Source organism: Chamaea fasciata, unplaced genomic scaffold (assembly GCF_029207755.1).
Source record: "Chamaea fasciata isolate MVZ Bird 193981 ecotype frontalis unplaced genomic scaffold, bChaFas1.0.hap1 SCAF_25, whole genome shotgun sequence".
In the NCBI taxonomy this organism is placed as follows: domain Eukaryota; kingdom Metazoa; phylum Chordata; class Aves; order Passeriformes; family Sylviidae; genus Chamaea; species Chamaea fasciata.
In genome coordinates, this window is record NW_027094110.1 from 5021791 (window position 1) to 5155479 (window position 133689).

Below are 133689 nucleotides of genomic sequence, written 5' to 3' on the forward strand. Positions count from 1 at the left end.
TATTTGTCAATGGAATTATGTTTTCTGGCAGGAAACAGTTGATTTTTTAGGGGCAGGGAAACCAGCTGTTTGTGTCCCAGTCAGCCTGGACCATGATGGAAGCAATTCTGGGGAGCCTGGGACACCTGGACTCCCGTCCTGTGATTTCCGTGGGGTGTCCATGGGCAGGTGTGAGAGATGCCACCTGATGGCAGGAGCAGCAGTTGGAGTTTTGCTCAAACACGTCACAGTGCCCCTCACTCACCCTGCTCCAAACACCCTCCTGGGAGCTCCGGGCCTTTCTTCCACCCCGAGGGAGGAAGGACCCACGCAGGATTCCGACGTGGGAGGAGGATCCTCCCACCCGGTTCCCTGGGAAGCTCCTGCCGTGGGCTCTCCCTGCCCCGCACCCCACTGAGGGCAGCTGCTCCCCCTTTCACAACTTCCTCCAGAGCTTCTCCCTCGAGTGCAACACCCCTGGCCCGTGCTGGGCGTCACATTCCGCACCCATCCCCCTCCCCAGGGGTTTCCCAACCCAATCCCATCTCCCACGGGGTCTGCAGGAGTGCCGACTCCGCAGCACATTCCCACGGGAAGGGAACCCCCTGATCCCGCCCCGCCCTCCTGCTGCAGCCTCCACTGCCCGACCAGCTCGGTGCCGTGTGGCTCAGCCACCACCTTCATCCTCCTCCCTGGAAAGATGCTGTGGAAATGGCACCTCGTCCCCTGGAAAAGCTGTCACTTGCACCCCTGATCCCATTCTGCTCCCCATCAAAGCCACAAGCTCTGCGTCCCTGGGTTTGTCCATGGGGATGATGGGTTTGGGTTTTTGACCAGCTCCAGGTGCTCCGTCCACCCAGGAAACTCACCTCATTTTCTTCCAGGGAAGGGTTGGGATTCCTGAGCTTTGCTCAGCACCTTTTGCTGCCATTCCAAGACCCCACTGGGTCACTCAGATCCCAGGATGAGGGATTTGGGGCTCATCCCTAAATTTTTGGGGATTTAGGGGTGGAGCATGTCAGGAATCTTTTGGATTAGGTTTGTCCCTGCATGCGGAAGCGATGAGGAGGAGGGAAGGGCTGGGAAGCAGGATGGAGAGGTGAAGAAGACACCAGCTCTTCCATGAGAGAATTCATCCCAAATGGCAGAATTGGAGGAGAAAAAGCCAATTTCCAGCTTTCCTTTCTTCCCTCACTTGGATCCCAGGGCATCAGGGACCCATTCCCCATGCTGGAGAGGAACTTGGAATAACTGTGGAGGTGTGACCTCCCTGACCTCCCTCCTTGCCCTCGCCCACCCAGCCATGACTCCCAGACCATGCTGACGCCAAATCCAGCCCTCCCCTGGCACCTGGAGTGTGGGAAATGTGAAACACCTCCAAATCCTCTGCGGATTCTCAGTGGCTTGACCACCCCCAAGCAGGATTTAACCTGCTCATTTGCATGCCCTCATCACCTCTAATTAAATCTGTGTGGTGCCACTGTCCTTTCAGCCCCACTATCCCTGGAAATCCCCGGGCTGTGCTGCCAGATGACGGATGGTGGGAAGAAAACAGGATGGGTCCCACACACAGGAGTGGCCACGGGCACGTTGGTTTTTCCCTCTTCACACTAAAATTAAGAAGGTTGTTGCAGGTTTGTGGCCAAAGCCACGGGGCTGTGAAGGAAAACCAGCTCTTTTTGTGGCCTTAGGGCTCCTGGCCTGTCCCTGACCTGGGATCAAAGCTCAAGATCACCCAAGTGACAGGTCCCCAGTGCTCTGCAGCACGTGCAGCTCCCTCACTGAAATCCAAAATTTTTTTTCTTTCAACCTCCTCAAAGCAAAAAACTGGTGGTGTGAAGGTCACAGGGCTCCAGCCAGCACCCACCAGCTGCAGACACCCCTGGCTGAGCCAGACACGGGCACACCCCTCCCAGAGTCCCCAGATGTCACCCGCTCACCACCTCCATCGCCCCTTGGAAATGGGAGAGGGAAAACAACCCCAGGGTGTCACCAGGGGGGTGGGGAAGCCAACGGGTTAAAAAAGCCCCACAGATTTTGTCTTGTTCCTCTGAAGAGGTGGGATCAGCAGCACGCTGGGAAAACAGGATGAACCAGAGCAGCGTGGGCCAGGATGGCACAAGGCTGCAGAGCCAACAGCACCAGGCTCAGCGCTGGCACTTCAGGGATTCTCCTGGGGTGACTCCAGGGATATTCCCAGGGAAGTGAGGGGTTTGGTGGCAGCACCGAAACGGGATCTTCAGGAATGGAAGGGGAGGTGCAACACTCAGCGACACCCAGCACAAAGGGACCAGCAGGTTGACAGGAGTTGGGAAAGATGAGACAAGAAAAGCTCACAGATATGATTGCTTGGCAAGAGATTCTAAAAATATAAAACCTGTAAGTGAGATAGAAATGAAAGCCAGCTTTGCGATGTGAGCATGGCAGGCAGGAAGACGGTGATTCACTGGTGATGGGCCGAGTGATTGCAAACAAAAGGACCCAAGGGAGCAGCCCTGCCAAGGTATCAGGGAAAGGTAGATAGGAGAGTAGTCTCTAGAGTTTAGAATACAGAATGATGTGGTAACACAGCACTTCTCACAGGCTGAATGCAAAGCCTGTAGGGTTTGTATCTCGCGCCGGTTGGTCACTGTAAGCTAGAATATTCAACACAAAAGGAGATAGAATGTGTTGTAACAAGGACGTAGCTCTCTTATCTCTGACCTCTTATCCCTTGCTCTCTTACCCTCTTACCCTCTCTCACGTCTTACCCTTGCCTCTTACCTCTTACCTCTTACCCTCTTGCCCCCTGCCCTCTCTCTCGCATCACGTGCTCTAAGAGTGTCTCAGGTCTCCAGAGAACCCTCTCCCTGCCCTCAACAGAAGCTCCAACAGACAGGGACCACCAGCAGGAGATCGTGCCAGGGTGACCATGGACCAAGCAAGATGTGGAGGCAGGATGACAGCAAAGTGTCACCAAGCATCCCTCTGACTTTTCCTGTGTCACCCCAAAACAGCGTGTGAGCCCAGCAGCCGGGACAGCTGGGACATCAGCTGGTCACTGCCCGCACCGAGGAGACCCCCTGGAGGACAGGACTTGTGGATTCGTGCATCTCTGGGAGGCACAGCCCTGGGGCTGTGCTTTGTGTCGTGACACCCGTGTCACGCCCTGACCCAGGGACGCTGATCCAACAGAGCTCCCCAGCCCCCGAGGGGTTAAACGTCCCCAGCCGTCCCCAAAATGACGAAGGGACGCTGGTCCCCAGCAATTAGGTGACAGGCCCGGGTACACCGCAGCCCGGGCTGGTGACGTGAGGACGGATCCAGGCTGGCCGGTGGTTTGTCCCTGGCTGGCACCCAGCCCGCGGAGCCGCAGCTGCTTCCCGGCCCCGCGGCCTCATGGCACCTGGCCGGGAGCGATGTGTCACCGGGAATTCCAGCACTGCCGGCCCTGCGGTCCCCCTCTGCCTGCTGGCCCCACAAAATGCCCCAACCCCGTGTTGTCCCTGGGGTAGGGCCTGATCGGGTGTCCCCAGCGGGGACAGGATGGTGTCCCCACAACTGTCCCGGTGCTGGGTGTGGAGTGCCCTCCCCAGGAGCAGAACACGGGGTGCAGATTGAGGCCATTCCCCTCCCCAAAGCAGCTTCGTTTTGGGGTCACTGCACAGATTTTGCGCGTTTTGATGCTGGGGGGGTTTCAAAACCTGAAATAGGAAAAGATTTCTGTGTCTCCAGAAGCCTCGGAGCCCCTTCCTTGTCTCTTCCCAAGGGGTTGGTGTCTCCCGGGGATTTCCCGAGCCTGGGGAAGGGCGAAGGGGACACAGCCGGGTTGGGGATGTGCAGGGAATTGTTGCCTCTGGCTAGGAATTGAGGAGAAAAACAATAAAAAGGGGGTTTGTAGCGTATCCGCAGCCGGTGCCGTTCCCAGCTTACCCAGTGGGGTGACGGGGAGGAGCTGACACGGGGCGGGGCGAGCGCTCGGTCCCTGCCGGGGTGGGAGTGAAGGGGACACGGTCCTGCCGTGCCCCGGGCGCTGCCGGGGGGGTCGCAGCAGAAAATCGGGATGGGGGGAGCCGGGATTTTGAGGCGATGTAACCCGAAATCTCCCACGGGGACCGCAGGCGGCCCCTTGTGTCACCCTGCCCCGAGAAGTGTCACCCAAATGTCTCCAGCGCCAGGGACTCCGGGGGTGTCAGAGCCGCGAGCAGGACCGAGGACCCTGCACATCTGGGGCTCCACATCAGGAGGCGTGACACATCTGGGGGGGTTACATACCTCGGGGGGTCGCACATCTGGGCGAGCTGCACACGAGTGCCGCACACCTGAGGCTCCCATCTGGGGATGGTGGCGGCACCTCTGAGGGGGCTGCACATCTGGGGCGCTCACACACCTGGCGCTCCCCACGCGCGGCGTGACACATCTGGCGGGGCACATCTGGGAGGGTGACACACGGGCACGTGCTACCCCCTGGTGGCCGCAGGTGGGGACTGCACCCCGCCCCTCCCCGAACGGGGAAACTGAGGCACGGCCCCAACTGCGGCACCCCTTCCTTGCCCTCTCCGGGGGGAATTCACGGCTCCCCAAAGCCTGCTCCCCCAGGTCCGGCCCGTGCGTGTCTGCCGGCGGTCCCCGAGCACTCCCAAAGGCGGGCCCCGCTCCGTGTAACCCCCGGGGGGTGCAGGACGCCAGGGTCCCTCCGCGGTGGGGTTTGGTCCACAAACCTGGGGAAAAAGGAGAGAGAAGGTCAGCCTGGATGTGACGGCCTGGGGGACTGGGGAGCGCAGATGGGACCCTGGGGGACACAGGGGACACGGCCCAGCTGATCCATCAGCACTCAAGTTGCACCGGAGAAGCCAAAAGGTTTAAAATGTACCCAAACCCCACAAATCGGTGCCGGCGGAGAGGGTTCAGCGGGTCACTCCAATCCCACAGACACGACCCCGGCCACCCAGTGTCCTCCCAGCCAAGCTGAGCCCACAGCTCTGGGGGTGATGACTCCCTGCATCCACCCTTCACCCAAATCCTGGACCCCCACCCCGGATCCGGCCCCTTCCTCAGCACAAACCACCCCGGGAGGATTTTCCTGGCAGTGACAGCTTTGGGGTGTGCCCGGGATTATCCTGCGGGCAAGGGCACAGAGTCCTGCGGGTGACAGGGCTGGGTCCTGCCAGGCGGGAGGTCACCGACACCCAGCCCCGGGGTGGGGGACCTTGGGGTGGGGGCACCCGGGGCTGCGTTCCCCGCTGGATGCCCCGGGGCCAGCACGACCCGCCGCGGGCTGGGGGGCCCAAGGTGATTGCAGAGGTGGTGGCGGCGCCAGGTGTTTTTGTCCCCCCCCGTCCCTCCCCCGCATTAACGAGAGGGCAAAGAGCAGGTGGGTGCGGTGCCGATGACAAGTCCTGTCCCCTGCCCCTGTCACCCGCCGCAGCCACAGCCCGAGCGGCGGAGCCAGCGATCGAGGTGAGCGGGGACTCCCCGGGGGCAGCGACCCCACCTTGGGATGGGGGGGGGGTTGGCTTCGGCCGCGGGGTGACCCCCTCGGGGCTGGGATGGAGCCGGGGGACGGGGGATGGAGGGTCAGGGGGGTCCTGGCGGCCGCCAGGGCCACACGGCACCGTCCGGGGTGGGGGTAGGGGTGGCATGTCCCTCAGGGGGTTGGGGACACATTGGGGGTGACACAGGGACCGTGCCCAGGAGCCCACAGCAGGATCGAGACACTCTCGCTGCTCCCCGGCAAGATGGGAGACCCCTTCGGCCGCTGGAGCAGCAGCAGCCCCTCACGGTGAGCGGGGCGGGCGGGTCCCCCCGGACCCCCGGAGGTGGGGCGGGAGGGGGGCGCAGGGGGTGTAAAGGTCCCTCTGTCCGTCCAGGGGTGAATATGACGACAGGACCCCGTTCCAGCATTCCAACAGCTTCGCCCGCCTCACCGGGAAAAGCATCTACAGTGAGTGAGGGCTGCACCCCAAAAACCCCTCTGGTCCCCCCCCCGCCACCGTGCCCAGCTTGTCCCTGTCACCTCACCCCGCCTGTGCCCTCAGACCAGCGCAAGGACTACGGGCAGACCCTGCTCAAGCCCCAGAACGATTTCCAGCACCACGTTGAGGTAGAAGCCCCCCCCCCCAACTGCCCCGCGCCCCCCAGCCTGCCCAGAGCCCCCCGTGACACCGGGCACCGCGTCCCGCCAGCACCTGCTCACGATGCAGCTGGAGCGGGAGCTCCGCAGCGCCGAGGACTGTCTGTGGCGCCTGAGGGAGCTGGAGGAGCAGGGACGGATCTGGGGGCAGGATGTCATCCTGGCGGTCCAGGAGCAGGAGCTGGTGCTGAGCGATGTGGAGAGCAAGGTAACCCCCAGGCAGGGCACCTCCAAAGCCTGGTACCCCCTGAACCCTGGGATCCCCCGGGCAAGGCACCCCCAGAGCCCAGCGCTCCTCAACCAGGGCACCCCCTGAATCTCGGTCCCCGCCGGCCAGGGCATCCCCACACTCCGAAACCCCCAGGCCAGGGTATCCCCTGAATCCTGGGACCCCTGGCTATGGGAACCCCCCACATCCCGGTCCCCCTGGTCCAGGTATCCCCAAACCCCAGTATACTCCACTGCCCCCCGACCCTGGCAACGCCTATAGCCCTGGCAGCCCCAAATCTGGGCAACCCTCCAGCCTGGCACCCACAACCCTGCCCCAGACTCAGCCCCCCAAACTCTGCTATCCCCCTCCTATGCCACCCCACCACCCCATCAAACCTCACACCCCAAAACCCGATCCCCACAATCCCATTGCACCCCTTTAACCCTTTCCTGGCCATTCGGGTGAGGGCACCGAGCACGCCGTTTTCCCCCTTCCAGGAGGAGCTGGAGGCTTTCCCGCTGGGAAGCGTGCAGGGATGCTCCACCGGGCTGGACAACACGGTGCTGGCCATCAGCGTCCAGGAGAGGAGCCCGCCGAGGACCAGCGTGCTGCTCTTCCAGTGCGAGCGGCTGGGGGTGAGCCCGGAGGGGGCAGGAATGGGTGGCAGCTCCCCGGAATGGAGGGCTGATGGCAGCGGGTCCATGCCAGGCAGAGACGCTGAGGAACAGCCTGGAGAAGGTGTTGAGGCAGAGGAAGGAGGAGCAGAGCAATCACTACGGGCACAGGTACGGGGGGTAAGTGGCTCTGCGACCCCTCCCTGGAGACGGCTCGACTGGGCCCCCAAGTCTCGCTCCCCAAGGTTGTGGTGAGTCTGGCTGTGGGGTCTCCCTGCGGCCCCACAGGTCCCCAAAGAGCCCCTGCACTTACCCCCTCCTCAGGGGTCGGGGGGGGGGGCCTTTTTCCCCTCCTGGCTCAGCTCCCCCGTCCTACCCCACTCCACGAACACAACCCTCTCACCCCATCCACGGGCTCAGCCTCCTCCCTACCCCTCCTACTCCATCCCCATGGGGCCGACCCCCCCGCCCCATCCACAGGTTCAGTTCACCCCCCCCACTCCCTCTTCCTCATCCCCGTGGGCACAGACCCCCCCCACCCCACCCATGAGCTCGGTCTCCCCTCATCCCCATGGGTGTTCCCCACCCCATTTCCCATCACTGGGCTTCGACCCCCCTCTCACCCCACACTGGCGGACCCCCCCAGCCCATCCTCACACAAACCCGTGTGCCCACCCCGCCCCGCCTCCCCGGGCTCAGCTCACCCTCACCTTGTCCCTCCCCGTCCCTCCTGCCCCGGAGCAGCGCGGACATGCCCCCGGTCCCGGCCCCGCCGTACCCGGCCCCGGAGCGCCGGGCAGAGCCCCTCGAGCCCCCCCGGCGTGGGCCGCGCCCCTCGGACCACGGTGACTCCCGGGCGGGACTGCGCCGTGCCTCAGTTTACCCGGGAGCGGGGGGTGGTGCTGGGGAGCCTGCGGTGTCGCCAGACGAGCCGGACTCCCCGCAGATGCCGCGGGCCCAGCTCCCCGCCCAGCCCGTGTCCGAGGCGGACCGAGATGTTGTAAGTCCCGAGGCACCCGACCCCCCGGTGATGGGGACACGGCAGCTCCCACCCCGCACACACCGACCCCCTGCACCCACAGGAGGTTCTCAACCACGTCCTGGGGGACCTGGAGCTCTTCATGGACCGCCTGAAGAAGGCCCTGAGCTCGGCCAGCACGAAGAAGAAGAAGAAGAAGCCGGGTAGGAAGGGAGGGGAATGTTCTTGGGGGGCTGCTTGGGGTGCTGGTGTGGCCAGCCCGGTGCCAGCCCCAGCTCTGCCCCCCAGCACTGCCCCCAAAGGAGGAGTACACGGATTTCTTCCAGAAGGTGAAATACGCCCTCAACCTCATGGTAGGTCCCGTGGGGCTGGATGGGGGGCCTGGGGGAGAGGGGGGGATATGGGGAAGGGGAATAAATGGGAATGTGGGGCTGTGTGGGGATGGGGCTGTGGACAACAGGGGAACTGCGTGGGGAAAGGGCGTCTGTGAGGCTGGGGGGCCGTGGGGAAGGCATGCGGGAATGGGGGGGCCATGGGGATGGGGGAAGCTGTGTGGGGTGCAGGGGCTGTGTGGGGTGCAGGGGCGGTGTGGGGTGCAGGGGCGTTATGGGGTGCAGGGGCGGTGTGGGGTGCAGGGGCGGTGTGGGGTGCAGGGGCTGTGTGGGGTGCAGGGGCGGTGTGGGGTGCAGGGGCTGTGTGGGGTGCAGGGGCGGTGTGGGGTGCAGGGGCTGTGTGGGGTGCAGGGAATGTGTGGGGTGCAGGGGCTGTGTGGGGTGCAGGGGCGGTGTGGGGTGCAGGGGCGGTGTGGGGTGCAGGGAATGTGTGGGGTGCAGGGGCTGTGTGGGGTGCAGGGGCGGTGTGGGGTGCAGGGGCTGTGTGGGGTACAGGGGCGTTATGGGATGCAGGGGCGTTATGGGGCGCAGGGGCTGTGTGGGGTGCAGGGGCGGTGTGGGGTGCAGGGGCCGTGTGGGGTACAGGGGCGTTATGGGATGCAGGGGCGTTATGGGGCGCAGGGGCAGTGTGGGGTGCAGGGGCTGTGTGGGGTGCAGGGGCTGTGTGGGGTGCAGGGGCGTTATGGGATGCAGGGGCATTATGGGGTGCAGGGGCTGTGTGGGGTGGAGGGGCTGTGTGGGGTGCAGGGGCGGTGTGGGGTGCAGGGGCTGTGTGGGGTGCAGGGGCGGTGTGGGGTGCAGGGGCGGTGTGGGGTGCAGGGGCTGGAGGGGTGCAGGGGCTGGAGGGGTGCAGGGGCGTTATGGGATGCAGGGGCTGTGTGGGGTGCAGGGGCGGTGTGGGGTGCAGGGAATGTGTGGGGTGCAGGGAATGTGTGGGGTGCAGGGGTGTTATGGGGCGCAGGGGCGGTGTGGGGTGCAGGGGCGGTGTGGGGTGCAGGGAATGTGTGGGGTGCAGGGGCGTTATGGGTTGCAGGGGCGTTATGGGGCGCAGGGGCGGTGTGGGGTGCAGGGGCGGTGTGGGGTGCAGGGAATGTGTGGGGTGCAGGGGCGGTGTGGGGTGCAGGGGCGGTGTGGGGTGCAGGTGTGCTGTGGGGTGCAGGGGCGGTGTGGGATGAGGGAACCGAGGGTGAGCTGAGGGGCTCTGTGGGGCTGGAGGGGCCATACGGGCACAAGGGTCTGTGTAGGGATGAGGTGTGGGTGGACTGGGGGGCTCTGTGGGGCTGGGGGGCTGTGTGTGGACAGGGGTCTCTGAAGGGACACCCTTTCCCCCCGCACAGGGCCGGACCCGCCGGGACGTGGTGAACCCCGATCCCACCGAGCTCCTGCGCCTCGTCTTCTCTGCTCTGTCCTTTGTGAGTGTCCCCACAACGCGTCGCAGCCCGGCCATGTGTGACACAGGCGGGGATCACCCTGGCTCCCCCCATCCTGGGGCTGCTGCTCCATCCCGGTCCCCTCCAGGTGCTGGCGCACTGCCCCAGTCCCGGGCTGGCCGCGGCGGTGGAGAGCCCGCTGCTGGTGCCGGAGGCGCTGGAATTCCTTGAGGAGAACCTGAGCGACGACGACTACGGCGTCTGGAAGAGCCTCGGCACTGCCTGGAACAAGTCCAGGTGGGCTCCAGCCCGCGACACCGAGAAAGGGGGGGCTGGCCTTGAGGGGGGGGGGGTCGCAACATCCACCCCGGTGTCCTCCCCGATGGTTGTAGGGCCGAGTACCCCAACAGCGCCCAGGTGCCCGCGTACATCCCGGTGTTTTCGGACGGGTGGCTGCCCCCCGTGATGGAGCAGGAAGGCCACGGCGGCCTCCAGGACGCCCCACCGCCTGCCTCAGTTTCCCCAACTCACTTGCGACACCCTTCCCTGTCCCTGCCCCCTGCACAGTCACCGGCCACCGGCTGGAGGGACAACCCCAGGCAAGTGTAAGTGTCCCCTTTCCCTGTGGATGCGGAGGGTCGGGGCAAGATTTGAGCCCCGACTGATGCACCCCCTGACCAGTTCCAGATCCGCCGTCCCTGCCCCCTCGCAGGGGCTGGTCCGAGCCCTGTACGACTTCCAGGCCAGGAATTCGCAGGAGCTGAGCGTCAGGAAGGGGGACACGCTGCAGGTAGGAAGGGGAGGGGTCCCCTCCATGGGTGCTCGTAGGGGAGGACGAAGTCGGGACCCCGGGGCCCTCCACCCTTCCCCCCTTGTCACCTCCCCCAGGTCTTGGACCAGCAGAGAAAGTGGTGGCTGGTGCAGGACGAGCGGGGGGACAGAGGGCACGTCCCTGGCAACATCCTGGAGCCCCTCCCGGAGCCGGGGTACAGCGGCAGACAGGTGGGTGTCCCCTCTCCCCTCCCTTCCCCGCGCACCCCCACCAGGAGGAGGTGGCCGGCGGCTACCCCGATGTCCCCTCGCTTTGTCCCCCGCTCCAGGACAGTCCCCCCACCCTGCAACCCAACTCCTCGCCGGCAGAGGTGACAGCCTGGCTGATGGACAAGGGCTTCTCGCGGATGTAGGTGGTCCCTTTGCCCCCCTTCCCCCCAAAACCCGCCTGGCTCCATCTGCGGGTGCAGGCAAGCCCGGCTTACCCCCGCCCGCCCGCCCGCAGCACGGTGCGGACCTTGGGGGTGCTGCCGGGCCACGAGCTGCTGCAGATGAGCCCGGCCGAGCTGCGAGGTGTCTGTCCCGAGGAGTGGCGGAGGGTCCTCTTCAAGCTGTCCCCCATCAGGACATCCCTGGGGGTGAGGGACTCCCACCCCCGAACCCCCACCCCAACCAGGGATTTTCGGACCCTCGGCCCCACGCCCCCTCCCCGGCCCAGCGGGTCCCTGGGGGTGTGGGACCCCCGGCCCAGCGCCCCCTCCTCGCTCCCGGACTGATCCCCCCGCCCGGGCTGGCCTTGGCGGTGGGGCCCCTCATGCTCACGCCCCCTCCCCATCCCGGAGCTCCCCCCACACACAGACACCTCTCCCATCCCTTTCTCTGCAGATCGGTCCCGGGGACTGAGCCACCGAGGCCACGCTGATGTCCCCAACACGTCCCCGCCCCGGGTGGAGCACCCCGGGAACGGCTGGGCCTGGGGGCGAACCCACCCCCCACATCCTGCCTGGCCCCCCACGACAGAGAACCACCCCCTGAAAGGAGAGAGCGTCCCCGCAAAGCCACCAGGGACACAGGGCTTGTCCCCCCGCACTGGAGGGCTCTTGGGGACCCCCACCCAAGCAGGGGGGCAGGCACCCCCCTCGGCCGGGTCAGGCGCTGGGAAATGACTCTGCGCCCCCGAAATGTAAAGCGATTGATGCAGAAAATAAAAGTGACAGCAGCGGGGTGTGCAGAGTCTGGGGGGGACACCCCAGGGGCAGGGAGAGGGACGGGGGAGGGGGAATACGGGAATAGAGGCAGGGCAGGGAGGGGGCACGGCACTTCGCCCCCCCGCAGCACCCAGGGCACACTGCTGGCCCCCATCGCGGCGAGTTGATGGCAGCGAGGGGCCCCTGGGGACAGGGCTGTCCCCAGCACACCCCACTCAGCACCCTGCGTGGGTGGCAGGGCACCAACGCTCCCTCCCCCCAGGCTCTGTCAGGGCTGCCTCATTAGAGCTCATTAGGAATGTGCTAATGAGGAGCGGGGGCGGGAGGAAAGGAGGCACGGGGTTCCTTTCCCAGGGCAACGAGGGAGGGCTGAGCTGGTGCCCCCAAACCAAACCAGCGGGACCGGGACCCCTGGAGCAGGGACCCCCCTCACCCCACACCCACCAACCCCCAGCCATGGGTGGACCCACCTCAGTGCCCCCACAACACCACGAGGCCTGTGGGGGGCTCAGGGTGCAACATCTACAAAGTACTTTATTGTCCTGGGGGGCATGTGGGGATAGGTGCCATGCCAGTGGTGCCATCCCCCCCCCAAGGATGGAGGACGCTGGGGGGGCTGGGTTAGGACTCCCCCCCACCCTCCGAGCCCCATGCCGAGCTCCTACAACTTCTTGTTGCCCCACTTGGCCATCTTGTTGTTGATGGGCATCTTCTGGAAACGGCTGGACTTCATGTAGGCAGCCACCTTCTCCAGAGCCTGGGGACACACACACAGTGTCAGGGACGCCCCCACCCAGGGGTGCCCTCGGGGTGCCCCTGCTCACCCCAAAGCGCTCCATGAAGTCCTTGAGGTTCTTGAAGGGCTCCAGGCACTTGGGCTCAAAGATGCGGTTCTGATCCAGCACGTCGAACATGAGGAAGTCTACGAAGGTCAGCTGGGGACATCGGGGGACACGGTGAGGACAAACCCACTCCCCTGCCCCCTCGGCCCCCTCGGCAGGCCTGGCAGTACCTTCTCCCCCGCAAACCACTTTCTGTCCCCCAGGAAGTTGGAGAAGAGCTTCAGCTTCCCCGGGAGCTGCTCCAGGTAGCCCGGCTTGAGCTTCTCCTGAGGGAGGAAGGAAGGGGTGAGGATGGGCAGCCAGCCTGGGGAGCACCCTCCCAATAGGGGGTCCCCAAAGCTGCCATGGGGTCCCACAGCCTGCAGGACACTCACAAAGTCAGGGTTGTAGCAGACCATGACAAGGCTCATGCGGAAATCCATGATCTGGTTCTCCAACATGTCCACACGCAGGGTCTCCTCCTCAGTCTCACCGCCTGCACAGGCTGATGTCAGTGCTGGGGGCCCAAACCCTTCCTGCTGCCCCAAACCCCCCCGGACCCCAGCCCTCTGCCCCAAACCGCCCCGGACCCCAGCCCCCTGCCCCAAACCCTCCCCGACCCCAGCCCCCTGCCCCAAACCCCCCCCGACCCCAGCCCCCTGCCCCAAACCCCCCCCGACCCCAGCCCCCTGCCCCAAACCCCCACCGACCCCAGCCCCCTGCCCCAAACCCCCCCCGACCCCAGCCCCCTGCCCCAAACCCCCCGACCCCAGCCCCCTGCCCCAAACCCCCCGACCCCAGCCCCCTGCCCCAAACCCCCCCTGACCCCAGCCCCCTGCCCCAAACCCCCCGACCCCAGCCCTCTGCCACAAACCCCCCGACCCCAGCCCCCTGCCCCAAACCCCCCCCTGACCCCAGCCCCCTGCCCCAAACCCCCCCCGACCCCAGCCCTCTGCCCCAAACCGCCCCGGACCCCAGCCCTCTGCCCCAAACCCCCCCTGACTCCAGCCCCCTGCCCCAACCCCCCCCCTGACCCCAGCCCTCTGCCCCAAACCCCCCCCGACCCCAGCCCCCTGCCCCAAACCCTCCCGGACCCCAGCCCCCTGCCCCAAACCCCCCCCTGACCCCAGCCCCCTGCCCCAAACCCTCCCGGACCCCAGCCCCCTGCCCCAAACCCCCCCCTGACCCCAGCCCTCTGCCCCAAACCCCCCCTGACCCCAGCCCCCTGCCCCAAACCCCCCCCTGACCCCAGCCCTCTGCCCCAAACCCCCCCTGACCCCAGCCCTCTGCCCCAAACCCCCCGACCCCAGCCCCCTGCCCCAAACCCTCCCCGACCCCAGCCCTCTGCCCCAAACCCCCCCTGACCCCAGCCCCCTGCCCCAAACCCCCCGACCCCAGCCCTCTGCTGGCTGTGGGTCCATCTAGCTCCAGCCCCATGCTCACCCCCACTCCACCCTGCACCCCAATCCAACTCCAACCCCAAACCAAGCCCAACCGAACCCCAATTCAATTCCAATCCCAACTCCAACCCTGCTCCAATTCCAAGCCTCAGCCCAAGCCTAAGACTAACCCTACTCCAAGCCCAACTTGGATTCAAGTCCAACCCCAACCCAACCGAAGTCAAACCTAATCCCAATCCTGCTCCAAGCCCAATCCCACTCCAGCCCCACTCACACATGTTGTGCTTGCGGGCGATGTAGCGCAGGATGGCGTTGCTCTGCGTCAGCTTGGTGGGGCCGTCGATGAAATACGGCAGCTGAGGGGACAGAGGGACATGGGGACACAGGGACACCCCCAGCCATGCCCCCCCCAGCTCCAGAGCACCTACGTTGGGGAAGTCAAGCCCCAGCTTCTCCTTCTCGTTGATCCATTGGCTCTTATCGTAGTCAGGGGCTGGAAGGGAAGGAAGGGGGAGCCGGGTGATGTCGTGTCCTCCCCAAAAGCCAGAGAGGCTGAGGGTGGTGTGGGGCCCCCCTGAGCCCCCCTCACCCTCCCCACAGCTGTAGAGCTTGTCCTCATAGGGCGTCTCCGTGTACTCCAGCAGCAGGCGGATGGCGTGGGCCAGCTGGGGAGTGGGATTAGTGAGACACCCCCAAAAACATCCCCCACACGTGAGCCCGGAACTGGCTCACACGTGGGGAAACTGAGGCACGGGGGAGGGCACACTGCACGCCCTTCCCAGTACCCCAGTCAGCACCCCCCTGCACAGGGCCCCCCCCCAAAAACAACATCCTTCCACCCCCAAGTGCTGCAGGACCCCCAGAGCCCCCCCACAAGACACCCCAAAAGATCATGGAGACCTCCAACAGTTTCCCCAAAAGACCTGAGGGACTCCCGCAGCTCCTTCCAAGGTTAGAAGAGAGCCCAAGACCTCCCGAAAGACCGGAGGGACCCCCACAGACCCACCACAGCCCCCCCAAGGACGACCCACTGCAATCCCCGCAAGACTAACGGTCCACCACAGCCACCTCCCCCAAAAAACCGGAGGGATTCCCAAAGCATGTCCAAAAGACACAGGAGACCCCCCACAAACTCCCTGAAGACAGGGGGGACCCCCGAACATGCCCCACGGCCATCCCACACGCCCAAAGGGACCACCCGCAGCCAGGGATGAGATCTCCCAAAATCAGTGGGACCCCCGAGGACCCCTCACTGCCCCCTAAAAGCTCAGAGAGATCCCCGCGGCCCCCCCAAGACAAAAGGAAACCCCACAGTCCCCACCCCCAAAACCAGAACCGCCCCCACGTCACGCAAAAAGCGCAGAAGGGACCCCACACCCCCCCGAACATCCCCTGCAGCCCCCGAACGACCAAAGGGACCCCCGGAGACCCTCCGCAGCCCCCCGAAACACCGGCGGGAGCCCCGAAGAGCCCCGAAAAAGAGCAAGAGGATCCCCCCGATCCCCGTCAGGAGAGCCCGGGGTCCCCGCAGCCCCCCCCCGGCGGGGTGGCGGTGTCCCCAAGGAGGCAGCGGGTCCCCAGAGCGGTGGCGGGTCCCCCACTCACGCCGCGGATGTCCCAGTACCCCCAACACCGCCATGGCGCGCGCGGATCTCCGCCCCGCCCCCCGCGCGTGACACCGGCCACGCCCCTGGGTCCGGGGGGCGGGGCTTAAGGGGCCGCGGCTCCTCGGGGGTGCCCCCCCTTATCCCGGGGGTCCCCCTTAACAAAAGGGTTCCGTGATTCTTGCCGTTAAGAATGTGTGTTCTGTGACCCCCCGCCCGCATGGAACCCCCCGATCCCGAGGGCTCCTCCAGCCCCCCGCACGCCATGGGGTTCCCCGTAGCCCGGGAGCTCTGCGACCCTCCCATGCCCGCAGGAACCCCCTTGTCCTCAGGGTTCTGTGACCACCCCTGACCCCACGGGGCCCCCTTTACCCTGGGGTGTCTGCGACCACCCCAAGGTCCATGGGGGTCCCCCTCAACAGGGGGCTCTGTGACCCTCCCCATCCCCGTGGCTTTGCGACCCCCCGAATTCCGTGGGCTTCTCCTTATCCCAGGGGTTCTGAGACACACCCCATCCATCCCCACGGGACCGCTTTATTCTGCGGACGCTCCAACCCCACAAACTCCGTGGGATCCCCCTTATTCTGGGGCTCTGCAGCCCCTTAAATTCCATGGGGTCTCCCTTTTCCTGGGAGCCCCGTGACCCCCCAAACTCCACGGGAACCCCCTTATCCTGGGGCCATGGGTTCCTCTGTAACACCCCCTCAAGCTTCATCGGGGTCCCCCCTTTCAATCCCCTAAGCTGCGGGGGGGGTCTCACTATCCTGGGGGGGACAGAGACCCCACCACGGTCCCCACAGTCTCCATGGGGGTTCCCCTTATCCCGGGGACGCAGGGGGGAATGGCTTCCCCCATCCCAGGATCCAGGAGGGCCCAACATCCCCCCCAGGGGTTACCCCACACATGAGGGGTTCCCACACCTCCCACCACAGCCCCCCAGCAGCTCAGAGCACCCCACACAGCGGCTGGACAAGGGGGAGCCCCCCACGATTTATTGGGGAGTTCTGGGGGCGACCTGGGGGGGGTCAGCCCCTCAGTCCTTGGTGCTGCTCCACTTGGCCGTGCGCCAGAAAACCGGGGCTCTCATGAAGCGCCCCGAGCGCATGTAGGCAGAGATCTTGTCCAGGGCCTGGGGAAAAGGGACACGTGGGAACATGCAGGGACACACCACAGGGTCAGGAGTGGGGACTCTGGGGTGCCTGGGACGGGCACAGGGACACCGGGGTGTTGGGGACAGGGACGGGAACACCAGGGGGTCAGGGACTGGGACAGAGATGAACCCCGGCGTGTCAGGAACTGGGACATTGGAGTGTCAGGATTGGGATGGGGTCATTGGGATGTCAGTGATGGGGACACCAGGGCATCAGGGATGGGGTTATAGGGGTGACAGGAATGGGGATGGAGACAGAAACACTGGGGATTTAAGGATGAGACTTGGGATGGGACAAGGACACAGCCACCGAGGTGTCAGGGATGGAGATGGTGCTGGGGACACCGGAGTGGCCCCGGGCTGTCCCCTGCCCCTGCTCACCTCGAAGCGCTGCAGGAACTGGGCCAGGTTCCCCTTCAGCTCCGGGCACTCAGGCACGAACATGCACAGCCGGTCCACCACGTCGTACGCCAGGAAGTCCACGAAGGTGAGCTGGGGGAGGGGCAGGGGGGGGTCAGCCCCCACAGGGCCTCCCCAAAGCCACCCCGCATCCCCCACCTACCTTCTGCCCTGCAAACCAGGGCCGGGAGCCCAGGAACCGCGACAGCTCCTGCAGCTTCTTGGGCAGCTGCTCCAGGTACGCCGGCTTCAGCTTCTCCTACACGGCAGCGGGGGGCACAGTTCGGGGGGGCTGCTCCCCCCTGCCGGCACAGAACCCAGGGGGCATCACCCCCTGACTGCAGCCAGGCAAGGGACGTGCCCGTGCTGGTGGTGGCTCGGCCCCTTGTCCCTTGTGGGGGGACAACCCCGGGGTCTGGGGGGGATCCGTCCTCCCCAAAACCCCCGCGGGGGCACTCACGAAGTCGGGGCTGTAGCAGAGCCGGGCGAAGTCCATCCTCAAATCCATGAGCTCGTTTTCCAGCACGTCCACACGCTGCTTCTCCTCCTCCGTCTCACCACCTGCGGCGTGGGGAGGTGTCAACCCACCCCCCACAAAACCCCGGGGACCCCCCCCGGGCGCTGGGACCCCCCCTCCCCACTCACACATGTTGTGCTTGCGGGCGATGTAGCGCAGGATGGCGTTGCTCTGCGACAGCTTGGTGGGGCCGTCGATGAGGTACGGCAGCTGGGGGGGACCGGGGGGTGGGAGTCAGCCCCGGTGACCCCCACACCGCCCTCCCCACACCGCCCTCCCCATCACCTACGTTGGGGAAGTCGAGCCCCAGTTTCTCCTTCTCGTTGGTCCAGTCGCTCGGGTCATAGTCAGGGGGCTGGGGGGGCAGAGAGATTGGGGGGGGGGTGGCTTCCCCAGACCCTCTGCCCCACTCGTGGCACCCCCAGCAGTGGGGGGATGCGGACATTGGGGGGTGTCGCCCCTCTGCCCCGGGACGGCGGGTGACCCCTCCCGGGACAGATAAGGGAGAGCGTTGCCCCAGAGAGGGGCCAAGGTCTTTTTACTGGGGGGTGTGGAGGGGACAAAGGTGACGGCCCCGAGCTGGCAGGAGGGCCTGGGGGCGGCGGCAGCGGGACACGCCGCGAACTGGGGGCGTTCCCCCCGCTGCTGACACAGCAGGGACGAGGGTGCCGGGGTGGAGGGATTTGGGGGAGTCACAGCCCGCTTGCCCCCCGCTCACCTGGGCCCGGGCGGTACTGGCGCTCCTGGTAGGGGGTCTCCGTGTACTCCAGCAGCAGGCGGATGGCGTGGGCCAGCTGGGGGGCACAGCACCCGCTTTTGGCATCCCAAAGCCCCCCCGGACCTCTCGCCCACACCCTGGGGCCTCCAGTACTCCCACATCGCTCTGGCACCTCCAGCACCCCCAGACCCGCGCCCACCCCCGTCCCCAGCACGCCACCGTCACCCCTCGATCCCACTCACCCCACGGATGTCCCAGTACCCCAGCGTGACCACCATGGCGACACCCGGCCGAGGCTCTGCGAGAACACGGACTGGGACGGACTACGGACCGGGACAGGAGCCTCCCCTGTCCCCTCCCCTTGGCACCCGCGGGTGCAGGCAGGGTGCCAGGGCGTCCAGCCAGCACCGCTCGGGATCCGTCCCCTGACCCTCCCACATCACCCTGGGGACCCCCAAACCCAGGCCATGAGGGGACACACAACCCCCTTCTGTGCCTCAGTTTCCCTCTGGGGCTGCGCTCCCCCCTCACCCCATTGCAATTTCAGTGTTTTACTTAAATACTTTTATTTTTCATGCTTGGTTAGGGTTTGTTTTTTGTTTTTTTTTTTTCAAAACTTTGTTGTTTTCATAGTCGCCATTAGGTTTTCCTGGGAATGCCGGCTCCAGATGCAGATGAGCAGGACTGGGATGGGGCACTGCAGGAATAGAGGGGGAAATGCCCCACTGGGATGGGAGAAGCCTGGTCCAGCCCGATCTGGGCCAGAAATAAACATCTCCTGGGAGTGTTGGGGCCAGGGACACATGTCACCCGGTCCCCTTTCCCTTCATCCCTGAGCTGGTGAGGATGAAACATTCCCCATCCCACCCTTTGCCTTCCTCCCTGTGGTGAAGAGGATGGAACATCCCCCACCAGGCACCATCCCCCTGTCCTCTGGGCCACTGTGTCCCCACTGACACCAGAGACCTCAGGTCTGGGTTCCTTTGGTTGTCCCCACAGGGCAGAAGAGCGGGCTGAGAAGGCGCTGAGGGGTTAAAGAGTGTCAGGATGCAGGTGGGGCTGGGCTGGGACTCCCACACTGTCACCACACCAGCACCCGGGACCCTCGCCCTGTCACTGCATCCTCAACGTGGGAGGTAAATCCAGGACACCCCTGGCCCCCCTCCCCTGTGTCACCTCCTCGTCCCATCAGGCCCAGCAGGGCCCAAGCCAGCAAGGAGACACCAGTTAAAAACAACAGAAAAAGACAAAAAAAACCACCCATAAAATGACCAAACCAAGATGAAACGGAGAGGACTCAACAAACTCCATCCCCTGCAGTGGCACTGGTGGCACCAGGACAGCAGCAGGAGTGGCCCCTTCCCAGGGCAGGAGGTAGCAGGTGGGGGGACGGCGGCGGGGCCCTGGGGGCCTCAGGGGGGATCTGGGTGGTCAGTGGGTGCCGAGGGAGATGGTGAGAACATCCTCCTCCTGGATGGGCTCCAGCTCAGCGCTCTGCACCGCCTGCGTGATGAGCGTCAGCTCCTGGCACAGCGTCTCGAAGCGATAGCTCACACGGATGTCGGGAACGTTGGTGCGGCGGATGTCGTTCCCCTCCGGACCCTCCTTCAGGTAGTTGGGACCCAGCCAGTAGCTCTTCACCTGGGGGACACGGGAGAGGGTCCCGTGGCTGCCCGGCATTCCCGAGTGCTGCCAGTGCTCATGGAGGGGGAATGGGAATGACAGAACTGGGAGTGGGAATGGGAATTGCGGATGGGAGTGGGCAGAGCCGGCTTTCCCTCCTCCCTACCCCACCCCAGCCAGCAGTGGGGTGGCCTGGGTCTCCCCAGCCCAGTGAGGGTTCCTGTCCCCCCTTTACTCACAGGAGCCGGGGCATTTGTACGAGCCAGCGGACGTTGCTGGAGTGGATGCGGTGGCTGACGGGCCAGCATTGGGCATGGGGCAATGGGGGCGAATGGGAATTGGGCAGGAGGGTGGGCAAACGGGGGAATGGGGAAATTGGGAATAGGAATTGGGAAATGGCGGCAAATGGGGATTAGGAATAGGCAAACTGCAGAATTGGCAATGAGGGAACGGGCCTCACCTTGTGGGAGAAGCCGCTCATGAGGACGCTGTTCCGGGCCAGCTCACACATGTCGCAGGAGCTGAGCTTCCACACCTGGGTGGCGATGCTGTATTCCTCCATCAGCGGCTCCTGGGGACAGACACCCCTCAGCTCCTGCCACACACACCCCTCAGGCAGGACGGGGTCCCCACCTCCTCCCATCCTCTCCACACCATCAGCACCCTCCAGAGTCCACCAGTGCTGGCAGTGGCCCCAGCTCACCACCAGACACACTGCACCACCAATCCCACCCCACCACCAATCCCACCCCACCACCAATCCCATCCCACCAGCAATCCCACCCCACCAGCAATCCCACCCCACCAGCAATCCCACCCCACCACCAAACCCACCCCACCAGCAATCCCACCCCACCACCAATCCCACCCCACCACCAACCCCACCCCACCACCAAACCCACCCCACCACCAATCCCATCCCACCACCAATCCCATCCCACCACCAAACCCATCCCACCACCAATCCCACCCCACCACCAATCCCACCCCACCATCAATCCCATCCCACCACCAATCCCACCCCACCACCAATCCCACCCCACCATCAATCCCACCCCACCACCAATCCCACCCCACCATCAATCCCACCCCACCATCAATCCCACCCCACCACCAATTCCACCCCACCACCCAGCCCGTGCTCACCCTACAGCTGCTCTTGGGGGTCACTGGCTGGTGTCCCCCCAAATGCTCACCTTGGTGAAGTGGAACTGGAGAGGATCATCGGTGGAGAGGGAGACCATGAGCCCCCGCGAGAGGTACTCAGGCAGGGGGTTGCGGTGGTAGCTCAGGAAGAGGCTGTTGTTGCTCAGCGGGGACATGGCAATGCCAATCTGCGCCAGGTAGTACAGGTACTGCAGCACAGGGGCCTGTGGGGCACAGCAGGGTAAGGGAGGGTCCCACCACACCCCCAGCCCCCCCAGGCACCCCCTCCCCACTCACCTTGCGCAGCAACAACCCGTGGGAGATGTTCTCTGAGACCATGAACCCTGACACGAGGTGGTGGATGGGACCGGCCTCGCCACAGTGCGGGCGCAGGACAAAGGTGTGGAAGCCCCTCTTCCTGCAATGGGTGTTTGACTGTCACCATCCCCCTGTGACCTCCCCAGAACCTCCTGAGGGCACAGGCTCGGGCCCAGGGCTGTCCTTACCGCCGGAGGTGGTTGAGCACCGTCATGTTGGCATACATGTAGTACAGGTAGTAGGAGTAGGGTGGGTTGTCCTCCTCCACCCAGTTGCCCGGCAAAGGGCTATCCAGGTTGAAGATGTGATGCTCTGGTTTGGATTCATCATCCACGCTGTCGAAGCCGTCCACCTGCACAAGAGACAGCCCCAGGATGGGATGTCACCCCTTGCTGCAGCTGGGTTTGGGTGTCCCCAGGAGCAGGACGCAGCACCCACATGCTCCAGGAAGAGGTGCAGCTCTGGGTGCTGGGCAGGGTGAATCGTGGCCTCATAGAGTGGCAGGAAGATATTCTCCAGCATCTCCTGGAAGTTGGCCAACTGCTTCTTCGTCCGGTAGATGTCACTGCAGGGAACAGACCCCACTCAGAGCCGGCCATCCCTCCTCCCCACCCCACCCCAGCCAGCAGTGGGGTGGCCTGGGTCTCCCCAGCCCAGCTGAGGGCTCCTGTCCCCCCTTTACTCACAAGAGCCGGGGCACTTGCACGAGCCAGCGGACGTTGTTGGAGTGGACGCGGTGGCTGACGGCCCAGCGGGCCAGCTTGTCCCACTCATCCCGGGAGCGGCCGTAGATCGAGAGACGCAGCTCCGCGTTCTGGTACTTGCTCTCCTCCAGGTCTGCCATCACCTCCTGATGGGAAGGGACAAGTGACAACCGTCACTGCTTGGCCACTGGGAAGGGGCCATGGGCTGAACCGCCACCACGAGGAGGGGAGGTGGCCCACCTTGATGATGTGGGCAAAGTACTTCCCCGAGACGCGGTTGTCCGTCTTGATGAAGATCTCCCGCAGGATGGACTCCCCGATGGGGTTGTACTTGGCATTGAACTTGTCAAAACGGTGGAAGGTGTTGCGGTCCTGAATGTGGGACAGGTGTGACATGAGACTCCTCACCGCCCATCCCACCCCCATCCACAGCCCCCAGCAACCCCCCACGCCCTTGGAAAACCCCCTGGAGAAGATCCCACACCCCAATCAAGGATGGGCTGGGGGCTCCGCTCATCCCCAGGGTTTGGGAGCCTCCCGTACCGCATGGACATCCAGTGTGTCCACGCTCAGGTCGTAGGCTGTGAGGTTCATCGTCTCAAACACCTCCTTGAGTGTCTGCTCCTTCCCCTTCTCCACGTGGACAATTTCATCCAGGTGCTTCTTCATTGCCCGCTTGATGAAGCGCAAGAGATGCTTCTGGTTCATGCAGGACGAGGCATGGATGTGGGTGTCCACCTGCAGCAGTGAGGTGATGCTCAGCCCTGAGACCCTCCAAGAACTCCCCAGGAACCTCCCGGGACCCGGGACTAGCTCAGGATCCACAGGTACCTTGCGGATATTGTAGAAGTCACGGTGAGGCACCTTCTTCTGGGCTGCCAGCTCCTTCATCTCGTTGAGCAGCACATGCATCTGGAACTTGTTGCTCAAGTACTGCAGTCGGCGGTAGCAGAAGGATTTGCTGCCCAAAACGGGGAAGAGGGGCTCAGTTTGGGGGTGAGGAAGCAGAACATCCAGCCCCAAAAGGCTGGTGCCCCCACAGATACGGGGACACAGACTCTTGGACACTGGTGAGGGTGGATGTGGGAGCTGCACCAGCATCGTGTGCCAGAGTCACTGCCATGTCCTTGGGGCTGTCCCCAGGGCTCTGTCACACCCCCACCACAGAACCCCTCCCAGGGCAGGACCCTCCCGTGGGACCCTTCCCCTTACATGGGCCCATTGATGATCAAAGCCATGAGGAAATTCATGTCGGCGATAAACTCCTGCAGGTCGGGGTACGGCAGGTCCAGCTCCGTGCTCCTGGGGGGGACACATGTGGAGGTCACACAGCCTCCCCCAAAAACTCATCACCCCAGTGAGTAGGACCCTCCCCCTCACAAAACTCACTTGTCAGTGATGTCCTGCTTGGTGTAGACATGCACAACACCATCCACCATCTTCAGCCCAAAGCCCAGGTCTGCTGGCATCTTCTGGGGATCCCACATCTCGTAGGGGTGCTGCTCGGCAAACGGGGGGTGCACAGGGGCATCTGCAGCCAGGAGACACCCAACATCACCCCAGAAGCTCCTCCAGCACCCAGCCCAGAACTGAGAGCCCCCCACACCGGGCTCACCAGCAGCCACAGGGGTCTCGGGCACCTCCTCGTAGCGGTGGGTCTCCAGGGGCTTCTCGGAGAGCTCCTGCAGGTACCGGGCCGTAGTCTTGCAGAAGCTCTGGAGCGACAGCCCCATGTACTTCTCCCGCACGAACAGCGCCTTCACCACGCTCTTGGCCGCATCCAGCAGGTCGGTGAAGGGCACCTGAAGAGAGTGCGTTCCCAGAGCACGCCCTGCTCCTCTCAGCACTGGGGCCATCGGGCGGGGAGACGCCCAGTGCCACCCCCCAATGCCAACACCCTCCTCTGCAACCCCAGGCCCACCACAGGCCTGCCCTGGGGGGCACTGGAAATCAGGTCCTACTGGGTAAACTGGGCCCACCAGTAAAGCCCCTCCACCCAGCACAGCCTGGGGGGAAGACCCAGGTCTCCCGACCCCCGAACAGGAGCCTCCACCCCATTTGCTCCCTGCATCACCCCAACGGGAATGGGGTGACGGGCCGGTGTCACCCAGGGCAGGGATGGCACCGGTGTCATCGGGATGTGTGGTGCCTCGCCTGGGGCACGGCAACACCCAGGGTGCCCTGTGCCCCCGGGACACATCCTGTGCCATCCACATGTGTGACAGGTGGCAGCCCTGGTGGCACTCCGAGACCCCCCCCCCAACACGGGTGCCAGACAGATGGCAACCACAAAGTGCCACCTCGCCCACCCCGTGCCACCATCCAGGACACCCTGTGCCACCCACCCAGCACCCGTGCGGGTCACCAGAGTCGGGAGCAGCCCCGGTGACGCCCCTAGACGCCCTCCCCCCCAAGAAGTACCAGCCAGGAGACAACCCCGAAGCGCCACCATCACCCTGTGTCACCACCACCATTTGCCATCCACCCAGAACACACGTGTGCCACCCACGTGTGGGAACAGCCCCAGTGACACCCCGAGTCCCTCTCTCAACAGCGCCAGCCACAAAGTGCCACCTTGCCCACCCCGTGCCACCACCACCCCGTGCCAGCAGCCCCCCTCGTGCCACCCACCCGAGATGGCCCCCGAGGAGCTCCCCCGCCCCCTCCAAACCGGCCCCGCTCCCCGCGTGGGGTCCGGCCCCCCCGCATCCCCCAGCGCTCCCCCTCCTTCCTCCTCCTCCTCCTCCTCCTCCTCCTCCTCCTCCTCCTCCTCCTCCTCCTCCGTTCTCACTGCGCCACCGAGGCGCTGGCGGGAGGGGACACACAGGACCCCCCAAGGCCGCTGCCACCCCTCCCGCTGCCGGGACGTGGCGGTGGGCTTCCCCCCGGCCAAAAATCCTCTAAGCACCAACGCGGCATTCCTCCCCACCCCCCAAACTGATCCCCCCACTCCCAGCACCGCGTCCCCCCCGCACTGGGCGTGACCTGGGTGTCCCCGTGGGCTGTCGGAGGGTGCGGGGGATTTGTGGGGGGGAGGTCTCACCTGCGGGGCTGGGGGTCTGCAGGCCTGTGGGGGGCTCAGGGTGCCACATCTACAAAGTACTTTATTGTCCTGGGGGGCATGTGGGGATAGGTGCCATGCCAGTGGTGCCATCCCCCCCCCCAAGGATGGAGGACGCTGGGGGGGCTGGGTTAGGACTCCCCCCCACCCTCCGAGCCCCATGCCGAGCTCCTACAACTTCTTGTTGCCCCACTTGGCCATCTTGCTGTTGATGGGCATCTTCTGGAAACGGCTGGACTTCATGTAGGCAGCCACCTTCTCCAGAGCCTGGGGACACACACACAGTGTCAGGGACGCCCCCACCCAGGGGTGCCCTCGGGGTGCCCCTGCTCACCCCAAAGCGCTCCATGAAGTCCTTGAGGTTCTTGAAGGGCTCCAGGCACTTGGGCTCAAAGATGCGGTTCTGATCCAGCACGTCGAACATGAGGAAGTCTACGAAGGTCAGCTGGGGACATCGGGGGACACGGTGAGGACAAACCCACTCCCCTGCCCCCTCGGCCCCCTCGGCAGGCCTGGCAGTACCTTCTCCCCCGCAAACCACTTTCTGTCCCCCAGGAAGTTGGAGAAGAGCTTCAGCTTCCCCGGGAGCTGCTCCAGGTAGCCCGGCTTGAGCTTCTCCTGAGGGAGGAAGAAAGGGGTGAGGATGGGCAGCCAGCCTGGGGAGCACCCTCCCAACAGGGGGTCCCCAAAGCTGCCATGGGGTCCCACAGCCTGCAGGACACTCACAAAGTCAGGGTTGTAGCAGATCATGGCAAGGCTCATGCGGAAATCCATGATCTGGTTCTCCAACATGTCCACACGCAGGGTCTCCTCCTCAGTCTCACCGCCTACACAGGCTGAGGTCAGTGCTGGGGGCCCAAACCCTTCCTGCTGCCCCAAACCCCCCCGGACCCCAGCCCTGTGCCCCAAATCCTCCCTGACCCCAGCCCCCTGCCCCAAACCCCCCCCTGACCCCAGCCCCCTGCCCCAAACCCCCCCCGACCCCAGCCCCCTGCCCCAAACCCCCCCCGACCCCAGCCCCCTGCCCCAAACCCCCCCCTGACCCCAGCCCCCTGCCCCAAACCCCCCCTGACCCCTGCCCCCTGCCCTCTGCCCCAAACCGCCCCGGACCCCAGCCCCCTGCCCCAAACCCCCCGACCCCAGCCCCCTGCCCCAAACCCCCCCTGACCCCAGCCCCCTGCCCCAAACCCCCCCCTGACCCCAGCCCTCTGCCCCAAACCCCCCGACCCCAGCCCCCTGCCCCAAACCCCCCCTGACCCCAGCCCCCTGCCCCAAACCCTCCCGGACCCCAGCCCTCTGCCCCAAACCCCCCGACCCCAGCCCTCTGCTGGCTGTGGGTCCATCTAACTTCAGCTCCAGCCCCATGCTCACCCCCACTCCACCCTGCACCCCAATCCAACTCCAACCCCAAACCAAGCCCAACCGAACCCCAATTCAATTCCAATCCCAACTCCAACCCTGCTCCAATTCCAAGCCTCAGCCCAAGCCTAAGACTAACCCTACTCCAAGCCCAACTTGGATTCAAGTCCAACCCCAACCCAACCGAAGTCAAACCTAATCCCAATCCTGCTCCAAGCCCAATCCCACTCCAGCCCCACTCACACATGTTGTGCTTGCGGGCGATGTAGCGCAGGATGGCGTTGCTCTGCGTCAGCTTGGTGGGGCCGTCGATGAAATACGGCAGCTGAGGGGACAGAGGGACATGGGGACACAGGGACACCCCCAGCCATGCCCCCCCCAGCTCCAGAGCACCTACGTTGGGGAAGTCAAGCCCCAGCTTCTCCTTCTCGTTGATCCATTGGCTCTTATCGTAGTCAGGGGCTGGAAGGGAAGGAAGGGGGAGCCGGGTGATGTCGTGTCCTCCCCAAAAGCCAGAGAGGCTGAGGGTGGTGTGGGGCCCCCCTGAGCCCCCCTCACCCTCCCCACAGCTGTAGAGCTTGTCCTCATAGGGCGTCTCCGTGTACTCCAGCAGCAGGCGGATGGCGTGGGCCAGCTGGGGAGTGGGATTAGTGAGACACCCCCAAAAACATCCCCCACACGTGAGCCCGGAACTGGCTCACACGTGGGGAAACTGAGGCACGGGGGAGGGCACACTGCACGCCCTTCCCAGTACCACAGTCAGCACCCCCTGCACAGGGTCCCCCCCAAAAACAACATCCTTCCACCCCCAAGTGCTGCAGGACCCCCAGAGCCCCCCACAAGACACCCCAAAAGATCATGGAGACCTCCAACAGTTTCCCCAAAAGACCTGAGGGACTCCCGCAGCTCCTTCCAAGGTTAGAAGAGAGCCCAAGACCTCCCGAAAGACCGGAGGGACCCCCACAGACCCACCACAGCCCCCCCAAGGACGACCCACTGCAATCCCCGCAAGACTAACGGTCCACCGCAGCCACCTCCCCCAAAACACCGGAGAGATTCCCAAAGCATGTCCAAAAGACACAGGAGACCCCCCACAAACTCCCTGAAGACAGGGGGGACCCCCGAAGATGCCCCACGGCCATCCCACACGCCCAAAGGGACCACCCGCAGCCAGGGATGAGATCTCCCAAAATCAGTGGGACCCCCGAGGACCCCTCACTGCCCCCTAAAAGCTCAGAGAGATCCCCGCGGCCCCCCCAAGACAAAAGGAAACCCCACAGTCCCCACCCCCAAAACCAGAACCGCCCCCACGTCACGCAAAAAGCGCAGAAGGGACCCCACACCCCCCCGAACATCCCCTGCAGCCCCCGAACGACCAAAGGGACCCCCGGAGACCCTCCGCAGCCCCCCGAAACACCGGCGGGAGCCCCGAAGAGCCCCGAAAAAGAGCAAGAGGATCCCCCCGATCGCCGTCAGGAGAGCCCGGGGTCCCCGCAGCCCCCCCCCGGCGGGGTGGCGGTGTCCCCAAGGAGGCAGCGGGTCCCCAGAGCGGTGGCGGGTCCCCCACTCACGCCGCGGATGTCCCAGTACCCCAACACCGCCATGGCGCGCGCGGATCTCCGCCCCGCCCCCCGCGCGTGACACCGGCCACGCCCCTGGGTCCGGGGGGCGGGGCTTAAGGGGCCGCGGCTCCTCGGGGGTGCCCCCCCTTATCCCGGGGGTCCCCCTTAACAAAAGGGTTCCGTGATTCTTGCCGTTAAGAATGTGTGTTCTGTGACCCCCCGCCCGCATGGAACCCCCCGATCCCGAGGGCTCCTCCAGCCCCCCGCACGCCATGGGGTTCCCCGTAGCCCGGGAGCTCTGCGACCCTCCCATGCCCGCAGGAACCCCCTTGTCCTCAGGGTTCTGTGACCACCCCTGACCCCACGGGGCCCCCTTTACCCTGGGGTGTCTGCGACCACCCCAAGGTCCATGGGGGTCCCCCTCAACAGGGGGCTCTGTGACCCTCCCCATCCCCGTGGCTTTGCGACCCCCCGAATTCCGTGGGCTTCTCCTTATCCCAGGGGTTCTGAGACACACCCCATCCATCCCCACGGGACCGCTTTATTCTGGGGACGCTCCAGCCCCACAAACTCCGTGGGACCCCCCTTATTCTGGGGCTCTGCAGCCCCTTAAATTCCATGGGGTCCCCCTCTTCCTGGGAGCCCCGTGACCCCCCAAACTCCACGGGAACCCCCTTATCCTGGGGCCATGGGTTCCTCTGTAACACCCCCTCAAGCTTCATCGGGGTCCCCCCTTTCAATCCCCTAAGCTGCGGGGGGGGTCTCACTATCCTGGGGGGGACAGGGACCCCACCACGGTCCCCACAGTCTCCATGGGGGTTCCCCTTATCCCGGGGACGCAGGGGGAAATGGCTTCCCCCATCCCAGGATCCAGGAGGGCCCAACATCCCCCCCAGGGGTTACCCCACACATGAGGGGTTCCCACACCTCCCACCACAGCCCCCCAGCAGCTCAGAGCACCCCACACAGCGGCTGGACAAGGGGGAGCCCCCCACGATTTATTGGGGAGTTCTGGGGGCGACCTGGGGGGGGTCAGCCCCTCAGTCCTTGGTGCTGCTCCACTTGGCCGTGCGCCAGAAAACCGGGGCTCTCATGAAGCGCCCCGAGCGCATGTAGGCAGAGATCTTGTCCAGGGCCTGGGGAAAAGGGACACGTGGGAACATGCAGGGACACACCACAGGGTCAGGGGTGGGGACTCTGGGGTGCCTGGGACGGGCACAGGGACACCGGGGTGTTGGGGACAGGGACGGGAACACCAGGGGGGTCAGGGACTGGGACAGAGATGAACCCCGGCGTGTCAGGAATTGGGACATTGGAGTGTCAGGATTGGGATGGGGTCATTGGGATGTCAGTGATGGGGACACCAGGGCATCAGGGATGGGGTTATAGGGGTGACAGGAATGGGGATGGAGACAGAAACACTGGGGATTTAAGGATGAGACTTGGGATGGGACAAGGACACAGCCACCGAGGTGTCAGGGATGGAGATGGTGCTGGGGACACCGGAGTGGCCCCGGGCTGTCCCCTGCCCCTGCTCACCTCGAAGCGCTGCAGGAACTGGGCCAGGTTCCCCTTCAGCTCCGGGCACTCAGGCACGAACATGCGCTGCTGGTCCAGCACGTCGTACGCCAGGAAGTCCACGAAGGTGAGCTGGGGGAGGGGCAGGGGGGGTCAGCCCCCACAGGGCCTCCCCAAAGCCCCCCCGCATCCCCCACCTACCTTCTGCCCTGCAAACCAGGGCCGGGAGCCCAGGAACCGCGACAGCTCCTGCAGCTTCTTGGGCAGCTGCTCCAGGTACGCCGGCTTCAGCTTCTCCTACACGGCAGCGGGGGGCACAGTTCGGGGGGGCTGCTCCCCCCTGCCGGCACAGAACCCAGGGGCATCACCCCCTGACTGCAGCCAGGCAAGGGACGTGCCCGTGCTGGTGGTGGCTCGGCCCCTTGTCCCTTGTGGGGGGACAACCCCGGGGTCTGGGGGGGATCCGTCCTCCCCAAAACCCCCGCGGGGGCACTCACGAAGTCGGGGCTGTAGCAGAGCCGGGCGAAGTCCATCCTCAAATCCATGAGCTCGTTTTCCAGCACGTCCACACGCTGCTTCTCCTCCTCCGTCTCACCACCTGCGGCGTGGGGAGGTGTCAACCCACCCCCCACAAAACCCCGGGGACCCCCCCCGGGCGCTGGGACCCCCCCTCCCCACTCACACATGTTGTGCTTGCGGGCGATGTAGCGCAGGATGGCGTTGCTCTGCGACAGCTTGGTGGGGCCGTCGATGAGGTACGGCAGCTGGGGGGGACCGGGGGGTGGGAGTCAGCCCCGGTGACCCCCACACCGCCCTCCCCACACCGCCCTCCCCATCACCTACGTTGGGGAAGTCGAGCCCCAGTTTCTCCTTCTCGTTGGTCCAGTCGCTCGGGTCATAGTCAGGGGCTGGGGGGGCAGAGAGATTGGGGGGGGGTGGCTTCCCCAGACCCTCTGCCCCACTCGTGGCACCCCCAGCAGTGGGGGGATGCGGACATTGGGGGGTGTCGCCCCTCTGCCCCGGGACGGCGGGTGACCCCTCCCGGGACAGATAAGGGAGAGCGTTGCCCCAGAGAGGGGCCAAGGTCTTTTTACTGGGGGGTGTGGAGGGGACAAAGGTGACGGCCCCGAGCTGGCAGGAGGGCCTGGGGGCGGCGGCAGCGGGACACGCCGCGAACTGGGGGCGTTCCCCCCGCTGCTGACACAGCAGGGACGAGGGTGCCGGGGTGGAGGGATTTGGGGGAGTCACAGCCCGCTTGCCCCCCGCTCACCTGGGCCCGGGCGGTACTGGCGCTCCTGGTAGGGGGTCTCCGTGTACTCCAGCAGCAGGCGGATGGCGTGGGCCAGCTGGGGGGCACAGCACCCGCTTTTGGCATCCCAAAGCCCCCCCGGACCTCTCGCCCACACCCTGGGGCCTCCAGTACTCCCACATCGCTCTGGCACCTCCAGCACCCCCAGACCCGCGCCCACCCCCGTCCCCAGCGCGCCACCGTCACCCCTCGATCCCACTCACCCCACGGATGTCCCAGTACCCCAGCGTGACCACCATGGCGACACCCGGCCGAGGCTCTGCGAGAACACGGACTGGGACGGACTACGGACCGGGACAGGAGCCTCCCCTGTCCCCTCCCCTTGGCACCCGCGGGTGCAGGCAGGGTGCCAGGGCGTCCAGCCAGCACCGCTCGGGATCCGTCCCCTGACCCTCCCACATCACCCTGGGGACCCCCAAACCCAGGCCATGAGGGGACACACAACCCCCTTCTGTGCCTCAGTTTCCCTCTGGGGCTGCGCTCCCCCCTCACCCCATTGCAATTTCAGTGTTTTACTTAAATACTTTTATTTTTCATGCTTGGTTAGGGTTTGTTTTTTGTTTTTTTTTTTTCAAAACTTTGTTGTTTTCATAGTCGCCATTAGGTTTTCCTGGGAATGCCGGCTCCAGATGCAGATGAGCAGGACTGGGATGGGGCACTGCAGGAATAGAGGGGGAAATGCCCCACTGGGATGGGAGAAGCCTGGTCCAGCCCGATCTGGGCCAGAAATAAACATCTCCTGGGAGCGTTGGGGACAGGGACACATGTCACCCGGTCCCCTTTCCCTTCATCCCTGAGCTGGTGAGGATGAAACATTCCCCATCCCACCCTTTGCCTTCCTCCCTGTGGTGAAGAGGATGGAACATCCCCCACCAGGCACCATCCCCCTGTCCTCTGGGCCACTGTGTCCCCACTGACACCAGAGACCTCAGGTCTGGGTTCCTTTGGTTGTCCCCACAGGGCAGAAGAGCGGGCTGAGAAGGCGCTGAGGGGTTAAAGAGTGTCAGGACGCAGGTGGGGCTGGGCTGGGACTCCCACACTGTCACCACACCAGCACCCGGGACCCTCGCCCTGTCACTGCATCCTCAACGTGGGAGGTAAATCCAGGACACCCCTGGCCCCCCTCCCCTGTGTCACCTCCTCGTCCCATCAGGCCCAGCAGGGCCCAAGCCAGCAAGGAGACACCAGTTAAAAACAACAGAAAAAGACAAAAAAAACCACCCATAAAATGACCAAACCAAGATGAAACGGAGAGGACTCAACAAACTCCATCCCCTGCAGTGGCACTGGTGGCACCAGGACAGCAGCAGGAGTGGCCCCTTCCCAGGGCAGGAGGTAGCAGGTGGGGGGACGGCGGCGGGGCCCTGGGGGCCTCAGGGGGAATCTGGGTGGTCAGTGGGTGCCGAGGGAGATGGTGAGAACATCCTCCTCCTGGATGGGCTCCAGCTCAGCGCTCTGCACCGCCTGCGTGATGAGCGTCAGCTCCTGGCACAGCGTCTCGAAGCGATAGCTCACACGGATGTCGGGAACGTTGGTGCGGCGGATGTCGTTCCCCTCCGGACCCTCCTTCAGGTAGTTGGGACCCAGCCAGTAGCTCTTCACCTGGGGGACACGGGAGAGGGTCCCGTGGCTGCCCGGCATTCCCGAGTGCTGCCAGTGCTCATGGAGGGGGAATGGGAATGACAGAACTGGGAGTGGGAATGGGAATTGCGGATGGGAGTGGGCAGAGCCGGCTTTCCCTCCTCCCTACCCCACCCCAGCCAGCAGTGGGGTGGCCTGGGTCTCCCCAGCCCAGTGAGGGTTCCTGTCCCCCCTTTACTCACAGGAGCCGGGGCATTTGTACGAGCCAGCGGACGTTGCTGGAGTGGATGCGGTGGCTGACGGGCCAGCATTGGGCATGGGGCAATGGGGGCGAATGGGAATTGGGCAGGAGGGTGGGCAAACGGGGGAATGGGGAAATTGGGAATAGGAATTGGGAAATGGCGGCAAATGGGGATTAGGAATAGGCAAACTGCAGAATTGGCAATGAGGGAACGGGCCTCACCTTGTGGGAGAAGCCGCTCATGAGGACGCTGTTCCGGGCCAGCTCACACATGTCGCAGGAGCTGAGCTTCCACACCTGGGTGGCGATGCTGTATTCCTCCATCAGCGGCTCCTGGGGACAGACACCCCTCAGCTCCTGCCACACACACCCCTCAGGCAGGACGGGGTCCCCACCTCCTCCCATCCTCTCCACACCATCAGCACCCTCCAGAGTCCACCAGTGCTGGCAGTGGCCCCAGCTCACCACCAGACACACTGCACCACCAATCCCACCCCACCACCAATCCCACCCCACCACCAATCCCACCCCACCATCAATCCCACCCCACCACCAATCCCACCCCACCACCAACCCCACCCCACCACCAATCCCACCCCACCACCAATCCCACCCCACCACCAACCCCACCCCACCACCAACCCCACCCCACCAGCAACCCCACCCCACCATCAATCCCACCCCACCACCAACGCCACCCCACCACCAACCCCACCCCACCACCAACCCCACCCCACCACCAACCCCACCCCACCACCAAACCCACCCCACCACCAATCCCACCCCACCACCAAACCCACCCCACCACCAATCCCACCCCACCACCAATCCCACCCCACCACCAAACCCATCCCACCACCAAACCCACCCCACCACCAATCCCATCCTACCACCAATCCCATCCCACCACCAACCCCACCCCACCACCAATCCCATCCCACTACCAATCCCACCCCACCACCAACCCCACCCCACCACCAACCCCACCCCACCATCAATCCCACCCCACCACCAATCCCATCCCACCACCAATCCCACCCCACCACCCAGCCCGTGCACGCCCTACAGCTGCTCTTGGGGGTCACTGGCTGGTGTCCCCCCAAATGCTCACCTTGGTGAAGTGGAACTGGAGAGGATCATCGGTGGAGAGGGAGACCATGAGCCCCCGCGAGAGGTACTCAGGCAGGGGGTTGCGGTGGTAGCTCAGGAAGAGGCTGTTGTTGCTCAGCGGGGACATGGCAATGCCAATCTGCGCCAGGTAGTACAGGTACTGCAGCACAGGGGCCTGTGGGGCACAGCAGGGTAAGGGAGGGTCCCACCACACCCCCAGCCCCCCCAGGCACCCCCTCCCCACTCACCTTGCGCAGCAACAACCCGTGGGAGATGTTCTCTGAGACCATGAACCCTGACACGAGGTGGTGGATGGGACCGGCCTCGCCACAGTGCGGGCGCAGGACAAAGGTGTGGAAGCCCCTCTTCCTGCAATGGGTGTTTGACTGTCACCATCCCCCTGTGACCTCCCCAGAACCTCCTGAGGGCACAGGCTCGGGCCCAGGGCTGTCCTTACCGCCGGAGGTGGTTGAGCACCGTCATGTTGGCATACATGTAGTACAGGTAGTAGGAGTAGGGTGGGTTGTCCTCCTCCACCCAGTTGCCCGGCAAAGGGCTATCCAGGTTGAAGATGTGATGCTCTGGTTTGGATTCATCATCCACGCTGTCGAAGCCGTCCACCTGCACAAGAGACAGCCCCAGGATGGGATGTCACTCCTTGCTGCAGCTGGGTTTGGGTGTCCCCAGGAGCAGGACGCAGCACCCACATGCTCCAGGAAGAGGTGCAGCTCTGGGTGCTGGGCAGGGTGAATCGTGGCCTCATAGAGTGGCAGGAAGATATTCTCCAGCATCTCCTGGAAGTTGGCCAACTGCTTCTTCGTCCGGTAGATGTCACTGCAGGGAACAGACCCCACTCAGAGCCGGCCATCCCTCCTCCCCACCCCACCCCAGCCAGCAGTGGGGTGGCCTGGGTCTCCCCAGCCCAGCTGAGGGCTCCTGTCCCCCGCTTTACTCACAAGAGCCGGGGCACTTGCACGAGCCAGCGGACGTTGTTGGAGTGGACGCGGTGGCTGACGGCCCAGCGGGCCAGCTTGTCCCACTCATCCCGGGAGCGGCCGTAGATCGAGAGACGCAGCTCCGCGTTCTGGTACTTGCTCTCCTCCAGGTCTGCCATCACCTCCTGATGGGAAGGGACAAGTGACAACCGTCACTGCTTGGCCACTGGGAAGGGGCCATGGGCTGAACCGCCACCACGAGGAGGGGAGGTGGCCCACCTTGATGATGTGGGCAAAGTACTTCCCCGAGACGCGGTTGTCCGTCTTGATGAAGATCTCCCGCAGGATGGACTCCCCGATGGGGTTGTACTTGGCATTGAACTTGTCAAAACGGTGGAAGGTGTTGCGGTCCTGAATGTGGGACAGGTGTGACATGAGACTCCTCACCGCCCATCCCACCCCCATCCACAGCCCCCAGCAACCCCCCACGCCCTTGGAAAACCCCCTGGAGAAGATCCCACACCCCAATCAAGGATGGGCTGGGGGCTCCGCTCATCCCCAGGGTTTGGGAGCCTCCCGTACCGCATGGACATCCAGTGTGTCCACGCTCAGGTCGTAGGCTGTGAGGTTCATCGTCTCAAACACCTCCTTGAGTGTCTGCTCCTTCCCCTTCTCCACGTGGACAATTTCATCCAGGTGCTTCTTCATTGCCCGCTTGATGAAGCGCAAGAGATGCTTCTGGTTCATGCAGGACGAGGCATGGATGTGGGTGTCCACCTGCAGCAGTGAGGTGATGCTCAGCCCTGAGACCCTCCAAGAGCTCCCCAGGAACCTCCCGGGACCCGGGACTAGCTCAGGATCCACAGGTACCTTGCGGATATTGTAGAAGTCACGGTGAGGCACCTTCTTCTGGGCTGCCAGCTCCTTCATCTCGTTGAGCAGCACATGCATCTGGAACTTGTTGCTCAAGTACTGCAGTCGGCGGTAGCAGAAGGATTTGCTGCCCAAAACGGGGAAGAGGGGCTCAGTTTGGGGGTGAGGAAGCAGAACATCCCGCCCCAAAAGGCTGGTGCCCCCACAGATACGGGGACACAGACTCTTGGACACTGGTGAGGGTGGATGTGGGAGCTGCACCAGCATCGTGTGCCAGAGTCACTGCCATGTCCTTGGGGCTGTCCCCAGGGCTCTGTCACACCCCCACCACAGAATCCCTCCCAGGGCAGGACCCTCCCGTGGGACCCTTCCCCTTACATGGGCCCATTGATGATCAAAGCCATGAGGAAATTCATGTCGGCGATAAACTCCTGCAGGTCGGGGTACGGCAGGTCCAGCTCCGTGCTCCTGGGGGGGACACATGTGGAGGTCACACAGCCTCCCCCAAAAACTCATCACCCCAGTGAGTAGGACCCTCCCCCTCACAAAACTCACTTGTCAGTGATGTCCTGCTTGGTGTAGACATGCACAACACCATCCACCATCTTCAGCCCAAAGCCCAGGTCTGCCGGCATCTTCTGGGGATCCCACATCTCGTAGGGGTGCTGCTCGGCAAACGGGGGGTGCACAGGGGCATCTGCAGCCAGGAGACACCCAACATCACCCCAGAAGCTCCTCCAGCACCCAGCCCAGCACTGAGAGCCCCCCACACCGGGCTCACCAGCAGCCACAGGGGTCTCGGGCACCTCCTCGTAGCGGTGGGTCTCCAGGGGCTTCTCGGAGAGCTCCTGCAGGTACCGGGCCGTGGTCTTGCAGAAGCTCTGGAGCGACAGCCCCATGTACTTCTCCCGCACGAACAGCGCCTTCACCACGCTCTTGGCCGCATCCAGCAGGTCGGTGAAGGGCACCTGGAGAGAGGACACCAAACAAAAAGCATCCCCCAAGCTGGGGTTGGCAGCCTGGAGACCCTTGCCCGGGTTCCAGGGGGGGCAGGAGGAGGCTCACCCCACATTTCTCCTCCCCAGAGATGGTGACCCGCTGGAATTCTCGCTCCAGCAGTGCCTCCCGCTCCTTGGGGACATGGTCCACCAGGCTGTCGTTCTGCTCCTTGAAGAGCCTGTGGGGACAGACGTGGCCAGTGGGACAATGACTGGTCTGCCCCACTCCCATGTACTCCAACAGCAGCATGAGCCCCACCCCAGGGACTGTGTCCAGCCCTGGAGTGGCAGGATGGTGACGTTGCTCCCAGGGACTCCACCACGAGGTTGTGGCAGCTGTGCCACCCATGTCCTCTTTGGTGGTGGCATTGTCCCCTTTCCCAAAACACATCCCCCAGCCCTGATGAGCACAGTAAGAAGAAATGGGGAGGAGGGGGGCACAAAGAACAAAAAAACTCACGACAGAGACGACTCCCAAGCGGAGACAGGAGGGAGGGGGACACACAGCGTCAGACCCCCCATCCAGGGGAAGACAGGGCCAGGACAGGGGTCCTGTGCCAGCAGCAGAGCTGCGACCCCCAGCTCACCCCAACCCTCCTCCCCAGGTGCATTGACTCCTTCAGTGGCAGCGAGAGTGGCTGGGAGGGACCTCTTGGCTCCATGCTTGGGTGTGCTGGGTCAGAGCGGGGCCAGGTGGGTCCCCGATCCCCCCCGTGGCCCCGGCCGGTGACACCGAGCCGGACACTCACTGTAAGTCCGCAGCACTGTCAATTTTCAGGAAGTCTTGTTTGGCTCTGAGCAAAATGTCGGGCTCAAGTCTGGGGACAAGGAGGCGGCGGTGGAGGGGGGGGACAGCCAGGGGGACGAGGGGGAGAGAAATGGGGGGGGCCGGGGAGAGAAAACACCCCGTTAATGCCGAAACAACAGAAACCAGACAGAAACCAGCCAAAACTCACTGCAAAGGGGACACCAAGTGCGACACCCACGGGAGAGGGGACACAGAGCTGGCACAGAGACAGCCTCTTGGGGTGGGGAGGTGGCCTGGCCCCATGCAGGGCTCCCTTCCAGCGATTTGGGGGGATATGGGGGAACCTCCCAGGCTTACTTGACGTCCTGGCTGATCTGGCGCTCCAGGCGCTGGCGCCGCTCCTCCAGCTGCTCGATGGGGCTCTCCTCTGGGAATTCATACGGAGCCGTTCGCATCTCATTCTCAGCCAGCGAGCGGCAAAACAGCTCCTGCCCAGAAAATCCCTGCCATGAGCTGGGGACAGCCTCAGCCATGCCATGAGCTGTGCCCAGAGCAGCCCTGCCATGAGCTGTGCCCAGAGCAGCCCTGCCATGAGCTGTGCCCAGAAAATCCCTGCCATGAGCTGTGCCTGGGCTCACCCCTCTGGTTTGGGAGAGAAAGGCCCACAAGGATTCCCACACTCAAAAGTGGGAAGGATGGTGGGGAGACCCCCCGCTCCCCCAACATACACTCACTCCCCAGGACCTGGTGAACTTGGTGCCCCAGACCCACCTCAGCGATCTCCTTGTATTTGCCATCCATGGAAGTGCGCAGATCCACTGGGAAATGCTTCAGGCAATGGGGGGTCCCGGGCAGGGACCAGGCTGATTGTAGGGGTCGGGCCCCTGGGACCCCCCGCACCTCTGCAGGGAGTGGGACAACATCAGCTGGGGGGGGCCGGTTCCCACCCGAGCAGGAAGGGGTTAATCAGCCCCTCCACAGGTCCCCCTCCTCACCATGGAACTGGGATGCTCTTCCCAATGGTGGCGATGGGGAAACTGAGGCAGCGCAAGGGTAAGAGGGACCCCCCCCCCTCAATCCCCCTGGGGCACTGGGAGGGCTGCTGGCTGCACTGGGGGGCTGGAAGAAGCCAACAGTGAACGAGGGGCTCAGGGCTGGGCTGCAGGAGCCCCATGGTGTGGGGGGCACAACACTGGGGTCCACTCCCCCTACCAGTGCTGCCTCCCTGCCCCCATCCCATCCCTCCCATCACAGGGGCACATCCCCACGCCGGGAGGGAGGGAGGGAGCATCGTCCCCCCTCCAAACACACCCCACTGCCCCGCGTCCCCAGAGCACGCCCTGCTCCCCTCAGCACTGGGGCCATCGGGCGGGGAGACGCCCAGTGCCACCCCCCAATGCCAACACCCTCCTCTGCAACCCCAGGCCCACCACAGGCCTGCCCTGGGGGGCACTGGAAATCAGGTCCTACTGGGTAAACTGGGCCCACCAGTAAAGCCCCTCCACCCAGCACAGCCTGGGGGGAAGACCCAGGTCTCCCGACCCCCGAACAGGAGCCTCCACCCCATTTGCTCCCTGCATCACCCCAACGGGAATGGGGTGACGGGCCGGTGTCACCCAGGGCAGGGTGTCATCGGGATGTGTGGTGCCTCGCCTGGGGCACGGCAACACCCAGGGTGCCCTGTGCCCCCGGGACACATCCTGTGCCATCCACATGTGTGACAGGTGGCAGCCCTGGTGGCACTCCGAGACCCCCCCCCCCCCCAACACGGGTGCCAGACAGATGGCAACCACAAAGTGCCACCTCGCCCACCCCGTGCCACCATCCAGGACACCCTGTGCCACCCACCCAGCACCCGTGCGGGTCACCAGAGTCGGGAGCAGCCCCGGTGACGCCCCTAGACGCCCTCCCCCCCGAGAAGTACCAGCCAGGAGACAACCCCGAAGCGCCACCATCACCCTGTGTCACCACCACCATTTGCCATCCACCCAGAACACACGTGTGCCACCCACGTGTGGGAACAGCCCCAGTGACACCCTGAGTCCCTCTCTCAACAGCGCCAGCCACAAAGTGCCACCTTGCCCACCCCGTGCCACCACCACCCCGTGCCAGCAGCCCCCCTCGTGCCACCCACCCGAGATGGCCCCCGAGGAGCTCCCCCGCCCCCTCCAAACCGGCCCCGCTCCCCGCGTGGGGTCCGCGCCCCTCCGCATCCCCCAGCGCTCCCCCTCCTTCCTCCTCCTCCTCCTCCTCCTCCTCTGCTCTCACTGCGCCACCGAGGCGCTGGCGGGAGGGGACACACAGGACCCCCCAAGGCCGCTGCCACCCCTCCCGCTGCCGGGACGTGGCGGTGGGCTTCCCCCCGGCCAAAAATCCTCTAAGCACCAACGCGGCATTCCTCCCCACCCCCCAAACTGATCCCCCCACTCCCAGCACCGCGTCCCCCCCGCACTGGGCGTGACCTGGGTGTCCCCGTGGGCTGTCGGAGGGTGCGGGGGATTTGTGGGGGGGAGGTCTCACCTGCGGGGCTGGGGGTCTGCAGGCTACCCCGCTTCTTGAAGGGACACTTGGCCGGGGGGGCAGAGGACATGGCGGCTCCAGGGGGGGGTCGGGGAGGGGCGGAGGGGTTGATGCTGGTGGTGATGATGGTGACGATGATGATGGTGATGGGGGCGGGGGCTGGTGGGGGGCGCCCGGGGGACTCTTACGGCGGCGGGGCCGCAGCGGCCGCTCCCTCCCCTGGTTGATGATTGATGCAGGAACCCGGGAATGGACCAAAGTCCCCGGCGGGGCCCGGCCGGAAACCGGGACGAGGAAGAGGATGGGGCGGGCGGAGGATGTGGCGAGGAGGAGGAGGAAGGAGGAGGAGGAGGAAGGAGGTGGCTGCGGCGCTGGAGGGGGGGGGGGGCAAGACCTGGGATGGGGCTGTGAGCAACGGGGGTGCGGGGCTGAGACACCCCCGGGACAGCCGTGACCCTCCGCACAGACAGCCCTGTACCCCCCCGGACAAACGTGACCCCCCCGGAGCACCGCCCTGGACCCGGGTGGGGTCAGCCGTGACCCCCAGGCAGCCGTGACAGCCCCGGGATAGACGTGTGCCCCCCCCGCCACAGACAGCCGTGACAGCCACCCCCAGGCAGCTCTGTACCTCTGTGGGGACACCCGCGACCCCCCACAGACAGTCGGGGAGCCCCCGGGACAGCCCTAAGCCCCTCCTCGAGGACACCCGTTACCCCCCCGGCTTCAGCCCTAACTCCCCCCCCAAACAGCCATCGTACCCCCGCGAGAGATGGGATGGGATCCCCCCCGAAGTGACAGCGACGCTTCCAAAACAGGGTAACCTCTCCCGAGGGGGACATTATGCCCCCCCAGTATGGACATTGCCCCCCCCCCGAACAGGCATTGCCCCCCATCCGACAGGCACTGCTCCCCAAAAAGACAGGGTGTCGTTCTTCCGCATCCGGAGACTGGCTCCATCCCAGTGGGAATCCGAGTGCCCCCCCAACGGGCAGCGTCACCCCCAGGACGGGCATCCCCCTGCCCAGGGCTGGCGCTGCACCCCCAACACAGACCGTCACCTCCCCCCCCGTTAAACACTGTACCCCCAAAGGCACCGAGTACCCCCCAAAATGGGCCATCACCTCCTCCACGATGATGATCCCCCCCCAGATGTGGCACCGCACCCCAAAGGAAGAACTCGCACTGTCACCAGCACTCCCCCGGCTCAGACCCTGCTGGGGGGGTTGCCCTGAGCCCCCCTAGCAATGTCCCCGAGGAGCCCCTGCTCCCCCAGGTCCCCCAGCTCACCCCCCGTCAAACTGGGGGCCACCCCAGAAGCAGAGCCCGGCTGCGGGGGTGCCGGGGGTGTCACCTTTGCCCTCGCCTCGGTCTCCGCGTGTCCCTACCTGGGCCGGGGCTCCCGGTGCCGGGGTGGCTCTGGGTGGCCGTCGGGCTGTGTCCCCTCCGAGCGCCCCGAGTGTCCCCTAAGCTGCCACCAGCGCGGGGGGGTATTTTTAGCCGCCGTTAGAGCGGAGGGAATGTCACCCACCCCCTCTCGGTGCCCCCCACCCCTTGTCGAGGGGATGAAGGGACAGTGAGATGACACCACCCACCAGGGCCACCGCTGTGCCAGGCTGGGAGGGCACAACAGCCACGGGGGACAATGGGGACCCCGAGCCTGTGTCATGTCCCCTGCCCAGCACTGTCCGCACACCGCGGGGAGCGGGGGGTGGTGTCTGGTATTTTAATTGGACCCCCCTCATTAGCGCCGAGTTCATTAGAGGCTCAGAAAGGGCTTTGTGTCCGCGGGGACAGCGGGAACAGAGTGTCCCAAAGCAACGGCGCTGGCAGGGAATATGCGCCCGGTGGGACGTGGGGACACCGGTGCGGGGACACGGAGCCCCCAGTGGCCCTGTGAAGAGATTTAGGGCGCCTTAAACCCAAACATCGGGGACCTGCAGGACTTTCAGGGGCCCCAAAGCCCACCCCGGGGCGGGGGCTCTCCCTGCGGTGCCCACCTGAAACCAGCCTCGTAGGAGAAAGGGGGGAGCACCCCAGGGTTCGGGAGGACCTGCTGGGCTGGGGGATGGGCTGGGAGGGGGGTGCTGAGCCCGGGAAGAGGAGGAGGAGGAAGGCTGAGCCACGATCCCATTAAAGAGCTTAGGCAGCGGGAGGGCGGCACTCAGCGGGGCAGGATTAGGGGGCCTCGTTACCCATCCTCCGAGGGTAATTAGCTCCCTTTTCCCTGCGGGAGGAATCCCCCAGTGTCACCGTCCCCCGCCATCACCACCCTGCCACCACCCTGTCCCCCTGTCACCACCCATCCCCTGCCACCGCTCTGGAGCACCCAGGGGCAGGGAACACACGCAACCAGGGGCTGATCCCATCCTCAGTGTCCCCCAAAAGCGGGATCACAGCCCACAGACAGGAGGGAGCCCCAAAATGACCTCCACTTCCCAAGTCACCTCAGGGGATCAGTCCCCATGGGCAGGGGGTGTCACGCTGATGCCCCCCCCCTTATGTAAAGCCCCCTGCTCACCTCCCTGAGATGCTCCATCTTTTTTTTTTTTCTCCCTGAGCCCTAATCTTTGCCATCTTGGGCTAATTGGATTTCCTGGGTCACATGGCAAGATAAAAAGTCCCCAAATCCCACGGTCAAAAAAAATCAGGTTATCCATGGGGAATTAAGGGAGAGAGCGGGGGGCAGCCAGCAGCGAGGACCCACCAAAGAGTGCTGCCGGCTTGGGGCACCCCAACATCAGGGTGTGGGCTACCTGGCTTGCCTTTTTTGGAATTTCTGGTTCAACCCCAGTGCTCACCTCATCCTTGAGGTGTGCCTGTTATCTCCTTGAAGAGCTGGAAAAGCCTGGGGACCTAGAGGAGCTTGTGGAGTTATTGGAGGAGGAGGACGACGAAGCCATGGGGAGCGGGGCCAGTGCCGAGGACAAGGAGATGGCCAAGAGGTCCAAGGAGCTGGAGAAAAAGCTCCAGGAGGATGCAGATAAGGAGGCAAAGACGGTCAAGTTGCTGCTGCTTGGTAAGGCTGGAGGGGATGTCCCCTGGAGATATCCTTGTGTTTCCACTCCGTTGAGGCTGAGGGGATGTGGGGATGGGGAGGGGGACAGGGAATCCACGACCCCCCAGGCTCCTCCTGCCCTGTCCCTGGTACCCCTCAGACAAGCTGCCATCGGCCCGGAGAGGTGGTCCTGCCACCGGAACATCCCCAGGGTTATCCCTGGGAAGGGCTGGAGGTGCCATCGGCTCTTGGGGATGGCAGGCACGAAGGGGACAGTGAGGGGATGGAGGAAGGGACCAAGACACTGAGTCCCACCAAGGATGCACCACATCTCAGGGGGGTCAGTGAGAGCCTGAGGAGCTCCTGCCACCAGCACCCCGAAACCTGCTGGTGGGTGCCTAGCAGGAGAAGATGGTTCCTTGGGGGTCCCTCTGCACCCCACAGGGCAAGGGGGTGACCCTGTGGGGCAGGGGGGTGACTCCATGGGGCAGGGGCCAGCAGTGGGGCCTTATCCAGGTGGGGGGGCCTGGGGTCAAGGCGATTAACACCCTAATTCTAAGCAGCTTCCTGTGCTGCCCTAAGCTGCTTATGGCCCCAAAGGCATCACTGGCCACTGCCCACAGTGGGCGGGAGGTGTGGGACCTGGGGGACCTGCGCCCAGGAGGTTCCCGCCACTCTGGGGGTCCCTGAGCTGTGATCCCACACAGGATGCAAGGGGTGACAGGAGTGTAGGGATGATGGTGGTGATGGGTGTCCAGGCAGGGGATGGGTGGGGGACAGTGGCTTTAGTCCCCGTGTGGTGCCCATCACTGTGGCATCAGGCCCTGATGGGCACTAAGGTGTCCTTCCCACCCTTTTCCAGGGGCTGGAGAGTCAGGGAAGAGCACCATCGTGAAGCAGATGAAGTGAGTATGGCCTGAGTCAGCCTGGGGAGGGGGAGGCCACCAGGATGAGCCACCAGCTCTTGGACATGGGGTGGCTGCACCCCCAGTCACCCCCTCTGTGTCACCTGGTGGTGCCCAGTGTGGGGTGGCGATTCCCACCCCGGAGGGGATGTCCTGGCTTGGGGCTGAGGCCACTGTGCCCGCCAGGATCATCCACCAGGACGGTTACACGGAGGAGGAGTGCATGGAGTTCAAGTCCATCATCTACGGGAACATCCTCCAGTCCATCCTGGCCATCATCCGCGCCATGTCTACGCTGGGCATCGACTATGCCGAGTCCTCCTGCGCGGTCAGTCGGGGTGGTCGCCCTGTCCCCACAAACCCCACGACGTGGGGCCGGGGCAGCACCTGGAAGCAGGGTGCACAGCGCCCCATGTTGTCCCCCCAGTCCTGAGGGCACTTTGGGGGGACAGGGGCCACAGGAGGGTTGGTGACGAAGGTCCCTCTCGCAGGATGAAGGCCGGCTGCTCTTCAACCTGGCTGACTCCATCGAGGAAGGCACGATGCCCCCCGAGCTGGTCTCCTGCATCAAGAAGCTGTGGAAGGATGGGGGGGTTCAGGCGTGTTTTGACCGTGCTGCCGAGTATCAGCTCAACGACTCGGCCGCGTAGTGAGTGGGGACGTGGTGGGCACAACAGGGACTGGCCTGGGGACCCCCTGACAGCCCACGGCCAGTTCCAACCCAGCCTGGCAAAATCCATCTCCTCCCTGCTCCTGGGAATACCCCGAGCCTGCCATCCATCCCAGAAGTGCCATCCTCCATCCCACTGGTGTCATCATCCATCCCACCAGTGTCATCATCCACCAGTACCATTCCCCAATCCCACCAGTAGTGTTGTCCATCCCACCAGTGTCATCCTCCATCCTACCAGTGCCATCCCCCATCCCACTGCTGCTGTCTTCCATTCCATCAGTGCTTTCCTACATTCTCCATCACACCAGCACCATCCTCTTATCCCACCAATGTTATTATCCATCCAACTGGTGCCATTCTGCATCCCAAAAGTGCCATCCCCCATCCCACTGGTGTCACCATCCATCCCACCAGTGCCATCCCCATCCCAAAACTGCCGCTGACGTGCAGCCCCACCACCCTGGATGTCCTTCAGCTCCTCCAGGGATGTCACTGCCCTGGAGTCCCAGTGTTTGGCAGAGCTCAGCCCCACAACCATCCCCAAAAATCCAGAAGGGGGAGACATGGGCAGCCTCTTGGCAGCAGGTCACGTCCCTTCCTGTCCCCCCAGTTACCTGAACCAGCTGGACAGGATCACGGCCCCCAACTACCTCCCCAACGAGCAGGATGTGCTGCGGTCCCGAGTGAAGACCACAGGGATCATCGAGACCAAGTTCTCTGTCAAAGACCTGAATTTCAGGTGAGTGGGAGCCTCCCCCACCTCTATGACCATTTCTCCACGATTCCCCCCAGCCTTCATGGCGGGGAGGGATTTTGGGATGATCCTGACACTTGAGGGACCACCAACGCCCTCCCACGCACAGTGATTCCTGCCCCCCCAGGATGTGGCACTGGAACCATCACATGGGGGGTGTCAGGACCAGGTACGTGTGTCCCTCATCCTTGTCCTCTCCCCAGGATGTTCGACGTGGGAGGGCAGCGCTCAGAGCGGAAGAAGTGGATCCACTGCTTCGAGGGGGTGACCTGCATCATCTTCTGCGGGGCCCTGAGCGCCTACGACATGGTGCTGGTGGAGGATGACGAAGTGGTGGGTCGAGGTCCTGGAGGCACTGGGAGCCAAGGGGGAGAGGAACAGGGAGCTCTGAGGGGGCCCGGAGGAGGGAGGAACAACACTCTGCACTGTCAGATGCTCTGGGTGATCCAGGAAAGGTGTGGGAGATGAGGGGTGGAGCTGGTTCCCACCCAGCTGCAGCCAGTAAAGGTGTTTGCAGTTCCTCTGGGGCATGAATCCATGGCTCTGCCTACAAGGAAACCCCAAGTGCCCCTGTGCAGATCTTCAAAGCCGCTGGAGAAGGGTCACACAGCCAGTCAACTGGAGCAAAGCCAAAGGGAAAGGCAGGAAGAGCCAGAAACCTGCTGGGATGAAGGAAAATCTGGTTCTGAGACACCTCATGCTGCACTGTGCCCTCTGAGGCGAGCAGAGGGGGTGAGGAGGGGCAGCTCCCACCCTCCCGGTGTGCGGGCACAAGGACGTGACCCAAAGTGTGTCCAGTGAGGGATGCACCAACAGAGCCCTGGGAAAGCAGCTCAGAGGGCACTGATCCAGAGAGGAGGAACATGGAAGCTCCGTAATGGGTTTTTCTTGGAAGAAATCAGGGGTGAAGATGAGAAGAGCAGGAGCGGCTTCTTCCCTGACATCTCCTCCAGGTCCCATGGCTGCTTCTTGGGATCCAAATACCTTCTCCTGAAGCTGGATCAGGGTCAGGATCTGCCATCCCTGGGCCCTGCCACGGCCAGGCAGGAGCTCGCAGCCTTTTCTCAGCTACGTGCAGGAGAGCATCCTTCCCATGGGAGCCCTTGGGAGAGGCTGGAATGCTCACCCAGCGCAGGACAGGGCACGAGTCGGGCAGAGCCAGTGCTCTGCATACAGAAAAGCTGCTGTGATGAGAAGCTGGATGAGGGAAAACCATCCCTGGAGAACCCACCTGCTGCCCACCAAGATGGAGGATATCAAATCCAAGTCCCCATTGGACTTGGCTCTGCCTAGATGGATCCTCATCCCCTCAGGATGACCCAGCAGCAAACTAAGAACTCAACATCTGCTCTAAAACTGGAGTTTTCCTTTTCTCAGCTCCTTCCTGAAGCTGTGGGTAACGGCTGGAAGCCATGGTCCAACACGAGCATCCCCCTGATGACTGGAATGGTGCTCACGGAGCACCTTCCTCACAGGCTGCAAGGTTTCCATGGATAATTTTCCCAGTGAAATCACCACAATCCTTCATTTCTGACAATCCCAGGAGGGACTGGAACCACTCCGTACCTGGGCATCACCTGGATTTATCTGTGATTTTGGGTGGGCAGGAGGAACTGCAGGCAGCAGGACTAGCTGCTGCTGCAGCTAACAGGGAAAAGCTCTTTTCTTGGGAAAGGGGGCTTGGGGGTGGGCTGCAGTGGCCCAAAAGGAGTGTCAATCCATGACAATCCACTTCCCTGCAGAATCGGATGCACGAATCCCTGCACCTATTCAACAGTATATGCAACCACAAGTTCTTTGCCGCCACCTCCATCATCCTCTTCCTCAACAAGAAGGACCTTTTTGAGGAGAAGATCAAGAAAGTCCATCTCAGCATCTGTTTCCCGGAGTACGACGGTGAGTCTGGACCCCTCCTGGCCTTACCCCTCCTCCTCGAGACCCCCCAAACCAGGGGCTGGGGAGTTGTGTGGTCCCAGCAAAGACACAGCAACTCACAGTTTTGGGATATGTTGGAAAGGGCTGGTGAAGGGGAGAGAGATTATTAGAACTGGCTCTATCAAAAAAAAAAAAAAATGCTGGGGAAAGGGATGAGGATGAGCAGAACCAGTTCCATCCTGTTCTGTGGGGTGGTAAGTCAAATCCTGGGAGGCTGGAGCTGAGGAGAGGACAGCTGTGGCCTCAGGAAGGCGTTTGGAAGAATGAAAATGGGGTAAAAATGGTGCTACACGTGGTCAGCACTCCACCCTTTTCCTCCGACGCCCGCCCCCATGGGGCAGCTTGGCAGCATTCCCTCGCTCCGCAGGTCCAAACACATTTGAGGACGCAGGGAATTACATCAAGACCCAGTTCCTGGATCTCAACATGCGGAAGGACGTGAAGGAGATCTACAGCCACATGACCTGTGCCACAGACACGCAGAACGTCAAGTTCGTCTTCGACGCCGTCACAGACGTGATCATCAAAGAGAACCTCAAGGACTGCGGCCTCTTCTGAGCACCAGCAGGTACGGGAGAGAGGCTGGAGCCAGAAAATAGGGACAGGAGAGGGGACGAGGGTGGTCAGAGCTAGCTCCATCCCAAAAAGGGCTGGGGAAGGGGATGAGGAAGAGCAGAGCTCGCTCCATCCTAGAAAAAGGGCTGGGGAAGGGGAGGGGGATGAGGATGAGCAGAGGCAGCTCCATCCCAGAAAAAGGGCTGGGGAAGTGGTAAGGCTTATCAGATTTCGTTCCATTCCAGAAAAAGCTCAGGAAGGGGAGAAGGAAGAGTAGAGTTGGCTCCATCCCCAGAAAAGGGCTGGGGAAGAAGGAAAAGGATGGGGATGATCAGAACCAGCTCCATCCCAAAGAAAAGGGCTGGGGAAGGGGCTGGAGATAAGGATGAGCAGAGTCAGAGCCATCCCAAAAAAAGAGCTGGGGATGAGGATGAACAGAGCTGGCTCCATCCCCCAAAAAAGGGCTGGGAGGGGGATAAGGATGATCAGAGCTGGCTCCATCCCGCTCCTGGGGTGATGGGATGTAGGTCCCCCTGGTTTTACCATCAAGTCGTGGAAATCCTAGGAGCAGGGGAGGGAAGGATGGACTGGGAGCAGTGGGGGGGGCTGGGGTCCCATCAGCCCAGGGGCGTGGTCACATCCCTGTGCTGAACTCCTGTGGGATTCAGTGCCATCCTACAGTGGGGTGGGCTCAGACAGACAATTCCCACCCTTGCACATGGAATGATGAAAACAGATTCCCAAATCCTCCACCTGAGCTAAAGGGAATAATTTTCTTTCCTGTTGCAATTTCACCTGCCCAGCCTCAGTGGATGGGAATATCCCAAGGCACATTCTGCTGCTCCCAGCCTTTTAGCTCATCCTAAAACTTTAATTAGGGTTTATCACCCTAATTAGGGTTTATCATCCTAATTCTTGCACTAATTCTGAGCAGCAGCAGGAATTTCATCCTCTCTCCTCCTTTTCCAAGCAGCTCCCAGCCACTGGCTCTGGCACTTTGCTTTTCAGGGAACCTCTGATGCTTCCCTTATCCTTGAATATTAACAAAAAAGCAGGAAAAAGCTAAAAAAATGAAACCACAACAACCAAAAAAACCTCAAGCAGGCTCCCTGCAGGCAGGAGGCACCAGAAGATGACACTTGGAAAAGAGTGGGGGGGGAGGGGGGATGCTCCATCCTCATCACCACGGAGGAAGGCAAAGGGATGAGGTGACACGTCCCTGAACCCCACCTGAGTTTTTCCCTTGTTTCCATAGAATTGCTCCTCCCAGCCCTTCCCTGGGTGTGTTTAACTCCCTGTTTTCTCTCCCTCCCTTCCAGAAGAAGAAATCATTCCCATCTCACCGTTCTGCTGAGCAGAGCCAAAGGAAGAACCAACCCCCACCACATGTCACTCTCCCCCACTTTTTCTATGACCTGCCCAAATCCGCCTCCTTCCAATCCCAAACTAGGAAGGGGCTGAAGCTCAACTTCCTGCTCCCTTTCATGGCCATTTCCTCTTTTTTTCCCAAGGAAGAACCCCTGTTCTCAGCGTTTTACAGGAGGTTTGACATCAGAGAGCACAGCCAGGAATAGGAATATCGAGGGAATTTGGGAGGTAGGATAGACATTGCCCCCTTGCCCGTCCCTCTGCAGCCCATTCCTGCCCTTGGATCGAAGCTGGATTAATCCAGGATGGAATTTCTGGGGAAGGTGGAGGCTGCGTTACCTCCGAGTCGCTCCTGGGAACCAACCTCAGTCTTGCCTGGGAACCAACCTCAGCCCTTGGGCAGGACAAATCAGGGGTTTGTGGGGTTGTTTTGGGCCCTAAATGGAGGGAATTTCTCAGGCAGGAGGGGCTGGGGAAGGGAATCCCAACTCCAGCCCAGGAATGGGCTGGATAAAGAGGAAATGGTTACTTGAAAGATTTTCATTCTGCTACTTAGAGCTGCATTTGCTCTGTCTGTTTGTAAATAATCCATAGATGAGCCCTGTATCCATCCTCTCCCTGATTCCTGCAGAGATCTCCCATACAGCTTCATTTAACTGTAGGAAAACACAATAAAGGAGTACGCATGATGTGGATGTTCTTCCTTTCTCCCACTTCCACTTTGCTCCATTCCTGTGTCCCAGAGCTTGGGTCAAGGGATGTTTCACCTGCTTTGCATCCATTCTGGAGGTGTATGGATCTCTGGATCTCACCTGGATCACCCCATGGCCACTGCTGGGCTCCTGGGGGTGGGATGGGGGTCACCATCCCAAAAAACTTCCTGGCCAGCGCCCCTGGATGAGATGAAGCTCTTGGATGAGTTTAAAGGATGAGTTATCCCATGTAGGATGGCTGGAAGGGAATTGTCAAGCAGACACAGCTCCAGACAGCTTGGAAAAGATTCCAGAACAGGGAATCTCCCTCAGGGCTCCCCCTGCCAGCATGCATGAGCCTCCCTGAGGAATTCATCCGGGATTTCTAAGCAAGCGTTCTCAGAACAGTCCCACCTCCATCCTGCAGAAGTGCCCAGGGCAGAATTCCCACGGGGGTCACAGCAGCCAGTGAGATTTGGCCTATAAATAAGGAGTAATTATCCATCTGCCAATAATCCCATGGGCAACGGGATTCCTGGCATGTTCCAATTGTGCCAGCACGACTCAAGTCTCTGGGAGCAGCACAACACCAACAGCGGTGAGTGATAAAGCACGAGGAACCTCCCTGTCCAGATAATTCCACCCAATTCCCATCAAAACTCCTCCATTCCTTCTCCAGCAAAGCACAAAAGCTGGGAACACTCCTGGAAAAAGGAAGAATAAAGTGGAGAAAAGGCTACGGTCTTTACTCACCATTTTAATACTGCCAACAAGTCTAACAGATCCAACTGTACACATGACAAACTGGGAGGAGTCTGGATGCAATCATGGATCAGCAAAGGAATGTAGGACTGGTTAGGGATGGCACTAGAGGGAAACAGGGATTTGGCACCACACAGACAAAGTAAAGGCATGCTCAGGACAGGGCTGGGCAGGGAGGGCCATGGGAAAGGCAGCACAGAATAACCCACCGTTTTCATCCCAAAAAATGCACAGGAATCAGTGGTTTGAGAGCTGGGAAGCAGCAGTTTTCCCCCCAGCGAGGGCTCAGCTCCTCTCCCCACCGAGCTAGGATTACACTGAGCACAAATCCCCTCCCATACTGGCATAAAACTGGGCTCAAACCCCCAGCAGAACCTAAACCCTCCTTCTGCTGCAGGAGCCTTTCCCAAAGCCTGGGGGGAGCAGGATGGTAACAAATCACACATGGAAAAAAAGCCGAAGCTCTAAGGATCCCTTAGTAGCTGCAGAAATATTAAATCCTGGCCATAGCAAGTGTTAAAAACAAGGAATTCCTGCTAAGAGGAATATTTTCTGCAGGATCTGCTCACATGTGCATAGTTAAGTGATTTTTTTTTTGTTGCTTTTTTTTAATTATTATTATTTTTAAAACAAGGTTTGCAAATAAAGAAATAAAGTTTAGTAAAGTTATAGTTTTCTCGATGGAAAAAAAAAATAACCTTAAAAACAGACTAGTGGTGGCTTGTTAACCAAAGGAAGAGAGAAAGCTACATATCCAAGGTCTGGAATCCAGCCGGAATCCACTGCACATCCCGGAGTTCACGCCGTCCAACGATGCCAGGAGGATCTACTCCCACTACGTGGCTTCACTGTGCCCTAATTCCACATCCCACAGCAATAAAAGGTCCCTAAGACAGAAGATTGTGCTAAAGAATTCCAGGATTCCACATGTTCTCTGCTCCTGGGTCATGCTCGTCGCTGTCCCCACGAGGCAGCAAGAGGCTGGGGCTCACCAGGCAGAAACACTGGGAAGGAAACCAGGAATGTAGAAGGGAGCAGAGAGAGCAGTTCCCAGCGGGACACCCGGAGCTGGATTTACCTCTCAGTAGAGCCCACACTCCTTGAGGTTGTTTTTGATGATGACGTCGGTGACGGCGTCGAAGACGAACTGGACGTTCTTGGTGTCGGTGGCGCAGGTGAAGTGGGTGTAGATCTCCTTGGTGTCCTTCCTCCGGTTCAGATCCTCGAACTGGCACTGGATGTAGGCGGCTGCCTCCTCGTACGTGTTGGAGCCTGGAAAGCAGAAGATCCCTGGCTTTGCCCACCGGCTCACGGGAGCTTTTAAGCCCGTATTAAGCTGCTTGCAACCATCTGCCTTATCCAGCTACAAATCCAAATCCACCATTAACTCCTCCTGGGAGACCTGAAGTCTATTCCCTGGGCAGTGACCTTGGACATGGGATCCAGGGATTGCTGGGACAGCCCTGCTCCACACAGAGCAACAGATCATGGGAGTCATGGGCTTAAAGAGACCTTCAATCCCATCTCATTCCACCCCCTGCCAGGAACAGGAACACCTTGCACTACACCAGGTTGCTCCAAGGCCCATCCAGCCTGGCCTCGAGCACTGCCAGGGACAGGGAATCAATCAGCAGCTTCTTTGGGAATCGCAGAAATCAACAGGCTTGAAGAGATCTCAAGGAATTTTTTAAACATGTAAATGCCTTCAGCAAGTGCCCAGGTAATACCTTCCACACCTGTGTGGAACCACAGCAGTGATGGGCTCCACAACAATCTGTGCCAAACACGGACACTCCAGGGTGGACAGGAGCCAGAGCAAGACATGGTTACGTTCCACGGCCTCTAGAGCTGAATTTAAATGGAATTATTGTCCCAGTAAGGTGTGAAAACAGAGAAATGACCTTGATTTGTTAGAGTGCAATACTTTATCCCAGGGAAGGACAAAGGTTGGGAACAACCTTTCTCTTCCAAGAAAACGAGCTACCAGCCAACTGATCAGGCCAGAGACGCTGACCAGAAGGCACAGAGAAGGAAGTGGGGGAGAAGTCTGTAACTGATTCTGGGTTGTGCAAGGCTCTGACTCACTCACTCCTGGCCCAGTGACACAGATGATCCCACGATCCCAGTGATCCCAGCCTACCTGTGTACTCTGGGTAGCAGATTGTTAGTGGGCTCTTCTTAATCTTCTCCTCAAACAGGTCTTTCTTGTTCAGGAAGAGGATGATGGAGGTGTCTGTGAACCATTTGTTGTTACAGATGCTGTCAAAGAGTTTCATACTCTCATGCATCCGGTTCTGGAAAAGGAAATCCAATGGGAGAGATGTTAGGGAAGGGTGGGATGGGGAAGAGAGGCTCTGCTGCACAGGCCAGACTCAAAACTGGGGTGTCACCAGCACATCCTCACTGCCATTGCCCCAGGAGGAGCACAGGGAACAGGTCACCTCCTCCTGTTCCTTCCTGGAGTGACTCACACGCAGGGAACAAACCATGAGAACAACTCCAGGCACCTCCCAGCAACCAGGAAGGTGGAAAACCTCACGGATGGGTTGTATTTATCACTTTGTGGGGCAAGATTCCACTGGCTGATCCAAGGAGTGCTTGTCCTTGCAGCTCTCAGACAATTTAACAAGAGGAGTACGCCAGGAACATTCCAGCCTGGTGCAGGATGGAGCTAGGATGCTCCCAGCTCCCTCCCACGTCACGCACCATCTCCTCGTCCTCAGCCAACACCAGGTCGTAGTCACTCAGGGCCACGCAGAAGATGATGGCTGTCACTCCCTCGAAGCAGTGGATCCACTTCTTCCGCTCCGAGCGCTGCCCTCCCACGTCGAACATCCTGGGAGAGGCAGGAGAAGAGGCTCAGGAGCTGTGCACACCGCTCCTGCCCGGCCCCCGTGGTGTTCCCAAGGATGGGGAGACTGAGCACTGGGCTGGGAACACGCAGGGTTTTGGGTGCTTCTCTTGGGAGAGGGGGTTTTAAAATTCCCTTCCAGGGAGAGGGGGATTTTAAATCAGAATTCTCTATTTTCTTTCAAGCCAGGGTGGGTAGAGCTTGCAGCAACCTGGGCTAGTGGAAGGTCCCTGCCTGTCTGGTTCCAGGTGTCCCTGGATGAGATTTAATATCCCTTTCAAGCCAAACCATTCCATGGTTCTGGTTTTCAGCAGGAAGAACTGGAAGTCACCATCCAGAGTTCTGCTGATTTTGTTCTCTCTCCTATTTCCTTAGCAACAACCCATTTGCTTGACTGGACTCCAAACACTTTCTCACAGCACCTCCAGGGAAATGGATTATTGGGAACACACTACCTGCAAGCTCCTGCTGGGACCCAGGAGGAAATTAAAGGGGTTAAGAAATAATTTCATGTATTAAAAAATAGTCTTGAGATACTGGAGGTTAAAGGCTGAGCAGCTGCTTATGGAATGTCTGGATAAATTGAATTAGTTTCTAATTAAATAGAAATTTGTGTCACAGATAGTTCCAGCCCCTTGCTCATCCAAATATTTTGATGAGAGCCTAGGATTGGGATTTAATTAAATCAAGTTAATATCTGAGTTATTAAGTCATAGATATTGATTTGTTCCCAGAGCAGACAAGGAGCTGTCCACGGGGGGATTTAATGATCCCAAACTAACTCCCATCTTCTATTTAACCCTCTGGTCTAGAAGGAAAGATGGAAATCTCTGTGAGAATCCAGGATATTTACATGGATTGAATCATTTGCCATTAGCACAGAGAGATCCACGAAGGAAGAGCATCACTGACAACTCAGCTCATCCCAATTCCAGTCACTGCAGCTTCCCCATCCCATTATTAATGCCTGAGACGGAATATCACGGCAGAGCTGGCAGCACCAGGGTTTCTGATGGATTAATGCTTCCCTTTGTGGAGCAAATCCCTCTGGGACAGCACCTCGTGTGTCTGGGGCCCTGCACAGGATCAATGGCTCTGGGCAGGATCGGGAAGGAGGGAGATGATTAAAGGAACACACTGGAGATGCTAATCCTGATCCATCACCATGGGAAGACAAGTTATTCCCTGGATGGACCAGAAGCTGCATAAATAAATTGATGATGCCGAGTATTTTGGCATTGTTGTTAAAAATGTTCTTAAATTGCACAGTTTGGAAGCCAAAATTCTGTTCTCCCAAAAACTGTGCAAGTTTCCTTCTTCAGAGGAGACCACGGAGATGCTCCAAGGACTGGAGTCCCTCTGCTCTGGAGCCAGGAGAGCTGGGAAGGAGAAGGGACCAGAAAGACCTGAGAGTCCTTTCCAGTGCCTAAAGGGGCTCCATGAGAGCTGGAGAGGGACTTGGGACAAGGACCTGGAGGGACAGAACAAGTTGAATGGCTTTCCACTGCCAGAGGCAGGGTTTAGACGGGCTGTTGGGAAGAAATCCTTCCCTGTGAGGGTGGCAAGCCCCTGGCACAGGGTGCCCAGAGCAGCTGTGGCTGACCCATCCCTGAAGTGTCCAAGGCCAGGTTGGATGGGGCTTGGAACAACCTGGGATAGTGGAAGGTGTCCCTGTCCATGGCAGGGGGTGGGACTGAATGGGATTTAAGATCCCATCCAATCCAAACCAGTCTGGGATCCTGTTAAAGCCCTTGGATTTTAGAAGCAACGCCTGGATTTTGCTGCAAAGTGTTTCACACCCCATTTATAAATAAGCCAACAGATGCAGTTTAGGAATGTGAGCAGGAAAGGCTCCAAACCACTGGCACAGACACAAGGGAAGGGGGCTGAGCCACAGGCACTGCACTGTCCTACACCCACCCTCTGGCACAGGAATGCCGTGGGGCTCCAGCTGTTTGTCAGGAGCACACATGGCATGTGAAGCAAGGAATTCCTAAGCAGCAGGAAGGGGAGCTACAGGGATCCAAGGTGAGGAACGAGGGGTGCAGCCTCAGCATACGGAGGCAGCGGGAGCCGCTCTGAGGTTAGAGGAAGCTCGTTAGTGACATGTAAAGGGACACTGCCAGGAGCAGGCTGGATCCACAGCCTGGCAGGGACTGGATCAGCAGAGGGGACAGGAAAGTCCCAGCCCCTGCAGTGCCAGGCACAGACTGGCAATTCCCAGGGGAGCACATGGAGCACACCATGCATCCCGGAGCCACAGCCTGGCTGCGGACACGGCTCGGCTCCTCTGCTCTGAGGAAAGGGTTAAACTCAAACTCAAACTCCAGTCAGTGTCCTTTTAGTATTATTTTTGGGATTGGATCCTGGAAACGAGCAGTCAGTACCTGTGTCTGCGATTCCAACATAAAAGCAGCTGAAAAGAACAGAAGGCAAATCAAAGTCAAACCGGTCTCTCCAGTGAGCGATGCCAGCGGAGAGGGATAACGGAGGGAAGGAGGACAGTTAAACCAGGAGCAAGTGTGGGATGTGCCCCCAGTGCAGGGCATGGGCAGAGCCCTTCACTCACTTGAAATACAGGTCCTTGAAGGTGAAGTGAGTCTCCACGATTCCTGTAGTTTTCACTCTGGTCCGCAGCACATCCTGCTGAGTCGGAATGTAGGTCGGCTGGGATATTCTATCCAAGTCATTTAGGTAACTAAACCAGAAGAGACAACACAAGAGGCTTTTTTTAGTCGGCTGCCTCACCATGAATCTTTTATAAACTGCAGAACAAAGCGCAGAATTTATTTATCTCCCTCACAGAGCACAGCCCTGAAGCAAACAACCCCCTGGGGCTGTCCTGAGAGATGTTTTGGGGCTTGGGGATTTTAACCCCTCCCTGGATGACCTTGGAGGTGGTGCTGGTGGAGCTGAGCTGCCTGGGGAGGGTAGGGAGGAAATGCAGAGCTGTGCCAGGGCTGGATCTCCCAGGGCAATCCACAGTCAAGGTCTCTTGCTTCAAAGCACAAGGCAATAAATCCAAGGGTTTGCTGTTAAAGGGCAGGGATGCGTCAAAGGAGCCGGGAGGGAGGGATGGAGCCTTAGAAACCATCCCAAACCAGGCAGATGCAGTCACCTCCTTCCCCAACAAGCTGATACAGCACTCTCTGAGGATACAGCCCTGGAAGAAGCCACATCCTTGCAGAAATTTTCCCATCAGGACCTCAACTAATTCCAGCCCCAGCACATTCCTTTTGGGGTTCAGCTCTCAGGCACAGCAGCACGAGGTATAGATGATTCCCAGCAGGATCAGAAATCCCACTGCAGCCAGCAACACCTCTGAGCTCATCTTCCCTCCAGGCTCAGCCTCCTGCTTTCACAAAGATGACACGGATCCCACAGCTCTGCTGGCATGGCACAGGCCGTGTTCTTTCTCAGGACCAGGTTTTAAACACCCCAGTCCTGTGTCACCGGGAGGGTTCAGGGGCAAGAGGGCTCTGATGGGTGTAATAACCCCCTCCCAAACCACACATTATTATCACAGATCCATTGTCAGCCAGGAATCGTTTCTGGAAGCTGTGCTAGGAACCCCAGCAACACATCCCTCCTCCAAGAACTCCAGCATCCTCCTGGCTAGGACTTGCAGAGCCCTGCCCTGTTTCCAAACCCCAGATCCCAGTGAGCTGCCAGGACCTGCCCAGTGCCATGGGGCTTTTCCCACACAGCTGGGATGTGAGAGTGGATTTAGTCCAGGAAGAGCCAGCACTCTCATCCCGCTCTCAACTCCAGAAGGATGGCAGGTTTGTGAGCTGCTCTGTGACCAGGGCTGAGCCTGACTTTAGTTTCAGTTTATTAAAACATGATTTGGAAGGTTATTTACCTCCCTCACCTTCTACCAAGGAATATTTCTGCTGAGGCAGTGACATGCCCAGATTTTTTTCTCCTCTCTCTCCCCTACCAGTGTCAATTTACTGAGACACAAAGTATCAAAAGCCAATGGGAATGATAAGAACTGACCCAGCAGCTCCTCAAGGCCTGGCTTTGATACAGGTCACACCACTGATGTGACAAATCATGGAATCACTGGGGCTGAAAAGTCCTTTAAGATAGAGTCCCACTCTTATCCCAGCACTGCCAAGCCCAAGCTGAAGCTGTAAAGCACCTGCTCCCAACAGCCAGTTGGAAGTTTGGGCACTGAAATTGGTATAATTCCTAATTAAGGCTTTGGGAGCAGCCAGAGAGGAGGGAATGGAGCTGGCAAACTCCCAGCAAACAAACTGAATCAGGAAATAAGGCGTATCATATTCAGTGGTGCTGCCTGAAACAATAAACTTTGCCAGACTAATTCCAGAGAGATCTAAAGGGCAAATCACATGGAAATATAAGCGGTTGGAAAACCCAGCACAGGGGATTTCTGGAAACCCTGGAAGTCCTGCCAAGTGTGGACAGAGGAAGCAGCTGTGCCCTCCCAAAAATCCAGGCTGTGCAGCCCAGCTAGTGCCACTTGTATTTCAGAAGAAGTGGAACTCCAAAAAGACACCCCAAAAATCTGGAAAAGCACAGAGGGAAGGAGAGGGGAGGGAAAAAGGGAAAAGGGGAGAGGAAAAAAAGGGGGTGGAAGAGGAGGGGAGGGATAAAAGATAAGGGGGAGAAAGAGGAGGAGGGAAAAAAAAGAGAGGGAGGTAAAAGGAGGAGGGGAGAAAAGGAGGAGAAGGAAAAAACCCACTTAGATGTAATCTAGGTTTTATCCAGCACCGTGTCAGGGAATTTAGGCCAGAACTGGCATTTGGGAACATGAGGAGATGTGTAGGACTAGAGAAAGGTTGATCAGGAACTGTGCTAATTGCCCATGAGACTGCAGATAATTAACCACAGCTTCCACAGGCTGGGATCTGCCTGAAATCCAGGAAAAGTATCAAAACTAGGAATGAAAACACTTCAAAGCATTATGTGCTTGGTGACATTTCCAGGTATCTTGATAATCTGGAGACGAGTGAAATGGAAACAGAATTCACATTCATCCCGCTGCACCCCAGAGAGGGGTTTAGAGGGGATATTGGGAAGGAGTTCTGCCCTGTGAGGGTGGGGAAGCCCTGGCACAGGGGGCCCAGAGCAGCTGTGGCTGCCCCTGGATCCCTGGGAGTGTCCAAGGCCAGACTGGACATTGCGGTTGGAACAGCCTGGGATAGTGGAAGGTGTCTCTGCCCAGGGAATCAGATGGAATTTAGGTTCCCCTCCCCAGTCATGCACAGAGGTCCCAAATGCTTCCCCACGGCACTGGCTGGAGGCAGGAGCTGGGAGCCATTGCTCACATCAGAGAGAAAGACAAAAGGGAAGTTGTAAAAAGGCAAGTTAAACAAATAAATGTTTGCAGTATTCCACAAAACCCAGGGTGGTTCCAGGGGACTATCAGATGGTGCTGGGAAAGGCACTGAGAATTTCCACATCAACAGCTTGGACCAGGAGCTACTCAAGTGCTCTTAAAAAAAAAAAAAAAAAAAAAAAAAAAAAAGAAGAAGAAAACATGAAAAACACGACGATTCCAGGAGAGATTGTTTGGATTAGTGGTACCCTCCACCTCCTCTCCTCCCATACCATCTCCAGCCTGCCAGGGCAGTGCTCTGACAGGCAGGATCTCTGCCTGCACAAGGAAAAAGTGCCCAGTGATGCAGGAAACATCAGGAAGGGGAGTTACTGGAACAATTCCATGCTGAAATGCTCGGCTCTCTGCCACAGCACTCTTGCTCTTGATGCCACCTGGTTTTCACAAGCAGTTACTTGTCTGTTCCTCTCTTCCTCCATCCCATGTGTCTCAGCCCCAGAATCTGTTGTGGAGTCAGAACTGGTCTGGAAACACAGCACAAAACTGGATTCCAGCTGGAAAACCAGCGAATGGGGCACAGATTTAACAGCTGCTCACACTGCAGTTTCAGTGCTGTTTGTAGGGGATAATGAAAGGAACAGGGAAGTGAAATTCCCAAGAGAAGTGGGACAAAGCCTGCATCATCCCACCATAAAAAGGGGTGCAGGACATCCATCCTTGGTGGTTGAGAACTTGAACAGCTTTCTAGGGAATGGTCACAGCCCCAAGGCTGGCAGAGCTCAAGGAGTGTTTGGACAGCGCTCTCATCCATGGAAAAAAATCCCCCCAAACACAGGGTGAGATTCTGGGATGTCCTGTGCAAGGCCAGGAGCTGGACTTGATGATCCTTGTGGGTCCCTTCCAGCTTAGATATTCCGTGGTTCTAAGCATGGACAAGGGAATTGATTGGGGAACACCAGGGATAAGGCAGGTCAGGAGCCATGTGTGGAGGGAGAAGAAAATCCTGGGAATTCTGCAAGTTCTGTGGAAGAACCAGAAGAACTCTAACAGCATGAATTTACCAAGAAGAAATGACCCCACTGGCAGCATTTCCCAACTGCGGAGTTGCCGAGCTGCAGATGCATCATAACATTGGTTTGGTGCAACTTCCTGTGGTTTCGGGACAGGAAGCTGAATTTTCTGGGGCACTTCTCAGGAAATGCCTGGGTGGCTCATCCCAGGTGTAACATCCCCATCCCAGGCCGTGCCAGCTCCTCACAGCAGCCAGACCTGCACCTGGACACGGGTGGGTGGCAAATATCCAGGAACAAGAAGAACCCTCCAAAATCCCACCTCTGGAAGGCAGCTGGGTCAAGCAGGTACCTACAAAGCAGGGTAACACCCTCTGTTCCAAATCTGCTCCATTTCTCCAGCTGCCTTCATCTTCCTCCTCTTCCAAAGCCACCCAGACACACACCAAGGTTCCTCCTTCAGCTCCATTCCTGCTCTCTGCCCAAGTCCTTAAGCTTTCCTCCTCTTCTTCACATCTTTCCATTAAATCATTCCTTCCTTTTCCCCCTCCTCATCAATCTCTTTCCTCCCTTGGAACCTGAATTTCCTCCTTTCCTGCTGCAAAGGTATGCACAAATCCAAGAAAACTCTTGTCAGCCCTTCCCTTGATCCAAACCCCTGCCAAGGTGCTGCAAATTAAGGATTCTGCCTTGTTTCCAAGCTCAAATGCTCTGAACAGCAAAATCCTGCAGGCAGTGAGCTGTGGTACAGCTAAAACTCCATAAAGCTCTTCCCAACCCATTTTTCCAAGAGTTAAAGCTTAAACTGAGATGAGTTCTCAGCTGGAAATGCTGAAAATTACCTTTCAGAATGTCAAATATTTGCTGTAGAGGACCAAGAATGTGAGCTAAAAAAAAAAAAAAAAAAAAAGAGAGGGAAAAAACAACAACTGTTTTGCTCATCAAAGGAACCGTTTCCCCTTCCTGCACTAACCTGCCCCTGGAAAAAGATGAGGCATTTCATCAAAAATTCCATCAGCAGCCTGTTTATCTACTCAGAACCTTCCAGTTGTTCAGCAGCTGCGTTGATTTTTGGACCAGGACAAGAAGACTTTAAAATCAGAACAGTTTAGAGGCAGCATTGCCTGTGAGGTGCCAGGCACAGGAACAGGAGGAAAGGGAAAGCTGTAAGGAGAAACTGAGAATATTGACCTGCAGGGTGAGGAGATCCCATTTTGGAAATTGCTGAATGTCAGGAAAGTGGCAGTTTAAATTTTAGGAGTGTTGCTCCGTGTTGCAGGAACAATGGAGGCGACACAGCCAGGCACCTGCCACCTCAACGGAGTCCAAGAATCGCTGAGCTTGGAAAAGACCCCCAGGACCCAACCACTGACCTTGTCACCAGACCAGAACAGAGCCCTGAGTGCCACATCCAGTTGCTCCATGAACACCTGCAGGGATGGGGACTCCACCACCTCGCTTGGGCAGCCCCTTCCAAGGCCTGAGCACCCTTTCTATGAAGAAATTCCTCCTGGTGTCCAACCTGAACACAGCCTCTGGCGCAGCCAGAGGCCGTTCCCTCTCCTCCTGTCCCTGTTCCCTGGGAGCACAGCCCGACCCCCCCGGCTGTCCCCTCCTGTCAGGGAGCTGTGCAGAGCCACAGGGTCCCCCCTGAGCCTCCTTTTCTCCAGGCTCAGCCTCTTTCCCAGCTTCCTCAGCCTCTCCTAGGGCTCCAGATCCTTCCCCAGCTGTGTTCTCTTCCCTGGACACAACTGCAGCCCCTCAAAGTCTTTCTTGTCATGAGAAACCCAAAAGTGGCCCCAGGATTGGAGGTGTGGCCTCAGCAGTGCCCAGTACAGGGGATGGGCACTGGATGGTCCTGCTGGACACACCGTTCCTGATCCATGGCAGGTGCCATTGGCCTCTTGGCCCCCTGGGCACACCTGGTTCACCTTAGCACAAGATGCCAAGTTTCTTCCATGAAATCAGCAAATTTGTCAAAAATCACGTTTTTCAAAATTGGATTAAATCCCTCGCTGTGAGGGTGGTGAGGCCCTGGCACTGACTGCCCAGAGGAGCTGGGGCTGCCCCATCCCTGGAAGTCTTTAGAGCCAGATTAGGTGGGGCTTGGAGCAACCTGGGATAGTTGAAGGTGTCCAGGCCCATGGCAGGGAGTGGAATGAAATGTCAAAGGTCCCTCTCAACCCAAACCACTCCAGGATTAAATTCCCCAAGGCACAAAACAAGGAATGTGGAGTTTTCCCCAGTGCTCCATAGAGAAAAGACAAACAGCACTCCATCCCCAGTGTCACCCAGTCAGCCCAGTGTAGACAGGACCTTCCCACCCAGTCCCGCCCCGCTCCAGCCACACTGGCCCCTCTCCTGGACCATTGTGGGAGCTGGCAAGAGCCCAGGAGCTGGTGTTGGTTCCTTACTAGGATGCAGAATCATTCAGCTGGTATTCCCTGGATCTGCTGAAGCAGGCCTGCACTCCAGGGTCTCTCCAGAGCCGTTTGATGACTCCAGCCAGCTCCGCCGTCATCATCCCCTCCTCCGCGCTCCCCGCCAGCACGAACAGCTGCCGGGCATCGTCCTGCAGGACAGGAACACACCTCTGGGTGTCCAGCCACAGAGACCTTCCCCACCAACAGCAAGGCATTAATTAATCACTGCTCTACTCAATCACGCTCCACTCCATCCAGTTTTCTCCCAAAAGTCACGGAGTTGTTTACCTCAGGCAGACAGAAAGGGAATTTTTGGGGAAGAAGCTCCAGGCTGTGGGGTGAGATGCCCTGATCAGGGATGGCCACAGCACCTCCACGGGGATCACAGCTCCAAAGGCACCATTCCCATCAAAACCATGGAATTTCAGTAATTTGGTGCAATGTTTCAGAGAAAAGGTGGGAATGCTGATGCGCTACTACAGACCAGTGAACTGAACTAGAGGTTTCACTTGGAAAACCTCTGTTGGTATGGCACGGCACAGGGAAAAGGGAAAAAAAGTGAACATGTGAGTGAAGATGTGCCCTTTGGCCAGGGCTTGGAATCGTAAATCCAAAACAAATACCATAAATTCAAACTATCCAGGGCTGGATCAACAGCAGCATGAGGCAGAACACTCACAGTGCAGCCCTGGGCTGACACAATTCCTTTCTCCTGCACACTTCCAGGAATCCCTAGTTCCCACTCTGTGCCTTTCCCACCAGGAGATCAAGGCTTCCTGACTTGCAACTCAAAATGCTGGACATAAATGCAAGAAACATGCCAGGGAATGGGCAGAACTAGAGGGGAGGGGAAAAGCAGGGCCTCAAACCTCCCAAAATTTCAAACTCAAAATTCCCAAAAATTCAAATAATTTAGAGGAAGATCTGGTTTTTGTTTTGGTGGTTTTTTTTGAACATTCAAACTACTAAAGGTTCTTACCCAGAACCTCAGTAAAATATTGTTTTGCACGGACAATACACTGAAGTTACGACAGGTTTTTTCCTACTTTATCTTGTAACATATTCTGCCTCGGATGGAAACTCCAGGATTCATTAACACAGCTCAGGCTAAGGAAACAAATGCAATACTCACTGCTCTGGCAACTTCCCCAAAGTCTATCTTTAGCCTCCCCATGGCTCTGATGATGGCTATGATGGATTGGATGGTGTTGCTGTACACAACCACTTTATACTGTTTGCATTCCTCCTCTGAGTAGCCATCTTCATGGATAATCCTGGAAGGAAACCAGCTTATTACTCCCAAGCCAAACCAGAAGGGCACCACACATTTTTTTATCCCATCTCACACAAAGGTTCCAGCCTGCACTCACTTACTTCATCTGCTTCACAATGGTGCTTTTCCCAGACTCTCCAGCACCTGAAAAGCACAAAAAGCATCCAGTTAACCATATGAAACCGAAAGGAAAAGCAGGATATGCTTTTTCCAGTTCCCACAGAGAAGCTGATGGGGTCTGGAGTAGGATATTCCTTGTGCATTGCTTCTGGTAGTAGAGTTTCACTCTACTGTCCCGGCACATTCTTCCTGGATTTTATTTACACATGCCAACAGTCACCATGAGTTCATTGGCCAAAAAACCCTGGAATCTGTCGATTTCCAGAGGTCAGCAAGGGCAGCCAACTGGGAGGCAAGTTTGAAGAACTGGGATGAGGATTTATCCAACAAAGCAGCTCCAGGCCAAGACAGCCAGAGTGCATCAGCAACACCAGATGCTGCCACCGTTACTGAGCTGGGCAGGAAAGGCCTGGACCAACCAGGTGGGAAGTGACCCTCTGGCACGGGTTGATTTCCAGGTGAAATCTCAGAGCTGCAGGCACGTCTGCATCCCAACAGCCTTCCTTTAAGGAATGCCAAGAATATCTGGCTTCCAAGGCTCTGCAGAGCTGGGGGGAGGGGGCAGATATCCCTGGGGGTGAGTCAGTTACCCTGGGGGAGGTCAGTTATCCCTTGAAGGAGGGTCAGTTATTCCTGACTGCAAAAAAACAGCAAGTTCCCTGTTTTTCCCATTTTTCTGACCCAGATCCCAGAGCACTCCCAAACCAAGTCCCTCCTGCATGGCTCAGGGCAGTGGACACCTGGGATTCCAAACCATCAGTTATCCTGGTTTATGGAGCTTAGCAGAGCTGCCCCACATGCATGTCCCAGCCGGGAGCATGCCAAAGGCAGACACGGTGTTCCTGAAGTCAGCAGAACTCCAGGACTTCCCCTCGTGTGGCAGCAGGAGCTCAGCTCTGCTGGCTCTGCCACTGCCTGAGGGCTCCTCGGCCTCAAGACTCCCTGAGCTGCAGAGCTCGGGCTGTAGGCAAGAAATGATGTTGGACCTGCTTGGATTTGGACAGATGACTCGGGTGAGCCCAGATGGAATAAAACACCTACAGAATTCCAGGATGGTTTGGGTTGGGAGGGTCCTTAAATCCCATCCTGTTCTGCCCCTTGCTACAGGCAGGGACACCTTCACTACCCCAGTTTTCTCCAAGGCCCATCCAACCTGGCCTTGGATGCATCCAGGGATGAGGCAGCCACAGCTGCTCTGGGCAAACTGGGCCAGGGCCTCCCCACCCTCCCAGGGAAGAATTCCTTTCCCAGATCCCATCTAACGCTGCCCTTTGTCAGTGGGAAGCCATTCTCCTTTGTCCAAAGCTCCTCTCCAGCTCTCCTGAAGCCCCTTTAGACTTCAGGTGTCCCTGGATCCTCTCCTTCTCCAGGGTGAACATCCCCAGCTCTCTCAGAGCAGCTCAGTGTTTGCGGTCAGGTGTGAAAACATTAACACTCTGTAAACTCAGCACTTCCACCCCGGGAGGATACAAATCCTTGTTTTTATTTCCCACATCCACCCTCCACATTCCCAGGATCCAAGTGCTGGGATTTCAAATCTCTGCTGTCCTCAAACAGCCCCGAATCCAGACTGAGAAGGGACTTTTAATATAACCTCTCTGCTTTTGCCTTCTCAGCATCATATTTACTGTTATTTCCTCCTTAGCTTATCCCAAAATAATCTCCCGCAGCAGCCAAGCTGTTCTGCCTGTCACCAACCCCATCAGATCCAACCCTGCCAATACAGCAGTAATTCCAACCAGATTCCTTTAACCCCTTCCCTTCCCCCTTCAATCCTAAACACTGCCTGGTAAAGCAGGAATTCCCCCCTCCAAGGTTACTCACACCTTACTTTAGAGGAAGAAAGTAGGAATCCACATCCTCCAAACTGTCTCCTCACCAACCCACTACCCCAAACTGGCTCCTCAGCCACGGCCAAGCAGTGAGCTCTTATTCCTAAAGAAGTTTTTCCTGTTGTTCCAGGTTCTCTCTCTCTCAGGCAGGAGCCACCCAGACAAGGTACCTCATTAACACTCACTGAAAAACATCTCCCCTCCAGCTCCAGCTCTTCAATGGGAGGCTGGAGCTCCTGCTGGGATGGCCCAGGAGATGGGCAATGCAGGGGAAAAGGGGATTAACACTGCCCATGACTAGTCTGACACAGAGGAACAGCTTCCCACTGACAAAAGCAGGATTAGATGGGATATTGGGAAGAAATTCCGTCAGGGTGGTGTGACCCCGGCACAGGTTTCCCAGAGAAGCTGTGGCCTCCCCCATCCCTGGAAGCAACCAGGTTTAATGGAAGGTGTCTCTGCCCATGGCAGGGGGTGAGACGAGCTTTAAGGTCCCTTCCCACCTAAACAATCCTGGATTCCATAATTCTGGAGCCAGCCTGGGAGAGCTGGTGGTGTCCAGCCTGGAGAAGAGAAGGCTCTTGAGAGACCTTAGAGCCCCAACTGTGCCCAAAGGGGCTCCAGGAGAGCTGGAGAGGGACTGGGGACAAGGATCTGGAAGGACAGGATGAGGAGAGGTGGCTCCCCACTGCCAGAGGGCAGGGTTAGATGAGATATTGGGAAGGAATTCTTCCCTGGGAGGGTGGGGAGGCCCTGGCACAGGGTGCCCAGAGCAGCTGTGGCTGCCCCTGGATCCCTGGAAGTGTCCAAGGCCAGGCTGGACAGATCTTGGAGCAACCTGGGATAGTGGAAGGTCCCTGCCATGGTGGGGGGGGGGGGGGTGGAATGTAATGCCTGGAAGGTTCCCTCACTCCACTCCAGCCAATCATTCCCATTTTACTCTTCCTTTCTGGACCTAATTTCAACATCTCTAGGTCTCATTTCTGTCCTTTGATGCTTCTCTAAACACTTGCAGATGTTCACACTGGACAAGCTGCTATTCCTCTTTTTCCAACCCACTGGAAAGGATTTGTCTGGACCAACCCAGCAGCTTTTATCCTGCACCCTTCGTTTCCTGCTCTGGGGACTTCCAGGTGAGCTGTTTATACCCAGGGTGGCTGAGTCCTTCAGTAGGGGAATGACAAAGGGCAATTTAAATGCTACTGAAACACTGCTTCAGCCTACAGCAAACTGATGCTCCACACTAGAAAGTCACATCAAGAGTGGATAGAGTTACACTGGAATTCTTACAGACTCCTCAGGCAAAGCCTCCAGCTCTGGGATCTCAGGCAGGGACTAGATGGGGAGCCAGGAAGAGCTGAGAGATCAAGAGATGTGAGAGTGGATTCAAACCTGCGGAAATCAGGGTGCTCCTGGGCCATTTCTGCCTGTCAAAGGAGAAGCAAACCTTTCTCTTCTGCTCCCATGAGCACAGCCAGCCAGGGATCACTTTCTGCCACAAGAAACCAGGGCTGAGCTCAGCGTGAATGTCGTAGCCCCACGGAAAAACTGCTTCAGAAGCTTTTAACTTCTGAACTTCCCTTTTCCCAAAATAGCAGCGAGGAACCTCTTCATACCACCCTGGGCACAAAGAGCAGCTCGTCTGTTACAGACGAGCCATGGACGCACTGGGCAAGAATTCCACAATGTCCCTGTCCTCAATGCATCCTTCCACAAGTGTTCAACTATTGCCTCTGGAAACCAGATGGAGCCAGGAGGCATCACAGCTTCTGAAAACCCCCACACCTCACCCAGAAACACACCAGACCACGCCAGTGACATCCCAGTAACACCACAAGTTCTTAGGGAAAAGCTCAGTAATGTAAGTGCTGGAATTCCATCTCCAAGGGTGCCAATCCCTGTACACGTTCCTACAGCCAGATCCCTTCTCCCTGCAGAGCAGGGGGGAACTGGAGCAGCTTTCCAGCTGTATCAGCACTGGCCCTGGGAAAGCAAAGGATACATGGGGGGAAGAAATTATCGTCCAACCACTTCCCCCAGGAAAGCCAGAGGATTTCCTGGAGCAGCAGATGGGAAGCCAAGAAACTTGGCACGGCCACGTGCTGGAGACTACAGGGAAGAGAGCAACAAAACACAGCTTGGACTGGGAATTCCAAGAGAGGAATTCTACACAACTGAAGATTTTTGCTTTAAAAAATCCCCAAGCAGGTAGGTCAGACTCCCTACGTCTTCCAGACACAAGGATCCAGTTTCCTGCTCCAGAAGGTCCTAAAAATCTTGTATTCAATGCTTCTTTTTCCCCCTGAAGTTGTATCAAAACTGCATTAAACTGTACTTCAGGAAAGGAATTCCACACACATAATTAAGGGGAAAAGCCCTGGAACATGTGCAAGTTTCTGAAGAGAAACCAGGTCACTGGTGAAACAAATCCTTGCATGATGGAACAGGGATGCACCCGGAAAATCCATTAAAGTACAAGTGAGGAAAACAAAACTGAAGGGCCTGACACAGGCGTGTGGCTTGGACCTCCAGCAACAGGCAGTTCAGAAACTCTGCAGGGCTTTGGCAGGAATTCCACTAGCCCATTCCTGAAGTGCTGCAGCCCTTGGTGAGCTCCCAAATTCAGGAGTTCCAACATTCCCTGATGGACAGCTTGGGAATAACCCCAGGAGCTCACTTGAAGCTCCGGGGGTGAGTCACACACCTGGGAATGTGACAGGACCCTCCACATGTGGAGCAGGCTGGAAGCAATGCTGGATCATCTGGCTGTGGTTCCAGCTCCCAAATCTCAAATGGAAGCAGCTCCCCTCAGACAGGCTGAAAGGGGCCCAAACAACAGCACAACCACGTTGGGAGGAGTCCAGGTCCAAAAATATCCAATGGCTTGAGAGCCACTGAAAGCGTGGAGCGGGAGCTGTCCAGATAACCCTAAATCTCAATGGGTATCTCCCTGATAAACACATTTCCTTTAATTAACACTCATCCCACCCCACAAGGAACATAGACATGTCCCCTTACCCACCAACACCCTCCTTAGCTTTCCACAGCACTGCATTCCTGAATTGTATTCCATGAGGAATATCCCCCCACCAGCCTCCAGCAACCCACAGACCTGTGCAGCCACAGCTGGGGAAAGCTGAACTATCAAATCCTCTTCACCATTTCCCTCCTTCCAGCCTCACTGTGTAGAATGCACATCCCAACATCCTGACCCTCCTAGTATTGCTACCCCTGATAACACAGATCCCATATTCCCTTGTTGAGGTTTGTTATTTCAATGGACACCTAGAAAACTCTTGGATACCACAGAATCACGTGCAGCAAGAGAACTGCACTGGGAATCAGGATAAAGGGAAAAACACTGGAGAAAGGAGCAGCAGTGTCGTACCACCAGGCTTGAAAAAACCAACTGGTGTTGGAAAAGTCAACAGGAACCAGGAAAGATTAGGCTGACACTTCTAGTTCTGCAAGAATGATGAGAAAAACAATATATTCAAACAAAGCAGGGCACACGGGCTGGCGACAGCCTCACTGCAGAGGGAACAGGAGCCAATGGCACAGGATAAACCACTCGAGGCTGTCACTGCCTCTGGAGGGAAAAAAAAGCGAAGGCGTGGCTAAGGAATGGCATATTGAAAACAGGAGCAGCACCAACCCTGGGATGAGCACAGTGAAACTCCAAGCACTGCTGGCCCTGCTGGAGCACACGGGCTGGAGCTGACATGGCTTTGCCCACCAAAAGGTGCCTGGGAGGTGCACAGAAGAGCGGCAGCCCCGATGGAAGATTTAGAATCATAGAAGGAATCCTGGAATGCTTTGGGTTGGAAAGGACCTTAAAGCCCATCCAGTCCCACCCCTGCCATGGGCAGGGACACCTTCCACTGCCCCAGGCTGCTCCAAGCTCCATCCAACCTGGCCTTGGACACTTCCAGGGATCCAGGGGCAGCCACAGCTGCTCTGGGCACCCTGTGCCAGGGCCTGCCCACCCTCACAGGGAAGAATTCCTTCCCAGTATCCCATCTAACCCTGCCCTCTGGCACTGGGAAGCCACTTACTCTCATCCTGGCACTCCAGGCCCTTGTCCCAAGTCCCTCTCCAGCTCTCCTGGAGCTCCTTTAGGCACAGTAAGGGCCTCTAAGATGTCCCTGGAGCCTTTTCTTCTCCAGGAGAGCATCCCCAGCTTTCCCAGCCCGGCTCCAGAACAGAGGGGTTTTCCCTTTTTGCCTTGAAACTATTGGAGCCTCAACCCTGTTTTGATTAAACAATTACTTTAAAGCTTAGAAACATCCCATGACCACTCCAAAGGTTGAAATATCTCCAGGAATTCTGCACCACTCCTGGGAAACATCAGGCTGGAGGAACCTGGACCTGCCCCCTACACCCAGATCTGAGTGACTACTGATGGTTCTGAGAAATTCCTTAAGGAGTTGCTGAAATAGCCACAAACCAGCAGCAAACACCCCTCTGCTGCAGCCCTGGAAGTGTCCAAGGCCAGGCTGGATGGGGCTTGGAGAAACTCGGGCTAGTGGAAGGTGTCTCTGCCCATGGCAGGGGGTGAAACGGGATAAGCTTTAAAATCCCTTCCAGCCCAATTCATCCTGAGATTCTATAAGCACAGACCCTGCACAGACCTCAGATTTGAATTTGTTTTCCCAGCTCTTTGATCTCCCCCAGGAGTGTTTTGAAGGAATTATGGCTGTTGTCGAGCAGCATGGCTGGAGACCCCCACGGAGAGGCCTCGTGTGGCTCTTGGCTGAACATCAAACCAGCATCTCCAGCCCCTGCTCCCCACAGCTCCTCATCCACACACACGGGATTACAGAACCCTGGAATGCCTTGGGTGGGGCTGTAAAGCTCTTCCCATCCCACCCCCTGCCAAGGGCAGGGACACCTTCCACTATCCCAGGCTGCTCCAAGCCCCATACAACCTGGCCTGGAACACTTCCAGGAGGCCCCTTCCAGAGCCTAAATGGGCTCCAGGAGAGCTGGAGAGGGACTTTGGACAAAGATTGGAGGGACAAGACAAGGGGGAACGGCTTCCCAGTGCCAGAGGGCAGGGTTAGATGGGATATTGGGAAGGAATTGTTCCCTGTGAGGGTGGTCAGCTCCTGGCACAGGGTGCCCAGAGAAGCTGTGGCTGCCCCTGGATCCCTGGGAGTGTCCAAGGCCAGGTTGGACAGAGCCTGGAGCAGCCTGGGACAGCGGAAGTGTCACTGCCCACAGAATGGGATGAGCCTTAAGGTCCCTTCCAACTCAATCCATTTCAGGATTTCATAATAAACGGATATGCTTGGGGATATGGGATAAAAAGGCCAAGTCTGGTGTCTTTGGATCCAAGCGACAGCAGAGAAACAGCCAAGCAGGGCCTGTAAAACAGGAGCTGAATGATAAAGCAACAGATAACTTGGAAAGAGAGGGAACAGCAGGAAGACCTGGGCTTGGAAAATATATTCCTTAGTCTTCCTGATTATCAAGCATCACCTTGAGCTGGGCTCACTTTTAAAAGTCAAACATGCTCTGAATTCCCTGCAGGGACAACAATCCTGAGCTGTTGCAAACACGCAGCTGGGCTCTCCTGCCCGGCAGCTCCTGCTGAGGGATGAGCTCATTCCCCAAACCCGCAGGGGATGGAGACCCCAAACCACGGAGCTCCAGGAGGCCAGCCTCGTGTCCCAGCATCCCAGCATTCCCAGAGTTTGTTTCTAAAGCTGACCCAGGCAGCACCGCCCGGTAACAAGAGAAGGTTAAAGGAGGCACCAAAGTGATCAAACACCAACTGGGAAAACATGAAACAAGAGCCCGGCATCGGATCCCCAGCGACAAAGGAGACAGCACAGGGATCACCACAAAGAGCGTGCTGGAAAAATAATCGGCATCTGTCCCTCATTTCAGCTCCAAACCCCATTTAAGTCAGGAAAAGACCATTTTTTCAATCCCCCTTCTGCATGGAACAAGTGCCTGCTGCATCCCAGGAGGTGTGGGCACAGCTCTGCTCACTCCAAACTTCCAGAAGATTAGATCCGTGATCTAACTTAAAAAATTCCTCTTTAAAGTTCCTTCTGCTCTTCCAAGAAAAGTTATTTCAATGCTCTGCCTCAGAATTTAAAGTTTAAACTTGAACCATATCCAGAGGTGGAATGACAATTCCTCCACCAAGCTGTGTGCTGGAAACTGCCCATCCCCAAATCCCGGTGCTGGGCATAGACACTCACCCGGGTGTCCTGACACGAGCACGTGATGCTCACATGACACAGGGGACAGAAGAATTCCCATCCCACAGCTGGAGAATGGCACTGGGCAGAAAAGAGGGCACAATCTGACCCTGGTGGAACAAAATCTCTTTTCCAGGAGATGAACTAAATCATGGCTGATTCCTGAAAAACTCAAGGAGTTCAGGCACTCCGGGGGTAAGGAGCATTTTGCCTGCCCTGCATCTGGTTTTGGTGGGAAAAAGGCAGAACAGAAAATCAAGGGGAAGGCACACAGAGACCCAATGGAAAGGTGGGAGAACGTGGGTGGAAGCTGCAGCTCCCACACCTGAGGACAGGGAAATTCCAGCCACCAGTGCAGCTGTGGAAAGACCTCCATGGAGCTCAAAGGCCAGAGAAGCGCTGTGTCTGCAAAGAGATCTGACCCGCTATCAAATCAATTAAAATCACGGAATTGTTAAGGTTGGAAAAGCCCGCTGAGATCGAGTCACACCCTATCCCAGCACTGCCATGTCCCCCCCAATCCATGTCCCAGGTGCCACAGCCACATGTCCTTTGAGCATTTCCAGGGATGGAGACTCCAGCACTGCCTGTGCCGGGGCTGGACAACTTTTGCCACGAAGAAATTTTCCCTGATATCTAACCTAAACCTTCCTGGTGCAAAGTGGCCTGAGCCAGGTCCTTGTGAACTGTGTGAGGAGAATCCTCCCGTGGCCACGAGTCACCAGGAACCTCCAGCAGACCCAGATACCTTCAAGATCAGAGAAACAACAGCTCCTTGCCGCTTCCCCAGCAGGATTCCTACAGCAGATATCACAAGGAAGGACACTTGGAGCAGCAGCCACTGCTGGGACAACATCTGGACACCAACACCCCACCACAGAGCTTCATATCACCATTCCAAGGGCATCCAGGAGCTCCAGAGCTGAGGAGCAGCCAGGTGTAACCCCCAGATGGATCCTCTGGAACAGGGATCCACGGCACAGCTGCTGTGCTCTGAGAAAAGCCACTTCAACTAACAACACCATTAACTGCAGTACCAGCTCTGCCTGGATTTCCATCCCCAGAAATCACTTTCCTACCTTAAACCAAAACACAACTGAAACAATGCTGAGGAAGCTTTGAGGAATTCAGGAAAGAAAAAAGGCTGGAAAAATCAGTGTCAGAAAAAAGCCGAGGGCTCCTGGAGCAGTGGAGGGGGGGAAATTATGCAAATTGAGGTTATTTTAAAACAAACCTATGCTTTTAATTGTTTTTGCATTAATTAGCAGCACCGCTTCAACATAATTACACAGCACATCCAAACTCAGGGAAGCTGTCCAGGCTGGAGAACAGGGTGTTTTGGGCAAAACCGTTGGTGCACCCACAGAGCTACAAATCCACCATTTACACAGGAATTTGGGAATGGGACAGCTCTGGGATCCTGCTTTGCCACTCGGGGTCACACAGACCCCTGAGACACGGCCCAGAACACGCCAGACCTTTGCAAAGGCACTGCAGGCAGAGTGAAGGATCTGGGTTAGCTCCCACCCAACCACCCACCCCAGCACCCTCCTCCATTTGGCTGGGAAAATCTGCCAGGTCTCCCCAGCAGCAGAGCCCTGTGTGTGCCTGCCCAGGAGCCTTTTCCTGGGGGCAAATGGGGGGAGAAAAACGGCAGTGAGGGCTCCTGGGCCATTCCCAGCCTCTCAGGAGCCTCAGCTGCTCTTCCAGAGAGTGAATCCAGTGCTGCCGTCACTCCAGCCATGCCAGTGCCAATGGCAGCAGAGCTGCTGGTGACATTCCAGCATGGAACAATAATTACATCCCACAGGGTCACAACAACCAGGGTCACTCGTTATTCAACACTCAGTTTTCGTTTGTTTCATAAAATATCCCCAGAATTCAGAATTGCTCAACAAACTTGGGAGTTGTGAAAGGGAAACACAACAGAGGGACTTGAAATCCCTGAGGAGAAGCTGCCAGGAAGAGCTCCAGGATTAACTTTAGCCCAGTAATCCTGCAGTTATCCAGGTGTTGGGGCCACTTCCTCCAGCATCAGAACCCTCTCCCAGGTGGAAGGTGCTGAAAAAGTGAAGCCAAAGCTCCCAGAAGAAGGGAGCACAGCTGGAATTCTCTCCCCTTCCTCCTCTGCTCAAGAGAAGATAAGGGTTGTGGAGGAGAGAAAGGAAAACACACCCAAACTCTGGTTTGGGGATTTCTGACTTCCTGTCCTCTCCCAAATCTCCTGATTTTTGGGGTATTTGACTTCCTCTCCTCTCCTCTGATCCTCCAATTTTGGCTGTATTTTACTTCCTCTTTTCTCCCCAGATCTCCCCATTTTCAGTGTTTGCACCTTCCTCTCTCTCTTATCTTGCTAAACCCTCCTGATTTCAGCTTTACCTCCTCCCCTCTCCCACGTATCTCCTGATTTTCACGCGTATTTGATTCCTGTTCCAAATCTCCTGATTTGGGCTGCATTTCACTTCTCCTCTCCCAAATTTCACTGTATTTGCCTTCTCCCCCCTCTCCTCTGCCAACCCTCCAGACTCTGGGTCCATCCCAGCCTCCTCACACCCCAGCTGGGAAGGATCCAGCTCCCTCCCCACAGGCACAGCCTTTTCCTTGCTTGTCACCACTCTGCAGATCTCAAACTGGGGCAGCTCTTTTCATGGAGCTGGGAAGGATGTGTGGACTCCAAACTTGAGGAAAAATCCATTCTTTTTTCACCAGCCTTCTCTGAGAGGGGCAGAAACCACTCAGGGAATGACACGAGACCCTGCAGATCCAGACAGTTTTATGTGGGATAAAAAACCCTTCCTCAAACAATGGGAAAATCTTCATGGCCTTTTCCATCTGTTTCTAGTGCCTCATTGAAAGGATGTTCCCACTGCAGATAATTTCTCCTGGGAATCCCCTGTTCTGCTTTACCTGCCCATCGAGAAGGATGTGTGTGGGGAGATTGCAGCATTCCCTGGTATTCCCAGAAATCACCACAATCAGTTTTAAAACCAGGAAATACCTGAGAGAGATTAGCCAGAGACAACCAGGTGCAAACCTGGGACCAGGTAGATCCAGAGGTAGGTCCAGACCAACATTCCAATTACTCCTAGAAAGCTCCTCACCTGCAGACACACCAGGAAATGCAGGAATTCTCCTGCAAATCCAATGCCAACAGTGACCCAAAATCAGCTGCTGCTCTGCGTTCTAAAGCCTCACCTGGTTTGTAACACATTCCAACGGATGACTGTACAATTTTGGGGATACTCCCCCCATTCCATGTTTGCTGATAAGATCAATCTCAGCCTCGAAGCCTTCGGTGCTTTGGAAAAAATGTCACACAAAAATATGAGGAAAGAATTATTCCATTCCAGGGAATGTGCAAGTGCTGCTCATTAGCACCAAAACAAACACCTGGAGAACAAAGGATTCTCCTGACACACAGCCAAGAGCTTTTCCATGGACACACCAAGCACGAAGCTCGGAGCAGCTCCTGCAGGGAGCGAAGGAAACGGGCTAAATGGGAAAGAAAAAGGATTCCTGGAGCAGGATGGTTCCTTCACACATCCTGCTCTAACAGGACCCACTCAGCGCTGCTGTTCAGATCCTCACAGACTCCATCTGTCTCCTCCGAGACAGAAAAATCAGGATAGCCAAAAATACATACCCAGACCTTGAAAAGAGGGACTAGCATGAGCAGATGGTTCACCAGCCCCGAGTGGTGCTTTTAAAATGTGAGGATTTGAAATGAATTCCAGAGTCCTGGTTGTGTTAGAAGCTCATCCCAGTCCATCCCCCTGCCATGTGCAGGGACACCTTCCACTATCCCAAGTTACTCCAAGCCTTGTCCAACCTGGCCTTGGACACTCCCAGGGATCCAGGGGCAGCCACAGCTGCCCTGGGCACCCTGTGCCAGGCCTCCCCCCCCTCACAAGGAGGGATTTCTCCCCAGGACCAATTTTTTTTCTCCAGTTATCTCAATCTGCTCCCCCAGCCTTCAGGACGGGCACTTGGTGCCTCCTCCAAGCTCCCATCATCACTTCCAAGAACTCCAAGACACAGCTCAAACACAGCAAAACTCCACTAAAGGGAATCTGCCACCCCTCCTAAAGAGGAATCCTGCATCCAGCTCTTCCCAGATCCTGAGAAAAAGCCGAAAAATTGACACCTCCTGTTCCCACGCGCTTAATCCCCCCAGGATCTCCGACCTCCGCTAGTCCCAAACGCACGGACACCCGGAGCCCTTTTCCCCCCGCTCCCTGACTGGGAATTTAACTCCAGCCCCGGCATTCCGCCCCTTTCCCCCCGCCCGGACCCGCGGGATGAGCCGTGCCTCTCCCGGTCTTGGCTCAAACCGCCCTGCCCCGAGCAGCCCGGAGGGTGCACGGGGAAATTCCACCGGGAAAAGCCCGCGGGCCGCATCCCAGCCCCCCACAAGGATAAGCCATGCCCTCTCCTTCGGAAGGGGACATGGGGACCCTCAGGACCCTCCTCAGTGCCCGGGAACCCCTCGGGAACCTCCTCAGCCCCCCCATGGATCCCTCGGGAACCACCTCAGCCCCCCCAGGGATCCCTCGGGAACCACCTCAGCCCCCCCAGGGATCCCTCGGGAACCACCTCAGCCCCCCCTGGGATCCCCACTTCTCCATTCCCAAACTCCTTCCTGAGGGCGGAGGCCCCTCCTTGCCTCCCCCAGTCCCTCTGAAGGCCGGAACCCCCCATTCCGCTCTGCCCCCCGGGCCCTCCTCACCGAGCAGCAGCAGCTTCACCTCCTTGGCCGCCTTCTCGCCGTCTTCCCGCAGGTTGCGGTCGATCATTTTACTCCTCTCCACCGCCGCCTTATCCTCGGCGCTCAGCGTGCACCCCATGGCGGCGGCGGGGGCGGCCGGGCGGCCGGGAGCGGGGCGGCCGGGACAGGGATCGGGATCGGGGCCGGGGCCGGGGCCGGGATCGGGATCGGGAACGGGATCGGGGCCGCAGCTGCCTCGGCCCGGGCGGCTCCTGAGGCGGCGCCGGATTTCCGGTTCTCTGCCGCAGGGCACGGCGGGAAATGAAGTCCCGCGGGCTGATAGTGTGAGTACTTCCGCCCCGCTAGAGCGGGGCATGATGGGGGGAAGACATCATATTCCGCCACGTTAGAGCGGAGTATGATGGGGGAAAAAAGCGCTTTACTTCCGCCTCGATAGAGCAAGACATGATGGGAAATACTCTACTTCCGCTCTGTTTGAAAGGCACGATGGGAGTTGTAGTCCTCGGGGGAGGGGTCGGTGGAGACGATGGCGACCCCAGACCCTCAGCCCCCGCCTGCCCTCCCCAGCCCGCCCTCATGAAGGGATCCAGGCTCCGCACCCGCAGAGGACCGGGCCTCGGCTCCGCGGCTGCGGGCTCGGGGGAATGGGGGCTGGTCTCCGGGCCTGAGGAGGGGTCTCAGAGCCATGGGGGGATGGAGGGGACCCCCTCCGCGGGCAGCTCCCCCTCCCCGGCTATAGAGGGGCCACCCCTCCTAGAGACACCCCAAACACGAGCCCCCCACTCTTATCCCTGGCCCATCACAGGGCTTGTCCGCCCCAACTGCTGCCCCCCACGGCGGTGGTGCCACGGGACCCCCGATCCCCGCGGCGGGCGCAGTGCCGAGCCCCCACGGCATCCACCCAGCGAGGGTCTTAGGACCTCCCCCGGCCACCTGCGATGGCAGCAACGAGGACCCTCCCACACCCCGACGAGTGTGGTGGCACCCGCGATTCCCCACGGCAATGAGGACCCCGCACACGTCAGCAGGAGTCATAGGAGCCCCAGTCCCCTGCTGTGGTGACAGACACCCCCCCAAAGCCCAACGAGAGCTGTGGAAGGCCCAATCCCCCACAGCAGTGAGAATCACTCCCACTGCTACGGCACCCCCAACTCTCCACGGCTGCGGCAAGGAGCCCGCACCCCACCACCCCAGTGGGCACTGTGGGACCCCCAATTCCCTGTGGCTGCAGTGAGGACCCCCCACCCTCCATGGCAATGCGGTACCCCCAGCCCAGTGAGCACTGTGGGATCTCCAACCCTCCACAGCGGTGACGAAGGCTCCCCTCAACAAGTCACTATGAGCATCTCTCCCCTCACAGCCACGTTTACCCCGAACCCCCCAAACGCTACAGCCCCGCTTTGGCAGAGCCCGCCACGGGCATGAACACCCCGCTGCCCCCACCCCACTCCATCCCCTCCGCCGCCTCCTCCTCGATCTGCCCCGGGATGCGGAAATCCACGGGGGGCAGGTTCCGCTGGGGGCTGGGGGGCTCCGGTGGGCGCCCAGTGCTCTGGAGGAACTGCAGAAAGTTCTCCTCGATGGAGCCCTCACGGCTCGGCAGCCGCAGGTCCTCCTCGGGGGGCTGCTTGAAGAAGCAGGTGAGGAGCCGGCCGAGCTCCCCGCGGATCTGCCGGTTGAGGCAGCCGTAGAAGAAGGGGTTGGAGGTGAAGCAGCAGAAGCCCAGCCAGGTGACCACAGTCTCAGCGGCCGGCCCGGCCAAGGGCCGAGTGCTCAGCGCTGTGTACAGCTGGAAGGAGAAGTAGGGCAACCAGCAGAAGAGGAACTGGCCGCCCACGGCCAGCAGCACGGCAGCCGCCTTGCCCCCGCCAAACATCCTCTGCGGGGTGGTCCGTGGAGCCCCCGAGGTGGTGACCATGGTGGAGCGGCTGCTGAGGGACACCGAGCGCCGCCGCGGCGTCTCCATCCAGGTGGGCGGCGGGCCGTGGTGCATGGCTGCCACCCGTGCCACCTTGAACATGCCGCAGTAAACCACGACGATGATGAGGAGGGGCAGGACGAAGTAGAAGGCGGCGAAGAAGACCACAAAGACCTTGCAGGACGGCCCACGGCTCCACTGCAAGGAGCAGCCGTGAGCGCCAGGCGCTGGCGGGCGGTCGGGGGACAACCAGCCCAGCACGGGCACCAGTGAGGTGGCCACGGCCTTGAGCCACACACCGGCCAGCACTCCGGCCACCAGCCCCGCGGTCATCCGCACCTCGTAGCGCAGCGGGTGCACCACGTAGTAGTAGCGCTCCACGTTGACGGTGGAGATGGAGAGGATGCACATGGAGGTGAGGCACACGCTGAGGAACAGGTACACGCGGCACACGGCCTCGCCCAGCCCCGGGCTCTCGAACACGGCCGAGCCCGACAGCATCTCCAGCGGCATCAGCGTGAGGGCGGCCAGGAAATCCACCAGGCACAGGTGGAACACGAAGACGAATTTGCGCAGCGCCGGCGTCTTTGCGATGACCGTCATGACGGCGGCGTTGCCCACGATGGCCGTGAGGTCCAGCAGCACCATGAAGAACAGCCCCACAGACTTGGAGGCCACGTCCTTGGGCCTGGCCTCGGCAGTGCTGTTGGGGGGCCGGGACCCCCCTCTAGAGCCATTCCAGCCCCACGGGGAGGGCAGGAAGGGCTCCTCCATCCTGTGCCGCCGGCCTGGCGGCGAGGACGGCACAGCCGGGCATCGCCAGAGGGTCACATCCTCGGTGGTCCGGGGGTGGGGGGAGGGGGGGCCGCTGTGGGGGTGGCACTCACAGTACCCAAAGGTGCCCCCCAGCCCCACTCATGTCCCCGCTGCTCAGCGAGGGGGTACCTGGGGGAGGTGGAGCTGTCACTGGAGGGGGCAGGACCCTGGAGGACCCCTGAGTGCTGAGCAGGACCCCCAGTTGCAGCCCCTCCAGTACCTGGGGTGGAGGTGGAGCTGTCATGGGGGGGAAGACCCTGGGGGGAATCCTGAGAGCCCGGGGGAGCTCACAGGTGACCTCTGACAGCCATGGCGGAGGGCACAGCTGTGCTGGGGGGAAGGTGGAGGTGTCATGAGGGGACACAACCCTGGGGGGACCCCTGAGAGCTGAGCTGGGCTCCCACCTGCATCCCACAGGTACCTGGGGGCAGGTGGAGCTGTCAGAAGAGGGGGAAGACCCTGAGGGGGCCCCTGAGAGCCATGGTGGCATCACAGCTGACCCTTGAGAGACACAGGGTGGGGCTCAGCCCAGTTGTGACCCCCATCCACAGCCCCCAGGCACCTGGGGGAAGGTAGGGCTGCCAAAGGGGCAGAGAGCTCTGGGGGACACCTGAGATCCCAGGGAGGGTTCAGCACAGCTGTGACCCCCCACACGTAGTCCCCATCACCCCCTATCCATCTCCACAACCCCCTACATCAAATCCCTTCCCCAATCAAAAGCCCTGTTCCCCCCAAAAATGAGCAGTTCTGGGGTAAACCCCCCAAATTCCAACATTTCAACCCAAACCACCCCAGTGGAGCCCTTTGCTCAGAGTGTGGGGACCACAGGAGGGGGCCAGGATGGGTCCTGAGAATGAAAGAAGGGGAGGGCCCAGCACCCCCAAGTCCTGGGTTCACCCCTTGTGCTGGGAGGCCTTGTGTGACCCCCCCACCCCGAGCGCACACCCCCTCCACGGGGACCTGATGGGAATGTGGGCGCTACCCCGGAGCCCCCCAGGTGTTCCCCACGGGGATGGGGGTCCCCACCCCTGCACCCGCTGCACCCCGAGGGCGGGGTGCTGACGGAATGGGGGTGCAGCCGCGGGTCCCCCCTCCCCTTCTCGCTGCCCATCTCCCTCGCCCAGAGCCCCGGAGCGATGTCGCCGGTTGGGGACCCCCCTCCCAACCCCCGGGGGAGTCTCCCCCACCTCCCCGGTATCTCCCCACCCTCCCAGGCCGTCGCCCCGGCGGGGCTGCTCGGCCGCGGCACCTACCCTGGGGGTCTGCATGGAGCCGGCCTGAGGGCGTGGGTCCCCGGTCCGGCTGGGGGAGGGGTCGGGGCTGGGGGGTGTCCCCGGGGTGGCGGGGGATGCTCGGGGCTGGAGCCACTGCGGCGAGGGTTGCTCCGCACCGCCCGGCTGCTGGGTCCTAGCGCCGCCCGCCTCGCCTCGGTACCCCGGGAACGGCGCCTCGAGCCCCGGAGCTGCGGGCCCCGGAACGGGGTGGTCGCTGCCGCCCGAAGCTTGGCTTTGCCCCCGCAGTGGAGAGCGGAGGGTGGGACACTCCCGAGCGCTGCCCCGCGTATTCCTTCGTGCCTCAGTTTCCCCATTTGCCTCCCAGAAGCGATGGGGAGGGCGTGGGGCCGTCGCTGGGGGAGAGAAGCCCCTCGGGGAAGGGAAAGGGGGGGCTCGGGGGGTGTAGCGCGGAGGTGCTTCCAGCGGGGGAGAGGTGGGAAAGGGGGGGATGGGGTGCAGATTCGCAGTGGGGGGCGCAGGGTGGGGGTGGGGTGCGGAGGGATCCGGGGGGGGGGGGGTCGCTCAGAGAGGCCGCAGAGCCCCCCCAGCTCTGTCACCCCCACCCCAGCGCCCTTCCCTTGCTCCCAGTTCAGCAATGGGATGGGGTCAGCGTCCCTCCCCGCCACGCCTCGTGCCTCAGTTTTCCCAGGACACGGCCATTCCCTTCCAGGAGGAGGTGCCCATCTTTTCCATCCCTCCAAAATCCCGCTCGGGCTGCGAACGTTCCCCCGGCAGGGCCCTGACCCCCATCCCAAGAGTGCCCGGGTGGGCTGCGCGGCCCCCGGATCCCATTCCCGGGATGGGGGCTGACAAGTGATCCGTGGGTGACGCGTGTCCCCGCGCGTCACGTGCCCATTGCCAGGCTACGGGCTCCCAAAAATAAATCCACCCAAACCAGATTAGAAACGCCCGACCTCGGATGAACCACCCACGACATTCTGGGGCCCGCGGGCGGCTCCCGGTGGGACCCCGGGCCCCGGCAACACCGGGAACAGCGGCAGGAGGGCTCCCGGTGAGCAGGAATACGGTGGATCCACGGGGATCCATCCTGCCCGGGGACCGACCCCTGTGGCAGAAGTAAAGCACGGGAGTGAGTGCTGGCCCACACTAGAGTGGGGGGACACACGGAGCCTCCCTTTTCCTGGGGACCCGTGTGGCCACCCTCCACTTGTGTGGAGCACCTGAGCGCACCCCGCCGCGGTAGACACCCCGCTCTGGTACCCCTGGTATCCCTGACACTGCTGGCACCCCACACCCCAGTTCCCAAGCACCCCACAATCCCAACCCCTGGCATCTCAGCACTCATTATCTTGGCACCTCAGCACCCCAATCCCCAAGCACCCCTGTTTCCCAGTACCTCAACATCCTGGCATCCCAGTGCTCAGTACCCTGGCACCACAGTACCCCAGCACACTGGCACTCCAGTATCTCAATACCTCAGCACCCTGGCATCCCAGTCCCCCACACCCTGCCACCCTGGTACCCCAGGATCCCAGGGCCCTGGCAGCCCAGTGCCGCAGCACCCTGGCACCCCAGCAACCGAACATCCCAGTGCCCCTGAGCAGTGGAAACCCAATACCTCAGTGTCCTGTCACCCCACTATCCCAGCATCCTGGCACCCCAGCACCCTGGCACCCCAGCACCCCAGTCCTCAGGCACCCCCTATCCCAGCACCTTGGGATCCCAGCACCTGAACATCCCTTCATCCCAGAACTCAATGCCTTGGCACCCCAGTACCCCAGTGTCCTGGCCCTCCAGGATATCAGCACCATGGCATCCTAAGACTTCTGACACCCCAACATCCTGCTACCCCAGCACCCCGTCCCCAAGCAAGCCATTATCCCAGTGTCCTGGCACCCCAGTAGTCCAGTACTCTGCCCCCTAAGTACCTCAACATTCTGGCACCCCAGCACCCCAATACCCCAGGCTATCCATCCTCCAGCACCCCTGCACCCCAGCCCCTGGCACCCCACTACCCTGGGATACTCATCCCCCAGCACCCCAATACCTCAACAGCCAAATCCTTCCTTACCTTGGCATCCCCAGCACCCAATGTCGTGGAACCCTAGCCCCAAGACACCTCAGTACCCCAACACCTCGGGGTACCAGTGTCCCAGCACCCCACCCCTGGCACCCCAGTACCCCTGTCCCATCTGCAGAGCCCCTGTCTGACACGCAGGTTAAGTGTTCAAACGTGTGTGTGTGTTTGCACACCTGGGTACACACTTGTGTCATGTGTGGCTGCCTGGCGGGGGGTCACACACGTCTGGCGGGTACATACATCTGTGTGTGCACACACATGTGAAGGGGCACACACACGTCCCTGGGCTGTGCATGTGTGTGTGCATGAGTGTGTGTGTATGCTGACACACGTGTGCTCCCATGTATCACATGCACCCAGGACCAATCTTGCTGTCCCCTGGGACACCCAGGGTCCCCCAAGGACACCCAAAGCCCAGCGCTGGACTGCGGATGTCAGGGTGTGGGTGGGGCCGGGTGTTGGGAGGGGTGCTGGGCAGTGGGTTCTGGGCAGGGATTAACTCCCGGATTAAAACTGGGAAAATAAGGACGATCCAAGGACAAAATTCCCTGTCTGATCAAGGGGGACATCCGGCCGAGGGGGGAAGTTAGGGTGAAGGGAACAGGGTGAGGGGCACCCTGAGGACATCGTGTTCTGTGTTCCAGGGGTTCCTTTTAATCCCTGCCCCCCTTTGCAATAAAAAGCTGCATCATCACAGCATGGTTTGTTCCAGCTCTTTTCCCTCTAATTTTGGACCCAAAATCCGGCACGAATGTTTGGATCTAAAAATACTACCGGGAAGCAGAGCCACTAGTGGGGGGTGCGGGGCTCCCTGCCGGCTGGGCTGTGACACCCAGGAATGCCCCTCGGGGGGCCTGGGGCAGGGGAGTCCCCTCTGTCCAAGCGGTAGTGGGTGGGGCTGGGGGATGGGGTCAGGACTTCAGGGTGGAATGGGGAGTGTGGGGTGTGCCAGGAGAGGGGCTGAGAGTGGGATGGGGCTGGGAGTGTAGGTGGAGCTGGAGCTGACATGGGATGGCATAGGGATGGAGATGCGGATAGGACGGGGATGAAGATGGGGTGAGACGGGATGGAGGGGTTGAGGAAGAAGAGAGGAATGGCAATGAGGATGGGGACAGGGATGGGGATGAGAGCCAGGATGGCATTGGATTGGATGGGATGCAATGGAGAAGGGGATGAGAACAGGGATGGGATGGGGTGGGATGGGTTGGGGATGATGGGGATGATGGGGATGATAGGGATGGGAACAGAGGACAGGGATGAGAATGAGGATGGGGAGAGGATGGGAATGAGAGATGAGGATGAGGATGTCCAGGGATGGAAGGGGGATGATGGGGATAGAGGACAGAGATGGGAATGAGGATGGGGATAGGGGAGAGATAAGTGTGAGGATAGAGATGGGGATAGGGATGGGGATGGGATTGGGATGATGGAGAAGGGCACAGGGAGAGGGATGAGGATAAGGATGAGGATAGCGATACAGGATAGGGGTACAGGATAGGGATAAGAATAAAAAGCGGCATGAGGATTGCCGTGGGGAAGAAGCTGGGGAGGGAGAGGGGGATGAGGATAAGGATGGGATCGGGACAGGAATGAGGATGGGGATGGAGAGGGGAGTGGGGACGGGCCGGTACAGGGATGAGGACGGGGTCCGACACAGGGCTGGGGAGGGAAATGAACACGGGACCGGTACAGGGCCGGGATCGGGCACGGGCCCGGGGCGGGAGATGGGGCCAGGGCAGAGACGTGGACGGGGCCGCACACGGGGCCGGGGTCGCACACAGGGCCGGGGCAGAGATGGGGCCGGGGTGGCACATGGGGCCGGGGTCGCACACGGGGCCGGGGTCGGAGGTGGGGCCGGGGTCGCACACAGGGCCGGGGCAGAGATGGGGCCGGGGTCGCACACGGGGCCGGGGTCGGAGATGGGGCCGGGGCAGAGATGGAGCTGGGGTCGCACACGGGGCCGGGGTCGCACACGGGGCCGGGGTCGGAGATGGGGCCGGGGTCGCACAGGGGGCCGGGGTCGCACACGGGGCCGGGGCAGAGATGGGGCCGGGGTCGCACAGGGGGCCGGGGTCGCACACGGGGCCGGGGTCGCACACGGGGCCGGGGCAGAGATGGGGCCGGGGTCGCACAGGGGGCCGGGGTCGCACAGGGGGCCGGGGTCGCACACGGGGCCGGGGTCGCACACGGGGCCGGGGCAGAGATGGGGCCGGGGTCGCACACGGGGCCGGGGTCGCACACGGGGCCGGGGCAGAGATGGGGTCGGGGTCGGAGATGGGGTCGGGGTCGCACACGGCGCCGGGGTCGCACACGGGGCCGGGGCAGAGATGGGGCCGGGGTCGCACACGCGGCCGGGGTCGCACACGGGGCCGGGGTCGGAGATGGGGCCGGGGTCGCACAGGGGGCCGGGGTCGCACACGGGGCCGGGGTCGGAGATGGGGCCGGGGTCGGAGATGGGGCCGGGGTCGCACACGGGGCCGGGGTCGGAGATGGGGCCGGGGTCGCACACGGGGCCGGGGCAGAGATGGGGCCGGGGTCGCACACGGGGCCGGGGTCGGAGATGGGGTCGGGGTCGCACACGGGGCCGGGGTCGCACAGGGGGCCGGGGTCGCACACGGGGCCGGGGTCGCACACGGGGCCGGGGTCGGAGGTGGGGCCGGGGTCGCACACGGGGCCGGGGCAGAGATGGGGCCGGGGTCGCACACGCGGCCGGGGCGGCGCTCGGCGGGTTAAGCCGCGCGCTGCCGCCATTGGCGGAGCGCAGAGCGGCCGCAGCCAATGGGGACGGGCCGTGCGCGCCGCGCCTGCCCCAGACCCCGTCCCGAGGCGGATCGGGGCGGTTCGGCCGCGTTCGGGCCGGGTCGGAACCGTTCGGCCGCATTCGCGCCGGGCTCGGCTCCGCTCGGCTCACCTCGGGGAGGATCGGGAAGGTTCGGCCGCGTTCGGGCCGGGCTCGGCTCCGCTCGGCTGAGCTCGGGGAGGTTCGGGAAGGTTCGGCCCGGCTCGGTTCGGCCTGGCTTGGTTCGGCGTGGCCCGCTCGGCTTCCTTCGGCCTCGCTCGGCTCAGCTCGTCTCGGTCCGGCTCGGCTGGGATTCTCTCGGTTCGGCTCCGCTTGACTCTGTTCGGTTCGGTTCGTCTGGGCCCGGCCCTGCCCGGTCGCCGCCGCACCGGGCCCGGTAACGCTCCGGCCCCATCCCCGGTCCAGGCCCGAGCCCAGCCCCGGTAACGCCCCGGGAGGAAGGGGGGAGGGAGGGAGCGAGCATCCTCCGCTGCTCCGTTCGCAGGACCGGGGGGGGGGCGGGGGATCCCGCCCGGGGGGAGCAGGCAGAGCCCCGGGCCTGACGTGCCCTGGGTGGGCCGTGATAGTGGGGACATGTCGTGACAGCGGAGACAGAGCCACCCCGCACCGTGACCTGGGTGGGCAGTGACCCATGGACACCCTGTGACACCAGGAGACCGATATCCCCCCAAGCCGTGACACTGAGGGACCACCGGGGCACAAAGCCGTTCCATGTCGTGACACCGGGGGACCACAGCTATCCCAGGCAATGACACTGGGTACGCACCACGGCACTTGGTGACAGCCCCCCTCAACGCTGTGACAACAAGCACCCCGCACCCTGTCACCAGGGGAGCAGCCAGATGGGCATGTGCTGTGACACTGGGTGAGCCGTGAGCCTCGAGCCTGCCGTGACACCATGTGACTGAAGCCATCCTGGACTGTTGACATTGTGAGCCCTGAGCCTGGCACACGCTGTGACACTGGGTGACCAAACCACCCTGGACTTGATACCAAGTGACCAAGCCACTTTGCACCATGACATCTGGTGAACGCTCAACTTGGTGCCTGCCGTGACACCGTGTGACTGAAGGCCACCCTGGACTGTAGTGCTGGGTAAGCCCTGAGCCCTGCACCTGCTGTGACACTGTGTCACTGAAAGCCCCCCTGTGTTGCGACACTGGGTGACCAAGGCACTCCACATCGTGACACCATGTGACTGAAGCCTCCCTACCGCTCTCCACGCTGCGCGTCCCCGTCATGCCACCATCCCGTCCCCCGTGCGTGGCCATGCGCGTCCCCGTGGGGCCGCTGTCCCTGCTGCTGGCGCTGTCCCTGCTGTCCCCATGGGGGTCTGCTGGGGGGAGCTGCCCCCCGCGCTGCGTCTGCGCCTCCAACCTGCTGAGCTGCTCTCAGGCCAACCTGAGCACGGTGCCGGCGCCGCTGCCGCGCTTCACCGCCGTGCTGGACCTGAGTCACAACAACGTGACGCGGCTGCGGGCGGACTGGGCGCCGGCGCGGCTGCCGCACCTGCACGCGCTGCTGCTGAGCCACAACGGGCTGGCCTTCGTGTCCACCGAGGCCTTCACCCACGTGCCGCGCCTGCGCCACCTCGACCTGTCCTCCAACCGCCTGCGGACGCTGGACGAGAACCTGTTCAGCGACCTGGGCGAGCTGGAGGTGCTGCTGCTGTACAACAACGAGATCAGCACGGTGGATCGCACGGCCTTCGAGAACCTGGGCCGGCTGCGCAAGCTCTACCTGGGGCAGAACCGCATCGCCCGCTTCCCGCTGGAGCTGCTCCGGGAGGGCACCCGGCTGCCGCAGCTGGCGCTGCTGGACCTGTCGGCCAACCGGCTGCGGGCCGTGCCCGCGGGGGAGCTGCAGGCGCTGCCCGCCTGGCTGCGCGACCGCCTCTACCTGCACAACAACCCCCTGGCCTGCGACTGCCTGCTCTTCCAGCTGCTGGACCGCGGCCGCCGCCGCCACCTCAGCGCCGTGGAGGATTTCCAGGACGAGCTACGCTGCTTCCTGCCCGGAGCGAGCACTCTCACCAAGATCCTGGACCTGGCGGGCAAGCAGCCTCTCAACTGCAGCAAGGCGCGGGAGGCCGTGCTGGAGGCGCACCTCGGGGACACGGTGACGCTGGGCTGTGACAGCCGGTGGCAGGGTGTGCGCAGCCGGCACTGGGTGACGCCGGGCGGGGAGCGGGTGCTGGGGGACGGGGGCAATGGCAGCGTGGTCTTGCTGGCCAACGGCAGCCTTCAGCTGCGGGCGCTGCGCCCTGAGGACGGCGGCACTTACTCCTGCTGGGTGGCCGGACCCCTCCTCAACGAGACCCTCTACGTGGAGCTGCTGGTGCACAACTTCACCCTGCACGGCCCCCACGACACCCTGAACACGGCCTACACCACTCTGGTGGGCTGCATCCTGAGCGTGGTGCTGGTGCTCATCTACCTGTACCTCACCCCGTGCCGCTGCTGCTGCTGCCGCGGCACCGAGAAGCCGCCGGCACCGCGCGACGACAGCATCAACTCCTCCGTGCTGAGCACCACCCCGAACCACGCCGGGGGCGCCGGGGAGCCCTGCGGATCCCACATCGCCTCCGGTGCTGGCACAGGGCAGAACGGCAGGTTCAAGGGGGGGGGCACCCCCCCGCTGCCCGCCCGGCAGGGCCCCAAGGCGCAGAGGAAGGTGTCGGATCCAGACTCGGTGAGTTCCGTCTTCTCCGACACACCCATCGTGGTGTGAGGGGACCCTGTGGGGACAGTCCCCGGGGACACCCCATGTCAGCCACTGCAAGCTGTCCCTGGGCAGGAGGGATGGCCGGGCCCCCACTGCCATGTCCCCAGCTTGGTGGGTCACACCGTCACACCCCAGGACTGAGCATTGATGCTGGCCCCCACCAAGGTCACTGACACCATGGGACAGTGAGGGACAAAGATGTGACACACGCTCCGGGGACAGTCTCCCACTGTGACCTGTCCCTGTGCAGGAGAGGTGGCTGGACCCCCACCACCATGGCCCCAGCTTTTGGGGATCCCGTCATCATCCCCCAGGACTGAGCATCGTCCCCCACACTGTGATCACAGAGGGACCGTGAGGGACAAGGGTGTGAGGGGACACACCATGGGGACAGTCCACCGGGACACCCTGTGTTCCTACTGCTGCTCTGACCTGTTCCCTATGGACATGCCATGGGCAGAAGGGGTGGCTGGACCCCTACTGCCTTGTCCCCAACTTGGGGGGCAACATTGCCCCCCAGGATGGAGCATCACTGCTGGCCCCCCCCCCCCCCCCGAGGTCACTGCGCACCCGCGAGGGACAAGGATGTGAAAGGACACACCATGGGGCAGTCCCCACGTAGCCTGTCACCAGGCAGGAAGGGTGGCCAGATCCCTGCCACCATGTCCCAGCTCTTGGGGGTCCCACCATCACCCCCAGGACTGCGCATCATCCCTGAGCCCTGCTGAGATCACTGGGGGACTGCGAGGGACAAGGGTGTGAGGGGACACACCATGGGGAGTCCCCAGGGACATCCCGTGTCCCCACTGCCACTGTGAGCTGTCCCCAGGCAGGAGGGGTGGCTGGACCCCCACCACTGTGTCCCCAGCTTTTGGGGATCCCGGCATCACCCCTCAGCACTGAGCATCATCCGTGGCCCCAGCCAAGGTCACTGGGGGACTGCAGTGGACAAGGGTGTGAGGAGACACACCGTGGGGACAATCTGCTGCTGTGACCTGTCCCTGGGCAGGAGGGATGATCAGACTCCCACCACCGTGTCCCTCGTTTTTGGGGGTCCCACCGTTGCCCCTCAGGACTAAGGATTGCTGCTGGCCCCTGCCAAGGTCACCGCAGGACCACAGGGACAAGTCTCTGTGAGGACAACACGGCCACCAGCTGCAAGGCATCAGCCTCACCAGGCACTGGAGGACTGAGGGACGGTGACAGCGGCAGCCGTGAGGCCCCGGGAATGGCAGCACCAGGCAGAGCCCCCCTCCCTGCAGCCCCGGCCCCCCCATTCCCCCCGGCCCCCCTTGGCATGTGCATGGCCAAGCATGAGTCGCTCGGGGAGCATGTGCCACCCCCAGGGGGACACCAGGGGTGTGACAACCCTCTGCGGAACCCCCAACACCCTCCTGACGCCCCCCTGCAACCCACAGCTGCAAACAGAGCCCCCTCCCCACAGGGGGTGGGACCCGGGGGCTCCGGCACCCCGAAGAGGTGGTGCCCCCTCACATCCCCATGCCAGCCCAGCCTGTGTCTCCCGTGCCCCCACCCTGGATGTTCCCCCCCCGCACTGGGCAATGCCCACTGATGCCTTGGCCAAAATAAACGTGTTTCCCTCGTGCCTGTGCAGCCTTCACCCGCTTTTGGGGGACTTGAAGGAGTGTCCCCAGGATGGGACCCTTTGCTGGGGTGGGGTGAGTTGGGGACAGGGTGACACTGCTGTGTGACTCCGCCCAGGGTGAGGGGTAAGGCGGAGTGGGGGCCCTGCTGCCCCCCCAGCCCCCATGTGGGGTGCAAGGGGTGAGGAAGGGGGAGCAGGGGGGCGGGGGAGGCACCCCAGTGACCCCAGTGACCCACCCCAGGGTCCCTGTGACACCGACCCCGTGCTGGGAGGGGGGTTCTGGGCAGCCCCTCTGTGGGCAGCCCATGCTCAGCCCCACTCCAGTGATCCCCCAGCACCCCACTGACACCCCTAGCACCTCAATGACCCTTACGGTCCCCCGCCTGTCCCCCCAGTACCCCAAAGACTCCCTGTGGTCCCCAGGACATCCCCTTTAGCCCCCCCAGCACCCTCATAACCCTCCATGGTCCCCAGGACTTCCCTGCGGCACTGAGCCCCACCCCAGGCAGTTCACTGATCTCCTCAGCCCCTTAATGACCCCACTACTCCCCCTGGTCCCCAAAGACCCTCTATGGTCCCCTGCACTCTCCCAGCATCCCAATGAATCCCACTCACCCTTATGAGCCCCCACCTGCCCCCCGAGCACCCCAAAAACCTCCTATGGTCCCCATCCAATGAGTTCCCTGAGCCTCCCCAGCACCCCCATGACCTTACTGACCACCACTGAGCACCCCGGCCAACTTCCAGAATCTCAGTGACCCCACTGACCAACTCCCAGAATCTCAGTGACCCCACTGACCAACTCCCAGCCCCACAAAGACCGTTATGGCGCCCTGCCCACCCTGCAGCACCCCGAAGACCCCTTATAGTCCCCAGTAAGCCCCCCAGCACCCCCAAAGACCCTTATGAACCCCTGCCCAGCCCCACAGCCCCCCAGCATGCCAAAGACCCCCTTTTCTCCCCAGTAACCCTCCACAGCCCCCCCCAACGAGCCCCCCAGTACCCCACTGCCCCCTCAACACTCAGTAACTCCAGTGACCCCCCCCCAGCTCCCCAGTGACTCCCCCAGCCCCCCAATAATTCCCTACGGTCCCCAGTATGCCCCTGAGCTCCCACATCCCCCAAAGACCCCCTGGCCCCCTCCCCACTACGCAACTCTTTTTTTTTTTTTTTTTTTTTTTTTTTTTTTTTTTTTTTTTTTTTTTTTTTTTTTTTACAAAAAGAACAAAAACAGCAACAACCGTTTCTTATAAATATCCGCGGCCGACGGGGCCCCGGGAGGTCCGGGTGGGTCCCCAGTGCCGCCCCCCCCGTCCCGGGGCTGGTTTAGCAGCAAGAGAACAGAACTGAGAGTTTTGAGGTATTTTCTGGAAGTTTGAGATTTTCCTTCGTGTTTCCTTGGGATTTTTTTTTTTTTTTTCCCCTTCATCGGTTTTTCTGGCGTTTCCCGGTGGGGAGGACACAGGGGGGCCCCCGGTGACCCCTCTGTTAATGGGCTTTGGACTGCAGGGGGAGAGGGGACGAGTCAGCCCTAGGGGGGAACGCTGGGGACACGGCGTGGTGGGGACCCGCGGGGACTCTCCACAGGGTCAGGGGAGCCCCTCGGTGTCCCCAGGGTCGGGGAGGTCCTCACGGTGTCCCCCCACAGGACAGGGTGTCCCCCGGTGCCAGAGCAAGCTGTCCCCGTGCTGTTCCCCCTCCGGACCGCGGTGTCCCCCCAGGACGGGGAATGTCTCAGGGCACACTGACCCCTGTCCCAGTGCTCCACCCCACCTCCTGCTGCTCCCAGTCACCCCGAGGGGGGGTCCCCCTGCTTCCCCACCCACCCACACCCCCCAGCCCTACCTTCAGGACGCTCCTCTTCTCCTCGAAACCCAGGGGCGTCCCCGGCTTCTTCCTGCGGATGGAGCCCCCCGAGGCGGAGGTCCCGGAGCCGGGAGGGGCCGGGGGGCCGGGCAGGGGGGGCGCGGCTTTGGGCTTCAGGGGTCGGCAGTAGGTGGCCGCGTTCTTGCGCTTTTTCACCTCATCCTCGGAGAGCCCCCGGGGGGGCCCCCCCAGCCCGTGCAGCGGCGACGTTTGGGGGTCCAGGGCAGCGGGCGGGGCACGGCAGGGCTGGGCGGGGGGCAGCCGGCGCACCCGCGGGGTCCCGTTGAGAATGGCGATGGAGGGCGAAGCCGGCGGGGTGAGTTTCGTCTTGCCGGGGGGAGTCAAGCCCTGATTTTTGCCCTTGACGCTGTCCCCCAAACAGGTCCGTTTGTAAGGGGGGCTGCCGGCCGTGAGGGGGGGCTGCCAGGGCCGGGGCTCCGTGTCCATCCCGCCGGACGCCTCCCGTGCCCGGGGGGATTTGCTGGCCTTGGTGGGGGGCAGTTTGCTGAAGGAGGGCGAGGGGGTGTTGGCGGGGAGGGGAGAGGTGATGGCCTGCGTGCCCCCTCCCCCGCACTCGGGCTGGCTGCAGGCGGCCGCCGCGGGCGGGGACCCCACGGTGTAGGTGAGGCTGGTGGGGACCCGGCACCCCCCCGCCGCCGAGAGGGTCCGGAGGGGCGGGGAAGGGGTTGCAGGGCCGTGAAGGGGGGCAGCGGGGCTGGGGGGGGCTGCGGGGAGGTGAAGAGGGGGGACGACGGCTGGAGGGATCTTCCTGTGGGAAGGGAGGGGGTGGGTGAGATGGGGGCTGCTCCGAAAGTCCCGCTCCCAACCACATCCCCCCAGTTCAGGGCGGGAGAGATGAGGTGGGACCCCTCCAAATCCCATTCCCATCCCTCCAACCCGGCCTTGTCCTCCCCAGTTCAAGGTGAGATGGGAGCCCCCACAAATCCTCACTCCCAGCCCCACATCCCTACCTTGTCCTCCCGAGTTTGGATGGGAAGGGATGAAACAGGACATCCCCTCAAATCCCCATTACACCCCTGCATTATTCCACCCCAGCTCAGGTGAGGAGGGGGTGAACACCGCCCCACCCCAAAATCTCTGCTCTCAGTCCCACGTCCCCATCTTGTCCTTCCCAATTCGGGTGAGAAGGGGGTGAAACGGGATCACTTAAATCCCCATTCCCATTTTCGTCCCCCCAATCCTTCCTGATTCACGTAGGGAGGGGGTCCCAAATCCCCCCTCCCATCCCTCCATCCCCACCTTATCCTCATCACTTTGGATCAGAACGGGGTGAAATGAGACTCCCTCCAGTTTCCCTCTCGCATTGCCGCATCCTCACCTTACCCCGCGGGGAGGGGACGCAACAAAACCTCCCAAAATCCCCACTCCCTTCCTCCCCCTCAATCCCAACACCATGCTGGGACCCCGCGGAGCACAGGCCCTCGCTGTGTCCGGGCGCTTTTGTCCCCTGGCCCCTCCTCACCTCCACCTGTGGGCGCTCAGGTGCCGCTCCAGCATGGAGCCCAGCGCGGCGCAGAACCGGTCCAGCCGTCGGTCGAACACGTAACAGCCCGGGGTGACCAGGCGGCTCCCGAAGGTGCAGAACTGGGGGGGCACCGTGCCAGGGTCACTGCAGCCCCCCCAAGCCCCCGCCTCAACCCCCCCTCCTGGCGCGGAGCCGGGAAGAGGACACGTGGATGGGTTGCTGGCGGAGTTGGGGGTCCCTGCCCTACTCCGGGGTCCCCTCACTCACCGCCTGAGGCCGTGGTGGGCGCACCGGGGTCCGGGGGAGCTCCTCGGCCCCCTCTTCCTCGCTCTCCTCGCTGGACACGCGGCTGCCCCCCTTGGGCAGGGGGAGGGGGAATCCTCCCGTGCTCCCCTCCCCGGAGGTGGCCGGAGCATCCTCAGGGTCACTGTCGGAGGAAATTCGGGCCCTGCACCAGAGAGGAAGTTTTGGGGTGCTCGATACTGGGCGGGGGAGTCACTGTGAAACAATATCCCCCTCCCAAATCCTCACTCCTAATCCTGAAAATGTGTCCCCCAATTCAGGTGGAGAAAGGTGAGATGAGACCCCCCCAAATCCCCACTTTCCCTCCCAGCTGAGGTGCAGAGGGGCACAGACAGGACCCCCCAGTTCTGCACTCACATTCCTACTGCCCTCCCCAGTGCAGGTGGGGAAAGGTGAGATGGGACCCCCCAAAACCCAACTCCCAGCCACATCTTCCCATAATTCAGGTGGGGAGGGGGTGTGACAGGACCCCCCAAATCCCTGCTCCAAACCACATCCCCCCCCAGTTCAGGTGAGGAGGGGGTGAGATGGACCCCCCTCCAAATCCCCACTCCCATTCCTGCCCTTTCAATGCATCCCCCCCAATTCAGGTGGGGAAAGGTGAGAGGAGACCCCCCCCAATCCATGGGGTACTCACCTGGGAGGGTGCAAGCAGTGGGACAGCCTGGCTCGGCAGGGAGGGGTACTGGGGGGCTGCAGCAGTGAGGGGGTGTCCTGCAGGGCAGGGTGCAGTGGCTCCTTCTCAGGGGGGCTCCTATCTTTCGGGGGGTCCCCTCGGCGGGTGCTGGCCTTGAGCTCGGCCACCAGCACATCGAAATCCTTGGCCCGCCCCTGCACCTCCCGGCGCTGGTGGACCGAGTGGATCTGGGTGACAGCAGAGAGGGGCTCAGGACCCTCAAAAACACCCAGGGTGGGATATTGGGGTGTCTCCCCTCCCCATTTTCCACTACCTTGCAGGTCAGCAGGCGGGTGCAGAGCTTGTTGGTGTCAGGGTTCCGCACCCCACACTGCCGGTTCAGGTCACACTCCTTACCTGGGGGGACAGGGAGGCAGCGGGTGCTGGGGCGGCACCCCAACCCCCCCACTGGGGCTGGGCATGGAGCACCCACTCCTCTGAGCAGCTCTCAGGGGGGGACACAGCCCTGAGAAATTTTGAGGGGTGGGGGGGGTCACCATCTGCTGTTCCCTCCCCTTTTTGCCCCTCTGCAAGGTGAGCCCCCCCCCTTTTTTTGCCCCTTCCCTGGGGTGACCCCCCCCCCCTCATTTTCACCTGGGTCCTGCTAATGGCATTGCTATCACCTGGGAGTGTCTGTGGGCACAGCAGCAGCTGGCAATTTTGGGGGCAGGGGTGCACGTTTGACTCCCGTATTTTGGGGAATATGTGTCCAACACCCATCTTTTGGGGTGACATATGTCCAAACACCATATTTTGGAGGGGCACACACATTTGAGACACATATTTTGGGGTGATACAAGTTTGACCCCCATATTTGGGGGGCACGTGTGTTATACCCCCATATTTTGGGACAGACAACACATTTGGCCCCCATATTTTGGGGGAATATGTGTCCAGCCTTCGTATTTTGGGATGACATATGTCCAACCTCCATATTTTTGGGGGGGACGCGTGTTCAACCCCCACATTTTCAGAGGACACATACTTGACCCCCGTATTTTGGGAGGAACATGTATTTAACCCCCGTATCTTGGGGGACCATGCATTTAACACCCATATTTCGAGGTGACACAGTTGACCCCCATATTTTGAAGAGATACACATCCAAACCCCCTATTTTTGGGGGGACATATATTCAACCCCTCTATTCTGGGGGCCACCTATTCAACTCCCATATTTTGGGGGTAATGCACATTGACGCCCATATTTTTGGGGGTCACCAATCCAATTCTCATGTTTTTGTGGGGGACACAAGTTCAACCCCCATATTGTGGGGGGATGCGTTTTCTACCTCCATATTTTTATGGGGGCCACGTGTTTGACCCCCATTTTTGGATGAACACGGGCGAATTTGGGGATCCATCCTCAGCTCCCGTTCTTGCTGGGGTTGCAGTCAAGTGGGGACCCTAGACCTGCAGGATGACAGGAACTGGGGGGATGGCAAGGACCCCCCAACCCGCCAGAGGAGCAGGGGGAGCCACTCTCCTGCTACCTACCCTACTGCTAAACCTGGCCACCGGAATTCCGGCACCAGGATGTCCCGCTGGGATCATCATCATTATCATCATCATCCCACCCCCATGGCCGGCAAGGAAAGGGGGGACTCACGCGCCAGCTTCCTGTGGGACCTGGGGAGCGGTTTGGGGGCCCCCACATCCTTCTCCCCCGGAGCAGGGATGTTCTCCGGCATGGCCGAATCCCCCCCGACCCCGGCCGGCACCGGGGGATCTTTGGGCACCGCGGCAGCCGCGGCTTTCCCCAGGGATTCCTTGGAGTTGGTGGGGACGGCTTTAGGGGGCACCTTGATCCCGTGCCCGTCCGGTTTGGGAATGCTGGGAATCTTCTCCAGGTTCACCACGGGCACAAACAAGCTGCGGAAAGAAGTTTTGGGGAGGAGGGGTGGGATCAAAGCGACCCCACAAGAGCAGCGGTGTCGCCCGTCCCAGCGCTCTCACCAGAGGTTGTTATCCTTGTCCGTGTGCTCAGGGAGGGGCTGGGCTCTCCCACGGGCACCAGGATGCTTCTCCTGCAGGGCTTTGGCCGCTCCGGGGGTCCTGCCAGGCACCGGCTGCCCATTCACGGCGACGTGGCACGCGGTGGCACGGGCGTAGAGCTTGCTGAGGGGGCCGTGCCGGCGTTCTGCCAGGAGGGATGGAGATGGGATGGGGTGGGATAAGCTCGCTGTTAGCCCACAGCAGAGCTTGCACCGCTGCGAGCCCCCTCCCTGCCCACAGGCTGCACCCCCACAGCCAGCCCCGCTGGCATTCCCGGTGCTCTTCCCAGCACCACGGGGTGGAACAGCCATTCCTGGAACTCCCTGGCTCACCACAGTGCTTCTGGAAGGCCTGGGGTTTCACCACCTGGCTGCAGTGGTTGCAGACCACCAGGTAGAACTCGTCGTGCGCAGGGCAGTGCCCGAAGATGTCCATGTCTGTGGGGAGAGCTCGGTCAGCTGGCACAGACCTGGTGCTGCCAGAAGCACTGCAGACAACGATCCCAGCTTGGTGGCTCACGCAGCCCTGAAATGCTGGCTTTCACCTCAGAGAGGAGCTCACCTTCCTTAATCAGGGTCATGGTGTCCAGTTTCTTGCTGCCAGTCTTCCCATTCTCCTCCAGCTCTGACCCTGATCCTGCCAGAGACAAAATCCTGTCAGTGGCTGGCACAGGGATGGTCCCGGTGCTCCCACAGGGGGATGGTCCTGGCTTTCCTGCTCCTGGAACAATTAAACCAGACAAAATTAGACCAGAGACAGATCCATCCTGTGAGTGGCATCGCCCTGTGGTGCGTCACCATCTCCAGGGTCACCATCCTGACAGCCCAGTGCCAGCAGGATGTTCCTGGTGACATCCCAGTATGGGATGTGACACTCCTGGGAAAACCCTGTCCTGGGATGTGACACCCCTGGGACACATTTGCCCTGGGATGGAACATCCCTGAGGACACTCTGGTGCTGGGATGGGACACCCCTAGAGACAGCCCCATCCTGGATGGGATGTAACATCCCTGAGGACACCCCAGTCCTGGCACATGACACCCTCGCAGACATCCTGGTCCCAGGACGTGACACTCTTGGGACACCCTGGTTCCCATACAGTCGTGGCTCCACTGGCTGTGCCTGGCCAGTGTCCTGGGCTCTGTTCTGGGGGGACTGGTGGCCACTGAGCCAGTGGTGATGGTGACCTGGCCAACTGTGCCAAACTGGGTGCCCGGTCCATCCCCAGTCCTATCAGGCCATGCCATATTGGGCACTCAGTTCCATCCAGCTGTGCCATACTGGGTAACCAGTCCTGTCTGCCTGGCCATGCCACACTGGGTGCCCAGTGCCATCCAGCTGTGCCATACTGGGCTCCCAGACCCACTCAGATGCACCATGACTGGTGCCCAGTCTGGGACAGCCAGTCCCAGTGCTGAGAGCCCACTGGGACACTGCCAAGCTTCCAGTAAGGGGCACCTGGCTCCCAGTGTGCCCTCCCCAGTTCCCAGGGCAGGATATCCCAGTGCCCAGCATGTGATGCCCAGCCCCCCACCCGGGACTCCCAGTACCTCCTGCCTGCTCTGGGATAATGGTGGCCACTAATTCCCAGTCCAGGCTCTCCAGTTACTGCTCTGTTCACACCAGTGTCCACTGCGCCCGGGATATCTGGAATCCAGGACGGGACACCCAATAACTGGCTCCCTGTGACAGGCACAGCGTTCCCAGTGGGCAGACTGGGGTGCCTGGTGCCGGGTGTCCAGTTCCTAGTGCAGAGATCCTGCTGGCCAGTTCCTGAATCCCAGTGTGGCTGCCTAGTGCCCAGTTCTCAGTGCAAGCACAGGGTTCACTGTTCCAGGTGCCCAGTGTCCAGTACAAGATTCCGAGTGTTTGGTTCCTAGTATTGGGCACCTTTTGTAGGATGCCCCATTCCCAGTTCCCAGTGCTGCGTGTCCAGTACAGGATGCCCTGTTCCCAGTGCCAAATGCCCAGTGCTGAGTGCCCACTTCCTGGTACCATGTCTGGCTGCACAGTGCCAGGTTCCCAGTCCCAATTCCTGCCAGATGCCCGGTGCTGGATGCCACATTCCCAGTGCAGGAACTGCCCATTCCCAGTGCTCAGTGCTGGGTGCCCAGTTCTCAGTACTGGGTGCCAGGTCTGGATGCCCAGTGTAAAGTTCCCAGTGCCCAGTTCCTGGTGCCAGGTACCCACTGCAGGATGTCCTATTCCCATTGTCCAGTGCCCAGGGCTGGATGACCCATTCCTGTTTCCACATATTCCAGTGTGGGATGCCTCATTCCCAGTGTATGGTCACCAGTGCTGGGTGCCCAGTTCCCAGTACTGGGTGCCAGGTCTGGATGCCCAGTGCCAGATTCCAGATCTGCCCACACAAGGTGCCCCATTCCCAATGTCTGGTTCCAGTGCAAGTGTGCCCAGTTCCCAGTACCAGGGTACCAGTGCAGGATGCCTCATTCCCAGTACCAGGGTACCAGTGCAGGATGCCCTATTCCCAATGTCTGCTTTCCAGTGCAGAGTGTTCAGTTCTGAGTACCAGGGTACCAGTGCAGGGTGCCTCATTCCCAGTACCAGGATCTCAGTGCAGGGTGCCAGATCTTGCTGCCCTGTTTCCCAGTGCCAGGTGCCCAGTGCAAGGTGCCCCTTTCCCAATGTCTGGTTCCCAGTGCAGGGTGCCCCATTCCCAGTGTGGTTCCCGGTGCAGGGTGCCAGGTCTGGCCGCCCTGTTCCCAGTGCCAGGTGCGAGTACAGGATGCTTCGCCCCAGGTGTCCAGTTCCCAGTGCCAGGAAACATCCTAGGACATGCCAGGACAACCTGCTCCGGGCACCCGGCACCAGAAACTGGGCACCGAGAACCCTGCACTGGGCATCGAGACCCGGCACCCTCTGCTGTGCGCCCAGGTCCCGGTACTGGGTGCCGGGTCTCGATGCCCAGTGCAGGGTTCCCAGCGCCGTTTCCCACTGCCCAGTGCAGGATGCCGCGTTCCCGGTGCCCCGTTCCCAGAGCAGAACGAGCCGTTCCTGCTGCCCGGTGCAGAACCTGCTCTCGGTTCCCAGCGCCCGGTGGAGGATGCTCCGTTCCCGGTTCCCAGTGCAGGATGCCCCGTTCCCAGTGCCCGGTGCAGGATGCCCTGCTCCCGGTTCCCGCTGCCGGACTCCCCTCTCCCGGTGCCGCTGCCCGCCCGCCGCGCGGCGGCGCTCGGACCGGGGGTCGGCGGGCGCGGCCCCGGTCGCGAAGCGCCCCCGCCGCCGCCGCCCTCACCGGTGTCGGCGGGCGGCCCGGCCCGCTCCACCCAGGCGCTCCAGCTCTGCCCCGCGAACTCGTCCAGGCCGGGCACCGGCCGCCGCTCCGCCGCCATCGCCGCCGCCGCCGCCGCGGCACCGCCGCCCCCCCCGCGCCGCCCCCGCCCCGCGCATGCGCCGCGCGCCCCGCCCGCCCCGCGGCACCACGGGCACGGTAGTCCCGGCGCGACCCCCGCCCGGCCCGACCCCGGGAGCCCGCAGCGGCATGGGCCACCAGGTATCCCCACACCGAGCTGCTGTCGGGCACCCGCTATCTCGCACTGGCCTGGGGGTCCCAAGTGATCCCTGTACCAGGCTGGGGTCTCCTGTTATCCCTATGCGGGGATGGGGGTACCCGGGATCCCTATAACAGGTATGCGGCAGTCAGTGTCCCTATACTCGGCTGGGGTTCCCTGTTATCCCCATAGCGGACTCAGAACGCCAGCTATTCCCATAACGGGCTGGGGTCTGGTGTAGTTATTTCTATACTGGGCTGTGAGCCCAGGGTATTGCCATACAAGGCTGAGGTTCCAGGTTATTCCTGTACGGGGCTGGGGATCTCCGTGACGCCTAGGCCAGCCTAGGATCCCCCATTATCCTTCTGCTGCTCTGGGGTTCCCTGTTATCCCTATATGCAGCTGGGAGTCCCCGCCATAATTCCCACACCAGGCTGGGGTCCCAGGTGATCCCTATACTGGAGTGGTGTTCCCAATATTATCCCAGTACTGGACTGGGGTTCCTGATGACCCTTTTACCGGTCTGGGGCCCCCTGTTACCTGTCTGAGACTCTCCATTAGCCCAATACTGATCTGAGGTCCGCAGTTAACCCTGTATCAGAGGTGGGGACCGGTTTATCCCTACATGGACCAGGACGCCCAGGGGCGTGTGCGCACCTCCACACCGAGGCAGACACCGGGAGCCCCAATCCAGAGCTGGTACCCAGGACTTTATGCGCCCCATACAGACACGGACCCCTCGGGGTGACACACAGAGCCCCCGACAACAAGCGGGACCCCCGGGGTTCCGTGTCCCCTTTCAGCATCCGAACCCCCGGCGGCTCCAAGCCCGGGGACAGCGACACCCCGTCCCCGGGCCGGCGGCCGGCGCGAGGTCCCCGGGCTGGGTCGGTCCCCTGGGGTTACTGCTTGTCGATGGCGCCTTGCTCGGCCGCGCTGTCGCGGGGCTCGGGCGGCCGCAGCCACGGCGTCTCCCGCAGCACGAACCAGCAGTTCCCGGCCCACAGCAGGAAGTTGAGGAACCCGAAGAGCTGCAGGAAAGGGAAGGGGGAGAGGGGACATGACAGAGAAGAAGGGAGAGCATAGCATAGCATAGCATAGCACCAGCACCCCACACACCAGCACCCCATGAGCTCCAAGCACCCCATGTACAATGTACATAGTTTGTGCCTTATGCCCCCCCATACACCCCATACATTCCCGACATCCCATGTACCCTGTACATTGTGTCTGCCCTATGCCCCTCATACACCCCATACACCCCACACATTCCCTACACTCCATGTACCCTGTACATTGTGTCTATCCTATGCCCCCCATACACACCACACATTTCCTACACCCCATGTACCCTGTACATTGTGTCTGCCCTATGCCCCTCATACACCCCATACACCCCACACATTCCCGACATCCCATGTACTCTGTACATTGTGTCTATCCTATGCCCCCCATACACCCCACACATTCCCTACACCCCATGTACCCTGTACATTGTGTCTGCCCTATGCCCCTCATACACCCCATACACCCCACACATTCCCGACATCCCATGTACTCTGTACATTGTGTCTATCCTATGCCCCCCATACACCCCACACATTCCCTACACCCCATGTACCCTGTACATTGTGTCTACCCTATGCCCCCCCATGCACCCCATGCACCCCACACATTCCCTACACTCCATGTACCCTGTACATCGTGTCTGCCCTATGCCCCCCATACACCCCGTGCGCTCCATACATTCCCTACACGCTGTGTACTCTATACATCGTGTGTACCCTATACACCACATACACACCATAATTCCTGTACATCCCACAGTGCTCCATATGCCCCACATAACCCACGTGTAACCCAGGTCCTGTGCTCCACACACCCCATACTCCCCATATACCCCATGTACTCCATGCACATCAGACACCTTATGCACCCTGTGTGCCCCATATGGGCCACGCAACCTGTGCACCCCATGGACCCTGTATGCCCCGTGTGCCTCATGCACCTCATGTACCCTGTGCAACCCACAAGCCAGATGCACCTCATGCACCCCACTTCACCCCATGTACCCCATGAGCCCCATAAACCTCATGCACCCCACATGCCCTATGCCCCCATGCACATCATGCACCCCACACATCCAAAAACCAATTCCAGGGATTGCATCACCACCACCCACCCTATCCTGGGAGTCCCTGGTGGCTGGGGGGGTGCGGGGTGGATCCCCCATCCCGTAGGACCAAGGCTGTGGAATGTTTTCACCCACATTTCCATGCGTGTGCCCATATTTTCATCTGTGTGCCCACATTCCCACTGCCCTCTCCTGGCTGAACTCAGGAATCTGGCACACGTGTGCACACACAAGGACACGAGTGTGTGAGCGTACACATGTGAGCACCTGTAGGTGTGCACGTGTCCGCTGTGCATGCGGGGTGTGCTCACACCTGCACGTGTGTTGTCCCATGCATACACGTGTGCACTGCTGTGCCTTCACACGCACACGTTTGCAGCCTGTGGGTTGCACGTGTGCACAGGTGTGCCGCTCAGCTCTGCTTGAACCCCCTGAACTGTGCTCCCAAAGGAAAAACTACACGTCTTTGGCCATGTGTGCCCACGTGTGTGCCTATGGCCCTCACCACTGAGATGTTGGCCAGCCCCATGGCCGGCGTGGTGCCGGCGTTGCAGACCACCCCATCGCCCTGGCACACCCCCATGGCAGAGATGAGGGTGGAGGGGCGTGTGGCTGCCTTCACGTCGCTCAGCCCCTTGCCCCACGCCGCCGCTGCCACCAGCCAGAAGAAGGCAAAGCAGACGGTGACGCAGAAATCCTGCCAGGATGAGAGATGGGGATCAGCTGCCATGCTGGCATGGCGCTGGATTCACCGTGTCCCGGGGGATGAGCCTGCCTTACTGTGAAGGGGAGCTTCGTGTTTTCAGTGTACAGGGAATGGAAGCGGAGGTAGAGCACCAGAGCCGCCATGGAGTAGAGGAAGGAGAAGACCCCCAGGGTCACGAAAAACTCGGCGGGAGCGGAGAAATCACCAACGAGGTACAGGGTGCGGGCTTCTGATTCATCCTCACAAGTCGGCATCCCAAAGGGAATCTGGTATAACCTGGGATAGAGGGAGCGGGGTGTCAGGGGGCTGGGAATGGGGAGGATGGTGGGGGTAGGTGGTGTAACCACGCTGGGTTGGTCCCCTGGGAATGGAGAGGATGACAGGGATGGCTAGAATAACCAGGCTGGGGTGGTCCCCCTGGAATTGGAGGGATGGATGGAATAAGTGCTGGGGTGATCCCCTGGGATGGAGGGCACAGATCCACTGCCATAACCTGGATTATTTTCCAAGGTCTAGTGCCCTGGCACGGGGCTGGTGGCAGAGGAAAGGGGTTAGAACCGTGACTCCCATCTGGCCCAACTCCATCGTTGCCTGCTCAGATAAATCAGGATTCCCATGGCCTTCCCTGAGTGCTGAGAATTCTCCTCCTTCCCCACCCTGGTCTTCCGTGATTAACAAGAATCCCCCTGGATGGTGTCAGGAACTGAAGCCAGAGGATGTCCCATGGTGTCAGGGTATGGATGGTCCCCAGCTGAACACGGCACCGCAGAGACCATGGCTGTGGTCCCATGGAGGTCCTGCCAGCAGGAAGGGAGTCTAACCCCAAACCAGCTTGTCTGGGGACAGTCCTGGGGGGTGTCAGGTCTCAGCACCCCCTCACCTGAAGGGGTACCCGAACTGGATGCTGATGGCTGTCATCTCTCCGCTGTCACATTTCACTGTGGCTCCGGTCTCGCCGCTGAAGGAACCGCAGGAGCCAAAGGCGAAGATGGCAAAGAGCTACAGGAGAGAGCAATGGGTCTGGGGGGATGTTGAGGCCCGGGGGGGACCACTTTCATCCTTGGGGGGCAGGCTGTATCCCCTGGCACTCAGTAGTGGGCAAGCTGCCATCCCCTCCAGCTGTTGGCCTCAGATGCCTCCCTCCAGCACTGGGATTCTCCTGGCACTGGGATTTGTGGACGGGGGTCATGTTGGGGGGGCTGGGGACACCAAGGTCAAACCCACCCCAACCCCCCCTTAATTTTGGGCAGGGTACTGAGTGCCAGAGTGGGTTTCCAGACAGCTGGGGGCATCCCCATGGTGGGATCCCTGGAGTTGTCTCCTCCCCAGGAGCCAGCACTGCCCTCCCTTGCCGTTGGACTCACACTGCCCTCATCTCTTGGATGACGGTGCTGGGAAAACACCATTCCCAAAGTGCGAGTCCTCCTGGCTGAGCTCCCAGCGTGCCGGGTGAAATGGGGAATCTAAGCCACCAGGCCTGACACTGCAGGGATGGGCAGCCCCATGTGTGGCACTCAGGGTTTAAGCAGGAGTGTCGGTGGATCCTCCAGGGATTTTCTCCTCGTTTTTGTTTTTGGGCTGTCTATACATGTGGGATCTGATCCCATATGGTGGCCTCAATGGCAGGGGGAGCCCAGAGCCTCCGTGGGTGGGATTATGCAAACCAAAGAGCTGTAGGATTGCGGAAAGCCCCTCAGTCTGGCTTCTCTTGGTGGGAGATGCCCAAAGAGGGCCGAGTCCACCCTGTACCTCAGTTTCCCCCGGGAGCCCCCTGGCCCTGGCAGAGCTGAGCTGCAGAAATGCCACCCTGAAATCCAATCTCACAGGGAGCCATTCATGGCACGGCCAGGACGGGACAGAGCCACGGGTGCTTGGCTCCCCCCCTGCCCCCAGGGTCCCCTTTCCTGGGGCTCACTGACCCTCAATCCCTCTCCCCACCCACCCAACCAGTGCCCCCTGAGCCCGTGGGGATGGCGGGGGCCTGACACCCCGATGTCACTGTCCCCTTTGGCATGGCTGGGCAGAGCCACCTGCTCAAGGTCACCGGGGAGGGGCTCGTGGCCTGAACCCAGGCGTCCGTGTGGCCCTGCTCCCCTCCTCCCCCGGAGCCCCCGAAATGAGGTCTCCACTGCCGCTGCTGATGGGGTGCAGGAAACTCCGCAGGGACGGGGGAGGAGGTCTGGGATTCCTTCATTCTGGGGGGGCTTCAGGAAAGCAATGGGACACCCCAAATCTGGGGGGACCCACGTCCTTGGGGGGCAGCACACAGCAGTGCTGGGGAAGGGGCTGTGAGGGGGGGTCCGGGATCAGGCCCAGGGTAGGGGGACACACCGCGGGTCACTCACCCATTCCAGCACCTTGATGAAGCCCAGGGGCTCCTGGAGGCGGCCCCAGCGCAGCCCACGAAGGACACGGTCCTGCAGGAGACAGTGGCGGGAGCCAGGGAGCATCGGGACGGCACCGGGACTTGCCCCGGGCTCCGCTCCGGGGAACCAGAGCGGCTGCTCCGGGGGAGAGGGGGGCAACCCCAGGGACGGGGGGGCTGCACCGTGGGCAACCCCGGGTTGCCACAACGGGATTGCCCCGGACAGGGGGTGCAGCGGGGGATCGGGGGCTGCGAAGGGCCTGCTCCGGGCGGGGGGTTACTTCGGTGAAGAGGGGTCTGCTCCGGGAAAGCGGGGTGACTGCACCGAGGACTGCCCCGGGGATTCGGAGGGGCCGCACTGGGGCACCGGGAGGCTGCCCCGGGGAAACTGCAACGGGATTGCCCCGGGCAGGGGGCTGCCCTGGGGGACGGGGGAACGGCATCGGCCGCGGCACCAGAACAGCGGAGAGCTGAACCGCGACACTGGGGCGCTGCACCGGAGGTCGCACCGGCGGCTGCAACGGGACACTGTGGGCTTCTCCGGAGGTCGGCACTGGAACACCATGGACTCCTCCGGAGATCGGCTCCGGGACACCCGGGGGGACACCCGGGTAACTGTGCCGGGACACCAAGGGGCTGCAGCGGGAGCCTGCCGCGGTCACCGGGAGGGGGACGCACCGGAGCCCTACCTGGAGCCGGGGCGGTTTATCACCGGCCGCGGGAGCGCCGGGCTCCGACATGGCCGGGCCGGGGGCGGTCGGTGCTGCCTCCGCCGCCCGCTGGGACGGCTCCGCTGGCGGAGCCGCCACCAGGCACCCCACCGCCCCCGGGGCGGGCAGCACCGCCCCGCCCCCGGCAGCGCCCCTGGGCCGGCCCCGGGCCCCCCGGGCCAGCCCCCCGCCCCGGTCCGCCCCCAGGCCCTCCGGCCAGCGCGGGATGCGCAGCGCCCCCCGGGGGGGGTCCGTCCCGCCATCGGCTCCTCCTGTCCCCCGGTAGTCCGGAGCGCTGGAACGAGGCGGGAAGCCCGCCGGGGGTCGCTAACGGAGCTGGCAAGGAGGCTGACGGCGTCGCACCGTGTACCGGGCGTTGGGGTGCCGGTATGGGCCCGGGGGGCCCAGGGGCATACACCCCCTCCCGGTATCCCCTCCCGGTATCCCCTTCCCTGCAGCCCGTCCCGGAGCCCCTTCCCGACACCGCCTCCCGTAGCTTCTTCCCGGCGTCCCCTTCTCGGTATCCCATCCCTGGTACCGTCTGCTCGATGCCCCTTCCCGGTACCCCTTTCCTGCTACCCCATTCCCGAGTCCCCATTCCCGGGAACCCCTCCCGGCACCGCGCCGCGCGCGCTCGCAGGCCCCGCCCCCTGCTGCTCTGGCCCCGCCTCTGGAATCACAGTCATGACCACGCCCCGCGGCGCCCCGCCCCATCCCGCTCAGACCACGCCCTCTGTCGCTGTGCCCCGCCCCGCTGCTTAGATCACGCCCCCCACCCAAAGCCCCAGCGCTGTGACCACGCCCCATCCACCCGGCCACGCCCCTCGCGCGTTGGCCCCACCCAAGCACTGTCCCCGCCCATCTTCCCTCGCCCTCCAATTCCCGCCCCGCCCCTCTCCTGCGCTCTGGTCCCGCCCTCCTCACCCTCCCATTGGCCGGGCCGCAGGGTCGCTGCCCAATGGGCGGGCGGCGCGGGCGGAAGTGCAGCTCGGGGCCGGAAGCGGCGTTGCAGCCCCCGGTGAGGCCGCGGCGCTCCCGGTGCCCCCGGAACCCCCGATCCCCCCCGGCACCTCCGGAGTCCCCGGGACCCCCCGGCCCCACCCGGCCCCGCCGTCGCCATGTTCCTCACGCGCTCCGAGTACGACCGGTGAGTGCCCGCCCGCGCCTGCGGCTGAGTCACGGGCCTGCGCCCGGCGCGGCCCGGCCCGTCCTGGGCGCCCCGACCGGCGCCTCCCGCACCGGGATCGCACCGCGAGCTGCCCGGAGCCCGCGGCGCTGCTGGGCCCTGCCGCGGGACCGGGGGTGGCCAGGATGGGACGGACTCGAGGGCGGGGGGAGCTCGTGAGCCCCTGGCTGGTGTGCGGGGATGGGATGGGATGTCCAGGGATGGGATGTCCAGGGAAAGGAGCGTGTGTCCGGTGGGGAGCAGCGGGGCTGGGGAAGGGATTGGATCACCGGGAGAGGCTGAGGGAGCTGGAAAAGGGCTCAGCCTGGAGAAAAGGAGGCTCAGGGGGGACCTTGTGGCTCTGCACAACTCCCTGACAGGAGGGGACAGCCGGGGGGTCGGGCTCTGGGAACAGGGTCAGGAGGAGAGGGAACGGCCCCAAGTTGGGCCACGGATGTTTAGTTTGGATATTGGGATTTTTTTTCTTGGGAAGGGCTATCCCTGACACAGGCTGCCTGAGGCAGGGGTGGAGGGCTCATCCCTGGAAGGCTCAAAGCCCACGTGGCTGTGGCACTTGGGGACAGGGGTTGGCAGCAGCCTTGGCAGTGCTGGGGGAAGGGTTGGACTCCACGATCTCAAAGGACTTTTCCAACCACAAGGATTCCATGGTAAAACAAGACTTTTCTTTCTCCTGCTGCACCCTTTGGAGTCAGAAGGCTTCCAGCACCCACAGGGTGCCGGGATGTCCCACCTGCTTCTCACCTGTCCCTTGACCTGCTGCCTTTCCTTGTGTTCCCATCCCTGACCACCCTGAATCCAGCCCCTGGGAGTGTCCTGTGCCGAGGGGGACACGTCCCTGCTGCCCCACCTGCGTCACCTGTGCCCAGGTGGCCTCACCCTGGAGCCAGGACTTGCATTCCAGTGGTTTCCTGCCCTTCTCACCGTGTCTGTGTTGTCCTTGCAGGGGTGTGAACACGTTCTCTCCAGAGGGGAGGCTCTTCCAGGTGGAATATGCCATCGAGGCCATAAAGGTACTTTTTAAAAGGTTTTCAAACTGTGACATCTGGGGCTCCTTCAAACCCCAGGGATGGATTGCTCAGGACCAGCCCAGGCTGTGTCTGTTTCCTGCAGCCAAACATGCCACAGTGCTGATCTTTTATGGGTCACTGAGAACCAAAACCCATCGATTTTCCCCACAGTTCAGCAGAATGTTCCCTCCCCTGTCCTATCAAACGATTTATCCCCAACCAAAATGCAATCCAGAGCTGTTTAGCCCCAAACCAAACCCCAGACACTTTTTGGGTGGATTTAAACGTGAAGATGAAGGTTGTTAGGAGCAAACCCACCTTTGCAGGGTCAAATGGCCTTTGGGGATTAAATATCCTTAACTGATAAATGTCCTTAATTGATAAATATTCCTGTTTATTATATTGATAGCATGTGGATGTTGATTGGTACTAAGTGTAAATTTGGAAGAAACAGGTCAAGTGATGAAGGGAAAAAGCTCTGAGGTGTTTGGATTGAAGAGAAGGGTCCTGACTTCATCTTCCCTGTGTTGCTTGAGCTCCTTGGAGCAATAAAAAGAGGAATGAAGTAATAATGTAACAGAAAAAGTAATGAAATTATCAAGGACTTGGAAATCAAAGCTCCTGGGAGGGTGTTGATGACCATTCTTGATGAATTAAAATAGATCTGGAGCAGGGAGATCTCCTGCCATAGCTGTGGCTGCAGGTGCAGCTTTCCAGGGAATCTTGGGGTTCAAATTAAACCCCCTGTCTTGAGGTGGATGTTGGGAGGGAGCATTCCACGCTGCAGCTGAGACACTTCTGCCAGGAAATTCCCTGGTGTGGGAAAGCTGAGAGTGCTGGGGGCGAGGTGGGGTCCAGGTGGGGTGAAGGTAATGGTTGGTGGGATCAAGGCTGGATCAAGTTTAGGAGTTGGTGGGATCAAAGTGGGGTTAAGGTAGGGCCAATGTGGGGGCTGGTGGGATTAAGCAGGATCAGTGTAAGGGCTGGTGGGATCCAGATTAGGAGCTGGTAAGATCCAAAAAAGCGTTGGCAGGATCATGGTGGGATCAAGGCAGGGGCTGGTGGGATGGAAGTGGGATCAAGGCAGGGATTTGTGGGATCAGCATAGAATTCAGGGGACAGTTGGTGTGATTGAGGTGGGATCCAGGCAGGGGCTGATGGGATCAAGGCAGGATCCAGACAAGGGCTGCCAGGAGCCCCTGAGATCTGTCCCTGTGTTTGTGGCCCTGGTGACAATGAGGTGTCCTGCAGTCCTGGGGTGGAACTTGCTGCCTGGGACTCTGGGGAGAACAGGAGCTTATGAAAAGTGCTCCAGCCAGAGCTGCAGTGGGATTTGTACTGATGTGGGAAATTCTCTCACCCTTTGAACTCTTTTTTCCCTCTGGTAGAGGAGAATTCCCGGGGCCTTTTACACTCACCAGGCTCCACAAACTGCTGTTGCTTGAGGGCTGAAGGATTTGCAGCAGCCCCACTGGGTTCTCCTGGGAATCATGTGGATTTCACCTTCCCCATTTCCTACTTCAGGGAATAAACTTTAAAATCCACCACGCAAAGCCAGGGTGGGTTTGTGTGTGGGTGATGCAACTGAACTCAACCCAACACACCTGCAGATAAGTCAGGATCAGCACTGGTATTTGTGTGAGCTGGAGCCTGTGTTGGTGTTTTGCAGCTTGGCTCCACAGCCATTGGGATCCAGACCTCGGAGGGAGTTTGCCTGGCTGTGGAGAAGAGGATCACATCTCCCCTCATGGAGCCCAGCAGCATTGAGAAGATTGTGGAGATCGACTCCCACATTGGTATGGAGCAGGGATTCAGCCCTGGGGTCCCTCTGGATCAGATCTGGGAGCACCCCTAAAACTGGGCATTATTTATGATAAGATTTATTTCTGTCCCCTGGGAGTTTGGGAAGTTGTGTTTTGGGATGAGCCCTCCCTGCAGGCAGTTCTGCCTGGAGCAGGAGCACTCATCCCTCCCAGTGCACACCAGCTCCTGGTCACTGGTTTTCCAGGCTCCAAGCCAGCAGAATGTAGCTCCAGGAAGCAGAAAGAGGCAGCTGAAGCACTTCCCCCTGCCTCAGTGACCATGAAAGCTCACCCCAAATTTAGCTCTGGGAGGGCAGGAAATTATGGTTGATTTGAGACTGGGGCCAGTTTCTCCAGGATCACTAATGCCACCCTGGAGCCACCCACGCCCTGAGTGGTCCACAGTGGGCTCATGACCAAATATATCATCCTGAAAGGCAGGAAACCTCCAGAATTCCCGTGTTGCTGCTTCATGGGCATGAGAAAAGCTCCAAGAGTCCAGTTTCCTCCTCCCAGGAGCTTGTGATGCAGCTCCCTCTCCCCAGAGCAGAATCTGTGCTGGGGGCTCCTGCTGCATCTGCTGGCTGTGGAGCACCCAGGGCCCCTTCCCAGCAGGTTGTTCTGGAGCAAATCTGTTTCAATCCTATGGAATCCTCGAGGCTGGAAAAGCCCTCCAAGATCATTGAGTCCCACCATACCAAGACCACCCCTAATCCATGTCCCAAAGTGCCACATCCACGCTTTTTGAACCTTCCAGGGGTGGTGACTCCACCACTGTTCACAGGGCAGCCTGTGCCAATGCCTGACCACACTTTCCATGAAAAAAATTATGTAATATCTGACCTGAGCCTCCCCTGGTCCATCCTGAGGCCGTTCCCTCTCCTCCTGTCCCTGTTCCCTGGGAGCACAGCCCGACCCCCCCGGCTGTCCCTTCCTGTCGGGGAGCTGTGCAGAGCCACAAGGTCCCCCCTGAGCCTCCTTTTCTCCAGGCTGAGCCCTTTTCCCAGCTCCCTCAGCCTCTCCTGGTGCTCCAGCCCCTTCCCCAGCTCCGTTCCCCTCTCTGGACACATTGCAGCCCCTCAATGTCCTTCTTGTGAGAGACCCAAAACTGACCCCAGGATTGGAGGTGTGGCCTCACAGTGCCCAGCACAGGGGGACAAATCTCTTCCTCACCTTCCCACTCAGGGACCTTTGTGTTTTCTGTGGGCTTTGGGCAGTCTGGGGGAAAACACATCCCAAACAATGGGTGGGATGACTCCTGATTCCTCTTTCCCATTCCAGGGTGTGCTATGAGTGGCCTAATAGCTGATGCAAAGACTCTAATTGACAAGGCCAGAGTGGAGACTCAGGTAAGATCCAACATCTCTGTTCTTAAATTAGCAGCACAAATCCCAGGAACTCCCTGAAAGTCCTGGGAAAGGGAGGATCATTCCATCAAAGAAGCTGGTGGGAAGCTGGAGGCTTGCTGGGAGCCCAGGGGCTGTCTGACTGTTCTGGCCAAACACTGGATATATTTGTTTTATTTTTATCCTCTTAAATTTCCCGGATGCCTCAGGTGCTTGGAGGTCCCAGGTACAAACCTGTGCTGCTGCAAAGGATTTTCCTGGGGTTTTCCCCTGCAAATCAGCACTTTTTCACCCTGTGGAGAGCTGGGTAGCACATAACTTCCAAAGCAGATATTGGGATAAAGCCCTTCAGCCTTGCATTTCCCTATTGGCATCCCAAGCCTCGGTATCCAATTTCCTGTGGATTTTTGTACATCACACTCTGCCCTGATGCTTCCATGGGAGAAGTGGCTGTGCCCTGAGTTCCATAGGGAAGTGTCCACACAGGGTCTCACTCCACCTCAACCATGCAGGGAACGTGGGGATAATGGGAATCTTTGTTTGGATTTTCCTGCAGAATCACTGGTTCACCTACAACGAGACGATGACGGTGGAGAGTGTGACCCAGGCTGTGTCTAACCTGGCCCTGCAGTTTGGGGAGGAAGATGCTGATCCAGGAGCCATGGTGGGATCTGGGGGGGATTGGGGGGTGCTGGGGAACCCCCTTTCCCTCCCCTGGTCTGACCCATTCCCTCCTTTCTCCCGCAGTCCCGCCCGTTCGGCGTCGCTCTGCTCTTCGGGGGAGTGGATGAGAAGGGACCCCAGCTGTGAGTTGTGCTCTCTTAATCCAGGGAAAAGACCAAACCTCCACTGCAAAATTCCCAGGCTGTTTTAACAACTCGATTCTGGGATTTTCCTTAAGCCAGACCCTCAAGGTTTATCCCATTATGTCCCTGATATATTTGTTAATCCTGTTAAACCCTTTCCAGAGCCCCCCTGCCTGTTTGGCATAGAGAAGACATCATATCTTCCCCAAAACCTTGTTTTTTTATTTAAAAATGTGGTTTCCTGGGGAGGAGGGAGGCATTAAAGCTCTTCTCGTCCTGGGTGTATTCTTACCTTTCCCTAAAGGACCGGCAGAGCCACCAGTAACATAATCCATGTGACATTCCTTGGGGAGGTGTTGGAGCAGCTGTAACCTGAACCCAGGGCTCCAAATGGCCCCACTGGAAGTGGGAAAGGCTTGGCAGAGCCAGACCAGTCAGGTCTGCCTTCCAGCAGGGAAAACTTGCTGAATTTATTAAAAAAAAAAAAAAAAAATTAGGGTAAGATGGGAAATCCAAAGGAAAATGGTTCTCTGAGGAAAGAGGGCAGTGTCAGTGTGGGAGCTGCTAGCCTGGGAGCTCTTGGGGATGAATCCCAGCTCCAACTGTGCAGGGAGCTCTGGGGGGCTGGTGAGAGAGTTCTTGGGGTACCCCAGGGTGATGTGGGGTGCAGGTAGTCACCCCCTGTCCCCGCAGGTTCCACATGGATCCCTCGGGAACGTTCGTGCAGTGTGATGCCAGAGCCATCGGCTCCGCCTCCGAGGGAGCCCAGAGCTCCCTGCAGGAGGTTTACCACAAGGTAAGGGCTGCATTTGGGGTTGGGGTCACATCTCGTGGGTCTGGGGGACTTCACCACCTGCCAGGATCCCCTAATTCCCTCCCCAGTGAGGATTTAGGACTGGGCTGGAGAGGAGGTGCCTGAGGCGCTCAGGGCAGGATCACTCCTTAGCAGTGGATCCTGTGAGTAGGTGCTGAGGATCTCTAGGAGTAAAGCTGCTTCCAGCAGCCACTCTGCCTGTGGCATAATTAAGGCCATGTCAGGAAGTTCTCTATAAGTAAAAACTGAGCTCTGAGTGCTGCTGTCAGCATCAGGCTCCGTGTGGATACAGCTGGAAGCATCTTGAGCTCACACCAGCACCTTCACCTCCCCAGGGAAGGGAGCAGCTTTTGTGCTGGAAGTTCTGGTCATGTTTGATATTAAATAGGATTTTTTTTTTCCCCCATGAGGAGGGAGTTGCCCATTTTGGGTGGTAAGAAACAAAACCCTAATGGAAAGCACAATCAGTGATAGTGGCTGGAAAGACTCATTTGTTCACTAGAATTCTCCAAATTACCCAAATTCTGGACTTCCTGGATTGTCAACCCTTTTTCAAGTGCAAATTTAGTGAAACAGCTGTGTTGCACATCCCTCTGGCTCTAGGGATGCATGGGATTTATTGGATTAAATGCAGCACAGAGGCTTCTGCCTGGAGGGAATCTGGCTTTTTGGGAGGAAATTGGTGAACAGAAACAGCCTGTCCTGTCCCAATCCCATCAGATTTATGTGTCCAAATTAACCATTTTCAAATCTCAGAAAGGCAGGATTTGGCTGTCCCTGTGGATATCCCTGCTCCAATCTCCCAGGGATGCTGCAGATCCCTTGATAAGCTGCTCCCTTGGCTGCCTGGCTCAAGGGATTTGGGAAAGGGGAGGGAGAGGGACCACGTCCTGAGCCTCCAGCGTGTAATCCATGAGCCATTTGTTTTCCAGTCCATGACGCTAAAGGAAGCCATCAAATCTTCCCTGGTCATCCTGAAACAGGTCATGGAGGAGAAACTAAATGCCACCAACATCGAGGTGAGTCCTCCTGGAGTCAGGATTGCCCCTGGAGCAAGGAACGGAGCAGCTCAGGGCTTCCTGAGCCAACTGTTGCAGATGTTCCTGCCCTTTTCCCATCATACGCTGTGGGGCATTTTGGAAGAGTTGAAGCTTTTCCCTTCCAGAGGTGCAGAGCCTGTTCTGTTTTCATGGCTAATCTGTGATGAGCAGGAGGGGTTCTCTGACCTTCTTCAGTCAGCAGAACCCAACACACCACCCAGACTGCTTGTTCTTCCCCTGCATCTAGCCATTCTTTTTTGCCTTGCTGCTTGTAATATTAGAAGGAATGAAAATTACCCAGCTCCTGGGCTGCTATATTAGTCCTGGGGCAGTGCCAAAAATCCCTTGGCCGGTGGGAGCAACAAGGATCCTCCAGGAATGGTTGTGCCCCTGGAACCCCGGGGGCAGGCAGTACCCACAGCCCTGGGGATGCCTGGCCCCCGGACCTGCTCCACAGGCTCCTTTTTGGGTGGAAAAGGTCCAAACCCTCTGCACTGGGTGGGGTAACTGGGAGATGAGAAGTCAGGCTGGTGTATAGAGTTTGCTTCTATTTCGGGTGGGTTATGAGACACCAGACCTTTCCAAAGTGTGGCATTCCAGCTCCTGAGCTGCTCTCTCCTCCCATTCCTTCCATCTGAGTGCTGGGAAACTTTTTCCCAGAGATTCCGAAGGTATTCACCCCATTTCTGTATTAAATGTTGCTGCAGGGGACCAGTCCTGGTGGGATTAACCAACTTCCCTTGGAGGGGAAGGCCAACAGCACATGAAAACTTGGGTACTCTGTCCCAAAATCTTGCCATGCTGCTGGAATCTCCTTCCCAGGTGCTCTTCCAGCCCTTAGCCATACATTTTCTCCTGGTACAGTGCAGGCAGAGGAATGTGTACAGTATCCTGATGTCATGTCCCTGTTTAACAGGGCTTAACTGTGCTTGGCACGGCCCTGGAGTGGGGCGGAATCGTGTTGGGGGGAAGGAGGGCAGGAATGTGCTGAGGATTAAAAGGTTTCTATTGACTCAAGTCACCCCCTGGCTGAAAATCTGCCACCTGAAGAGCTCTTAGAAGCTCCTCTTCTTTGAATTCTTCCTAGAAGTATGTGCCTCTCCCATTTCTTGGCTCCAGCCACGCTGCTGTGGCATTTTCCATCGAGGAACAAAGAGGGGAAGTGTGGTTGTGGAAGAGTTAAATCCATTGATGGTGAAGGTCAGGAGCCTGAAAGAACTTCATGATTTCAGGTTGATGACTTCCCTGTGAAGCCTGTCAGGGAGTGGTGGAGTGAAGCTGGGATAGGGAGAAGGTGAGGGACAGGTTAGAGGAGGTGTGCAAAAGCAAAGGAATTGGTGTCTCTGCTGCTTTTGGGTGTTCATAAAGGTTTTTTCGGTATTTAGAGCTGGTTTTGGTGCATAAATCTGGGTCTTGTTGAGTCTGGTTGTGCCCAGGATCGTCCAGTCCCTGCACAGGTGGTTTGGTGCCCAGAGCAGCTGTGGCTGCCCCATCCCTGGAAGTGTCCAAGGCTTGGAGCAACCTGGGATAGTGGCAGGTGTCCCTGCCCATGGCAGGGGTGGGACAGGATGGGCTTTAAGATCCTTCCAACCCAAACCATGATTTGAGGGGCCTGAAGTGGCATCTCCAAGTGTCTCCGCCTTCTCTGAGAGCTCTGGGTGAAACCTGGGCTGGCAGGAGCTCTCAGGCTGAGGGTTGGGATGTTTCCACTTGGAAAAACACCTCATGGTACCTCCCTGCCCCTGGATCACGTCCTTCCCCTTGTGCTGGTGGAGGGGAGGTTTGTGAGAAGTCACCTCGGGGGAGCTCTGGGATGTGCTGGGATGCTCCAGAGCTTTCCTGCAGCTTATTGGTTGTATCCACACACTTTGATCCCTGGAGATCAAACCATGTGCCCAGTCAGTGCCTGTGAGTTCAGGAGCATCCCAGCCTGTTACAGAATAGCCCAGCTCATTCCAGGGCATCCCAACTCCCTCTGGAGCCTTGGCATTTCCACTGACACAGCTGTCCCTGCTTTGGGCTCCCATCCCTGAGCCAGGTGTGAGTATTTCTGCTCACGTTTCTCTTCCAGGCTGGTCATTCAAGTGTCCCTCATCCTTGGTGCTGCCTCTGGAATGTTTGGGCTGCCTGCCCTGACACTGTGTTGTCCCTGTCCCTGTTTTCCTTAGAGATCTCTTCCTCAGTTTCCCTGAGCCAACCCTGAGCCCCCTCAGCTCCCAGACAGGCCAGGATTTGTCCCCTTGGTCCCTGGGCGAGAAGAATCATTTGGAGAGGCAGGAATTCTCTCCTGGGAGGTTTTGATGGCTTTTCCCCCATCAAGTTGGAGCAGAGCCTGCCTGTTCCCACTAAAATCCCCTGCTGCTGCTCCTCTGAGGAGACTGAGTCAATTCAAAGCTATTTGTGCAGCAGGCAGCTATTTTAGGGAGCCATGGAGCGTGTTCCAGGCTGGAATGATCCTGCTGGTCTGGCAGATCAGAAGGAACAGCTGCTCCCTGCTTTCCTCAGCCACATTTAACCCCTTGTTCCTTCTCTTCCAGCTTGCCACGGTGGAGCCTGGGATGAAATTCCACATGTACACAAAAGAGGAGCTTGAGGAGGTCATCAAGGATATTTGAAAAAGAGGGAGAGACCCCCAAAAGCTCAACCCCCTGCCCTGACCAAAGGAACTGGTCCAGTTCACCCAGCTCCTGGGACTTCCCTCCCCACAGCACCTGTATCTGCTGCTCCTGCCAACTCCAGAGGTTTTTTACGGTTTCTGGACGGAACTGAGCTTTGCCCCAGGAGGGAATGAAATAAATCATTTTGTTACTCTCCTTGGGCTCCTCAGCAGGGGGGGAAAGGTGGGAAGGCAGGGATTTGGAGCAGAAACTGGGGGTGGATCAGGAGAGAGCTGTGCCAAGGGCACTGCCAGGTCTGCTGCAGGAGCGAGTCTCCCTCTCGTGGTGCTGTCCATGGGGAAATCCAGGTGTCATTCCAGACTTCCTTTTAAAAAAGGGGAGGTTTTAATCTGTTCAGTGTGCTCCTCCCTCCTTCTCCAGTGTTTTTTATCTGTAAAAGAGTCCCTGGAGCTCCATCTCCTTCCCTGCAAAGAAATCTGCAATCAGCCTTGGGGTTTGTGTTTCCTTCTGGTAGGGCTTGAAAAGAAATTCATAAAATCTGATAGATCAGAGCCCAGCAAGCAGAAACAGGGATAACGGGCTGGGACAGCCCCTCACCACTAGAATCCTGCAGGTACTGCTGAGTTTTGACTGTTAACCCTAGTTTTTACCAGAAAATTCCTTCTTATCCCACTTAGATTTTTGTTCTCCAGCAGAAATCTCTGTGTCCTCAAATCAAAGGTGAGACTGATAAGGGAATAAATTAAGAGTATTTTCCTGTAAAATCTCAGTTGTGGGGAAAGCCAGCTCTGCCTCAATCCTGACTGCTGGCTCTGGGCTGCCCTCAGAAGGGCGGAGGCCTGGAAATCAAATTCCAGGATAAATTACAATTTCAGGATAAATTACGATACTGCCCTGAACCAAGCAGCATTGCCTGGTGTGGAAGAGCTGGATAGAGCTGGGACAGGAGTTATCCTGGGAAATAGGGATGTTTTCCCCAAGATGATGCTGGAAATGAGGAAATGTGTTTCATCAGTTGGCAAAGCCAAATGTCTGCCTTTTCCAGGAGGAAGAATGCCTGTCCCTGTTGGTTTTCCCCTCTCTTGCCATTGCCAGATGGATTCAGGAAGGGAAGCAAGGTCTGGAAAATCAGTCCTTGGATATCTCTTTGATAGCCCAGTGCCCTCCTGCTGGAATTCCTGTGAGCGTCTACTCTTCCAGAGCTGTTTAAAGGGAACAAATCGGCTCATCAGGGGCTGCCTGAGGCCCTGGTAGGAGCTGGATCCAACACCCGTCCCTGCAGGGAGAATCAAATCATTCCCTGATGGACTTTCCTCCTTTGGGAAGACATTCCTTGGAGCCTGGGTGTGGGCACTCAGCCTGGCTTGGCTCGGTTTTGGGGTGCTGTGCCACTCCTCATCCCACGGGCGATTTGGGGCGGCTCTGGAACGGGACCTGGCCCACCCTGAACGGCAGGCCGGGCATGAGCGCGGAACCGGGACTGGAGCTCCCGGTGATCGCGGTTCAGCACCCCGGAGCTCCGTTCCCAGGGCCGTGCCGGCGGCGCCCCGGGCTGGATTTGTTGGTGTCCCGGGAACACAAAGGCTGCTGCAGGAACGGCCCCTTGTGCCCTGCCCGGTGCCCGGGGGACACGGCGCTGGCCCGGACCCCGCGCCCCCGGCTCCCCGGGGCTTCGGCCAATCAAAAAAATCGCTGCGGCGCTCCCCACCAATCAGAGGCTGTCGCTGGGTAGATTAGAGACCGGCGTTGGGAAGGGGGCGGGTTTACACGCGTCGTGCAAGCACTGCCAGCCAGTCACAGGAGGCGGTGGGCGGTGATTGACAAAGGAGCGAGCAAATCAGCTGCCGAGGCTGTGCCCACCAGGGGGAGGCGTGGCTGCATTCTGAGCGACAGCTTCTTCAGCCAATCGCCACCGCCCAGACCGGGACAGCTGGGCACGCCCCCCGACAGACGGGCAGCGTTAGACGGATGGACAGACCGATGGACGGACGGACGGACAGAAAGACATCCCTCCTTGCAATCTCTGGGACGGACAGACAGACAGATACCCCTCCCTGCATCCCCCGGGATCACACAGAGACAGGCAGACATCCGCTCTGCATCCCCTGGGATGGACACACAGACAGATAGACAGACATCCCGGGATGGACAGAGAGACGTCCCCCTCTGCATCTCCCAGGACGGACGAACGGACACACGGACTTCTCTGGGCTTCTCTGGCACCTCTCTCCTAAAAACATAAATAAACAAAGGCAGCACTTTTCCTCTGCACTCTTAAGCTGCATGACTCACATTGGTGTCCATTATGCTTTTTAGTTCAGCTGTGGGAACTTTCAAACTAAATTTACTACCACATTCTTTCACTCTGGTAGAGCCCAACTTCCAGCCTTACCACATCCAGCAATTCTCATACCAAAAGTCCTAGGGAAAAAAAAAGTGAACACTGGCCTTCACTTTCCCCTTGCAGCTTACAAGTTGTGGCCCACACAGGTCTGTGTGCTCAGCTCTGTGTGTCCCCTGAACCTTCAGTCTCACAGAATCCGGGTGCAAACCTAAGAACATCCAGCCGCTGGTCCCACAGAAACGGTTCTGAAAGAAAGAGGCCGCGCTGCAATTCACTTTCCTTTTGCAGCCGATAAACTGCACAGCCAACAATAATCCCTCTTCCTTCCCCGCTGCGTGCAGGAGCACTTTCTGTCAGTCTCCAAGAGCCAGGATGCAGAGCTGAGCTCTTTTCCCGCACTGCTCCCACACGAACGCGGCCAGGAAAGCGCTCGGCTTTTTCCTGCGCTCGGAAAAACAACCACACGATGCCGCTGCCGACTCGCGAAAGAAGGAAACGCGCCCAGCCCGGCTCGAAACAACCCCGAAGGCAGAGCCAGGCTGCAAACGCCTCTGCTCTCAAATCTACTGTGCCAGAACAAAAAGATTTAGCTGATCGTCCCCTTCCAAGTGCAAACTGTTTCTTTGCACCACATTCAAATGGCAACACAGATTTATTTCCACCAATAAATTTTTTTCATTCTTGCAGAATGATGCTACGAACTTGAAAACATTTGTCAAAAACCCAGCTCACAAAAGTGCCGGCTGAGAAAGCTCTTGCTGCCCACAGTTGCAACGGTATCCATCGAACGCACCACTCCTGCCGCTGTCTGCACTTGCCTTCTCAGCTTTACCCTCATAAGCCTTCTGTCTAACAGGATTCAAAACTGACCCGCCCCACTGACTATCCCTTCCCTTCCCTTCCCTTCCCTTCCCTTCCCTTCCCTTCCCTTCCCTTCCCTTCCCTTCCCTTCCCTTCCCTTCCCTTCCCTTCCCTTCCCTTCCCTTCCCTTCCCTTCCCTTCCCTTCCCTTCCCTTCCCTTCCCTTCCCTTCCCTTCCCTTCCCTTCCCTTCCCTTCCCTTCCCTTCCCTTCCCTTCCCGGCATTGCCCTGCTCACCCATCCCCAGCTTAGCTCCCCCTCTCTCCTGGCTTTGCCTTGCCTTGCCTGCCCCTCCTATGGCTCTCACGGCCCTGCCTCTCTGTCGCAAGCCTTGACTTCCAAACCCATCCCTTGACTTGCCTAGCCTACCTAGCCCTCCCTTCCCTTTGCCTTTCATACACATCCTCTGCCTTGGCCTGCCTCCTCCTTTCTTCCCAGGCTTTGCCATGCCTTGCCTTCCTTCCCTGTGACTTCCCTTGTCTTTCCTACCATTCCTTGCTTTGCATTGCCTTTTAAACCCATTCCCTGCCTTGACTTGCCTTCCCTTTCTTACCTGGCCTTGCCTTGCCTAGCCCTCCCTGTCCCTGCCTGCCCGACCCATCACTGGACTTGCCTTCCCATGCCCAGCCTTGCCTGCCACTTTGGGGCCTTCTCTTGCCTGACACTCCGTTTGTTATCACCTGAAGGGCTCGCCTTCCCTGCCTCTCCCTCAGCTTGCCCTCAATTGCCCACACTTGCATGGAAGGCAAGGCAAGGCAAAGCAAAGAAGTTGTATTCAGGACAGGGCAAAGGAAATGTAGACGAGGGAAGGCAAAGCAAGGGTAGGCTGGGAAAGATGGGGTAATGGCACTGAGAGCAAGGCAAAGTGGAGTGACTCAGAGTCCTTGGGAAGCGATGGACAAAGTGCCAGTGTTAGTGGAGCTCTGTTAAGGTACCATGGGGAGATGAACTCCAGCAAGACTTTCCTGATGGGGCACCTTCTGCACAGGAGCAATTGTTGAATGTATTCGATACTGGAGGTGGTATTTCAGTTGGAGAGTTCCTGAGTGACAATGGCCATACTTCCCCATGGAAAGGAAAACAGGTAGCCTGAGGGTTTCAGGTGCAGATGAGAAGCTGCTTAGTGGAGGTCAAGGCAGAGGGCAACTTTCTGTCCTGGCATATTTGGTGTGGAAGCACTCCCTCCATTTGTACAATTACAGAGTTAGTATCTGTCTTTTGAAGGTGGTCTCCTGAAAGGGTCAACTTGGCACGTGGTTTCCACTTCTCAGAGGTGGTCTCCTGAAATTCTGGCTGTATACTTACTCTGGACAAGGTAAGCAGCTATACTCAGTCTTTGTGTGCAGCTGATGTAGCACCCAGGGCAGATAATGCCTGGGAACAGAGTTCTGGCACCTCTGAATGGGATCAGTTCCTGGATTTTCTGTTTTGGAGGAGTGAAGCCTGTTTCTTTTGGGATGGACTCACAGTTCCTCCCTTGGTGTGCGCAGTTCAATGGGTGCGGTTGAAGTTGTCAGCAGCAACACCTTTCTCAACCAGCACCTTTTTGAGCTATGTTTTTGCCCAATGCTTTCAAGTTTGAAACAGGATTCTGTGAGAGTTGAAAACATTTTCAAGCACAAAGGAGTTCTTGTTGCCGTTTGAGCGTGGTGCAAATAAGAGTTTGTGCCTGGAAGGGGAAGATCAGCAAAACAATTTTATCCTGACAGAGTTGATTTGAGAGCAGGGACGTTTTTAGCTTGGCTCTGCCCTCGGGGTTGTTTCGAGCCGGGCTGGACGCGTTCCCTTCTTTTGCGAGTCGGCAGCGGCATCGTGTGGTTGTTTTGTTGGGCGCTGACAGTGCCCAGGAAAAAGCCAAGCCCTGTTCGTGTGCGAGAAGAGCGGGGAAGAGCTCAGCTCTGCATCGTGGCTCTTGGAGACTGATAGAATGTGATGGAGCATAAAGCCGGGAAGGAAAACGAATGGTTTAATTGATGGCTGTGCAGTTTATCGGCTGCAAAAGAACAGGGAATTCCAACACGACCTCTTTCTTTCAGAACCTTTTCTATGGGACATACTCAACATGTAATTCACATGCTTTGAACTGCAATCCTGAATATATGCATATTTCCCTCAAGCTCTGTGTACCATCCACTCTGCCACACTTGTAGATTCCTAAATCCTTCAAATCCTCCTGCAACTGCTCTCATACAGAGCAGCCCTAGAACAAAAACCAGTGCTCGTCCCCTTGCAGTCTGTAAACTAGACTGGACACACTAGTGATTCACACTCTCTTTCTCAATTTTATAGAGCATCACATTTTCTCAAGGTGGCTGAGTCCATCGCCAAAGAGAAGCATTTGATGACCTTCCCTCTTTCCTGTGATATTCTCAATGCAATCACATTCACTCACCTTCAGTGTCGCAGCTATATCTTATAGAAAAGTAAGTGTCAGGACAGAAACTAAATTACCTCCTTCTTCTAGCAGCATTTAAACCGCTCACAGCGTGCTGGGGCTGTGCACCTTCCTTCTCACATGTATGTGCCATGGCATTCTTCAATTCTGGCAGCTCCCTTTCAAACATCCAGCAGCTGCTGCCATAAAAAAGGCTCTAGGAGCAAAAGGCAGTGCTGGGCTGCACCTTCCCCTTGCTGCATGAAAGCCACATCAAACTCACCGGTGCACTCGGCAACTTTCCTTGTCTGCTACACGTTACCATAATGTTCTCTAGGTCTCGGAAACTAAAGCAAAATGGAATTATTTCCACGTAGGGCTGGGACAGGAAAACGTTCTAAACCAGGAAGCTTTTGCTGACTTTTCCCCATTACCACTGATAAGCTGGATTTGGAAGGCAGTCCAGAGACTGTCACGCCCCTCTCACAGCCTGTACCCTCAGCCACAGAGATCTGCAGGTTCATTCTCAACATCATTTAAGGTTTCCTTTTCCCTGAGTGTGATGTGTCCATCTACTCCTCGCACTAAGGCCTGCAGCTCACAGCTCCTGTCAGCACAGGCTGGTGCCATGCACTTTCCTTCTCAGCTCTAAGTGCTTCACATTCCATCAGTCTTGAGCCTGAATAGAAAAGCAAAAGTTTTTCGACTACATCTCACACAAATAACTGTGCCAGGACAAGAAGCTTGCTCAGAGCTTGCCCCTTATGTATGGAAACTTGTGTTTGCACCACAGTCAAGTGAAGTTCTCTTTCCTTTTCAACCCACGAAGTGCCATCCGATTGCTGTGCTCTGCACATTCCTTCTCAGCTGTAAGTGTCATCATGGACTTTACTGCTCACAATGACCAAACATCCGGATATTCCCCTTGCACAGAAAAAATGTGCCAGAACAAAAACGTTTTCTTCTCGTTGCCCAGATCGTAGTGGTCTCTTGGAGGGCTTAGAGGTTAAAGAACTAATTCAGGAACTGCTTCTATCCTGGCACATGCTGTTGAAATGCTGCCAAAACAAGGAGACACACCCAGCAAACGCTTCTGTTCTGGCACATATTTTTGTACAAAAGCACATTGACCCGTTGGTCTCTGCAAATTGAAAACTGCATGATCTTAGCTGAAGTCAAGCAGAAAATTGCAGAGCAGCAGAGTGAGAATGCAGTTCATACGATGTGATAGGGAAAAAGGTCTCCACTTGTGGTGTGAATGCAGCGTGTAAGGGGCATGGCCTGAGCAAGCTTCTTGTCTTCGTGCATTTATCTGTGTGAGATGTGTTATAAATACATATTATATTATTGGCTTTTCACAGATATTAAGATGAATACTGTATGTATTATGTTAGAATAACTTTGCTCTATAAATATACTTTTTATTTCTGCTATTTAGAAATAGTAGTGAGATAGCTAATATATAGTTATGCTTGTAATTAAACTATGCCTGGTTAAAATAACATCCAATGAATATATGATGAAGACTCTGCTACTAACATATTAACTATTAGCACCTGCCATCCATAAAAAATACAGATTAAAGCCCAAACTAAAAGTAATAATAAAAAAGACCAAAACCACAGCTAAGAAACACACATGCTCTAAAAATCTGACCCAAAAAAGAGCCATACAAAATAGTTCCTAAAATATATAAACTAGTTTATGAAAAAGTATAAATATGCATAATAATCTATAAATATACAACAAGCTAATGTAATAAAAACTATTTTTAAAGTATCTCAAAAAATAATAAGTATGTTCTTAGCTAAATGCCAAACACCCGACCATTTAAGCCTTCACTTTATCTCTGCCTCCTATTATCTTTTTATTAAACCTTTTAAATTTTAACAAAAACATAAACCTTGCTTTTCACAGATGTAACTGAAAACTTTTCAGTTTAGAGTCGGGCTAACGAGGGAGATGGAATGTGATGGTAGAATGGATAAGGAATGTGCACAGCCCAGGTGTGTCCCACCCAAGCAGTGGGCTGGACTGCTGCTGTGCCAGAACATTGTGAGAGTAGGTGGCACCTGGGTTAGGAAAAGGTGATGCTGCGTCAGGCTGAGAAAAGACCTGTGGAGCACTGTGGTTGTGTGCACAGGCTGCAAGAGGAGCATTATCGCTTGTCTGAGGTTCCCACTCTATCCATAATGAAAGGAATAAGGGATTTGTGTTTACAAACTGTGGGTCCGCTGGTAGCTAAAGCTAGATAATGAGAGATGAAAGAAACAATGGGGAGAACCATAAATTCCATAGGAATGGACTCTACTGACTGACACAAGGAAAAGAAAAAAAAAAGGAGGGAGGGGTACACCTTAGAAGGGGTCTGTATTAGTTGATTTGGGAAGTCTGCATCTCTCAAGTACCTCAGCCAATGGGGAAAGAGAGGGAAATGAGGCTGGGAAATCTGGATTAAAAGGAGGCTGCATCCTCTAACAATTTGAGAGACCCCAGGGGAAATGCCCATGACCTGTTCCTTTATTTGAATAAAGTAACAGAGCTCTTCTGTCTCCTCTTTGTGCATAAACCTCTGGTGTTTGTGGATGAATTTTCCTGACAATAACAAATTCAGACTACAGCAGCAGAGGCAAAGAAGGCTGATGGTTGCATATGCACTAAAAGCCTATCCTCTATGAGAAACCAGCTCTCCTGTGGATCTGTGCCTTTTGAATTCTTAGTGGTGCAAGGACAAGCAGCTCTCTTATGAATTTTCACTGAAGGAAGCATCCTGAGCAAGGAAGGCTTTGTCCCAAACATGACACCACACTCCTGAGTATGCTGGGAAAGCTTACTTGCTCTGTAGGGGTTGGGAACTGGAAATGTCACAGAGCCTTAAAATTTATAAAATAATTGGAAATGGAAAATTCAGATAACTACAAATCAACAAGTTCCCATAACCACTAATATGATGGAAGTGCTTCTCAAGAAGTTACAAGCAAGAACTAAAATGGACCTGATGCTATGGAAAGTGTTATGCTCTAAGACCAAAAACGCAATTAAGTTCAGAGACAATAGTAAAATGATGCCAAATGTGTTGTGTAAATAATCCAAATCCAAAGAAAGCTGCACATAAGTGATGTGAAAAGAGTAATCCTTCCCAGGCAACACTGGCAGATAGATTTCTCTGAGTTGCCTATTGCAAACAATATAAATATCTGCCTGTTTTAGTGGACACCTTTCCAGGGTGGTGGGAGGCTTCCCTTGCCACACCAATTGCGTTAGGGAAGTCATCAAAGTATTATTAAAGGAAATAGTCCCCAGACCTGGAATTCCTGAATGACTGTCCTCAGTCAATGGGTTCATTTTATTTCAGAAGGAAAGTTTTTACTGTCCAAGGAGTATCAAAATTCCTCCTGTTTAAATAGGATTTACACACTCCCTGGAAACCACAGGCTAGTAAAAAGGTGGAAAGAATGAACCAAGATCCTTTTAAAAATATATTAAATTTTTTTGCCAGGAAATTCAGCTCAAATAGGTAGATATCCACTGCCTTGATGAGGTAAGGATCACTCCATGAATCACAGAAAGAGTGAATCTTTTTGAAATATTATATGGGAAATCATATCTAACTAATAGTTTGGACAATTGAAGTGATCAGATGGTGCTAAAGGGAAGGCATGACAAAAGATTATTTGCATTCTCTTCTTTTTGTTTTGTCCTCTTTTCAGATGGAGTCAGTGAGCACATTTGTCCCTGGACATGTCACTACACAACGTTCCACCTGGAAACTTGGTTTATATTCCCAAGTGAAAAGCTGGACTGCTGAAAGGAAAGTGGAAAAGGATCTTGCATTGTGCTGGCTCGACTATTTTCATAGCTCCATTGATGCCAGTCTGCTGTTAAGCTGCTCTAGGATTCAATGCTTACGTTTGTGTTCATTTAAGTTATGGAATCGACTGTGTGTTTTCAAAACTGAGATCTGTCAGGGAATGGTTGTCAGAGAACGAGGAATCCTGGCTGCTGTGGTCCGGGAGCAGAGCTGACCCTGTGGGTCCATGGGTGCAGCCACCGTGGCTGGAGCTGCTGTCCCAGCTGTGCCACAGCTCTGGCAGCCACCTGGGGACAGGGCAATGTTCCAACTTCCCATCTGGGGTCTGACAAGCTCGCAGGAGCGGGTGTGGACCTGTGAGTTTTTAATCTTTTTTTCTTCTGTTAGAGCCGGGATTAAATACTTGAGAGATGCAGTTGGTGTTTGGACTCCTATGTTTATCAATTCTTATCTATAGCACAGACTCACAAGCTGTGAGTTCTAGCTAAAAAAGTGAAAAATGGCTCTAAGTCTTTCCAAGGTCTTTTAAGCACAAATGAACCAACTATGAGATGACACCTAAACTATTTTTACTTTTAACCCAATAACCAACCACCTGTGGTCTGCAATGTGGACCTTTCCACCCAGCTACAAAATACCACACAGACCCATGAAGAGAAGGTGAAAGAAGAACTAACCTATGCCCTGAATCCTCCATATTGCTTTATATATATTACTATATACTAAAATGTTGAACTCTAAGTTTTCCACCCTGTGATATTACACAATTCTATTCAAACTACACACCCACAGTCCCAGAGCTGTCAGTCAGTTTTGGAAGCCTGTAGAGTTTGCTTGAGGATCAGTGCCTGTTAACACAGAAAGCCTAAAATCCTCAGCCTCCAGGATTCCAACATGGACCCTAATGTGAGATGTGAATGTGGTGCCCTTCAGGAATGAAAAAGGGAGTGGAGTGTTTCCTGGGGATTTTCCTTCTTTGTTAGATCTCAGGGATTCCCATGAACTTTCACAGCCCCTTGGCAGGATTTAAGCACACATTTAAGGCCAGGTACTCACCAACTGCCCTCCTGAGGTGTGGCTGGAATCCACCTGTGAGCTCCTGTTCCCTCCACAATGGAGAAAGCAATTTTTTAAAAAAATAGATATTTTTTTTAAAATTTAGTGATGAAAGCAACTCAGGAGTTACACTGATGTTCAGCGCCTGTTTTAACTTCAGGCCCCACCACATCCTTTCCCAGGCTGTCACATAATGGGAGAGATACATCAAACCAGCCCCATAAATGTCTCCTGCACCTTTCTTTATTTGCCCTGGAATGACAGTACATGATCCTGCTGGGCCATCTCTGCTGCTCTGTGTGGGAGCCAGCGTGGTGTCTTTACATTCCACGATAAGGATTTTGTTATTTTTTTAAGTGACTTTGGAGCCACCTTAGGGCTGGCGGGAGGAAAACAGCCACCTCCTCTATTTCCTTTGGTGTTTTCTCATTCCTGTGTATCCCATTTAAGATATATTCTCACAATTTGGCAAGCAGAATCTATCACTTAAATTTAGGCTTTGGTCTAATAATCATGAATATCAATACTGAAAGTCTTTCTGAGGTTTGGCTCAGGTCCCTATATGCATTTTATAAAATTGCCTCTTGGCCACTGTTTAAATTTACTTTTTCTGCCCCCGTTTATCTTGAGTGTTGAAACTCTGAAAGGGGCCAATGGGTTGTCCTCCCTCAGTTTGCTCCCTCCTTTGTGGGGTGTGATTAATGTTTGCTTCTTGGCTTTGCCGAGGAGAAATTCCAGAAATTCCATTAACACACCAGCAGACTTGCACTGCTCTTGTTGGAAACCAATGAAATCTTCCTGCTGCCTCACCCTGCAGGTGCCAAGGTTCTCATCTGATTTTCATTGCATGGGCAGCCTGTGGGTTTGTCAAATCGCTCTCCAGAACCCAACGTTACCCAAAGCAGTGGTGCTGGCAGGAAGAACATTCTTCCCACCTGGGGTTCTCTGTCCAGCTCTGGGGCCTCCAACACACGAAAAGTTGGAAAGATCAAAGGGCTGGAATCCCTCTGCTCCGGAGACAGGCTGAGAGAGATGGGGCTGTTCAGCCTGGAAAAGAGAAAGCTCTGGAGACACCTGAGAGGCCCTTCCAGTGTCTAAAGGGGCTTACAAGAAAAAGAAAGTTGTAGTGGGACTTCGGATGAAGGATTGGAGTGACAGGACGAGGGGAGAGCGGTTTCACACAGAGAGGGCAGGGTTTGATCAGATATTGGGAAGAAAATCTTCCCCATGAGAGTGGTGAGGCCCTGGCACAGGTTGCCCAGAGCTGTGGCTGCCCCATCCCTGGAAGTGGCACAGGGTGGGTTGGGACAGGGCTTGGAGCACCCTGGAACAGCGGGTACATACCCATGGCACGGGTGGAACGACCTGGTGCTTGTGGTGCCTTCCAACCCAAACCAGTCTGTGACTGATTTATTGCTGGGGATCCTGTGCTTCTCACTCTGAAGGCTGGAAAAGTGGTTTTCAAGCGGGTTGCAGCTTTCACGATTGAAGGCAAAGCTGCTGCTGTGTTTGCTTTCCACCTCTTCCCTTATTGTTAAAAATGACCCTATAATTTTGGCTTTCACATTTGTGTGTTAGTTTTTACATGTTGTTATTAATTGTAAGTATTCAAATATAGTACAATTTATAACCCCTTTTAGCTGCCTGCAAATATAACCTATAATTTCTCATTTTAAGCATGCACCGTATAACCCATGGAAATAGTAGTGTGATGAATATATTATGTTTATATATACACCTTATGGTTTATAGAAATAATGATGTGATGAATGTATTGTACTGTGGGCCTTAGCAAAATATAAAATGTTAAAATACTTCTATGTAATGGGGAAAACTGTATAAAACAATTTAGTTGTTTCCCCCATCCTGCTGACTGACCTCTCCAATTGATAACAGTGACACAGAGCACTGGAGGAGAATTAGAGAAGAACTTGTTAACTGCTCGTTATCAGGGAAGTGTGAAACAACAGGATGAAACCACAAGAAGGAATAAAATATATTGACCTGATCTACAGGATGTCATGCAGATAAGTCAGAGTGGAAAACCAAGACAAAAGAAAGTTCCCACAACATCAAAAGCTACCAAGAATGTTTGAATAATGCATGAAATTTAGGAATATATATGTACCTTAGTAAAGTAACAGTATAGAGATAACAATGTCTTAATGTACTGGTGTGTTCATTGGCTGATAGCCAGGAACACCCCAGCGCTGGACAATGTCCTTTGTCATTCCCTTATTAAACTTTTGGAAAATATTTTAAGTGTGTGCTTTCGTTTTTCACAGTTATCCTCTCCTCTGCCTTTTCCCGTGTGATCCACTTTCATGGTTCACCTTTTCTGGTGAAATGAGCTGTCACACCAAACTCAGGGAAAGGGAACAAGGCCAACAGAGGTGTTGTTGCAGTGCTTGGTTTGCAGATTTCATCCATAAGCCCTGGGCAGAAAACACAGCATGTCTGTAGGGCAGCAGGCCCTGCAGATTTTTATTATCTACGGCTGTTTCTATGAATACAGGACTTCACAGAGAAGGCTCACACAGTGCCGTGCTGCTCGTAAATGCAATTGATTTTATTCTTGCTGGGTAGCAAGTGCCAGCTGATAGCTTGAGAAGGAAATCATAAAATCATGGAATCTCCTGAGCTGGAAGTGGCCCACAAGGATCATCGAGTGCAACCCCTGCCCTGCACTGACACCCCAACAAATCCCACCCCGTGCCTGAGAGCATTCTCCAAATGCTCCTTGAGCCCTGGCAGCCTTGGGGCTGCGACCATTCCCTGGGACCACTACCTGGGGTCCAGATTCGATTCGTTCAGGTTTGCCAGACATAAGTTTTCTAGTAGAAAAGGAAAATGGTGACAGATTGCATAGGGTGTTATACAATGTTTAGTAATTTGATGTTTACAGCAATATTTTATGGATGTTTATGAAGTTGCAGGTGTGACAATTCTTGTGGAGGAATGTACCAGCAGAGCTAAATTTCTATTTAAATCGAGAGAAGCATGATTTAATTTCACCTAGAATGTGCTCTTTTGACCATTATAGCTTGGAGGGGTGGATTCTAAGCTTTTAAACCTTTTAAAGAAATGCAAACCAAATCTTTGTCTGTGACTAAGTGTAGGTGGAGCACCTGAGCTGGGGAAAGTCAGATAATCTCTCACAGATATCCACAATTAGCAGAGCTGTTGCAATCAAGACCTAGAAATACAGAGACATTAATATTAAACACAGGCAGCTCACGAACCTAGCAGTCAAGATAGAGAATAATTTCCTTCACCAACACTTTTTTTCCCTTTGGTTTTGCATTTAAAAGTGTGTAATTTAATAAATGCAGATGTATTTGAAACTCAAGTCATATCCTTCCTAGTTTTTGGCAAGTGTGGGGCAGATAGGAGTCTTCTGCTTAAAGAAAAGTTGAGCTAGAGTGGAAAAAAGGTTTTATGGAACAAGTGTAAAAGAATAAAAAGGGATAAAAGGGCTTATATTCTCTTTTGTCTGTTTAGTGGTACGAAAATTCTGGCGATGACAGCCCTCCTGGCTCTGAGGGAGCAGTGAAATATGGCCCTTTATTTAGTTTATTTAGGTATCCATGCTGTATAGTAATGACTAGAGGAGGAGCCTTACTGGGAAGCTTTTCTCTTGACATTGGCCACCGGTGATGTGTTGGGGTGTGAGGCAGGGAGAGCTGCAGGTACAGGTGAACGTGTCTCTGCAGCATCTCCCCCCACAGCTGCAGAGCTGATGGGCGACAAATTGTGCAAGATTCCCAAGACTTCCCTGTTTCTGCATCAGGAGAAAACCACCTGGGCCAAAGAGCTTTTGGTGAAGGAGAGGGTGGAAGAAAGACGTTTCCTAGAATACCCAATATCCTGATAGAGATGCAATAATTTTTTGTTGTTGTTGTTTTTTGGTAGAAGCTTAATTCTGCACTGTCTGAAAGTCGGCTGGAACTTACACCTGCTGGACTTCTTCTGCTTATTTCTTCCTCAGTTCTTTGTCTCCTCTGACTGAAGAACTGGCAGGCTGACCAGGCCAGCCTGGGTATCTGACCAGCCAAATACTAACCCAGTGTGTTCCCAAATAGCTGTAAACTTCAACCAGAGTAAAAGCTGTTGAGAACGTCATGAATCGTATCCCATCCTGCAAGTCAAATTCTTGACGGTTTATTCACGGCTGTTGATTGAACTGTAAATTACTTTAAAATAGCACTTACAAAGTGTAATTTTCCATACCAGCAAATTCCGGGTGCCGTAAGAGAAACCTTGTGCTGAGAAGGCGCTACAAACACATGGCAATGTTTGCATATATAGATTTTGTCTTTCTTCAGATGAAGTTATCTCTTCATTTCAAAGCTTAGCTGAAGGATTTTTGGGTTTATCATGATCCTGTCTACAAGTGTCAGCCCTCTGCTACAGGTGCAGCATAAGGACTCAAGTTGTTTAAGCACTTAAGTTTTGCTTTCCATTTAGCTGTCATTTCCCCCCTCCCTTGTAATTCTTATCTTTAAAATGACGGTTTAAATATTTACCTGCCTGCGGTAAAACAGTGCCATGTTATCCTGTCAAGATGGACTACTTATCAGAAAGGAAGAAAGCTGAGATGACCGAGAAAACTGTTAGGAGAAGGAGGCCTACAGGTGAGCTGGAGAGGGACTTTGGACAAGGGCCTGGACTGACTGGACAAGGCTTTAAGCTGAAAGATGGTAGATTTAGATTAGATATTAGTAGGAAATTCCCCCCTGTGAGGGTGGGGAGGCCCTGGCACAGGGTGCCCAGAGAAGCTGTGATTGCCCCATCCCTGGGAGTGTCCAAGGCCAGGTTGGATGGGGCTTGGAGCAGTCTGGGACAAGCCTGGGACAGTGGAAGGTGTCCCTGCCCATGGAACAAGATGATCTCCCAGGTCTTTTCCAACCCAAACCATTCTGGGGTTCTAGTTTATGCTCTTCAGCTGGCCAAAGCTGAGGAGGGAGAAGAAGAAAAAGAAGCACAAGAGACCAGCTCCCTAAGGAAGGTTTGTGAGGGTAAGGAAGACTCTTGCAATGATGTTCAGAGTAGACACCCTTGCTTTCTAACCTCACAAAGCCTAGATTCAGCTAGGTCTTAGTTTTGACAATGGTTTATGTTTAATGGAATTATCTATACAAAGTTTATAATAATTAACACTGAACAGCTACATGGATTTTTTTAAAAATAATTCAGCATGCCATCAGTCACTTACAGAGGATCTGTTACAACTAAGAAATCTCTCTGCCTTGGGCATGGAAGGACCTCCTAATTTCAGGTAAGGGATCTGAAACCTTGAGTGGTGCCCCAGTTCAAGGGAGAGTCACTGGTATGCAGTCCAGCTGCCATCAGGGACAGCTCAAATTTGGCTTATCCTGGTAGTAATATTTGTAGAGTGAAGTAGTTGACAGCTGGTCAATAGTTTAGAGAAGATAGATGTCTTTGTTTTAGCTCTGTTATCTTCTTCTGTACCTTAGTTATTTTCTATCTTTGGGCTTCGAAACCACCTTCAAAAATATTTTTCCAAGGTACCTTCACTTCCTTGTACATAAGCCAGGCTCTTTCCAGCTCCCAGGCCCACCACATGGTGTGAACATAATCACTGCTCTGTACCTAAGCCAGGAACCTCCCAGCTAGCAGATCCACCACAGGGCGTGGGGCCTGTTGCTCCATAGTTGGAGTACCCAAAGTATAGCTGAGGTTCAAGTGTATCCATAAGAGGCACCACAGCAATATTTATAGAACTGCCTTGGGGCCTCAGTTGCCATCTCTCTCTGTCACTGGTTATGTTCCTATACTTGCAATTTTTTTTTTCAATAGACAGGAAAGTTTTCTTCTAATTACAAAATTCAGCGTCAGCAAATGCCTGGTTGTTACGAATGGAGACAAAAGCTTAGGCAAATCCTGCCTTTGACTCAGATTTCTGGCACTAGCTCTATTTGAGGTGCTCTGGCCCTTAAATGTCTCTCATTTGCAAGTTCTTAAGAATGGCCAATTAGGTCTATTACAAAATTAATTATTTATTGAATAGACACAAGATTAACAGGCTCAGAACTTTAAACAGACTGCTTACTACGCAGGATGAAAGAAAACCAACTACTAGCAGATAAAAAGGTACCTATATTACAGCTGGTGAAGGAACAGTATAGATTAGGAGTCAATGTAACCTAGCAACATGCTGATGATAAAGTACACACAAGGTCCTTTTACTCAGTTCCTGGAAAAATATCTGCGGAATTTGCATCCAAGCTCTGGGGAGAAGTCCTACACGTTTCCAAGGTGTGTGTAGGAGACTTGTGTGTCCATGAAAGTTTGTGCAGCTTTTATAGTTCGTAAAGTGAAGTGTCTGTCAGTCAGAAATTCCAGCTTATATCCCCACAGCTTGTTCTCAAGGCCAGTTGTTTATTGTCAACTGGGAGTTCCACCCCTGGGGCCAGAGACAGAGATAACTCACTAGCCAGAGACAACTCACCAGTCATTCAGGCCAGCCTGGGTTATGCCACCGATTCATGTGATGTGAGGACAATGCCCAGAGCTATGGCACCAGCTGATGGACAGGACAGATCAGCTCCTCTGTGCTGGGGGATGTCCTCCCACACTGCTTTCCAAACAGTGGCTGGAGTTACTAAGCAGATAGGCAGAAGTGACAGCTCTTACCACCTTCAGGCGAAGGACTTGGGCTCCCACCTGGCTTTTTGGCCCTTTCTTCAGTTATGTAGGACTGTGGTGCACACGTGAGCATATTTGGTTGGATACCCCATCCGAAATGCCACGTGGGTCTGTTCCAGCTGCTGTGGTTGTGTTTGGCAAAGCCTGGTCCTCTCACTTTCTCTCCACAGGTTTATCAGTAGGAGGCCTGAGGCTGGGTGAAGGGAACTCCTTTCTTGCCAGCTTGCCTTCCTGCACACTCCTTAGCTTGCCCCTCAGGCGTTTTTGGCTTCCCTTACAGCAGCACCATGAGACCCATCAGTCGGTGCTGAGGGTACCGGGGGCTCTCTTTGCCCTCCATCAACACAATTCCTTTTAGAGCAGGTTACAGTAACTTTCAAAGGAAAGGGAGGCAACAGAGGCCACAAGGTCTTTGTGGCTCCCTTTTCTTGGAGAACGAATGGGATCTTGCATGCAATGCAAGGTCTGACCAGGATGGTATTGCCCAGGCTATAAACCAGAAGGGATAAACCACTCAGTGCAACCGAGGGTAAGCTGGGAGGAGGAAAATGAGAAGAAATGAGATGTTAAGGGTGTTTTATTGTGGAAACAAGATGAATGCAATGGCACTATTTGTGCATCCACTCTCTTCGGTAATTATTTTGGCACTGTGATCAGACCCGGTTTGGCAGAAGTTAGAAGTCCTGGAGATAATAAATTTCTCACAACTTGGCAGCATAGCGGGAACAATTGAGTGAAGGAAACAAGCACAAGTTAATACTTCTGTCCAGCAAAGACAACAGCA

The 133689-nt window shown here is 58.4% G+C and overlaps 14 protein-coding genes across 16 annotated transcripts; 4 read left to right on the forward strand and 10 right to left on the reverse strand.

Moving 5' to 3' along the window:
- The first annotated feature begins 5696 nt into the window (after positions 1 to 5696).
- Positions 5697 to 11647, forward strand: EPS8L3 (EPS8 signaling adaptor L3). The gene is made up of 17 exons (XM_066204208.1): positions 5697 to 5740; positions 5829 to 5902; positions 5997 to 6061; positions 6144 to 6299; positions 6800 to 6937; positions 7011 to 7097; positions 7563 to 7916; positions 7999 to 8098; positions 8184 to 8248; positions 9625 to 9699; positions 9806 to 9954; positions 10050 to 10262; positions 10339 to 10447; positions 10546 to 10659; positions 10758 to 10837; positions 10934 to 11066; positions 11314 to 11647. Exons 1-17 carry the CDS (start codon positions 5697 to 5699, stop codon positions 11329 to 11331), a joined length of 1974 nt encoding a protein of 657 aa, XP_066060305.1. The 3' UTR covers positions 11332 to 11647.
- Positions 11648 to 12150: 503 nt separating this feature from the next.
- Positions 12151 to 15767, reverse strand: LOC136301276 (glutathione S-transferase Mu 1-like). Its single transcript, XM_066204209.1, has 9 exons — positions 15724 to 15767; positions 15463 to 15547; positions 14447 to 14522; positions 14286 to 14350; positions 14132 to 14213; positions 12853 to 12953; positions 12649 to 12744; positions 12461 to 12571; positions 12151 to 12393 (listed from the first exon to the last, which is right to left on the reverse strand). The coding sequence occupies exons 1-9, from the start codon at positions 15765 to 15767 to the stop codon at positions 12298 to 12300; spliced, it is 756 nt and encodes a 251-aa protein (XP_066060306.1). The 3' UTR covers positions 12151 to 12297.
- A 660-nt stretch (positions 15768 to 16427) lies between these two features.
- On the reverse strand, positions 16428 to 18690 carry LOC136301203 (glutathione S-transferase 2-like). Its single transcript, XM_066204091.1, has 8 exons — positions 18488 to 18690; positions 18246 to 18321; positions 17817 to 17881; positions 17656 to 17737; positions 17471 to 17571; positions 17174 to 17269; positions 16993 to 17103; positions 16428 to 16590 (listed from the first exon to the last, which is right to left on the reverse strand). The coding sequence occupies exons 1-8, from the start codon at positions 18521 to 18523 to the stop codon at positions 16495 to 16497; spliced, it is 663 nt and encodes a 220-aa protein (XP_066060188.1). The 5' UTR covers positions 18524 to 18690; the 3' UTR covers positions 16428 to 16494.
- Positions 18691 to 19488: 798 nt separating this feature from the next.
- LOC136301202 (AMP deaminase 2-like) lies at positions 19489 to 24645 on the reverse strand. Of its 2 annotated transcripts, XM_066204090.1 has the most exons (13): positions 23652 to 24644; positions 23426 to 23567; positions 23249 to 23338; positions 22868 to 22997; positions 22580 to 22774; positions 22277 to 22408; positions 22019 to 22182; positions 21771 to 21897; positions 21521 to 21684; positions 21312 to 21432; positions 21065 to 21238; positions 20329 to 20439; positions 19489 to 19886 (listed from the first exon to the last, which is right to left on the reverse strand). In XM_066204090.1, exons 1-13 carry the CDS (start codon positions 24508 to 24510, stop codon positions 19677 to 19679), a joined length of 2619 nt encoding a protein of 872 aa, XP_066060187.1. In that variant the 5' UTR covers positions 24511 to 24644; the 3' UTR covers positions 19489 to 19676. The 2 variants fall into 2 exon arrangements, with proteins under 2 accessions (XP_066060187.1, XP_066060186.1); XM_066204089.1 differs by having other exon boundaries at positions 22580 to 22997; positions 23652 to 24645.
- A 469-nt stretch (positions 24646 to 25114) lies between these two features.
- On the reverse strand, positions 25115 to 28124 carry LOC136301130 (glutathione S-transferase Mu 1-like). The gene is made up of 8 exons (XM_066203988.1): positions 28028 to 28124; positions 27015 to 27090; positions 26854 to 26918; positions 26700 to 26781; positions 25824 to 25924; positions 25620 to 25715; positions 25432 to 25542; positions 25115 to 25364 (listed from the first exon to the last, which is right to left on the reverse strand). Exons 1-8 carry the CDS (start codon positions 28058 to 28060, stop codon positions 25269 to 25271), a joined length of 660 nt encoding a protein of 219 aa, XP_066060085.1. The 5' UTR covers positions 28061 to 28124; the 3' UTR covers positions 25115 to 25268.
- Positions 28125 to 28991: 867 nt separating this feature from the next.
- On the reverse strand, positions 28992 to 31251 carry LOC136300999 (glutathione S-transferase 2). Its single transcript, XM_066203771.1, has 8 exons — positions 31049 to 31251; positions 30807 to 30882; positions 30380 to 30444; positions 30219 to 30300; positions 30034 to 30134; positions 29738 to 29833; positions 29558 to 29668; positions 28992 to 29154 (listed from the first exon to the last, which is right to left on the reverse strand). Exons 1-8 carry the CDS (start codon positions 31082 to 31084, stop codon positions 29059 to 29061), a joined length of 663 nt encoding a protein of 220 aa, XP_066059868.1. The 5' UTR covers positions 31085 to 31251; the 3' UTR covers positions 28992 to 29058.
- A 798-nt stretch (positions 31252 to 32049) lies between these two features.
- On the reverse strand, positions 32050 to 39977 carry AMPD2 (adenosine monophosphate deaminase 2). The gene is made up of 18 exons (XM_066203767.1): positions 39852 to 39977; positions 38103 to 38233; positions 37689 to 37819; positions 37333 to 37401; positions 36651 to 36762; positions 36367 to 36553; positions 36141 to 36282; positions 35964 to 36053; positions 35583 to 35712; positions 35295 to 35489; positions 34992 to 35123; positions 34734 to 34897; positions 34485 to 34611; positions 34235 to 34398; positions 34026 to 34146; positions 33779 to 33952; positions 32890 to 33000; positions 32050 to 32447 (listed from the first exon to the last, which is right to left on the reverse strand). The coding sequence occupies exons 1-18, from the start codon at positions 39919 to 39921 to the stop codon at positions 32238 to 32240; spliced, it is 2460 nt and encodes an 819-aa protein (XP_066059864.1). The 5' UTR covers positions 39922 to 39977; the 3' UTR covers positions 32050 to 32237.
- On the forward strand, positions 39907 to 49718 carry GNAT2 (G protein subunit alpha transducin 2). The gene is made up of 10 exons (XM_066203770.1): positions 39907 to 40210; positions 42685 to 42867; positions 43709 to 43751; positions 43938 to 44079; positions 44243 to 44400; positions 45035 to 45163; positions 45382 to 45511; positions 46921 to 47074; positions 47481 to 47681; positions 48988 to 49718. Exons 1-9 carry the CDS (start codon positions 40078 to 40080, stop codon positions 47669 to 47671), a joined length of 1263 nt encoding a protein of 420 aa, XP_066059867.1. The 5' UTR covers positions 39907 to 40077; the 3' UTR covers positions 47672 to 47681; positions 48988 to 49718.
- A 747-nt stretch (positions 49719 to 50465) lies between these two features.
- On the reverse strand, positions 50466 to 76529 carry GNAI3 (G protein subunit alpha i3). 2 transcript variants are annotated; one of them, XM_066203769.1, is made up of 9 exons: positions 76243 to 76529; positions 63454 to 63496; positions 63212 to 63353; positions 62071 to 62228; positions 55911 to 56039; positions 53197 to 53326; positions 52631 to 52784; positions 51569 to 51762; positions 50466 to 51377 (listed from the first exon to the last, which is right to left on the reverse strand). In XM_066203769.1, the coding sequence occupies exons 1-8, from the start codon at positions 76358 to 76360 to the stop codon at positions 51572 to 51574; spliced, it is 1065 nt and encodes a 354-aa protein (XP_066059866.1). In that variant the 5' UTR covers positions 76361 to 76529; the 3' UTR covers positions 50466 to 51377; positions 51569 to 51571. The 2 variants fall into 2 exon arrangements, with proteins under 2 accessions (XP_066059866.1, XP_066059865.1); XM_066203768.1 differs by having other exon boundaries at positions 50466 to 51494; positions 76243 to 76528.
- Positions 76530 to 77629: 1100 nt separating this feature from the next.
- GPR61 (G protein-coupled receptor 61) lies at positions 77630 to 78993 on the reverse strand. The gene has a single exon (XM_066203978.1). The coding sequence runs from the start codon at positions 78932 to 78934 to the stop codon at positions 77630 to 77632; it is 1305 nt and encodes a 434-aa protein (XP_066060075.1). The 5' UTR covers positions 78935 to 78993.
- Positions 78994 to 85577: 6584 nt separating this feature from the next.
- Positions 85578 to 89421, forward strand: AMIGO1 (adhesion molecule with Ig like domain 1). The gene has a single exon (XM_066204047.1). It carries the CDS (start codon positions 86331 to 86333, stop codon positions 87819 to 87821), a length of 1491 nt encoding a protein of 496 aa, XP_066060144.1. The 5' UTR covers positions 85578 to 86330; the 3' UTR covers positions 87822 to 89421.
- A 1206-nt stretch (positions 89422 to 90627) lies between these two features.
- On the reverse strand, positions 90628 to 99123 carry ATXN7L2 (ataxin 7 like 2). The gene is made up of 11 exons (XM_066203974.1): positions 99003 to 99123; positions 96308 to 96382; positions 96079 to 96183; positions 95708 to 95891; positions 95361 to 95623; positions 94027 to 94109; positions 93714 to 93940; positions 93041 to 93221; positions 92771 to 92892; positions 91267 to 92056; positions 90628 to 90924 (listed from the first exon to the last, which is right to left on the reverse strand). The coding sequence occupies exons 1-11, from the start codon at positions 99097 to 99099 to the stop codon at positions 90910 to 90912; spliced, it is 2142 nt and encodes a 713-aa protein (XP_066060071.1). The 5' UTR covers positions 99100 to 99123; the 3' UTR covers positions 90628 to 90909.
- Positions 99124 to 99947: 824 nt separating this feature from the next.
- SYPL2 (synaptophysin like 2) lies at positions 99948 to 105267 on the reverse strand. The gene is made up of 6 exons (XM_066203975.1): positions 105153 to 105267; positions 104444 to 104515; positions 102979 to 103097; positions 102173 to 102374; positions 101898 to 102089; positions 99948 to 100289 (listed from the first exon to the last, which is right to left on the reverse strand). The coding sequence occupies exons 1-6, from the start codon at positions 105201 to 105203 to the stop codon at positions 100161 to 100163; spliced, it is 765 nt and encodes a 254-aa protein (XP_066060072.1). The 5' UTR covers positions 105204 to 105267; the 3' UTR covers positions 99948 to 100160.
- Positions 105268 to 106176: 909 nt separating this feature from the next.
- On the forward strand, positions 106177 to 115987 carry PSMA5 (proteasome 20S subunit alpha 5). The gene is made up of 9 exons (XM_066204008.1): positions 106177 to 106320; positions 107303 to 107369; positions 109036 to 109162; positions 110450 to 110517; positions 111071 to 111178; positions 111262 to 111320; positions 112014 to 112116; positions 113067 to 113153; positions 115712 to 115987. Exons 1-9 carry the CDS (start codon positions 106292 to 106294, stop codon positions 115787 to 115789), a joined length of 726 nt encoding a protein of 241 aa, XP_066060105.1. The 5' UTR covers positions 106177 to 106291; the 3' UTR covers positions 115790 to 115987.
- Positions 115988 to 133689: the final 17702 nt, after the last annotated feature.

Bases quoted from the DNA above. Each gene is read 5' to 3' on its own strand.
- AMPD2 (XM_066203767.1), bottom strand. From the start codon at position 39,921: ATGTCCTCTGCCCCCCCGGCCAAGTGTCCCTTCAAGAAGCGGGGTAGC. The intron at 35,713-35,963 runs GTAAGGGGAAGG...CGTTTTGGGCAG, and splicing joins TTGATCATCAATGGGCCCAT to CAAATCCTTCTGCTACCGCC. The intron at 34,612-34,733 runs GTGAGTAAAGCG...TGTTCCCTGCAG, and splicing joins GTGCAAGTGCCCCGGCTCTT to TGACATCTACCGGACGAAGA.
- PSMA5 (XM_066204008.1), top strand. From the start codon at position 106,292: ATGTTCCTCACGCGCTCCGAGTACGACCG. The intron at 111,179-111,261 runs GTGGGATCTGGG...TTTCTCCCGCAG, and splicing joins ATGCTGATCCAGGAGCCATG to TCCCGCCCGTTCGGCGTCGC. The intron at 113,154-115,711 runs GTGAGTCCTCCT...CTTCTCTTCCAG, and splicing joins TAAATGCCACCAACATCGAG to CTTGCCACGGTGGAGCCTGG.
- AMIGO1 (XM_066204047.1), top strand. From the start codon at position 86,331: ATGCCACCATCCCGTCCCCCGTGCGTGGCCATGCGCGTCCCCGTGGGG.
- GNAI3 (XM_066203769.1), bottom strand. From the start codon at position 76,360: ATGGGGTGCACGCTGAGCGCCGAGGATAAGGCGGCGGTGGAGAGGAGT. The intron at 63,497-76,242 runs GTGAGGAGGGCC...TGTGCTTTTCAG, and splicing joins GGTGAAGCTGCTGCTGCTCG to GTGCTGGAGAGTCTGGGAAA. The intron at 53,327-55,910 runs GTGAGTGAAGGG...TGCCTCTCCCAG, and splicing joins TTCAAGGACCTGTATTTCAA to GATGTTCGACGTGGGAGGGC.
- LOC136301203 (XM_066204091.1), bottom strand. From the start codon at position 18,523: ATGGTGGTCACGCTGGGGTACTGGGACATCCGTGGG. The intron at 17,882-18,245 runs GTGAGCGGGGGG...TGCCCCCCCAGC, and splicing joins CCAGTACCGCCCGGGCCCAG to CCCCTGACTATGACCCGAGC. The intron at 17,738-17,816 runs GTAGGTGATGGG...GGTCCCCCCCAG, and splicing joins TGGGGCTCGACTTCCCCAAC to CTGCCGTACCTCATCGACGG.
- LOC136301130 (XM_066203988.1), bottom strand. From the start codon at position 28,060: ATGGCGGTGTTGGGGTACTGGGACATCCGCGGC. The intron at 26,782-26,853 runs GTAGGTGCTCTG...CTGTCCCCTCAG, and splicing joins TGGGGCTTGACTTCCCCAAC to CTGCCGTATTTCATCGACGG. The intron at 25,365-25,431 runs GTGAGCAGGGGC...GTGTGTCCCCAG, and splicing joins ACTTCATGGAGCGCTTTGGG to GCTCTGGAGAAGGTGGCTGC.
- LOC136300999 (XM_066203771.1), bottom strand. From the start codon at position 31,084: ATGGTGGTCACGCTGGGGTACTGGGACATCCGTGGG. The intron at 29,834-30,033 runs GTGAGTGCCCCC...GCTGCCGTGTAG, and splicing joins TCTGCTACAGCCCCGACTTC to GAGAAGCTGAAGCCGGCGTA. The intron at 29,669-29,737 runs GTAGGTGGGGGA...CCCCTCCCCCAG, and splicing joins CCTGGTTTGCAGGGCAGAAG to CTCACCTTCGTGGACTTCCT.
- SYPL2 (XM_066203975.1), bottom strand. From the start codon at position 105,203: ATGTCGGAGCCCGGCGCTCCCGCGGCCGGTGATAAACCGCCCCGGCTC. The intron at 104,516-105,152 runs GTAGGGCTCCGG...TGTCTCCTGCAG, and splicing joins ATAAACCGCCCCGGCTCCAG to GACCGTGTCCTTCGTGGGCT. The intron at 102,375-102,978 runs GTGAGGGGGTGC...CCTCTATCCCAG, and splicing joins CAGTTCGGGTACCCCTTCAG to GTTATACCAGATTCCCTTTG.
- LOC136301202 (XM_066204089.1), bottom strand. From the start codon at position 24,510: ATGGTGGTGGTGACACAGGGTGATGGTGGCGCTTCGGGGTTGTCTCCT. The intron at 22,409-22,579 runs GTACGGGAGGCT...TCCCACATTCAG, and splicing joins ACACACTGGATGTCCATGCG to GACCGCAACACCTTCCACCG. The intron at 21,898-22,018 runs GTGAGTAAAGGG...TGTTCCCTGCAG, and splicing joins GTGCAAGTGCCCCGGCTCTT to TGACATCTACCGGACGAAGA.
- GNAT2 (XM_066203770.1), top strand. From the start codon at position 40,078: ATGATTGATGCAGGAACCCGGGAATGGACCAAAGTCCCCGGCGGGGCC. The intron at 44,401-45,034 runs GTGAGTGGGGAC...CTGTCCCCCCAG, and splicing joins CTCAACGACTCGGCCGCGTA to TTACCTGAACCAGCTGGACA. The intron at 45,512-46,920 runs GTGGGTCGAGGT...ACTTCCCTGCAG, and splicing joins TGGTGGAGGATGACGAAGTG to AATCGGATGCACGAATCCCT.
- EPS8L3 (XM_066204208.1), top strand. From the start codon at position 5,697: ATGGGAGACCCCTTCGGCCGCTGGAGCAGCAGCAGCCCCTCACG. The intron at 5,741-5,828 runs GTGAGCGGGGCG...CTGTCCGTCCAG, and splicing joins AGCAGCAGCAGCCCCTCACG to GGGTGAATATGACGACAGGA. The intron at 6,938-7,010 runs GTGAGCCCGGAG...GGTCCATGCCAG, and splicing joins TCCAGTGCGAGCGGCTGGGG to GCAGAGACGCTGAGGAACAG.
- LOC136301276 (XM_066204209.1), bottom strand. From the start codon at position 15,767: ATGGGAGGGTCGCAGAGCTCCCGGGCTACGGGGAACCCCATGGC. The intron at 12,954-14,131 runs GTGAGTGGGGCT...CAGCCTGTGCAG, and splicing joins CGCCCGCAAGCACAACATGT to GCGGTGAGACTGAGGAGGAG. The intron at 12,572-12,648 runs GTACTGCCAGGC...CGATGTCCCCAG, and splicing joins AGTGGTTTGCGGGGGAGAAG to CTGACCTTCGTAGACTTCCT.
- ATXN7L2 (XM_066203974.1), bottom strand. From the start codon at position 99,099: ATGGCGGCGGAGCGGCGGCCGGTGCCCGGCCTGGACGAGTTCGCGGGG. The intron at 96,383-99,002 runs GTGAGGGCGGCG...TGTCTCTGGCAG, and splicing joins CGGGCCGCCCGCCGACACCG to GATCAGGGTCAGAGCTGGAG. The intron at 93,941-94,026 runs GTAGTGGAAAAT...GCTGTCACCCAG, and splicing joins CCCGCCTGCTGACCTGCAAG to ATCCACTCGGTCCACCAGCG.
- GPR61 (XM_066203978.1), bottom strand. From the start codon at position 78,934: ATGGAGGAGCCCTTCCTGCCCTCCCCGTGGGGCTGGAATGGCTCTAGA.